This window comes from Bufo gargarizans, chromosome 6 (genome assembly GCF_014858855.1).
Source record: "Bufo gargarizans isolate SCDJY-AF-19 chromosome 6, ASM1485885v1, whole genome shotgun sequence".
Classification (NCBI taxonomy): Eukaryota; Metazoa; Chordata; class Amphibia; order Anura; family Bufonidae; genus Bufo; species Bufo gargarizans.
Genome location: NC_058085.1, coordinates 328,770,998 through 328,915,176, shown reverse-complemented (window position 1 = coordinate 328,915,176; position 144,179 = coordinate 328,770,998). Strand labels below are relative to the sequence as shown.

Here is a 144,179-nt window from a genome sequence, read left to right as displayed (position 1 = left end):
TCTGGTCTTTAATGATCTTCCTGTACGTCCCACATATTGTTTAGCGCATGGGCCCTCCATTATGTAAATCGCTACCTCACTTTTGCACGTTAGTGTCTCTTTGATTTCCCTCTTGAATGAATGATAGTGGTTTTCCTATCAAACTTAGTAATTCTGCATTACTGCAGAATCCACACCTATAGAAACCTTTCAGGTTCTCCCAATGTGTGGTTAAAGATCTTTCTTTTTTATTTCTAACAGTAGGAGCTATTTGTAGACTCAGTTTTGAAGCTCTAGTGAATATAATCGGTGGTCTACTTGGGAGAGTAGTCACCAACAGGGCTATCCTTTGTGTTCATGCGCCCTGTGCGAGCTAATCTTGTGCCCCCCCCCCCCCGATTCACCTAAACATACACAAAGAGGAAAACAATCTTTGTAACAAATAGTTTTTCACACAATCTCGGGCCGGCCTGCTGTAAGAGACCGACTGCGAGCTGTGTCCAGTGGCGGATCCAGAGCCTGGTCTCGGGAGGGGCACTTCCAGATTATTTTCTGTCCGCTGCCACAAAACAATGGTGCTTATAGAACAGATTACACAGTGTAGAGGTATACTGTATATTGTGTGGCACAGTGTATGCTATATGTGTATAACAAACATATTTCACATGAAAACTTACAATTACTTGGCTTGGCCCTTGGGGATCTCGGACGCCACTTCCACACTTTGGCCGGGGCTCGGTGGAGCTGATGTTGTGTTTTATCCTAATGAGAAAGATTTCATAATAGGGATTTGGAGAAGGGGCAGAGGGATAGCAGAGCAGAGAGAGGCTGGTGCTGCTACTAGGGGGTCATACTATGGGGGAGTAATAAAGCCCACCATAATGCCCTCCAGTAGAAATAATTCTCATTATAATGTGACAGTGCAAAAAATACCCCCTTGTAATGCCCCCAGGAGAGCTAATGACCCCATAGTGCCCCCATAATGTGCCAGTATAAAATACCCCTATACATTGCCCCCATAGTGCTCCTCTCCCCCCTTCCTTCTAGTGCCCCCCATAATGTACCAGTATAAAATGCCCCAGTAGATGCCCTCAGTGTCCCCCTTAATTTGCAAGTATAAAATACCCCTTCTTAGTGCCCCCCGTAGATGACCCCATAGTACTCCTCTCCCCCTTCCACATAGTGCCCACCATAATGTGTCCCAGTATAAAATTCTACTGTACAGAGCCCCCATATAAAAGACCCCTTCTTTGTGGCCTCAGTAGATGCCCCTATAGTGTCCCCAATATTGTGCCAGTAACAAGAGCAACCCCCCAATCACGTGCCAGTAATAATGGCCCCCCATCATGTGCCAGTAATAAGAGCCCCCCCCTCATGTGCCAGTAATAACAGCCCCCCCAATGTGCCAGTAATAACAGCCCCCCCAATGTGCCAGTAATAACAGCCCCCCCAATGTGCCAGTAATAACAGCCCCCCAATGTGACAGTAATAACAGCCCCCCAATGTGACAGTAATAACAGCCCCCCGTCATGTGACAGTAATAACAGCCCCCCATCATGTGCCAGTAAGCATTCATCTCCCTGTGCCCCCCCGCCGCCGCCCCCTACCGTGCCCCTGGATCCGCCAGTGGCTGTGTCAGCCGCCGGGCGCCACTGTTATCATGGCGCCCTGTGCTGCTGCACAGCTCACACACCCCAGAGGCCAACCCTGGTCACCAATACTTTATCCTCTTTTAACAGATGTCAATGTTTATTTATGATATTGGATATCTTATTATGTTCCACATTAAACGGTAATATTAGTTTAGAGGACTGTTCCTCTTCCTTTTTCTTTTTTCTTTTCATCTGGCGCTGCCTGGCCCTGTCAATCAGGACTTGAAGGGAGGCGACAAAGGTGGGAGAACGGCGCCTCTAGGAGCAGGAACAACGCCCCCCCCCCCCCCCGCCGCTCCTAGAGGCTAATTAGCATCATATAAAAGTTAGATTTCTGGAGTAACGGAGCATAGATAAAAGTAGGAATAGGCTAGTTAGATTTAGCTGACATTAGCACATCGCTAATGTCAGCTAGCTTAATAGGGTTAAATCTGGTGACAGAATCCCTTTAATGCCCCCACATAGTAATTATTCCCCCTTTGTGCCAATACATAGTAATTATGTCCAGATATGTGCCCCCTCACAGTAGTAATGGTCATATATGTGCCCCCTTCACAGGAAGTTAAAAAAATATACTCGCCTAGTTCCTCATGATCACAGTTCAGCCGCTGGCGCTCCACAGCAGTAGCAGGATGTAGTGTCACACATTGCTCTTCTGGTCGGTGTAGGAGGAGGAGCACAGCAAATTCCCAACTGCACCGCTCCTCCTCCTACACAGACACTACATCCTGCTACTGCTGTGGAGCCAGGTCCATATTTAGATTTGATGCTGCCCTAGGCACTTTAGTGCCAACTTTCTCCCCCCCAATGAAGTCCATAGCTGATGGTAAAATGCTCCCTAGCCCTTCAGCTATCCCTCAGAACTCCTTCATACACTTGGACAATTAAATGACTGTCCTGTTACATGTGCACTTGGCAGCTGAAGGCATGTGTGTTGGTACCATGTTCTTATGTGCCTGCATTGCTGAGAAAAATGATGTTTTATTATATATAAATGGGGGCGTTACCATTACACATATAGGCTCTGCTCTCTCTGTAACTGCCGTGCCCTCTGCACTTTAACATGGTCTGGTGGGATGAAATTTTTACTGCCAGGCCCTATCAAAGTAGACAGGGAGCGGCAGTTGCAGAGACAACAGAGTCTCTAGGTGTAATGGTAACGCCCCCGTTGCTCCTAGAGGATCATTAGCATATATTCAAATATTCATTTTTTCTCTCAATAATGCAGGCATATATGAACATGGGCACAACACAGACCGGCACTGATAGGTTGCTTTAGCGCTGCCCTAGCCATTTTACAGGCTAAGGCTGCGCTAAAGTATGTCCATTAGTGCAAGTGACATCACCGGGCTCACTGCCAGGCGGAAGCCTCCCCCAAATAGTATCCGCAAAGGTAATAAGTCTCCCTACAGTGCCCTCAGTACTAATAAGGGCTCCTTATAGGGCACCTCTTATAATCTATAAGGCACTTCTATAGAGCATTTCGTAGTAGTAATGCGCTCCACCACTGCCCACAGTATTTATAAAGTTCCCTGCAGCGCCCACTGTAATTATAATACCTGCTGCCGTACACCCCGGAGTTATAATCATCTCTGTAGTGCCCCCATAAATTATAATGTCCGTTCTCTCCCTCCAGTCTTCTATACCATGCAGTCCCATGTAAATAACACCAGTCGTCTCCCACCAGTCTTCTATATGATACAGTCCCATGTAAATAACCTATCTTCCTTACAGTCTTCTATACCATGCAGTCCCATGTAAATAACACTAGTCCTCCCTACAGTCCCATGTAAAAAACGTATCTTCCTTACAGTTCTCTTTAACATACAGTCCCATGTAAATAACTTAAATCCCCTCCTTCACCCCCTCCAACACATAGTCCCATATAAATAACATCACTCCTTACCCTCCAGTCTTCTAAAATATCCAGTCCCATGTAAATACCACCAGTCATCTCCCTCCAATCTTCTATAACATACAGTTCCATGTAAAAAACATATCTTTCTTATAGTCTTCTATAACATACAGTCCTATGTAACTGACACCCAGCCCCTCTAACATACAGTCCCAGTTAAATAACATATTTCCCTCCCACTAAGCAGGGAGGAGGTATAATGGGGAGAACCACATCTCCCAGCATTTCTCTGGCACTTACATTCATTCCATGGCATCACAGGTCTCCACTGCTGAGCGCTGCCTCTTTCTGCACTGGTCACATGATGGTGACCTCATCACAGGACCTACCTCCACTTCCACTGCTGAAAAGATCACATGACTATGATGTCATCGAAGGTCCTTCAGCTATGGAGTGTAGACACAAACTGGCAGCAGATTCGCAGTAAGTGCTAATCATCCCCCACCCGACCCCCCAAAACTCTGCCCCCTCCCGACCTCCACACCAAGGTGCCCAGGTTACCCTGTTGGCAGAGGTACTGAATGAAAAATATGATAAGAAAAAAAAATAAACGCCTCTGCTGGCACTGGGATGGGCCCCCTCCTTTGCTGGGCCCCTGTGCAGCTGAACCAACTCACAGGCGGTATGTCCGCCCCTGTTGTAATCTGAGTCTACAAATAGCTCCTACTGTTAGAAATAAAAAAGAAAGATCTATAACCACACCTTGGGAGAACCTGAAAGGTTTCTAGAGGTGTGGATTGTGCAGTAAATGCAGAATTACTAAGTTTGATAGGAAAACCATCATAACATCTAAGGTCAATACATTCAAGTGGGAAATCAAAGAGACACGAAAGTGCAATAGTGAGGCAGTGATTTACATTATAGAGTGGCCGTACACAAAAAAATATGTGGGACGTACAGGAAGATCATTAAAGACCAGAATTGCGGAACACATCAATAAAAAGGGTATGAGAAACATACTCTCTCGCAACATTTTAATTTACACTATATCATGCCAGGAATCCAGCGGGTTTAAAATATGCAGCTATTCAATCAGTAAAAAGGGAATGGAGCGGAGGATATTTCATCTCCAAAATGTCTAGATACGAATCAAGAATGATATACGAATTTGGATCGCTGGAACCGTGGGGACTTAATAAAGAAATAGAGATTTTTGGTTTTCTAGAATAGGGTCAGTGGCAGGTTTACATGACATTTTGTTGCCAGGCTGGATCACTTTATTTCATTGTTATTTATTTATTTTTTAGATCTCATTTTTATTTTATTTTTATTAGTATTTTTTTATTTATTATTTTTTGTAGTTTTTTTCATATACTTTGTATATTTTTCTTGTACTTGTGGTATAGGGGCTGAATTATAAACAATATGCCGACGGCAATATAATATAAAGTCTGAACAAATGTATAGGTACGATCTAAACAAGATGGAAATATACTATAGATATATTAAGGAATATTTAGTCTGTAGCTCTATATGATATACAGTACAGACCAAAAGTTTGGACACACCTTCTCATTCAAAGAGTTTTCTTTATTTTCATGACTATGAAAATTGTAGATTCACACTGAAGGCATTAAAACTATGAATTAACACATGTGGAATTATATACATAACAAAAAAGTGTGAAACAACTGAAAATATGTCATATTCTAGGTTCTTTAAAGTAGCCACCTTTTGCTTTGATTACTGCTTTGCACACTCTTGGCATTCTCTTGATGAGCTTCAAGAGGTAGTCACCTGAAATGGTTTCACGTCACAGGTGTGCCCTGTCAGGTTTAATAAGTGGGATTTCTTGCCTTATAAATGGGGTTGGGACCATCAGTTGCGTTGTGGAGAAGTCAGGTGGATACACAGCTGATAGTCCTACTGAATAGACTGTTAGAATTTGTATTATGGCAAGAAAAAAGCAGCTAAGTAAAGAAAAATGAGTGGCCATCATTACTTTAAGAAATGAAGGTCAGTCAGTCCGAAAAATTGGGAAAACTTTAAAAGTGTTCCCAAGTGCAGTCACAAAAACCATCAAGCGCTACAAAGAAACTGGCTCACATGCGGACCGCCCCAGGAAAGGAAGACCAAGAGTCACCTCTGCTGCAGAGGATAAATTAATCCGAGTCACCAGCCTCAGAAATCGCAGGTTAGCAGCAGCTCAGATTAGAGACCAGGTCAATGCCACACAGAGTTCTAGCAGCAGACACATCTCTAGAACAACTGTTAAGAGGAGACTGTGTGAATCAGGCCTTCATGGTAGAATATCTGCTAGGAAACCACTGCTAAGCACAGGCAACAAGCAGAAGAGCTTGTTTGGGCTAAAGAACACAAGGAATGGACATTAGACCAGTGGAAATCTGTGGTTTGGTCTGATGAGTCCAAATTTGAGATCTTTGGTTCCAACCACCGTGTCTTTGTGCGACGCAGAAAAGGTGAACGAATGGACTCAGCATGCCTGGTTCCCACCGTGAAGCATGGAGGAGGAGGTGTGATGGCGTGGGGGTGCTTTGTTGGTGACACTGTTGGGGATTTATTCAAAATTGAAGGCATACTGAACCAGCATGGCTACCACAGCATCTTGCAGCGGCATGCTATTCCATCCGGTTTGAGTTTAGTTGGACCAGCATTTATTTTTCAACAGGACAATGACCCCAAACACACCTCCAGGCTGTGTAAGGGCTATTTGACCATGAAGGAGAGTGATGGGGTGCTGCACCAGATGACCTGGCCTCCACAGTCACCGGACCTGAACCCAATCAAGATGGTTTGGGGTGAGCTGGACCGCAGAGTGAAGGCAAAAGGGCCAACAAGTGCTAAGCATCTCTGGGAACTCCTTCAAGACTGTTGGAAAACCATTTCAGGTGACTACCTCTTGAAGCTCATCAAGAGAATGCCAAGAGTGTGCAAAGCAGTAATCAAAGCAAAAGGTGACTACTTTGAAGAACCTAGAATATGACATATTTTCAGTTGTTTCACACTTTTTTGTTATGTATATAATTCCACATGTGTTAATTCATAGTTTTGATGCCTTCAGTGTGAATCTACAATTTTCATATGTCTGTGAAGGTTCTCGTTTATCCAGGTCATGGTATATATATATATATATATATATATATCTTGACACCTTTTTCTGGGAAGTCTTTATCACCTACTGACTCCAATTAGGATAATGGAATCAACACCTTTGACCCAATGCTGGGTCTAATTACCAGATGTGGATTCAGTTACATATTTATTCCCAGAATTTTTTGTACAATCACTCAGAATTGAGAAAGCTCGTTGGAAGAACGAGTGAAACGTTTTCAAGAAATCTACAGTACGTCCAGTTGCCTTGATTTATTCTTTACAGATATGAACAATTTTCATAGTAATGAAAATAAAAATAAAACTCTTTGAATGAGAAGGTGTGTCCAAACTTTTGGTCTGTACTGTATGTGTAGGTTGTAAATGCAGTTTATAAAAAAGGAAGGAGTTATATAAAAAGGTGTAACCACATTACCGCATTGTCTGAACACAATGCGAATACTAAGACGAAACATAGTCCAGTCCAGATTCATATCCTGTCCTAATTTTATAGGTCACTTGATTACTATATAGGTAATGTTTATTATGTCCCTCATCTTCATTATATTTTTAACCACTGAGGAAGAAACCCAAGCGGTTTCGAAACGCGTCTGATGATTGAAAACACAGCAGTTCACACAGAGTACGATTTTCTGCAGCGGGAAACACACAATTAAAGACCCGATCAACGGAGACAACATACGTTGGAAGTTAGTGCCGGCACTAGCACCTACCTAAGAAAATCAACAGGTGCTTCACAAGAGCTCAATACAGCCCGGTACACACTACTAAACATTGCGGGCAACAATGGACCTGGTAAGCAGCCAATAATATACTTTACCAAACTACCGTCTGTATCAACTATACAACCGGGTGTCACGGATGTTGTAGGGGAGAACACCAAAAGACAACAAGAAGGAAGGGAAAAGACACTAGGCCTCACCGCTAGGGAAGGAAAAGGGTCACCACCTATAAAACCCTGCTCCTGGCCCTAACTCCTATCCATATGGGCACCTCTTGATGGTAGAGATGAAACAATATTGATTATACCAACACACAGGGTTGAGTGTGCAGCGGTATATATTCACACCCAAATAAAGCTGTGGTATCCACAAGACGTGGTAAGACCCACCCATTTATCTACCCTAACGTGAGATAATTAATAGCGGAGGTACATGTAAATTGTTGTCTCTCACCCAGTGGTATCTACATATTTTAATTGACCTAGTAAACGCTATGTTTTAATAATCCTCATTCACAAAATAATTCTGATGGTAGAGATGCCCATACACAGGAACCTAGAAAACCCTGGTGGCCCTCAGATGCCCTAATAGTAATGACAGCGCAGAGACAACCCGCTCCTTCCCTGGTGAAGAAACCAGCGTCTCACTGAGGCCTAGTAAACAACAAAGGTGGGGGGGAATACAAAAACACAATTTTTTATTTCTCCAGCTTGATATCTGGAGGACTTCCAGATAGGATGTTTGCTATCAGGAAGATTAGATCCTTATGCCATTTTGGAGGCAACCATCAGGCTTAAACATTAAAATCAGTATCACAGTCTGGGAACTTCATGTTAAGGGCTCTTTACTTGGGCTGAGAATCCACAAGATAATTTAGATTGTTTGTGTTGGCACCGCAATTGTTGTTTGCCGGCAGCAGATTGTGCTGTGTAAACAGCCTCTGCTGCCAGCAAACAATGATTCAGTATGGGGACGAGCGATTCCATTAGCAATCGGTCCTCCCCATACTGCGGAAGAGATCACTTCATGTAAATATGGTGGCCTTCTTCACTTATGAGCTGGCGCTTGCTGGGAAGGAACCTTCCCCACAATTGTCTGCTCTATTGAGCAGTGTAAAGGGGCCTTTAGTCTATTGTGGGCCCAATATTTTCAAGTTCGTTTTGGATGAATCCACTAAAACGGTGTGTACGTGCAGTGCACATGTTAGTGGGAAAAAAGCACTAGGGTGATTAGCATATATGTGATCAGTACACCAATACGCAGGCTAGGTTTATAATTACAGATGAGCGAATCAAAGCTGACAAAGTGGAATTCGATCTGAATTACTGGAAAAATTCGATTCGTACTGAAACCGAATTTCTTTGCGATTTGTTGTAACGAATTGCCTTTTTTTCCTAAAATGGCTGCTGCATATGTGATGACATGGAGAAAGGAACTCTGGGAAGGTGGGATCACTCATAATGCCATGCATGCAGCCAATCTGCAGCCAGTCAGCCCTGTGATGTCAAAGGCCTATAAATAGCCTCAGGGATCTTGGATTCGGTCATTTTCCAGTGTACTTAGTGCAGGGAGAGAAGTCAGCAGGCGCTAGGGAAAGTGCTAGGAAAAACTTCATTGTGCTAAAAAAAAAACGATTTACAAGTGCAGGGAAAGATTATTCAAGGTGTAGGGAAAGGATAGGGAGGAACATTCCACAGCTTTTATGTTGAACAGGGTTCAGTAGGGGAGGTTACAGCCTGGGTAATAGGAACAATCCTATTACACCTTGCTGCACTGACTGGGGACCCAAATTGCCATTATACAGCTCTGTAATTGCTGCAAACTGTTCTTGCTATTGGGGTGCAAGTGCTGTTTGATACAGGCATTAACAGGGTTACAAGGAAATTTTTCTAGGTCTTATTTGCCCTTGTGCGGTGCAGTTATATGTTCTAAAGTATTTTTTGGCTTGTATTAGTGGGAAAAAAGGGCTTATTAGCTGTTGTGTGGTGAAGTGCAAAAATTATAGCCCTTTTTGTTGTGTTTAGTGGCAAAAGTAAAATATATTTGCCGTTCAGCGGTGCAGTTTTATTTTCTAAAGCCTTTTGTGGCGTTTATTAGTGGCGAAAGAAAAATATATATTTGCCTTTTAGCGGTGCAGTTATATGTTCTAAAGCCTTTTGTGGCGTGTATTAGTGGCAAAAGTAAAATATATTTGCCGTTCAGCAGGGCAGTTATATGTTATAAAGCCTTTTGTGGCGTGTATTAGTGGCAAAAGAAAAATATATTTGCCGTTCAGCGGTGCAGCTATATTTTTTAAAGCTTTTTTTGCCATATATTAGTGGCAAAAGTAAAATATATTTGTCGTTCAGCGGTGCAGTTATATGTTCTAAAGCCTTCTGTGGCGTGTATAAGTGGAAAAAATAAGGGCCTATTTTCCATTCAGCGGGGCAGTTATTGTTGCAGAGTAGGATTGCTCAATGTACAGGAAATACAATACATCATAGAAATGAATAGAGAGACTACAAGTAGAGATGGCCTTGCGGTTCGCCCGGCGGTCGTTTCGCGGTGAACTTTGCTCATTTGCGATTCGCTGAACATGCGAACATATGGTGATATTCACACGTGCCATACTTTTTTGCATAGCGCCGAACATTGACCCATGACAAATCCATCAGGTGGGACAGGACAGCCAATTGAAACATTTCAGCACATGGACACACCCCCTACCCTCTAAATAAACCCGATCTGGCAGCCATTTTACATTCAGTTTTTTGCCAGTGTAGGGAGAGGTTGCTGTGTGGAGCAGGGACAGACTGTTAGGCCCCTTTCACAAGGGCAAGTTTTCCGCGCAGGTGCAATGCGTGTGTTGAATGCATTGCACACGCACTGAATCCGGACCCATTCATTTCTTTGGGGCTGTGCACATGAGCAGTGATTTTCACGCATTACTTGTGCGTTGCGTGAAAATCACAGCATGCTCTATTTTGTGCGTTTTTCACGCAACGCAGGCCCTATAGAAGTGAATGAGGCTGCGTGAAAATCGCAAGCATCCGCAAGCAAGTGCGGATTCGGTGCGATTTTCACACACGGTTGCTAGGAGACGATCGGGATAGGGGCCCAATCTTTATTATTTTCCCTTATAACATGGTTATAAGGGAAAATAAAAGCATTCTGAATACAGAATGCATAGTACAATAGGGCTGGAGGGGTTAAAAAAATAAAAATAAATTTTTACTCACCTTAAAGGGATTCTGTCACCTCCCCTAACCCAAAAAACGATTTTAAAGCAGCCATGAAGCACAGCTTACCTTGATTAGGCTGTGCTCTTTTATCTTGTAATCCATCCAGCAGTTTCTGCAAAAAACGACTTTTATTGATATGTAAATGTGTCCTGAAGGTGCCCAGAGGGGCGTTTTGTTCCTCTTAGAGAGCCCAGTAACGCCCCTCTTACAGTGCCCAGCCCGCCTTCCTTGTACTGTCTAACCGCCCCCAGCCTGCCACAGCCTCTCCTCCCCCTCCCTCACGCCAAACGAACTCTCGCACAGGCGCAGTACCCACTGAGGGCTGCGCCTGTGCGATCAGCAGGAGACTGAGGGCAGGAGCTTCATCCTCGTCACTGGGCATGCGCCGAGCCCAGTGACATCCGATGCTCGCTCTTCCCTCAGTCAGCAGGGAAGAGCGAGCATCGGACGTCACTGGGCTCGGCGCATGCCCAGTGACGAGGATGAAGCTCCTGCCCTCAGTCTCCTGCTGATCGCACAGGCGCAGCCCTCAGTGGGTACTGCGCCTGTGCGAGAGTTCGTTTGGCGTGAGGGAGGGGGAGGAGAGGCTGTGGCAGGCTGGGGGCGGTTAGACAGTACAAGGAAGGCGGGCTGGGCACTGTAAGAGGGGCGTTACTGGGCTCTCTAAGAGGAACAAAACGCCCCTCTGGGCACCTTCAGGACACATTTGCATATCAATAAAAGTCGTTTTTTGCAGAAACTGCTGGATGGATTACAAGATAAAAGAGCACAGCCTAATCAAGGTAAGCTGTGCTTCATGGCTGCTTTAAAATCGTTTTTTGGGTTAGGGGAGGTGACAGAATCCCTTTAATCCACTTGTTCGTGCAGCCGGCATCTCTTCTGTCTTGTTCTGTGAGGAATAGGACCTTTGATGACGTCACTACATTCATCACATGGTCCGTCACTATGGTGAGTTAATTTTTTTTTTTTAACCCCTCCAGCCGTATTGTACTATGCATTCTGTATTCAGATTGCTATTATTTTCCCTTATAACCATGTTATAGGGGAAAATAATACAATCTGCACAACCTTGAACCCAAACCTGAACTTCTGTGAAGAAGTTCGGGTCTGGGTACCACATTCAGTTTTTTATCACGCGCGTGCAAACTGCATTGCACCCGTGCGATAAAAACTGAACAACGGAACGCAATCGCAGTCTGACTGCAATTGGGTACCTACTCGCGCGGGTTTGCCGCAACGCATCCAGACCTTATCCGGACACGCTCGTGTGAAAGAGACCTTAGGGACACCAAACGCTAGCTAATAGGGCCACAAAAGTCCTTTTAAGGACTGTTATAGGTGTGCTATCGATAGGTGTGACATACTGAGGGGTGTGATATACTTATAATATACTTTCTAGCATAGAAAGTATATTATAGTGCATTTGTATTGTGCAGCAGTTGTGTGCGGTACTGCTGCAATACTGCAGCTAGATAGAGGGCCAAAAGCTATTGGAATAACTAATTGCAACTGGTTGGAGTTCAGACGGAGAGACAGAGCAGCAGATAAGGGGTAGAAGGAGGAGAAGCAGGCAGAACTCGCAGTGCACAGGAGGCAAAAAGCAGACCGCAAATGTATCTGGAGAGAGCCATCCACCATGCACAGTCACATCTGGCGCTCCCAGGACTCCGGCACATGACTCCGCAGTGTGGGCTTTTTTTAACGGGTCAGCTGCTGACAATAGTGTTGATAAAGAAATATAGAGGGTGGTCCCTCAGGGGAGAAATGGTGCAGTGGCACCCACCCCTGATACTGCTCGGCAGTTAAGACTATATGAAACAAAGGGGGCAGTAACGTGTTAAAACAGTGAGTAACCACCCTGACATGCTATTAGAAAGAGCCGCAGCTAGTCGCTCACCCTGATTGGATTTCTTTTTTATTTCCATTTTACAGGTGCCTAGGTTGAATAGGACTAAAACGTCCCTCTAAGTCTGCCCCACTATAATTCCATCCTCCCCCCCCCCCTTCCCCTCTGTTTTACCATACAGTTGCTTTGGGAGTGGGGGCTTTTCCTCTACCCAAGACCCTTGTGCCCTGATGAGTTATGGGGTCTTTCATAGCTAGAGGTCATTCTCTTTAGATGTAGATATATTCCCATATGAAATGCGTAGGGACGTTGAGTATATCTTCACATAAGCTTTTCACCACCTCTACCTCTTGCCATACCCTGGGTTCATTTTCTCTGCCCCTGATAGGGCCACTTTCCCTGTCCCTGACATGGTCACCTAGGGTAATTTATCTAGGGTTAGGTTCCGGACGGGGCCACCCCTTGCGGGGATAAGACCGCGTGTTAGGAGGTTTACTTTAGGGCACAACAGGCCAAGTAGGGCATAAACAGGGATAGATTCTCCCTGTGGCCCTCCAGCACAGAGTAACCACCCACTGGAGGACTCATTCAAGCTTGAGCAACAACTCTGCTAAAAAGTTGATAATGCCGGATAACCCTCTTGCCCAATGGCTGACCGCTGGCTTGTCGGAACTGCTAGCCTGCCAATTACTGCCATATAAACTGGTGGACTCGGAGGCCTTTAGAAAATTTGTGGCAATTGGCACACCGCAATGGAAGGTCCCAAAAGGAAATATTTCTCCCATAAGGGTATCCCAGAGCTATATGGACACGTTTAGCGGCAACTCAACTGAATGTATATCTGACACACAGTGTCGGTGCCAAGATACATCTGACCACAGACACGTGGTGTGACAAATCCCCCTCTTTTGAGTTTGCCACGAGTACTTGGAGAGGACTACTTGCCAGCCTCTTACCATGTGATTAAGTTCCCATGTTGAATGTACCTGTTTTATGTAATAGCTGCATAGTTATATAAGTTCATGTATTTTTCTGTCTTTTGCTACCATGTGGCTAATGGAGTCTTGCCTCTGTCCTTGGAAGATAAGTGGATCAGTTCTCAATTGTCTCCAGGACAAAAGACTGTGTAGAACCGGTTTTGGGCAAAGGAGCCATGAGTACAGCCAGGCCAAAGAGACTTTTACTAACTTTTGAACCCCTGCTCTAATTCGTGCCATTTTGGGATATGTTAAATGTCTATGTGTACTGTAAAGAGTGGGACATTGTATATTTAAGTAGTAATGTCTGTCATATTGTCTCCCCGTTTGTATTGGCGATTTCCGTTTGTCCTGAGAGATAATTGAATTACACCTCGGTTGTCTCCAGGACAGAAGACATTGTGTATGTTCCTGCCTGTGATGATTATGTTAACCATTGTGGAACATAATTATATCACAGGCAGAGGGGAGGATTTTGTGTGGGTTGTAACCTTTGTATATTGGTTGTGGGTGTCTCCCTTGCATGGGAGCGGGGCATAAAAGAAAGTATAGTTTTGAATGCCTGGGTTGCTTCCAGTAAAGTCTTGTTCCAGCATTCAGCTTTGGCTCATGTATGGACTTATTTGGCGATACCAGCAATACCGGCGATACCAGCGATACTAGCGATAATACCGAATTTATTGCTCTGTGGATTATTTGGCGGTGCTATTTCAAGGGAAGAAGGGAATACTAGACGGTGACACGGATGATACCGTCACACGTGGTCTAGCAAACACGGCTGCCCTTCTGACGGCTGTCAAGCATGTAACCCGTTGCACCCGTGTGGATTTGGTGTTACCGCCACGGATTGCATGCAGGCCTGCCTCTTCTTCCCCTCCTCCTACTCCATCCTCTGTCTCCTCCTCGGCTGACTCCTCCTTTTCCACTGCTACCGCCTCTTCCGCTGCACCCCCCAAGCTCCCCAGAACCTTTTCAACGTGCCAGGTGAGACGTTGCCATGCTATTCTGCGGATGTTGTGCTTGGAAGCAAAGAGCCACACCGGTCCTGCACTGCTTTCAGCTCTGCGGTCACAGGCCGATCAGTGGCTAACCCCGCTCAATTTGACAGTTGTTAAAGTGGTGTGCGATCATGGTGCCAATCTGCTGAGCGCGCTGAAACAGAGCAAAATGACACTTGCATCCTTAACTTAGTCATGCAGCGATTCGTTGCCAAATACCCCGGGGTCCAGGACATCTTGCGGCAGGCCAGAAAAATCTCTGGCCATTTTAGAAGATCTTACACGGCCATGGCTCACCTTGCTGACCTTCAGCGGCGACACCACCTGCCCGTCAGATGTCTGATTTGTGACAGCCCAACACACTGGAACTCCACCTTGTATATGCTTGATAGGCTGCTCCAGCAGCAAAGTGACGTTAATGACTACCTGTACGAACTCTGCAGCAGGACAGGTTCTGGGGAGCTTGGTTTCCTTTCACCGCGCCAGTGGCTGCTCATGCGCGACGCATGCAGACTTCTGTGGCCATTTGTTGAGATCACCAAACTGGTCAGTCGTAGCCAGGGCGCCATCAGTGACATCGTGCCTTACGCCTTCTTTCTGGAGCGTGCATTGCACCATGTCATTGATCAAGCCGTCGAGGAGCAGGAGCTGGAAGATGAGGCAATCGCAATACTGAAAAAATTCACAGGGGGGGCTACTCCATTTGAGACAAGTCAGCAGGAGTCTGAAGAGGAGTCAAAGGAGGATTGTGCCTGGGGAGAGGAGGAGGAGGAGCAAGAAGAGGAGGCTTTAAACTTTTCGGGGATCCCTGGTGTTGTCCAGTGATAAAAAACATAAAGGGCAAGGACCAGTACTGGGTGGCAACGTACTTAGACCCCCGGTACAAACACAAAGTGGCGGACATGTTGCCAGCATCATAGAGACTGTCAGAATGCAGCATTTCCAGGCCTTGCTGGGAGAGTTGCTGTATTCTGCTGTTGCGGGCGCTGGCAGAGGAATTTTTACCCACAGAGAAACAGTTGCGGGTACCAATCCTATCACGCATGCAAGAAGAGGGCGGTTTGAAGATGTGTTGGTCACTTCGGATATGAGATCATTCTTGCAACCAACCCATCGACAGCCGCCCTCCATTCCAGCCTCAGGGAACGCCTAGACCGACCAAGTGAAAAACCCCTGGACTATTGGGTGTGCAGGCTTGACCTGTGGCCAGACCTGGCACAATTTGCCATGGAATTCTTGGCTTGCCCCTCGTCGAGTGTCCTGTCCGAAAGGACCTATAAGAGTACTCGCCTAGCTCACGACAGTGTGGACTACCTCACATTTCAAAAGATTTATGAGGCATGGATCTCTGAGGAATTCAACACCTGTGACAACCACGTTTAATTGAATTTCCTCATGCCAGCTCACACATATCATCCACCACCCAGAAAAAGAATGGTCCCTGTCTTATGTAAATACAGCGGCATAAAAGGCCTTTTCTGTCCGGTGAATGCCTAATGGTTGGGGCCTGTACTCCACTGGCCTGCAGTAAAATTGTTATCCAATGACTGTCTAATATACCTCCAGCCACGTAATCACTTGATCTTTTCTGTACGGTGAATGCCTAATTGTTGGGGCCTCGTAGGAATTCAACACCTGTGACGACCACGTGTTATCGAATTTCACCTATTATCATTTAGGGTTTATTTAAGAGGGGGGATTTCGTTAGCCATGTTTTTAATCCAAGATTATATTTTTAGTTCTTTTAAACATATGTACTTGACACGTATTCGTACTGGCCTACAGTAAAATTGTTATTTAATGACCGTCTAATATACCTCCAGCCACATAATCACTTGATCTTTTCTGTACTGTAACGGATCTCCTAGCACCCCGACCGGGTGCCTCCGTCGATAGATGCTCCTAGTGCTTCCCGAGGTCTCCAAGCACTCCACTTGACACCGTAAGCGCTGCAGACCCCATGAACCGCCGAAGCTTGGTTGAGGCCTCACCGTCTCCTACCCACCCTGGACCTACGACAAGGCTCCAGGCTCCAGTGGGTGAACCTCTCCTACAGCCAGAGAGCAGGAACAGCTCTTACAAGAGCTAGTAGTTATGCCAGGGGAATACAGCAAATCTTCAGGGTATAGCACTCCCCCAGTGTTGATCAGTTACCCAGACACCAGCCTCAACATGATGAAGGATAAAACAGGCACTCTTTATTGAGGGCTACCCGCCCGCATTTATGCAGGTCCCCATCTGGTGGACACTCCCCTAGGGGACCAGATGGAAGACTGTGACACAGGACAGATATGCAGCAATTCAGGATACACAGACACAATACATACCAACAATGCATCATGGTTTCCTCCTCTCTGCCCTGGAGACACCTGAGGAGTAATTCAATTATCTCTCAGGACATACAATGTCACAACCCTTAAAGTAAACACAGACATTTACCATATCCCCAAATAGCTCAAGTCTGAGTGTATATTATTAGGTGAATGGCACTCAGACTACACGAATACAATAAAATTAGCTATCTGGGTACCCTCACATAACATACAATACAATTCCAAAGACAGATTTAAGCTGTGCGGCCGGTCTGTCTTCTCCTTTAAAGTTAGTATGGGCCATAATCCTGAGGCAAGAGGCTGGTAGCCAGTCCCCTCCAAAACCCAGTGGCGAGGTTGGTTTCGCCACATGTACGATTAATACATAATTTTTGGGGCATATAATCTAACTGGCCAATAGTAAAATTGTTATACGGTGACCGCCTAATCTATCTCTAGCCACATAATCACTTGTTCTTTTCTGTACGGTGAATGCCTAATGTTTTGGGCCTGTACTCCACTGGCCTGCAGTAAAATTGTTATCCAATGACCGTCTAATATACCTCCAGCCACATAATCACTTGATCTTTTCAGTCTGGGGAATACCTAATGTTTGGGGCCTGTACTCCACTGGCCTGCAGTAAAACTGATATGCAATGACCGTCTAATATACCTCCAGCCACATAATCACTTGATCTTTTCTGTCCGGTGAATGCCTAATGTTTGCGGCCTGTACTCCACTGGCCTGCAGTAAAATTGATATCCAATGACCATCTAATATACCTCCAGCCACATAATCACTTGATCTTTTCTGTATGATGAATGCATAATTTTTGGGGCATATAATCTAACTGTCCAACAGTAAAATTGTTATACAGTGAACGACTAATGTGCCTCCAACCACATAATCACTTGTTCTTTTCTGTACTGTGAATGCCTAATGTTTGGGCCCTGTACTCCACTGGCCTGCAGTAAAATTGTTATCCAATGACCGTCTAATATTCCTCCAGCCACATAATCACTTGATCTTTTCTGTCCGGTGAATGCCTAATGTTTGGGGCCTGTACTCCACTGGCCTGAGGTAAAATTGTTATCCAATGACAGTCTAATATAGCTCCAGCCACAAAATCACTTGATCTTTTCTGTCCGATGAATGCATAATTTTTGGGGCATATAATCTAACTGGCTAACAGTAAAATTCTTATACGATTAACGACTAATGTGCCTCCAACCACATAATCACTTGATCTTTTCTGTCCGGTGAATGCCTAATGTTTGAGGCCTGTATTCCACTGGCCTGCAGTAAAATTGTTATCCAATGACCGTCTAATATGCCTCCAGCCACATAATCACTTGTTCTTTTCTGTACGGTGAATGCCTAATGTTTGGGCCCTGTACTCCACTGGCCTGCAGTAAAATTGTTATCCAATGACCGTCTAATATACCTTCAGCCACATAATCACTTGATCTTTTCTGTCCGGTGAATGCCTAATGTTTGGGGCCTGTACTCCTCTGGCCTGCAGTAAAATTGTTATCCAATAACCGTCTAATATACCTCCAGCCACATAATCACTTGATCTTTTCTGTCCGGTGAATGCCTAATGTTTGGGGCCTGTACTCCACTGGCCTGCAGTAAAATTGTTATCCAATGACCGTCTAATATACCTCCAGCCACATAATCACTTGATCTTTTCTGTCCGGTGAATGCCTAATGTTTGGGGCCTGTACTCCACTGGCCTGCAGTACAATTGTTATCCAATGACCGTCTAATATACCTCCAGCCACAAAATTACTTGATCTTTTCTGTCCGGTGAATGCCTAATGTTTGGGGCCTGTACTCCACTGGCATGCAGTAAAATTGATATCAAATGGGCGTCTAATATAGCTCCAGCCACATAATCACTTGATCTTTTCTGTCCGGTGAATGCCTAATGTTTGAAGCCTGTACTCCGCTGGCCTGCAGTAAAAATTTTATCCAATGACTGTCTAATATACCTCCAGCCACATAATCACTTGATCTTTTCTGTCCGGTGAATGCCTAATGTTTGGGGCCTGTACTCCACTGGCCTGCAGTAAAATTGTTATCCAATGACCGTCTAATATACCTCCAGCCACATAATCACTTGATCTTTTCTGTCCGGTGAATGCCTAATGTTTGGGGCCTGTACTCCACTGGCCTGCAGTAAAATTGTTATCCAATGACCGTCTAATATACCTCCAGCCACATAATCACTTGATCTTTTCTGTCCGGTGAATGCCTAATGTTTGGGGCCTGTACTCCACTGGCCTGCAGTAAAATTGTTATCCAATGACCGTCTAATATACCTCCAGCCACAAAATCACTTGATCTTTTCTGTCCGGTGAATGCCTAATGTTTGGGGCCTGTACTCCACTGGCCTGCAGTAAAATTTTTATCCAATGACTGTCTAATATACCTCCAGCCACATAATCACTTGATCTTTTCTGTCCGGTGAATGCCTAATGTTTGGGGCCTGTACTGCACTGGCATGCAGTAAAATTGATATCAAATGGCCGTCTAATATAGCTCCAGCCACATAATCACTTGATCTTTTCTGTCCGGTGAATGCCTAATGTTTGAAGCCTGTACTCCACTGGCCTGCAGTAAAATTTTTATCCAATGACTGTCTAATATACCTCCAGCCACATAATCACTTGATCTTTTCTGTCCGGTGAATGCCTAATGTTTGGGGCCTGTACTCCACTGGCCTGCAGTAAAATTGATATCAAATGACCGTCTAATATACCTCCAGCCACATAATCACTTGATCTTTTCTGTACGGTGAATGCCTAATTGTTGGGGCCTTGAAGGAATTCAACACCTGTGATGACCAGGTGTTATCGAATTTCACCTATTATCATTTGGGATTTATTGAAGAGGGGGGATTTTGTTAGCCTTGTTTTTAATCCAATTTTATATTTTTAGTTCTTTTAAACATATGTATTTGACATGTATTTGTACTAGCCGGCAGTAAAATTGATATCCAATTACCGTCTAATATACCTTGAGACACATAATCACTTGATCTTTTCTGTACGGTGAATGCCTTTGGGGCCTGTACTCCAGTGGGATACAGTGAAATTGTTATTTAGTGACCGCATAATGTACCACGAGCCACTTAATCACAATTATACTTTTATGTCAGGTGAATGCCTAATTTTTAGGGCCCATACTCCCGTGGCCTAAAATAAAAAATTTCTAGGCTTCAGCAGGGCACATTTTTGAGAATTTCCCTTTAAGACGCATAAAAATGGCCCATGATTAAAATACATATGTTTTGTGGGAATTTTTGTCATTGATCCCCCCTCTAGTATGTCACTGTCCATGTTGTGGGACTATTTGTGCACTTCTAGTAAGTATTTGGTGGCTGCAAATATGACCTGAAGGTTTTTCAGGTTCACCTGCCATTAAAATGAATGGGGCCCTCTGCGAACTTGCGGTTTGCGAAACATTTGATAGCGTTCGCAAATCGTCCCGGCCGATGTTCGTCCATCACTTACTACAAGTGATGCATTAGTAACAGCAACATCTAGTGTTATATCTATGAACTGCAGTCAATCCAGCAATAGACTAAGCTGTAAGATGTTGTATCTCCAACACCCCTTCTCAACAGCTAAGGCTTAGTCCGTTAAACCCATCTTCCTCTCTCTCAAGATGGATGCAGATGAAATTCTTTATGTCACCAAGATCTTTGGTCTCAAAGTGCTGATTTAGGGTTTGCAGTATTTCTGCTTCATCCCCTTCTTGCTCAAAACAAATCAGAATATCTTCCACATAAATGAGCATATAGATCCATCTGTTTGCCAATTTCTTTGTGTATAAGCAGGGGTCTGCTTTAGGCCTCATGCACACGTCCGTGATCCGTGACCGTTTTTTCGTCCGTGGGTCTTCCTTGAAAAAAAGTCGTTTTGGTGTCCGCCTGGCCGTGCGGAGCCAAACGGATCCGTCCTGAATTACAATGCAAGTCAATGGGGACGGATCCATTTGACGTTGACACAATATGGTGCAATTGCAAAAGGATCCGTCCCCATTGACTTTCAATGTAAAGTCTGGAGTCTCTTTTATACCATCGGATCGGAGTTTTCTCCAATCCGATGGTATATTTTAACTTGAAGCGTCCCCATCACCATGGGAACGCCTCTATGTTAGAATATACTGTCGGATATGAGTTACATCGTGAAAACTCATATCCGACAGTATATTCTAACACAGAGGCGTTCCCATGGTGATGGGGACGCTTCTAGTTAGAATATACTACAAACTGTGTACATGACTGCCCCCTGCTGCCTGGCAGCACCCGATCTCTTACAGGGGGCCGTGATCAGCACAATTAATTCCTCAGGTGCCGCACCTGAAGGGGTTAATTGTGCGTATCATAGCACCCTGTAAGAGATCAGGGGCTGCCAGGCAGCAGGGGGCAGACCCCCCCTCCCCAGTTTGAATATCATTGGTGGCCAGTGTGCGGCCTCCCCCGGCCCCCCTCCCTCCCTCTATTGCATTAATAACATTGGTGGCAGTGTGCGGCCTCCCCCATCCCCCCCTCCCTCCCTCTATTGCATTAATAACATTGGTGGCAGTGTGCGTCCTCCCCTCTCCCCCCCCTTCCCCCCCCCGATCATTGGTGGCAGCGGAGTTCCGATCGGAGTCCCAGTTTAATCGCTGGGGCTCCGATCAGTAACCATGGCAACCAGGACGCTACTGCAGTCCTGGCTGCCATGGTTACTTAGCAATAGTAGAAGCATCATACTTACCTGCTGGCTGCTGCGATGTCTGTGTCCGGCCGGGAGCTCCTCCTACTGGTAAGTGACAGGTCTGTGCGGCGCATTGCTGTCACTTACCAGTAGGAGGAGCTCCCAGCCGGACGAAGACATCGCAGCAGCCAGCAGGTAAGTATGATGTTTCTACTATTGCTAAGTAACCATGGCAACCAGGACTGCAGTAGCGTCCTGGTTGCCATGGTTACCGATCGGAGCCCCAGCGATTAAACTGGGACTCCGATCGGAACTCCGCTGCCACCAATGATCGAGAGGGGGATGGGGAGAGGGGAGGCCGCACACTGCCACCAATGTTATTAATGCAATATAGGGAGGGAGGGGGGGCCGAGGCGGCCACACACTGCCACCAATGTTATTAATGCAATAGAGGGAGGGAGGGGGGGCCGGGGGAGGCCACACACTGTGCCACCAACGTATTAATACAATAGAGAGAAGAAGGGGGGAACGGGGGGGCACACACTGTGCCACCAATGTTATTATTACAATAGAGGGAGGGAGGGGGGCCGCACTGGCCACCAATGAAATTTTAACTGGGGAGGGAGGGGGGTCTGCCCCCTGCTGCCTGGCAGCCCCAGATCTCTTACAGGGGGCTATGATACGCACAATTAACCCCTTCTGGTGCAGCACCTGAGGGGTTAATTGTACGGATCACAGCCCCCTGTAAGAGATCGGGTGCTGCCAGGCAGAAGGGGGCAGTCATGTACACAGTTCGTTGTATATTCTAACTAGAAGTGTTCACTAGCGTTCACCCATCACTATGGGAATGCCTCTGTGTTAGAATATACTGTCGGATCTGAGTTTTCACGAAGTGAAAACTCAGCTCTGAAAAAGCTTTTATGCAGACGGATCTTCAGATCCATTTGTATGAAAGTAATCTACGGCCACGGATCACGGACACGGATGCCAATCTTGTGTGCATCCGTGTTCTTTCACGGACCCATTGACTTGAATGGGTCCGTGAATCGTTGTCCGTCAAAAAAATAGGACAGGTCCTATTTTTTTGACGGACAGGATACACGGATCACGGTCTCGGCTGCAAAACGGAAAACGGCACAACGGCCACGGATGCACACAACGGTCGTGTGCATGAGTCCTTACTCCTTTGAAAGTCCTGATGTGTAAACCCTGGTGGTTGTTCCATGCAGATTTCTTCTGTTAACTCACCATTTAGAAACACAGTTTTCACATCAAAATGTTTCACTTGCATGTCTCATCATAGTCCTTTCCATATTTTTGAGAATATCCCTTGGCTTTGAGTCTTGCTTTGTATTGTTCAACTGGCCATCTGCATTGTACTTCACTTTAAAAGTCCATTTACAGCCTATGGCTTTCCTTCCAGGTGATAGTTCTGTAAGTGTCCATGTTTTAGTGTCATGCATGGATTTTCTCTCTGCCTCAGCAGCTTTTATTCATTTACTGGCTTCCCCTTCTGAAAGCTGAGATATGTCTTCCCAGGTTTCAGGTTCATTGGCACTGGCAGTGCTTGCCTTGTATGAGAGACGTACAGGTGGTTTACCTTTGTGTTCTCTCGTTGAGCATCTTGGTTCTGAGCTTGCTTGTGTCTGCTCTTCAGTACTGGTAGAGTCTGCACTCTCAATTTTCTCTTATGTTCTTGTTTCTTCTGTTGTCATTACATTGTCTCTCAGATCTTCAACAAAAGTTATGCTGTTGCTAATGGTAACCTTGTCTGTTTTGGGATTTAGGATTCTGTTACCCTTAGCATTGTCACTGTATCCAACAAAGATACCTTCAAATGCTCTGTTTTGGAGTTTGGTGCGTTTTTCTCCTGGAATGTAGATGAATGCTTTGCATCTAAAAACTCTTAGGTGTTTTACACTTGGCTTCTCATTGTGCCACAGTTCATATGGAGTTTTCTGCACTGTTCTGAAAAGAAGCCTGTTCTGCAAATATGTGGTTGTCATTGCCGCCTCACCCCAGTATTTTTGTGGTAGTCCAGAGTCTGTCAGCATACATCTGATTATTTCAGTCAGAGTTCTGTTCTTTCTTTCATCTACCCCATTTTGCTCTGGTGTTTCGGACTGTATTTTGATGTTCTATTCCATTCTGTTTTATCTACTCTTGTATCTTATGTCCTGTGAATTCACCTCCGTTATCACTCCGAAGTATGAGAGGCTTCCTCTTAAACTTTTACTACATAGTCTTGTAATTTGTCAAGAACTTCACTCTTGTGTTGCATTAGGTAGGTGACTGTGTATCTTGAATAGTCGTCTATGAAAGTCACTATGTACCTGTTGCCTCCAGGTGTAGGTGGGTTTATGGGACCACTTACAGGTCCTTCTAAAAAAATTAGCACATTGTGATAAAGTTCATTATTTTCTGTAATGTACTGATAAACATTAGACTTTCATATATTTTAGATTCATTACACACCAACTGAAGTAGTTCAAGCCTTTTATTGTTTTAATATTGATGATTTTGGCATACAGCTCATGAAAACCCAAAATTCCTATCTAAAAAAATTAGCATATCATGAAAAGGTTCTCTAAACGAGCTATTAACCTAATCATCTGAATCAACTAATTAACTCTAAACACCTGCAAAATATTCCTGAAGCTTTTAAAAACTCCTAGCCTGGTTCATTACTCAAAACCGCAATCATGGGTAAGACTGCCGACCTGACTGCTGTCCAGAAGGCCATCATTGACACCCTCAAGCAAGAGGGTAAGACACAGAAAGAAATTTCTGAACGAATAGGCTGTTCCCAGAGTGCTGTATCAAGGCACCTCAGTGGGAAGTCTGTGGGAAGGAAAAAGTGTGGCAGAAAACGCTGCACAACGAGAAGAGGTGACCGGACCCTGATAAAGATTGTGGAGAAGGACCGATTCCAGACCTTGGGGGACCTGCGGAAGCAGTGGACTGAGTCTGGAGTACAAACCAGATTCAAAAAAAGTTGGGACACTATATAAATCGTGAATAAAAACTGAATGCAATGATGTGGAGGTGCCAACTTCTAATATTTTATTCAGAATAGAACATAAATCACGGAACAAAAGTTTAAACTGAGAAAATGTACCATTTTAAGGAAAAAATATGTTGAATCAGAATTTCATGGTGTCAACAAATCCCCAAAAAGTTGGGACAAGGCCATTTTCACCACTGTGTGGCATCTCCCCTTCTTCTTACAACACTCAACAGACGTCTGGGGACCGAGGAGACTAGTTTCTCAAGTTTAGAAATAGGAATGCTCTCCCATTCTTGTCTAATACAGGCCTCTAACTGTTCAATCGTCTTGGGCCTTCTTTGTTGCACCTTCCTCTTTATGATGCGCCAAATGTTCTCTATAGGTGAAAGATCTGGACTGCAGACTGGCCATTTCAGTACCCGGATCCTTCTCCTACGCAGCCATGATGTTGTGATTGATGCAGAATGTGGTCTGGCATTATCTTGTTGAAAAATGCAGGGTCTTCCCTGAAAGAGATGACGTCTGGATGGGAGCATATGTTGTTCTAGAACCTGAATATATTTTTCTGCATTGATGGTGCCTTTCCAGACATGCAAGCTGCCCATGCCACACGCACTCATGCAACCCCATACCATCAGAGATGCAGGCTTCTGAACTGAGCGTTGATAACAACTTGGGTTGTCCTTGTCCTCTTTGGTCCAGGTGACATGGCGTCCCAGATTTCCAAAAAGAACTTCGAATCGTGACTCGTCTGACCACAGAACAGTCTTCCATTTTGCCACACTCCATTTTAAATGATCCCTGGCCCAGTGAAAACGCCTGAGCTTGTGGATCTTGCTTAGAAATGGCTTCTTCTTTGCACTGTAGAGTTTCAGCTGGCAACGGCGGGTGGCACGGTGGATTGTGTTCACTGACAATGGTTTCTGGAAGTATTCCTGAGCCCATTCTGTGATTTCCTTTACAGTAGCATTCCTGTTTGTGGTGCAGTGTCGTTTAAGGGCCCGGAGATCACGGGCATCCAGTATGGTTTTACGGCCTTGACCCTTACGCACAGAGATTGTTCCAGATTCTCTGAATCTTCGGATGATGTTATGCACAGTTGATGATGATAGATGCAAAGTCTTTGCAATTTTTCGCTGGGTAACACCTTTCTGATATTGCTCTACTATCTTTCTGCGCAACATTGTGGGAATTGGTGATCCTCTACCCATCTTGGCTTCTGAGAGACACTGCCACTCTGAGAAGCTCTTTTTATACCCAATCATGTTGCCAATTGACCTAATTAGTGTTGATTGGTCTTCCAGCTCTTCGTTGTGCTCAAATTTACTTTTTCCAGCCTCTTATTGCTACTTGTCCCAACTTTTTGGGGATTTGTTGACACCGTGAAAATTTGAATCAACGTATATTTCCTTTAAAATGATACATTTACTCGAATTAAACGTTTGATCTGTCATCTACGTTCTATTACAAATAAAATATTGACATTTGCCATCTCCAAATCATTGCATTCAGTTTTTATTCACAATTTGTTTAGTGTCCCAACTTTTTTGGAATCCGGTTTGTAGAAACATCCAGATCCACCGTGTACAGGCGTGTGCAGGAAATGGGCTACAGGTGCCGCATTCCCCAGGTCAAGCCACTTTTGAACCAGAAACAGCGGCAGAAGCGCCTGACCCGGGCTACAGAGAAGCAGCACTGGACTGTTGCTCAGTGGTCCAAAGTACTTTTTTCAGATGAAAGCAAATTTTGCATGTCATTCGGATCAAGGTGCCAGAGTCTGGAGGAAGACTGGGGAGAGGGAAATGCCAAAATGCCTGAAGTCCAGTGTCAAGTACCCACAGTCAGTGATGGTCTGGGGTGCCATGTCAGCTGCTGGTGTTGGTCCACTGTGTTTTATCAAGGGCAGGGTCAATGCAGCTAGCTATCAGGAGATTTTGGAGCACTTCATGCTTCCATCTGCTGAAAAGCTTTATGGAGATGAAGATTTCATTTTTCAGCACGACCTGGCACCTGCTCACAGTGCCAAAACCACTGGTAAATGGTTTACGGACCATGGTATTACTGTGCTCAATTGGCCTGCCAATTCTCCTGACCTGAACCCCATAGAGAATCTGTGGGATATTGGGAAGAGAAAGTAGAGAGACGCAAGACCCAACACTCTGGATGAGCTTAAGGCCGCTATCGAAGCATCCTGGGCCTCCATAACACCTCAGCAGTGCCACAGGCTGATTGCCTCCATGCCACGCCGCATTGAAGCAGTCATTTCTGCAAAAGGATTCCCGACCAAGTATTGAGTGCATAACTGAACATAATTATTTGAAGGTTGACTTTTTTTGTATTAAAAACACTTTTCTTTTATTGGTCGGATGAAATATGCAAATTTTTTGAGATAGGAATTTTGGGTTTTCATGAGCTGTATGCCAAAATCATCAATATTAAAACAATAAAAGGCTTGAACTACTTCAGTTGGTGTGTAATGAATCTAAAATATATGAAAGTCTAATGTTTATCAGTACATTACAGAAAATAATGAACTTTATCACAATATGCTAATTTTTTTAGAAGGACCTGTACATCACTTTGAACTAGGTCAAGTGGTGTTGAAGCTCTCTTCTGACTGACTTTGGGAAGTGTTGCTCTTGTAGCTTTGGATTTTATGCAACATTCACACTCAACAGTAACTGGACTAGGGGATACTGTTAGATCCTTTGTCAGATTCCTCTTTTGTAGTTCCTGGATGCATTCTGGGTGTTTGTGACCTAGACACCTGTGCCACATGTGTATACAGTCGTTGTGCTTATGTGTACATAGTCTCACCTTTTCCTTCACTGTGTTGAGGTGATACAGATGATCATCCAGCTTGGCACTTGCTATTGTCTGCTTGCCGTCCAGGATAGAACACTTGTCACCTTGGAATTTTACAGTGAGTCCTTTGGCTGTTAGACGCTTCACAGATAAGAGTCCTCCTTCTAGATCAGGAACATAAAGCACATCTTTCACTGGTATGGCTAAATTGTGTCCCGCATCCTCAGCGCATACAAGGGTCCCATGTCCTCATCCTTCTGCATGTATTTTACTTCCATCTGCAAGGTAAATAGTTTCTTTGTTATTTAGATCAAGCTCTCTGAAAAAACTTCTATTACTCGTCATGTGACTGGTTGCCCCCGAGTCGATGCACCAGCCTTGACATTTATGGTTGCCTGTCATTTTAAATATGGCATTCCAGTTTCCTTCACATGGATCAGAGATTGTGGCTTTGACCTTTTGTTTAGTATAAGAGGGACTCCTTCTCATTTGCTCTGCTTTCCATATAGTACAGTCTTCCTTTATGTGTCCCTGTTTGTGGCATCTAAAACACACCCTGGTCTCCTTCCTGTATAACCTTGCGTCTGTAGCTTTAAGAGCGGTTCTGGTGTCGGTTTCTGTGGAGTCCTGCACTAATTCCTTTCTTCTTTGATACTCATCTATGAGCCTGGTTTTTACAAATGCTAGTGTCAGATCTGTCTCAGGCCGCGTCTCCAGCGCATTGATCAGTGCAGTATATGTGTCGGGTAAACTGCACAACAACATGGCTGCGGCGTGACTGTCTGTTATATTCTCCCCAATTGATCTGAGTTGTGCAATCACTTCCAGCATGGTGTTTATATGCTCCTGCATGTCCTGTTCTCTGCTAAGCCTCATTTTGTAAAGTTTCCGCAGTAGAAACAACTTGCTGTTTAAACTGGATCTTTCATGCAGTCTTTTCAGTACATCCCCCATGCCTTTCGCTGTGCCCTCATGGCGTATGTGAATGAGCTGATCCTCCTCCACTAATAAGCTTATGGTTGCCCGTGCCTGTCTGTTTTTCTTGTCCCAGTCCTGATCATTGTCCTGTGCCCTCTCTGTGGTGGTAACCTCTCACAAGTCATCTCTGGATAATAGCATTTCCATTTTAAACTTCCATAGCTGATAATTGTCATGGTTCAGCTTGGCCACTGATGGTTTAACCTCTGAGTTTCCGGCCATTCTCCCTCCTTTATATATGAACAGTCTTAGGCTACTTTCACACTAGCGTTCGATCGGATCCGTTCTGAACGGATCCGATCATAATAATGCAGACGGAGGCTCCGTTCAGAACGGATCCGTCTGCATTATATTGGCATATAAAAGCTAAGTGTGAAAATAGCCTCGGACGGATCCGTCCAGACTTTCAATGTAAAGTCAATGGGGGACGGATCCGCTTGAAGATTGAGCCATATTGTGGCATCTTCAAACTGATCCGTCCCCATTGACTTACATTGTAAGTCTGGACAGATCCGCACCCCTCCGCACGGCCAGGCGGACACCCGAACGCTGCAAGCAGCGTTCAGCTGTCCGCCTGTCCGTGCGGAGGCGAGCGGAGCGGAGGCTGAACGCCGCCAGACTGATGCAGTCTGAGCGGATCCGCATCCATTCAGACTGCATCAGGGCTGGACGGAAGCGTTCGGGTCCGCTCGTGAGCTCCTTCAAACGGAGCTCACGAGCGGACCGACGAACGCTAGTGTGAAAGTAGCCTAACTTGTCTACAGGAGATTTCTCTGGAAAGCTTCCTTATGTCGATCTCCGCATCAGCCACACTGTCTTCTTTTCAGGGCTTTCTTCAGTCACTGGGCCCATAACCTGTTGCAGAGTGGGATTGCTGGGTACAGCAGATCTCAATTCAGATCAGACGTTGTGGAGTAACAGGAACTGGCTTTATTGGAACATGCGTGCAATAACAGAAGGTCACCTTACATGGTGACTGGCACAGACAGGAAAAATAAATTAGCGAGTTCACCTCAATGTACAGGAAATACTACACATCATAGAAATGCATAGAGAAACTACAAGTGATGCATTAGTAACAGCGACATCTAGTGTTATAACTATGAACGGCAGTCAATCCAGCAATAGACTAAGCTGTAAGATGTTGTATCTCCAACAGTTATGTGTTCTAAAGCTTTCTGTGGCGTGTATAAGTGGAAAAAATAAGGGCCTACTTGAGGTTCAGCGGTGCAGTTATATGTTCTAAAGCCTTCTGTGGCGTGTATAAGGGGAAAAAAATAAGGGCCTATTTGCCGTTCAGTGGTGCAGTTATATGTTCCAAAACCTTTTGTGGCGTGTATAAGTGGAAAAAAATAAGGGCCTATTTGCTGTTCAGCGGTGCAGTTAAATGTTCTAAAGGCTTTTATGGTGTGTATTAGTGGCAAAAGAAAAATGTATTTGCTGTTCAGCGGTGCAGTTATATGTTCTAAAGCCCTTTTTGGTGTGTATTAGTGGCAAAAAACAAATAGATTTGCCATTGAGCGGTGAAGTTCCATTGTACTACAGCCATTTACAGGGTGTATTAATAGGATAGATACGTACGTCCTATTAGCTGTTCTGTGGTGATGGGTAATTGTACACCTCCTTTTGCTGTACATACCGAATTACATCGATTAGCCATTCAGCAGTGACATTTTTTGTGAAACAGCCTTTTTTTGGTGAAAATTGATGGGTGATTGTAGACCTCCTTTTTCTGTACAGACTGAATTACGTAGATTAGATATTCAGTGGTGAAATTTTTGGATGAAACAGCCTTTTTGGGGAAAATTGCTGGGTTATTGTAGACCTCCTTTTGCTGTATAGACCGAATTATGTCGATTAGCCAATTATTTGTAAAAAATTTTAGTGAAACAGCCTTTTTTGGGAAAATTTATGGGTGATTGTAGACCTCATTTTGCTGTACAGACAAAATTACGTTGATTAGCCATTCAGCTGTGATTTTTTTTTGTGAAACAGCCTTTATGGGGAAAATGGTGGGTGATTGTAGACTTTCTTTAGTATGAACCGAATTATGTCGATTAGCCATTCAGTGGTGTGATTTGTTTGTCATATAGCCTTTTTTGGGAAAATTGGTCGCTAGCTGTAACTATGGTCAAGGACAATATATGTCCTTTACGGCCCACTGGGTAAATGTGGTTCCTGCCCAGCCACACCAGAAGATTACTGACCAAATGCTGACCGAGTGAAGGTGGATGCTCAACAGACAGTATCCATTTTTGGGGGTTATTGTTCTGACAGATCAGAGGAAGGGCAAAATAATCAGTGACATCAACACAAACTTACTGCTGACACCATCTCCACTCTGTTGGTGGGCTCTACTTATATAAGATTTTAATAGAACAGGTTCTGTAGACATCTATGTGGAATCAGCTGACAACGGTGTAAAAGGAGTGCACTTCTTTTTGGCGCTAACATCGACCTATAAGGCTGAGTTCATACTTGAGTTATTTGGTCAGTTTTGGCCCCGTGACTGTCCAAATAAGTGAAGTGTGCAGTGATTCTAAGAGTGACGCCTGTCATCTGCATTTCATACTGACTCACAGTATTATTTCACTACCATAGCAGACTCCCTATGCATGTTACTGCAAGGCACAGTGTTCTACACCATGATAAAGGCTCTCTGCAGCCAGGAATTAGCAATTTTTAACAAAATCTGCCGCAAACAAATTTGGATGAATCAATTTTTTTTTTTTTATTTGGCAAACTGGGCGAATCGAATTTTAAAAAAATGTGCTCATCTCTATTCTCTAGTAATAATTTACCAGTGAGTGTTAACATGATATTAAGGGTCAGGCCTCAATCATCTGTTTCTGTCTATTCAGTTTCCACATGGTTGGAATAATATTTTTTGGGGACTTGTTCAATTTAATTAACCCAGCATATAGATGAACAGTACAACAATACACACGCTCGGCCAGCAATTTACCTGTGAGTGTTAACATGAAATTGAGCGTGAGGATTGTCCCTTAATCATCCATTAATGTTCATTTATTTCTCCACACATTTAAAATGTAATTTTTTTGGGACTTAAATTTACAAACCGGATTCCCAAAAAGTTGGGACACTAAACAAATTGTGAATAAAAACTGAATGCAATGATGTGGAGATGGCAAATGTCAATATTTTATTTGTAATAGAACGTAGATGACAGATCAAACGTTTAATCCGAGTAAATGTATCATTTTAAAGGAAAAATACGTTGATTCAAATTTTCACAGTGTCAACAAATCCCCCAAATGTTGGGACAAGTAGCAATAAGAGGCTGGAAAAAGTAAATTTGAGCATAACGAAGAGCTGGAAGACCAATTAAAACTAATTAGGTCAATTGGCAACATGATTGGGTATAAAAAGAGCTTCTCAGAGTGGCAGTGTCTCTCAGAAGCCAAGATGGGTAGAGGATCACCAATTCCCACAATGTTGCGCAGAAAGATAGTGGAGCAATATCAGAAAGGTGTTACCCAGCGAAAAATTGCAAAGACTTTGCATCTATCATCATCAACTGTGCATAACATCATCCGAAGATTCAGAGAATCTGGAACAATCTCTGTGCGTAAGGGTCAAGGCCGTAAAACCATACTGGATGCCCGTGATCTCCGGGCCCTTAAACGACACTGCACCACAAACAGGAATGCTACTGTAAAGGAAATCACAGAATGGGCTCAGGAATACTTCCAGAAACCATTGTCAGTGAACACAATCCACCGTGCCATCCGCCGTTGCCAGCTGAAACTCTACAGTGCAAAGAAGAAGCCATTTCTAAGCAAGATCCACAAGCTCAGGCGTTTTCACTGGGCCAGGGATCATTTAAAATGGAGTGTGGCAAAATGGAAGACTGTTCTGTGGTCAGACGAGTCACGATTCGAAGTTCTTTTTGGAAATCTGGGACGCCATGTCATCCGGACCAAAGAGGACAAGGACAACCCAAGTTGTTATCAACGCTCAGTTCAGAAGCCTGCATCTCTGATGGTATGGGGTTGCATGAGTGCGTGTGGCATGGGCAGCTTGCATGTCTGGAAAGGCACCATCAATGCAGAAAAATATATTCAGGTTCTAGAACAACATATGCTCCCATCCAGACGTCATCTCTTTCAGGGAAGACCCTGCATTTTTCAACAAGATAATGCCAGACCACATTCTGCATCAATCACAACATCATGGCTGCGTAGGAGAAGGATCCGGGTACTGAAATGGCCAGTCTGCAGTCCAGATCTTTCACCTATAGAGAACATTTGGCGCATCATAAAGAGGAAGGTGCAACAAAGAAGGCCCAAGACGATTGAACAGTTAGAGGCCTGTATTAGACAAGAATGGGAGAGCATTCCTATTTCTAAACTTGAGAAACTGGTCTCCTCGGTCCCCAGACTGTCTGTTGAGTGTTGTAAGAAGAAGGGGAGATGCCACACAGTGGTGAAAATGGCCTTGTCCCAACTTTTTGGGGATTTGTTGACACCATGAAATTCTGATTCAACATATTTTCCCCTTAAAATGGTACATTTTCTCAGTTTAAACTTTTGTTCCGTGATTTATGTTCTATTCTGAATAAAATATTTGAAGTTGGCACCTTCACATCATTGCATTCAGTTTTTATTCACGATTTGTATAGTGTCCCAACTTTTTGTGAATCCGGTTTGTAATTAAACCAGCATATAGGTGGTCAGTAGCGCACCACACTACTTTCTTGTTAGTGATAATGAGAAATTGAGCATTTACGTGCATTCTATTTCCACACAATTGTAATTTAATTTTGTTTTTGGGGGGTTCAGTTTCAATTTATTAAACCAGCATATGGGGGATAAGAACACAGGCTAGTGTAACAATTTAGCTGTGAGTGCTAACACGATATTAAGGTAATCCGTTTCCGTATATTAAATTTCCACATGGTTGTAACAAAATATTTTTGGGGGACTTCTTCAATTTAATTAAATCAGAATATAGGTCACCAGTACAACAATACACAGGCTAGGGAAGCAATTTACCAGTGAGTTTTAACGTGAAAATGAGTGCGAGGACTGTTGCTTAATTATCCGTTGACGTTAATTTATTTCTCCACATAGTTGAAATTACATTTTTGGGGGACTTGTTCAATTTAATTAAACCAGCATATAGGTGATCAACACCAATACACAGGCCAGCACACAAAAATATCTGTAAGGGATAATGAATTTAGGCCTAAATCTGTTTCCCTTTATTTATGTGTTCACAAACACGTTTCCAATAAAAAAAAAATGTATTGGGGTTGTTGATTATATTCAAACACCAGCGTATATACGTGATTACTACACCAATAGACAGGTTAGCAAACAAAAGTATCTGGGAGTGATAATGAATTTAGGCCTAAATCAGTTTCCCTTTATTTCAGTCTTCACACGTTTACAATCAAATTATTATTATTTTTATTTATTTTTTTTGGGGGGGGGGGGGTTGTTTCTATTCAAACTAGCAGCATATATACATGATAACTACACCAGTACACAGGGTAGTGCACAACAATATCTAAGAGGCCCAAAAATGTCAGGGCTATGGAAGGGTTCCAAATGAAAGACCCAGAGCCAGAATGTGGGTAGAAGCAGCACCAACTATCCGGCCAGAAGTAGTAGTAGTAGTAGCAGTAGCTGCAGTTGTCCCTGCAGGCTTTATGAATGAAGTAGGCACGTGACATCAGTAAGTAGTACAGATGGGGCTGGGGATCGGAACTTCAATGAAAGCTATTATTATAAAATGTCGACCACCAATGATATACAAAAACTTCACATCAGACTCTTTTTGAGATTAAACAGATGGACTATGCTGCTTCTTGAAGTTCCACTATTTAGCCCTTTTCATCAAGCAGGCATAGTGAACACCCAGTCAACAGTGCTGTATGAGAAAAGATTTAAAAAAAAGTGCTGTCAGACAAAAAACTAAAAAAACTAAAACAGTGGTGCCAGCCAAGAAAAATCCGTGGAGTATCTGAAAGTAAAGTAAGAATCTTGGAATCTTTGATCACTACATGAACGGCACATTTCCCATATATCAGTTGTGCCTGGCCAGCTGCTTTAGGCCAGGAGGTGGACACAACTGATATAAGGGTACTGTGCTTCAGTGCACTGATCCAGCTTTCATACAGAGACATAAAAATGTAGCATTCAGCATTTTTCTGTCTGGTGCTATTTTACATCTGGCATCATCAATGATGTGCCGAATAAATATAACTGATCTCATAGAAAACTATGGGCTAAATTTTGGCATTTATCTTAAAGGCTAAGTACACCTTCGCATGCAATTTTTGTTTATGATTGCATTTTACAAATTTTGGGCTAAAAATCATATTTTCAATTGGCCTTTATTAAAAATAATGAGCCGTTCTGTCACAAAGGGTTAACTGTTTTTCTAAATGTGGGACTGGTACTTTCACTTTCACTTTGTGCCAGTCATCTAATAAACCTTATCTCTAAACTACTAAGAGGCAATAAACACTTATTTAAATCACATTCTTATCAGTAGGATAAGAACTGAGCTATAATGAGTGTTTATAAGGTCATAGAGCAGAGATAAGGAGCCCGTCAGATCACCAACTGATGGAAAAGAGAGAAAATCCACAGGCTGCTACTAGAGCATCTCAGCTATGTACAGAAAAAATGGCTCCATATTTTTAATAAAGACCAATTGAAAAAATAATTTTTATCTAATAATGAGTCAATTCAAAAACTAAAAAGAAATTGCCCAAAGGTGTATATAGCCTTTAACTTCATCTATGTGTTCTTTTTTCATTTTCTGGTAGTGTACATAATAATGACTGAAGGAGCACAGAAATGGAAAAATTTTATTAAAGCGGTTTTCTGAGAAATACTGATGACTTACCCTCTGTATAGGTCATCAGTATCTGATTGGTGGGGGTTCGAAAGCCATCACCCACGCCGATCAGCTGTTTTAGAAGGCAGCAGCGCTTGCAGTAGTGTCGCAACCTTCTCTTAGCTTTCCCTAGACCAGTGATGACACGTTCATCGGTCACGTGGCCTAGGAGCAGCTCGGCCCCATTAAAGTGAATGGGGCTGAGCTGCGATACCAAGTACAGCCACTATATAATGTATGGCGCTGTGCTTGGTGAGCTGAAAGAAGGCTGCAGCACTCTTAAGAGCACCGATGCCTTCTCAAACTGCTGATTAGCAGGGGTCATCAGATCCTGATGAACCCTTTAAATCCAAATAAATATACCGTACAGGAAAATTCAATTGTTTAGTTATTGCTCTATCTATGGCTGCATAAAAATCACAGAGCAAATGCACTGCTACACAAATGCATACACATAAACCAACGCAAACAATGCTTAAAATAAATTTCTTCGCGCAGCACATTTTTCTCATTGAAAAAACCTGCACTGACATAATTTATTGCAAGCACTTCTTGTTTATGCCTTTTTAATGAATTTTATTCAGAATAGCATCACATTTATTGAAATCTTTCACCAATGTTCCGGTGTTTAATAATATATTGTGTGTCATGTTATTGAGGTTTTATTAAAACTTATCTGAGTGGCTGTATAAAAAGGCAAGAAAATACTTATATTTACAGCATTACTGCATACATTATTTATACACATTACCACTTTTAAGAGGAAAAATGTATTATTCGTAAAGAAGTTTATCTATCTATCTATTATCTATCTGCAATTTATCAATAATACGCCGAAGCTTCCCCTAGTGGTCCATGCAGGCAGTCAGAATTTTATGGCTATCTAAGCGTAGATCCGCAAGGGGCACATTTTGCAGAGAATATGTGGTAAAATCTACAACAGAATTGACAAATTAAATTTGACCTTGGATTTCACTGCATTGCAAAGGTGAGGAAAATCTGTGGCATACGTTGACATGCTACAAATTTAATATCTGCACTACTAGTCAATTTCCACATGGTTTCTATGCTCACTTTTTGCACAGTGCGTGGATGAGATTTGCTTACATCTCATTCACTTTGCTGTAATTCTAAAACAGTACAGATTTTCTACCTGCAATACCACGGTGGAAAATCCACACTTTATATTTTGTGTCTGGGCAGTAATGGAAAGCAGGAAATTAGAAATTCTGTAAATTATGGGGGTTATCTGGGGGGAATATTTTATATATAAAATTAAAAAACAATGATTACTCACCTCACCAATCTTCCACCGCTGTCTGTTTCACCACTGCTCCAATGCTTGCTGCTCTCCTGATCCTGACTGGACACAAAGGAAATGGCTGGAAATGAATTTTAAGCCAATTGGTGGATCAAAGAGATCAAAATGATTATTTTGATTAATCAATATTTGCTTTTTTTTCTAAAACATAAATTAATATCTATAATAATTATACACCCTTAAGTTGATATATAATGCTGTACCTGAAAATAATATCTATCTATCTAAGTTGCCAACTGGCCAGAAATATCTGCACAGTCCGTAAAAATTGGTGACTTTTTTCCTGTGTCCGAAAAATAATTGATGTGTCTTTTTTAAGGCTGGTTGTACTTGGATAAATTATTTTGGAGGTAATTATCATCATTTTGAAGTTCACAGTAAATGCTGGCGATGAATCCTTATCAGTATATTGAGCTATAGACATGTATTACTTATAATCTTTATAATTCATTATGGTTTTCCAAGGTGTCCTTAAAAATTGTTGGCTGTCCATGATTTTAGTATAAGTTGTCCAGAAAAACAAAACAATCTGTTTCTGCCGGGATTTGAACTCACAACTAGATGTTCGGGTTCGACAGGTTCGGCCGAACTTCACAAAAAAGTTCTAATTCGGGACCCGAACTTAACCCCGAACCCGAATCCCATTGAAGTCAATGGAAAGGGCTAGAGGGCTGCAAAAGGCAGCAAAATCTGGTTAAGAGCATGACAAGTGCTCTGCAAACAAATGTGGATAGGGAAGTAACTTCAAATAACATAAAATATGTAAAAAAAAATAATAATAATCTTGATCTAGGAGGAGGAGGTCCATATGGAGTAGGAGGTTGAGGAGGTGGTGGATGTGGCGGTGTAGGTGAAAGCGGCGGTGGAGGAGGTAGCCAACACTGGTTTTTGTTTTTGTTTTTTTATTTTATTTTATAAATTTTTTATTTTTGTTCAAATTTGGGTAGACCCCAAAACATTGAGAGAGATAAAAAATAAAACAAAGAGAAAATGCGCTGGACTACAACAATGGCTAGGTGAGGCTGGTATATATGTCTATTCTGCACAAGGTACGGACAAGTACTGTGGGATCCCTGCCTGGTTCATTTTAATAAATGTGAGCTTATCCACATTGGCTGTGGACAGGCAGCTGTGCTTGTCTGTGATAACGCCCCCTGCCATGCTAAACACACGTTCAGACAATACACTGGCTGCAGGGCAGGCCAGCACCTTCAAACCTCCAAGGCGTAAAAAGGCAAGCTCAGGCCATGTGCTCAATTTGGAGACCCAGAAGAAGGGGACAGACCCATCATTCAGTACGTGGAGGCGTGTGCACACATACTGCTCCACCATGTTGCTGAAATGCTGCCTCCTGCTAAGACGTTCCACATCAGCTGGTGGTGCTGGTTGATGTGGCATGCTGACAAAGCTTTTCCACATTTCAGCCATGCTAACCCTGCCTTCTGAGGTGCCGGCGGTGCCCCAGCTGCGTTGGCGACCTCTTCCTCCTCCTCTGCCTTCGCCTTGCGCATTTTACGATCACGCTCCAGTGACGGAATTAAGGACGGTACGTTGTCCTTGTAACGGGGATCCAGCAACATGGCCACCCAGTAATCAGCACAAGCTGTCCTCTGTGGGAGGTGTATCGTCTGTGTCCTCTGTATCCCCCCAGCCACGCACCAGTGATGGCGATGAGCTGGTTTGGGTGAACACGGTTTCTCCTCCTCCATCTCCTCCTCCTCATCCTCCACCTCCTTATCCTCCAGAACTGTGCCCTGGCTGGACAATTGTATACCTGGCGTATGTTGGTGCAGGAACCCACCCTCAGAGCCACTTGTGAATGACTGGCCTGAAACCCTTGTAAATGATCCCTCTTCCTTCTCCTCTTGTCCCACATACTCTTCCATCATCGCCCAAGGTGTTTTTTCAAGGCGGTATAGAAGTGGGATAGTAGCGCTGAGAACAAGACACACAGATCTCGCATGGAGGCCCAGTCATTGGTGGTGAAGTGGTGCTGTTCCGCAGAGCGACTCACCCGTGCGTGCTGCAGCAGAAACTCCACTATCACCTGCTGCTGCTCGCGCACTCTGGCCAGCATGTGCAAGGTGGAGTTCCACCTTGTGGGCACGTCGCATATGAGGCGGTGAGCGGGAAGGCCGAAGTTATGCTGCAGCGATGACCGGTGAGCAGCAGCAGGATGAGAACCTCGAAAGCGAGCACAGACGGCCCGCACTTTCTGCAGCAGCTCTGACATATTGGGGTAATTTTTAAGGAATTTCTGCACCATCAAATTCAGCACATGCGCCAGGCAAGGGATGTGCGTCAAACCGGCTTGGCCCAGAGCTACTACGAGATTTTGCCCCTTATCCTACACCACCAGGCCGGGCTTGAGGCTCACTGGCACCAACCACTCATCGGTCTGTTGTTCCATGCCCGTCCACAGCTCCTGTGCGGTGTGGGGTTTGTCCCCCAAACAGATATGTTTTAAAACTGCCTGCTGTCGTTTACCCCTTGTTGTGCTGAAGTTGGTGGTGAAGGAGTTACGCTGACCGGATGAGGAGGCGGTAGAGGATGAGGAAGCGGAGTAGGAGGTGGAAGCAACAGGAGGCAAAGAGAAACGCCCTAAAATCCTCGGTGGTGGAAGGACATGCGCCAAACTGCTATCCGCCTCAGGCCCACCAGCCACTGCATTTACCCAGTGTGCTGTTAGGGAGATATAACGTCCCTACCGTGTTTACTAGTCAACGTAGCCGTAGTTAGGTGGACCTTGCCACAGATGGCATTGCGCAGTGCACACCTGATTTTGGCAGTAGTGGCAGCTGGGAACGACGTACTGTGGGACAGCCACCGCCATAAAGCTTTTAAAATTCTCCATCTCCACCAGACGGAATGACAGCATTTCAAAGGCCAGGAATTTTGAAATGCTGGCATTCAGGGCCAGGGATCGCGAGTGGGTAGGGGGGTACTTCCTCTTTCGCTCCAGTGTTTGGGAGATAGACAGCTGAACGCTTCCATGGGACATTGTGGAGATGCTTGGTGACCGAGGTGGTCGCATTGCTGGCACATCCTCTGTTTGTGGGGTGGCAGGTGCCACTGTCACTCCAGAGGGGGATGAAGAGACCGAGACTGCAGCAGAAGAGGAAGCAGGAGGAGCCGGAGACCTTTATTGGTTTTTGAGGTGTCTACTCCACTGCAGCTCGTGCTTTGCACTTGGATGCCTGGTCATGCAGGTTGTTCCTCAGGAAAATCCCATTGAGAGGATTGAAACGTCGCATGCTTGGTGAATAAAGTTTTTTCATTTTCTTTACTACGTGCATGTGCTGCGGAATTCTTTTATTTTATATCGTTGGAGGTGGATCGCCTACTCAGCCGCTGGCACTCCGAGTATACTACACAGACAGTGGTGCTGCCCACATTCCTTTTTATACCTACATATCTATCTATCTATTGATATATCTACCTATCTATAAGTCTAACTCTCTATTTTCTAATATTTATCTATCTATCTATCTATCTAGAAAAAACGCGAAATAGGAGCCGCACTGCGGAAAATAGTACAGGCGGAGTGCCAGCGGCTGTGAAGGCGGTCCCCCTTCAAGACGTCTAGTAGAAAGAAATCCATGGCACATCCAAGGGGTAAAATAAGAACAACTTTTATTCACCAGACAGCGACGTTTCGATCCACCTGCTTGAGAAAGATCCCAAAGAGGTGGATCGAAACGTCGCTGTCTGGTGAATAAAAGTTGTTCTTATTTTACGCCTTGGATGTGCCATGGATTTCTTTCTACTATCTATCTATTTTTTTACAGCTGAAACGTTGCATCATGTGATGACTGTACTGTTTGAATAAAGTGACGGGGGAAGAGTCTGTTTGCGGACCCTCGTTTTTGTTTATACCTATCAATATATATATTTTACCTCTGTCAATCTAAATCTGTCTAATTGTAATTTGTCATGGTGACTAAAATGCATTTTCTGTTTGACAATTAGGATAATTGCGCGCATTGCGGATTATATGCGGTTTCTCGTGCGGAAAACCCCCCAGTGTAATACTGGACCAGCAAAGTGAATGAGAGCTGACACCTTTTATGTACACTTTGCCTTTTTCTTCAGAAATTGACCTGCTGTGTGGATTTGGGAATCTGCAGCATATCAATTGTTTGTGCGATTCTGCAACCTGTGTAGAATGGTTTCCCCATAGGCCTCGATGGTGTTGTTATCTGCACCAAAATCCACAAAAAAAGCCGCACAAAAAACACATAAAAATTGAATAATGCTGATTCGTACATTTCTTCATACAACCTTACAATTATTTGACATGTACTTCATAGAAAATAAAAAGCATGAGGAATTTAAACAATCACATTTTTACTTTCCACCAGTAGGTGGCGCTATTTAGTGGCTAAAATTCTTAAAGTTCTCAAATCTATTTATATTTTATCTGCCTGTAAAAATAGCATTTCCATCCACCCAGATTCTGTGCAGCGTGTTATACTGTATATATACTGTAGTCACATGTATTACATGTTATCTGCTTTCAGTCTGACATCTCAGTCTAGGAATAACAATCTCTAAGCTTGCAGTCTGTAACAACACTCGGCCCCGGGGGTCCTGCAAGACTCCTGTAGCTGCTCTGTGCTTTACGCTGGAAGTGGGTTCTGTATAATGCATATTTGCTGCTTAGCAAACTATTATGAGTAGGGATGAGCGAACTCGAACTGTATAGTTCGGGTTCGTACCGAATTTTGGGGTGTCCGTGACACGGACCCGAACCCGGACATTTTCGTAAAAGTCCGGGTTCGGGTTCGGTGTTCGTCGCTTTCTTCGCGCTTTTGTGACGCTTTCTTGGCGCTTTTTGAAAGGCTGCAAAGCAGCCAATCAACAAGCGTCATACTACTTGCCCCAAGAGGCCATCACAGCCATGCCTACTATTGGCATGGCTGTGATTGGCCAGAGCACCATGTGACCCAGCCTCTATTTAAGCTGGAGTCACATAGCGCCGCCCGTCACTCTGCTCTGATTAGCGTAGGGAGAGGTTGCGGCTGCGACAGTAGGGCGAGATTAGGCAGATTAACTCCTCCAAAGGACTTGATTAACTGATCGATCTGCAGCTGTGGATCATTGAGCTGCTGATCCTCAATTGCTCACTGTTTTTAGGCTGCCCAGACCGTTTGTCAGTCACATTTTTCTGGGGTGATCGGCGGCCATTTTGTGTCTTGTGGTGCGCCAGCACAAGCTGCGACCAAGTGCATTTAACCCTCAATGGTGTGGTTGTTTTTTGGCTAAAGCCTACATCAGGGTGAAGCTGTCACACCAAGTGCATTTAACCAGCAATAGTCTGTTCATTTTTTGGCCATATACAAAATCAGGGGCAAGCTGCGCCTGTCACCAAGTGCATTTAACCCTCAATGGTGTGGTTGTTTTTTGGCTAAAGCCTACATCAGGGTGAAGCTGTCACACCAAGTGCATTTAACCAGCAATAGTCTGTTCATTTTTTGGCCATATACAAAATCAGGGGCAAGCTGCGCCTGTCACCAAGTGCATTTAACCCTCAATGGTGTGGTTGTTTTTTGGCTAAAGCCTACATCAGGGTGAAGCTGTCACACCAAGTGCATTTAACCAGCAATAGTCTGTTCATTTTTTGGCCATATACAAAATCAGGGGCAAGCTGCGCCTGTCACCAAGTGCATTTAACCCTCAATGGTGTGGTTGTTTTTTGGCTAAAGCCTACATCAGGGTGAAGCTGTCACACCAAGTGCATTTAACCAGCAATAGTCTGTTCATTTTTTGGCCATATACAAAATCAGGGGCAAGCTGCGCCTGTCACCAAGTGCATTTAACCCTCAATGGTGTGGTTGTTTTCTGGCTAAAGCCTACATCAGGGTGAAGCTGTCACACCAAGTGCATTTAACCAGCAATAGTCTGTTTATTTTTTGGCCATATACTACATCAGGGGCAAGCTGCGCCCGTCACCAAGTGCATTTAACCCTCAGTAGTGTGGTTGGTCAAGCTGTGACACCAAGTGCATTTAACCAGCAATAGTCTGTTCATTTTTTGGCCATATACTACATCAGGGGCAAGCTGCGCCCGTCACCAAGTGCATTTAACCAGCAATAGTGTGGTTATTTTTTGGCCATATCCCAGTCTAATTCTGTCACTAAATCCATACCGGTCACCCAGCGCCTAAATACTAGGCCTCAAATTTATATCCCGCTAAATCTCTCGTTACCGCTGTCCTGTTGTAGCTGGGAAAGTTATTTAGTGTCCGTCAAAGCACATTTTTTGTTCTGGGTTGAAGTACAATTCCCAATTTAGCAATTTCATAATTTAGTGGTTTCTGCTATATCAGAGCTATTTGAAATCTATCCCTAAAAGGGTATATAATATTCAAGGTGCACATTGGGTCATTCAGAATAACTTCACACACACCCGCTACTGTGTATTTTCAAGTCTAATTCTGTCACTAAACCCATACCTGTCACCCAGCGCCTAAATACTAGGCCTCAAATTTATATCCTGCTAAATCTCTCGTTACCGCTGTCCTGTTGTAGCTGGGAAAGTTATTTAGTGTCCGTCAAAGCACATTTTTTGTTCTGGGTTGAAATACAATTCCCAATTTAGCAATTTCATAATTTAGTGGTTTCTGCTATATCAGAGCTATTTGAAATCTATCCCTAAAAGGGTATATAATATTCAAGGTGCACATTGGGTCATTCAGAATAACTTCACACACACCCGCTACTGTGTATTTCCAAGTCTAATTCTGTCACTAAACCCATACCTGTCACCCAGCGCCTAAATACTAGGCCTCAAATTTATATCCTGCTAAATCTCTCGTTACCGCTGTACTGTTGTTGCTTGGAAAGATATTTAGTGTCCGTCAAAGCACATTTTTTGTTCTGGGTTGAAGTACAATTCCCAATTTAGCAATTTCATAATTTAGTGGTTTCTGCTATATCAGAGCTATTTGAAATCTATCCCTAAAAGGGTATATAATATTCAAGGTGCACATTGGGTCATTCAGAATAACTTCACACACACCCGCTACTGTGTATTTTCAAGTCTAATTCTGTCACTAAACCCATACCTGTCACCCAGCGCCTAAATACTAGGCCTCAAATTTATATCCTGCTAAATCTCTCGTTACCGCTGTACTGTTGTTGCTGGGCAAGATATTTAGTGTCCGTCAAAGCACATTTTTTGTTCTGGGTTGAAATACAATTCCCAATTTAGCAATTTCATAATTTAGTGGTTTCTGCTATATCAGAGCTATTTGAAATCTATCCCTAAAAGGGTATATAATATTCAAGGTGCACATTGGGTCATTCAGAATAACTTCACACACACCCGCTACTGTGTATTTCCAAGTCTAATTCTGGCACTAAACCCATACCTGTCACCCAGCGCCTAAATACTAGGCCTCAAATTTATATCCCGCTAAATCTGTCCTTAGTGCTGTAGCTGGGCGAGTTATTTAGTGTCCGTTCAAGCACATTTCTTGTTCTGGGTTGAAATACAATTCCCAATTTAGCAATTTCATAATTTAGTGGTTTCTGCTATATCAGAGCTATTTGAAATCTATCCCTAAAAGGGTATATAATATTCAAGGTGCACATTGGGTCATTCAGAATAACTTCACACACACCCGCTACTGTGTATTTCCAAGTCTAATTCTGGCACTAAACCCATACCTGTCACCCAGCGCCTAAATACTAGGTCTCAAATTTATATCCCGCTAAATCTGTCCTTAGTGCTGTAGCTGGGCGAGTTATTTAGTGTCCGTTCAAGCACATTTCTTGTTCTGGGTTGAAATACAATTCCCAATTTAGCAATTTCATAATTTAGTGGTTTCTGCTATATCAGAGCTATTTGAAATCTATCCCTAAAAGGGTATATAATATTCAAGGTGCACATTGGGTCATTCAGAATAACTTCACACACACCCGCTACTGTGTATTTCCAAGTCTAATTCTGGCACTAAACCCATACCTGTCACCCAGCGCCTAAATACTAGGCCTCAAATTTATATCCCGCTAAATCTGTCCTTAGTGCTGTAGCTGGGCGAGTTATTTAGTGTCCGTTCAAGCACATTTCTTGTTCTGGGTTGAAATACAATTCCCAATTTAGCAATTTCATAATTTAGTGGTTTCTGCTATATCAGAGCTATTTGAAATCTATCCCTAAAAGGGTATATAATATTCAAGGTGCACATAGGGTCATTCAGAATAACTTCACACACACGCTTCTGTGCATTTCCAAGTCTAATTCTGTCACTAAATCCATACCGGTCACCCAGCGCCTAAATACTAGGCCTCAAATTTATATCCAGCTAAATCTGTCCCTAGTGCTGTAGCTGGGCGAGTTATTTAGTGTCCGTTCAAGCACATTTCTTGTTCTGGGTTGAAATACAATTCCCAATTTAGCAATTTCATAATTTAGTGGTTTCTGCTATATCAGAGCTATTTGAAATCTATCCCTAAAAGGGTATATAATATTCAAGGTGCACATTGGGTCATTCAGAATAACTTCACACACACCCGCTACTGTGTATTTCCAAGTCTAATTCTGGCACTAAACCCATACCTGTCACCCAGCGCCTAAATACTAGGCCTCAAATTTATATCCCGCTAAATCTGTCCTTAGTGCTGTAGCTGGGCGAGTTATTTAGTGTCCGTTCAAGCACATTTCTTGTTCTGGGTTGAAATACAATTCCCAATTTAGCAATTTCATAATTTAGTGGTTTCTGCTATATCAGAGCTATTTGAAATCTATCCCTAAAAGGGTATATAATATTCAAGGTGCACATAGGGTCATTCAGAATAACTTCACACACACGCTTCTGTGCATTTCCAAGTCTAATTCTGTCACTAAATCCATACCGGTCACCCAGCGCCTAAATACTAGGCCTCAAATTTATATCCAGCTAAATCTGTCCCTAGTGCTGTAGCTGGGCGAGTTATTTAGTGTCCGTTCAAGCACATTTCTTGTTCTGGGTTGAAATACAATTCCCAATTTAGCAATTTCATAATTTAGTGGTTTCTGCTATATCAGAGCTATTTGAAATCTATCCCTAAAAGGGTATATAATATTCAAGGTGCACATTGGGTCATTCAGAATAACTTCACACACACCCGCTACTGTGTATTTCCAAGTCTAATTCTGTCACTAAATCCATACCGGTCACCCAGCGCCTAAATACTAGGCCTCAAATTTATATCCAGCTAAATCTGTCCTTAGTGCTGTAGCTGGGCGAGTTATTTAGTGTCCGTTCAAGCACATTTCTTGTTCTGGGTTGAAATACAATTCCCAATTTAGCAATTTCATAATTTAGTGGTTTCTGCTATATCAGAGCTATTTGAAATCTATCCCTAAAAGGGTATATAATATTCAAGGTGCACATTGGGTCATTCAGAATAACTTCACACACACACGCTTCTGTGCATTTCCAAGTCTAATTCTGTCACTAAATCCATACCGGTCACCCAGCGCCTAAATACTAGGCCTCAAATTTATATCCCGCTGAATTTGAATACAATACATTGGGCCAAATAATATATTTGTTGTTGTGGTGAACCATAACAATGAGAAAAACATCTAGTAAGGGACGCGGACGTGGACATGGTCGTGGTGGTGTTAGTGGACCCTCTGGTGCTGGGAGAGGACGTGGCCGTTCTGCCACATCCACACGTCCTAGTGTACCAACTACCTCAGGTCCCAGTAGCCGCCAGAATTTACAGCGATATATGGTGGGGCCCAATGCCGTTCTAAGGATGGTAAGGCCTGAGCAGGTACAGGCATTAGTCAATTGGGTGGCCGACAGTGGATCCAGCACGTTCACATTATCTCCCACCCAGTCTTCTGCAGAAAGCGCACAGATGGCGCCTGAAAACCAACCCCATCAGTCTGTCACATCACCCCCATGCATACCAGGGAAACTGTCTCAGCCTCAAGTTATGCAGCAGTCTCTTATGCTGTTTGAAGACTCCGCTGGCAGGGTTTCCCAAGGGCATCCACCTAGCCCTTCCCCAGCGGTGAAAGACATAGAATGCACTGACGCACAACCACTTATGTTTCCTGATGATGAGGACATGGGAATACCACCTCAGCATGTCTCTGATGATGACGAAACACAGGTGCCAACTGCTGCGTCTTTCTGCAGTGTGCAGACTGAACAGGAGGTCAGGGATCAAGACTGGGTGGAAGACGATGCAGGGGACGATGAGGTCCTAGACCCCACATGGAATGAAGGTCGTGCCACTGACTTTCACAGTTCGGAGGAAGAGGCAGTGGTGAGACCGAGCCAACAGCGTAGCAAAAGAGGGAGCAGTGGGCAAAAGCAGAACACCCGCCGCCAAGAGACTCCGCCTGCTACTGACCGCCGCCATCTGGGACCGAGCACCCCAAAGGCAGCTTCAAGGAGTTCCCTGGCATGGCACTTCTTCAAACAATGTGCTGACGACAAGACCCGAGTGGTTTGCACGCTGTGCCATCAGAGCCTGAAGTGAGGCATTAACGTTCTGAACCTGAGCACAACCTGCATGACCAGGCACCTGCATGCAAAGCATGAACTGCAGTGGAGTAAACACCTTAAAACCAAGGAAGTCACTCAGGCTCCCCCTGCTACCTCTTCTGCTGCTGCCGCCTCGGCCTATTCTGCTGCTGCCGCCTCGGCCTCTTCCTCCGCCTCTGGAGGAACGTTGGCACCTGCCGCCCAGCAAACAGGGGATGTACCACCAACACCACCACCACCACCTCCGTCACCAAGCGTCTCAACCATGTCACACGCCAGCGTTCAGCTCTCCATCTCACAAACATTTGATAGAAAGCGTAAATTCCCACCTAGCCACCCTCGATCCCTGGCCCTGAATGCCAGCATTTCTAAACTACTGGCCTATGAAATGCTGTCATTTAGGCTGGTGGACACAGACAGCTTCAAACAGCTCATGTCGCTTGCTGTCCCACAGTATGTTGTTCCCAGCCGGCACTACTTCTCCAAGAGAGCCGTGCCTTCCCTGCACAACCAAGTATCCGATAAAATCAAGTGTGCACTGCGCAACGCCATCTGTGGCAAGGTCCACCTAACCACAGATACGTGGACCAGTAAGCACGGCCAGGGACGCTATATCTCCCTAACTGCACACTGGGTAAATGTAGTGGCAGCTGGGCCCCAGGCGGAGAGCTGTTTGGCGCACGTCCTTCCGCCGCCAAGGATCGCAGGGCAACATTCTTTGCCTCCTGTTGCCACCTCCTCCTTCTCGGCTTCCTCCTCCTCTTCTTCCACCTGCTCATCCAGTCAGCCACACACCTTCACCACCAACTTCAGCACAGCCCGGGGTAAACGTCAGCAGGCCATTCTGAAACTCATATGTTTGGGGGACAGGCCCCACACCGCACAGGAGTTGTGGCGGGGTATAGAACAACAGACCGACGAGTGGTTGCTGCCGGTGAGCCTCAAGCCCGGCCTGGTGGTGTGTGATAATGGGCGAAATCTCGTTGCAGCTCTGGGACTAGCCAATTTGACGCACATCCCTTGCTTGGCGCATGTGCTGAATTTGGTGGTGCAGAAGTTCATTCACAACTACCCCGACATGTCAGAGCTGCTGCATAAAGTGCGGGCCGTCTGTTCGCGCTTCCGGCGTTCACATCCTGCTGCTGCTCGCCTGTCTGCGCTACAGCGTAACTTCGGCCTTCCCGCTCACCGCCTCATATGCGACGTGCCCACCAGGTGGAACTCCACCTTGCACATGCTGGACAGACTGTGCGAGCAGCAGCAGGCCATAGTGGAGTTTCAGCTGCAGCACGCACGGGTCAGTCGCACTACAGAACAGCACCACTTCACCACCAATGACTGGGCCTCCATGCGAGACCTGTGTGCCCTGTTGCGCTGTTTCGAGTACTCCACCAACATGGCCAGTGGCGATGACACCGTTATCAGCGTTACAATACCACTTCTATGTCTCCTTGAGAAAACACTTAGGGCGATGATGGAAGAGGAGGTGGCCCAGGAGGAGGAGGAGGAGGAGGAGGAAGAGGGGTCATTTTTAGCACTTTCAGGCCAGTCTCTTCGAAGTGACTCAGAGGGAGGTTTTTGGCAACAGCAGAGGCCAGGTACAAATGTGGCCAGCCAGGGCCCACTACTGGAGGACGAGGAGGACGAGGATGAGGAGGAGGTGGAGGAGGATGAGGATGAAGCATGGTCACAGCGGGGTGGCACCCAACGCAGCTCGGGTCCATCACTGGTGCGTGGCTGGGGGGAAAGGCAGGACGATGACGATACGCCTCCCACAGAGGACAGCTTGTCCTTATCCCTGGGCAGCCTGGCACACATGAGCGACTACATGCTGCAGTGCCTGCGCAACGACAGCAGAGTTGCCCACATTTTAACCTGTGCGGACTACTGGGTTGCCACCCTGCTGGATCCACGCTACAAAGACAATGTGCCCACCTTACTTCCTGCACTGGAGCGTGATAGGAAGATGCGCGAGTACAAGCGCACGTTGGTAGACGCGCTACTGAGAGCATTCCCAAATGTCACAGGGGAACAAGTGGAAGCCCAAGGCCAAGGCAGAGGAGGAGCAAGAGGTCGCCAAGGCAGCTGTGTCACGGCCAGCTCCTCTGAGGGCAGGGTTAGCATGGCAGAGATGTGGAAAACTTTTGTCAACACGCCACAGCTAACTGCACCACCACCTGATACGCAACGTGTTAGCAGGAGGCAACATTTCACTAACATGGTGGAACAGTACGTGTGCACACCCCTCCACGTACTGACTGATGGTTCGGCCCCATTCAACTTCTGGGTCTCTAAATTGTCCACGTGGCCAGAGCTAGCCTTTTATGCCTTGGAGGTGCTGGCCTGCCCGGCAGCCAGCGTTTTGTCTGAACGTGTATTCAGCACGGCAGGGGGCGTCATTACAGACAAACGCAGCCGCCTGTCTACAGCCAATGTGGACAAGCTGACGTTCATAAAAATGAACCAGGCATGGATCCCACAGGACCTGTCCGTCCCTTGTCCAGATTAGACATTAACTACCTCCCCATAACCATATATTATTGGACTCCAGGGCACTTCCTCATTCAATCCTATTTTTATTTTCATTTTACCATTATATTGCGATGCTACCCAAAGTTGAATGAACCTCTCCTCTGCCTGTGTGCTAGGCCTAAATATATGCCAATGGACTGTTGCAGTGGTGGCTGACATGAAGCCTGATTCTCTGCTATGACATGCAGACTAATTCTCTGCTGACATGAAGCCAGATTGTCTGTTACGGGACCTCTCTCCTCTGCCTGGGTGCTGGGCCTAAATTTATGACAATGGACTGTTGCAGTGGTGGCTGACGTGAAGCCTCATTCTCTGCTATGACATGCAGACTGATTCTCTGCTGACATGAAGCCAGATTGTCTGTTACGGGACCTCTCTGCTCTGCCTGTGTGCTAGGCCTAAATATATGCCAATGGACTGTTGCAGTGGTGGCTGACGTGAAGCCTGATTCTCTGCTATGACATGCAGACTGATTCTCTGCTGTCATGAAGCCAGATTGTCTGTTACGGGACCTCTCTGCTCTGCCTGTGTGCTAGGCCTAAATATATGCCAATGGACTGTTGCAGTGGTGGGTGACGTGAAGCCTCATTCTCTGCTATGACATGCAGACTGATTCTCTGCTGACATGAAGCCAGATCCTCTTTTACGGGACCTCTCTCCTCTGCCTGGGTGCTGGGCCTAAATTTATGACAATGGACTGTTGCAGTGGTGGCTGACGTGAAGCCTCATTCTCTGCTATGACATGCAGACTGATTCTCTGCTGACATGAAGCCAGATCCTCTGTTACGGGACCTCTCTCCTCTGCCTGGGTGCTGGGCCTAAATTTATGACAATGGACTGTTGCAGTGGTGGCTGACGTGAAGCCTGATTCTCTGCTATGACATGCAGACTGATTCTCTGCTGTCATGAAGCCAGATTGTCTGTTACGGGACCTCTCTGCTCTGCCTGTGTGCTAGGCCTAAATATATGCCAATGGACTGTTGCAGTGGTGGGTGACGTGAAGCCTGATTCTCTGCTATGATATGAAGACTGATTCTCTGCTGACATGAAGCCAGATTGTCTGTTACGGGACCTTTCTCCTCTGCCTGGGTTCTGGGCCTAAATTTATGAAAATTGACTCTTACAGTGGTGGGTGACGTGAAGCCTGATTCTCTGCTATGATATGAAGACTGATTCTCTGCTGACATGAAGCCAGATTGTCTGTTACGGGACCTTTCTCCTCTGCCTGGGTTCTGGGCCTAAATTTATGAAAATTGACTCTTACAGTGGTGGGTGACGTGAAGCCTGATTCTCTGCTATGATATGAAGACTGATTCTCTGCTGACATGAAGCCAGATTGTCTGTTACGGGACCTTTCTCCTCTGCCTGGGTTCTGGGCCTAAATTTATGAAAATTGACTCTTACAGTGGTGGGTGACGTGAAGCCTGATTCTCTGCTATGATATGAAGACTGATTCTCTGCTGACATGAAGCCAGATTCTCTGTTACGGGACCTCTCTCCTCTGCCTGGGTGCTGGGCCTAAATTTATGACAATGGACTGTTGCAGTGGTGGCTGACGTGAAGCCTGATTCTCTGCTATGACATGCAGACTGATTCTCTGCTGACATGAAGCCAGATCCTCTGTTACGGGACCTCTCTCCTCTGCCTGTGTGTGTGCTGGGCCTAAATATATGCCAATGGACTGTTGCAGTGGTGGCTGACGTGAAGCCTCATTCTCTGCTATGACATGCAGACTGATTCTCTGCTGACATGAAGCCAGATTCTCTGTTACGGGACCTCTCTCCTCTGCCTGTGTGTGTGCTGGGCCTAAATATATGCCAATGGACTGTTGCAGTGGTGGCTGACGTGAAGCCTCATTCTCTGCTATGACATGCAGACTAATTCTCTGCTGACATGAAGACAGATTCTCTGTTACGGGACCTCCCTCCTCTGCCTGGGTGCTGGGCCTAAATATATGCCAATGGACTGTTGCAGTGGTGGCTGACGTGAAGCCTCATTCTCTGCTATGACATGCAGACTAATTCTCTGCTGACATGAAGACAGATTCTCTGTTACGGGACCTCCCTCCTCTGCCTGTGTGTGTGCTGGGCCTAAATATATGCCAATGGACTGTTGCAGTGGTGGCTGACGTGAAGCCTCATTCTCTGCTATGACATGCAGACTAATTCTCTGCTGACATGAAGCCAGATTCTCTGTTACGGGACCTCTCTCCTCTGCCTGTGTGTGTGCTGGGCCTAAATATATGCCAATGGACTGTTGCAGTGGTGGCTGACGTGAAGCCTCATTCTCTGCTATGACATGCAGACTAATTCTCTGCTGACATGAAGACAGATTCTCTGTTACGGGACCTCCCTCCTCTGCCTGGGTGCTGGGCCTAAATATATGCCAATGGACTGTTGCAGTGGTGGCTGACGTGAAGCCTCATTCTCTGCTATGACATGCAGACTGATTCTCTGCTGACATGAAGCCAGATTGTCTGTTACGGGACCTCTCTCCTCTGCCTGGGTGCTGGGTAGTGTTGAGCGCGAATATTCGAAAAGCAAATTTTTTTCGCGAATATCGCAACTTCGCGATTTCGCGAATATTTCGAATATAGTGCTATATATTCGTAAAAACGAATATTCGTTTTTTGTTTCCCCCCCCCCCCCCCCCCACAAAATTACAGTACACATATAATTGATTGTTTCCCAAAGGTCCAACAGCTCAGATCTTACTCACATTGCCTAGAAAGTGATTGAGGCGCGAATCTTCGTAAGGCGATTTTATTAGCGCACATGCGAATATCGGCACGTCCCAGAACAGAGGCAAAGGGCTTTGCATTCATACATTAGTGAATTGAGTTGCGAATCTTCGTAAGGCGATTTTATTAGCGCACATGCGAATATCTACACTTGTCCCAGAACAGAGGCAAAGGGCTTTGCATTCATACATTAGTGATTGAATTGAGCTGCGAATCTTCGTAAGGCGATTTTATTAACGCAAATGCAAATATCTACACTTGTCCCCAGAACAGAGAGGCAAAGGCCTGTGCATTCATATAGTATAGCACCATATTCGCGAATACGTAGAACTTCGTAAAATTCGATTAACGAAAATTCGTATTTTTTATTTTACTTTCCACCTTACAGATTACATTGATCTGTACTCTGTCAACTACTGTCATCACCCCCCACTGTATCTCGATTGATTCCCAAAAGTCTCACATTCCCTAGAAAGTGATTGAGGTGCGAATCTTCGTAAGGCGATTTTATTAGCGCACATGCGAATATCTACACTTGTCCCAGAACAGAGGCAAAGGGCATTGCATTCATACATTAGTGATTGAATTGAGTTGCGAATCTTCGTAAGGCGATTTCATTAGCGCACATGTGAATTTTGCATAAAATATATGTATTATGCGATGCGAAAATTCGAATTATCGCATATGCGAAATAATAACGAATTTGAATAATCGCGAATATTTTACGAATATTCTTTCGAATATTCACAAAATTTCGCGAATTCGAATATGGGACATGCCGCTCAACACTAGTGCTGGGCCTAAATTTATGACAATGGACTGTTGCAGTGGTGGGTGACGTGAAGCCTGATTCTCTGCTATGACATGCAGACTGATTCTCTGCTGACATGAAGCCAGATTGTCTGTTACGGGACCTCTCTCCTCTGCCTGGGTGCTGGGCCTAAATATATGCCAATGGACTGTTGCAGTGGTGGCTGACGTGAAGCCTCATTCTCTGCTATGACATGCAGACTAATTCTCTGCTGACATGAAGCCAGATTGTCTGTTACGGGACCTCTCTCCTCTGCCTGGGTGCCGGGGCCTAAATATCTGAGAATGGACTGTTCCAGTGGTGGGTGACGGGAAGCCAGATTCTCTGCTATGGAACCTCTCTCCAATTGATTTTGGTTAATTTTTATTTATTTAATTTTTATTTTTATTCATTTCCCTATCCACATTTGTTTGCAGGGGATTTACCTACATGTTGCTGCCTTTTGCAGCCCTCTAGCTCTTTCCTGGGCTGTTTTACAGCCTTTTTAGTGCCGAAAAGTTCGGGTCCCCATTGACTTCAATGGGGTTCGGGTTCGGGACGAAGTTCGGATCGGGTTCGGATCCCGAACCCGAACATTTCCGGGATGTTCGGCCGAACTTCTCGAACCCGAACATCCAGGTGTTCGCTCAACTCTAATTATGAGCTCTGTTATTATGTATTAAACATCTTTACTTTTATTGAATAATACAGGAATAGTCCATCAATGGGACCCAAAAAGCTGCAGATTTTACAATATTCTGGTCTTTTGGGTGATCGTGTAAAAGTAAGGAAACTTCAAGAAAAATATAATATGCCATATTTTAATATAAAATGCCATGCTATAGATAGGGCATGTTTCTAGAGGAATTTCTTTTGCTTACACTTTCACTACCTGATCTGATATGGGCTCCATGGCTGGCGCCTTCTATGGGCACTGCATTGGCAAGCACATTTCTATGGGCACTATTCTGACTGGCAGGTATTATTGATGATAACACACTTTAAGGAATGCAAATGTCAATACAGGCTGATGCGACAGTCGCCCTGACTGTGTATTTCAGTGCACCTCTGAGACAGCAGGGGAACTGGGGGCAGTAAAAAATAAAATAAAATTGCAATCTGCAGTACTATGCATGAATTACTGTAGATAATAGCCCAAAATCGGGGTGACAGATTCCCTTTAAGAGCCACCAGTTTGTACCCAGCTTTTTATTTTTCTACCATTATATAAGAATATGATGGGTTGCAATAATGGAATTCGGAATTAATAGAGGAAAGTATTCTGTTAAGGACCCTCATCTAATGTACTGAGATCGTTGGGGGTCCAACACCACATCCAAACAGCTGTCCTCTGCAGCCTCCAGCACCAGAACTAGCACAGCTCCATGCAAATACAGTGCCCAAGCTGGCTAATTGCAGTTCGGCTTCCATTCACTTGAATGGTAACCTTGCACAGACACTACACTTCGAATGAAGCTGAGCTTCCACTCTGTTCAAAGTGCTACTTCTGTTGCTGGGGAAAGGGGGATCGGACCTCCATTGATCTGATATTGATGACCTGTCCTGAGAATACGTCATCAATATCTGGAGCCTGAAAAAGATTAGCCACGAGGAGAGTGCCTCACTCTGTAATACATATCTTTTTAGTATTAACACAGCCATTTGAAAGAATGATGACCTAAAATGCTTACAATGCTTAAAAGGAATCTGTAACTAGAAAATTGACTGGTAAACCAGGCACAATGCCCTGTAGGGCTAGCTCAGCTGAATGTAATGCTACCTTTCACTTAGCGACCTGTTTCTTTATTCTGGAGAAAAAGTACTTCTAATCCAAATACAAATGAGCAGTTAAGTGCACTGGGGGCGGGCCCAAGTCACTCTGTGCACCCTTGCTCCTCCTGCTTCCTCTTCCAGTCCCTCCCTTTCCTTGCTGATAGACAAGGCCAGGGGAGATGACTATGCAGGAACCTGGTCAATCAAGAAGGGGAGGGAGAGGCTAGAAGAGGAAGCAGGAGGAACAAGGGTGCATGGAATGGCTAATATACTTAATTTCTCATTTGCATATGGATTAGAAGTACTTCTTTAGAATGATGCGACGGATCGCACAGTGAAACATTTCATTACATTCGCCTGAGCTAGTCCTACAAGGCACTGTGCTTGGCTTTACAGAGAATTTCCTGGTGGCAGACTCCCTTTAACATTCCCTACGGAGGCAGTGCAGGAAAATAGAATTCACATGGCTTTTGTATGGGCTGTAAAAATAGAATCTTGAGAGAGAGAATGCAGTATGTGGGGGTAGTAAAGTCCACAGTAAGTGGACAAGAGTTCAAAGTGAAAGGAGGTCTGTCCTGTAAGAATGAAGGGGTGATTTACGTACTGGAGTGCCCTTGTGGCCTCCAGTACGTAGGAAGAACCCTCAGGAAACTTGAGGTTAGAATACAGGAACACATCCGTAACATTAAAAAAGGTTTAACTACCCATAGTGTCTCTATGCATTTTAAGGAGCACAATGAGAAGAACCCAAGAGGTTTGAAGTTCATGGAAGTGGAATTGGTCAAACCCCATTGGCGGGGTGGTGACCCAGTCATGCAAATAAACAGAAGAGAGATCGAATGGATATATAAATTAGGCACCCTCCAACCTAAAGAGATGAATACAGAATTCGATCTCAAGCCGTGCCTAGTTTGAATATATTTGGGATATTGGCATTGGATTGCGCCGGAGTATTGGAGCAATGAATTGTCCAGAAGGGGAGGGAACTCACCTGGACTAGTGAATTCATGAATGAAGCATCTTGTAGTCAGTCATTGGTTGATCTAGCCGTGTCTGGACTATAACTCCCAAAGGGGAGAGTTAGCATGAAAAAGCTATTGCGATTCTTGTATGTGACATTTTAAGGATTAATGGAATGTATTTCTATCTGTATTTTATTTGGAATATGAGCACTTTGGAGAAATCCCTTGGGAAACTAGATGAGCAATATAATCATCAGCTGTGCCATGTGGGGGGGAGGGGGTTAAATAGCCGTCTACCCTAGGCCTGGTATATTCTCGCCCCCTGACGAAGCTTTATGTGAAACCTGGGTCGAGCTGTGCGGAAAGAATATTATTATATTGATACGCTGAATAACCATTTTACTTCTGTGAGTATAATAAAACATAATTTTTTAACTGTGCCGGAGGTACTCTCACTATTGTGTGATTTATGACATCTTGCAGAAGAGCCTACAACGATCCAGCATAGATTTGCTGAGTTTCAATCTGTGTTGAAGCACACTGCGATCCAACTGAAGGGTGTCTGTCTTGAGCCAGATAAAGTGATTACCTGCATTCCTGGAAAAACGCCTTGTGTGTGAATGAGGAGTAGCGCGGTCCCACTACATTAACAGGAAAATAGAATGCTTGCATCCAAGTTTCCTGATGACCAGGAATCCAGAAGGATTTCCTGTGATCTTATCGCCTTCTAGCAAAAAAAATGGTTGTCCATTACTGTCATGCTTTTTTTTGGTAATATGTAGGGGCAGTGATACTGACCATTTTTCTAATATACTTTAATAACTGAAATCGTACATTTCTATTAGAAAAATAGCTCTAAAGTGGCCCATTTGTTGCATCAGCAATGCTTCCTGTCATATGTTTACTTAAAGGGGTTTTCCTAGACATTATTACTACTCCGGACAGGTCATCAGTTTCTGATCAGTGGGGGCCGACACCCGGGACCCCCGCCGATCAGCTGGTCGAGAAGGCATCGGTGCTTGCAGTGGCGCCATGGCCTTCTCAGGGCTTTTCATGGCCTAGGCGCAGCTCAGCCCCATTGAAGTGAATAGGGCTGAGCGCAATACCAAGCAGTCACTATACAATGTACGGTGCTGTGCTTGATAAGCTGAGAGAAGGCTGCAGCGCTCACAGGAGCACTGGTGCCTTCTCAGACAGCTGATTGGTGGGGGTCCCAGGTGTTGGACCTCACCCATCAGATACTGAGGACCTATCCAGAGAACAGATAAAAAAATCCCAGAAAACCCTTTTAACTGTGGCAGCAGGCTCCACACTGACTGCTGCATCCATAACTGCCTCTTTCCAAATGGGCCACTTTAGAGCTATATTTCTATCAGAAATGTACAATTTCAGTAATTAAAGTATAATACTAAAATAGTCAGTATCACTGCCCCTACAAATTACAAAAAAAGAAGAAGGACAGTTACACTTTAAAGGGAACCTGTCATGTGGATATTTGATTATAATCTAACTAATTATATACAATCATTAACTACTAAAAAGTGCCTTAGATGTATTCACTTACTGGTGTGACAGATGGTTACCTTATAATATACACACAAAGATGCCACATGCCGCATGCTAATGAGCTGATTTGAGTCCAGCGTGATGTCATTGAGTCCAGCGTATATTTAATTCAGAGCTATAGCCACTCCCCTGCCCACCTGCTGCTGATTCATATGGAAACAAACTGTCATTCAGCCTCAGGTAGGCGGGGAGAGTCAGGAGCTCATAAATATTCATGACTCATCATTATCAGCTGGAGCTTTTTAATACAAGATATTGGCAGATTGACTGGGTCAATTAAAGAAAGTAACCCAGCATTTTGCTAAAAGAATCAGTCACTTATTTATGTTGCCCTTAGTTAGGACACCATAAAACTGGTGACGGGTTCCCTTTAACTTCTTAAGGACTGCCAAGATATGTAACATTATATTATGTACTGCTAAAATTCCCTTCAAAGGTCTTGTATTGCTCATAGGGGTACAATGTGCAAAATTAAAAGAAAATAAAGACAAAATAAAACAAATAAATAAGAACTCCTCCCCCCCCCCCTTGTCCCCTGCGTGCCTACACACATCCACACACGACAACCCAAAGAACACGACCACTAGCTGATACTACAGCATTGAGAAAATGTTAAAAAACAAGCACTTTTCCCATTTTTTTTTTTCCTGCATATAAAAAAAGAAATAATGCATAAAAATGACATAAATTAAAACCTAACACAAAAGTAATTTGAATATTCGTATGAAGACAATAGTTATCGCTAAGTGGTCAATCCTAGCTTCCCTATGGAATACCCATAATAAAATTACTGATGATTGATCTGTATAAAACAATTATTAACAATTACTCAAAACAGTATATTATATTGGCAGTATGCTAATCCATATTGTTCTCAATCTAGATTTCAATATAAAAAAAAACACCAGAAGAATTTAATTTTATTTTACTGGTACTTGGACTGATGGAACATCTCGGTCAGACTTTGGCTCTCAGCGATCTCTGTGGAGCTACAAGTGCCAAGAGGACATGAAGGGTTTCAGAACTTGGCAGGAGTGCAGTGCTTCGGTAGACTGTCTTGGAGTTATGTGCTGACATTGGCCTAAACACAGGGTTTGTTTTGTGGTTCACTTGGTAAAATTCAACTTAAAGGAATCTTTTTCATGGCCGTAAGGAATTAGAAGACCTTCATTACATATACCTAATTTAGGTTTTAATTATATATTAGCTGCTTATTTAAAGGGAAGGGCGTTTATCGTCCAACTAAAGATCCCTACCCAAGGATGTGGTTAGTTTCTTGTGCGTGTAACATTTAAAGTGCACTTTAGCAGGTAAAAAAACATAACGCAGAATATTTTAGAATCTCCATGAATTCTAAATTCTGAAAAAATAAACCAAAATAAAATGTCTTGTAAAAAAAAAAAAAACACAAGTACAAGAACGGTAGTGTTACCTGTTCAGTTTGCGTTGGGTTGCTCTTACTCTAGAACAAAGTCTGGCTGAGATTAGCTCATTTGCATACTTTTTGCCATGTAGCATTGCCTGAAAATAAGTCTTCATACACCTGCTGGGTCTCATTGATGAGAACAGTACTCATCCTGATTTAATAAAGTAATAAAAGCAAGTAGATGGCTAGAAGATGCCAGCATTATAACAATGTGGGTTGGTCACATAGGCACAGTGCAACGCAGGGGAGAAGACAGATATCATAGGGCCACATAGTAAAACTTAATTAGGGCCACCTACTGATATTTCTGATGACTTCAGTAATTTTTTTATATTCATAAAGGAATCTTAATAAAAAAAAAAAAGAGGTGCTTTCACCTACTTTATCCAAATACTATGTCAGAAAAAGCAGAACAGGTGCGTTAGAGATACGGCGTTAGTTCTGAACACCATATTTCTCAATTTATACCAGAAAACTGATTAAATTGATAAATCTTCCCCAACCAGATCTAAATGATTTGCTTCCCCTTACATTGTATATAAAGTATTATAAAACTAACTGACTACATCCACCACTAAGGGAGAGCTCAGTGCATAGAATTTCTACATTTACAATTGAACTCAATGGAAGCTGTACAATTCTATGTGCATCTCTTAGTGTGGCTGCTGGAAAATGACATTGTTTTATGTTGGTAAGCAGAAGAAGGAGTTCAGCGTTGGACCCACTCTCACCACATATCCTATAGCAGTGATAGGGTCTTCCTCTATGGTGACCACATCGCTGGTGCAGGGAAAACCGCCATAGCACCTTTTTTTTATAGGGATTAGTGGTTGGATATCCATTGATCACATGACCAAGATATGATCTCTGGAACAGCCTCTGGCACATAGAAATGAGTCACACAAATACATACATGCCGGAGGTGTGAGCCGCACCTATCATACATCCATATATGTCATAAATATTGGTAATGGGAATAACAATATGAATGTCCATTTTAGATATTATAAGAATGTGTTGATTAAGTTCACAACATGTGAAAATGGTTGTGGCTCCGTTTGTATCACATTGAGATGAAAACCTTTTTCCATAGACATAAGTTAAAGGAAATCTGTCACCAGGATAATCGCTGTTGAAGTAAAGCTATAGCTTTATAGCACTTAGTACCTTATTTTCAGATGTGCCTTTGTTCCAGCAATTGATGTTTTTTATCCTCTGAAAATCCAGTTTATTTGGTATGCAAATGAGCCAGTAAGGTGCCCAGAGGGGCGTCATACTTGCAGGAAGGAGCCCAGCCACGCCCCCTACCACAATGTATCCGCCCTCTCCTCCTACGTCACATTCAAGCCATAACTCTGCCCCCCTTTTCCCTGCTCCCAGCATGAGGGTGGGCTTGGGCACTAGCAGGAGGCGTGCCTGGGCTCCCATGAGGGTCCAACAGTGGTGACAATTTGGCTGTCACTATGCAAGCAAATGAGCATGCATCGGGCCATTTGTGCAAGTCACTCGTAGGGACTCCCTGCCTCCATATCCACTGCATACTGCCATGGTGTGTCTGGGTCCTCTGCCTCATCTTCCTCGTAGCTCCTCTGGCTGCTCCTACTCCTCCTCTCCTGTCACCTGTGTTGAAAAACCAACCATTTCGCTATACATTGCTTGTGCTCCAATGTGCTCTTCCTCCTCCAGTTCAGCCCCCACAGTCCCATGACCAGCCAGATTTACCAGCATCTGTTCCAGGAAATTAAGCAGTGGAATGACGTTGTTCATCCCGTAGTCCTGGCGACTGAAAAATAACGTGGCCTCCTCAAAGGTCCTGAGAAAATGGCAGTTGTAACACATGAGCTGCCACTGGCTGACATCAAAATTACACAGGGGAGTACTCCGTCTGCTTGGATCATTAAGAAACGTTTATGGTCTTTATTTGTTCGTATAGTCAGTCCAACATATGGAGGGTGGAATTCCAACGGGTGGTAACGTCGCATATCAGCCTATGTTGGGGGATTCCGTTCTGCCGCTGCAGTTCAAGGATGGTGTGCTTTGCGGTGTACGAGTGGCTGAAGTGCATTCAAAGTTTCCTGGCCATTTTTAAGATGTCTTGCAGATGGGTGGAAGACTTCAGGAACTGCTTGACAACCAGATTGAACACGTGTGCCATGCCAACCCTCCTTGATGCAGCCCCGACACCATGTTCTTCCCATTGTCAGTCACCATGGTTTCTTGATGAAGGACACAGAGCAGTTCCTCTCCTGTGTGATTCCATTCGCCCAGGCAAACAAGGTGCAGAACAGCGTGACACCGCCGTGTCCTGCACATGTGGTATGCTGGAGGGGCACTGTGAATTGTCCATGCAGTGGAGGCTGTGGACACGTTAGAAGATGAGGAGGCAGAGGCGAACTTTGTCGCAGGACCAACGGCGTGATAACGTGGAGGCAAAAGCGGCGTCACCTGGCAAAGTTGCTGGTGTGCAGGAACCACATTCACCCAGTGGGCCGTAAAGGACATGTATTGTCCCTGACCGTAGTTATAGCTTCACACATCGGTGCTGCCATGCACTTTGGCAGACACCAACAGGCTCAAGGACTTGCCCACCTTCTGTTCTACAAACGTGTGCAGGGTTGGTACTGCTTTTTGGCAAAGAAATTATGGCTTGGGACTCTCCACCTTGGCTCGGTACAAGCCATCAGTTCTTTGAAAGGGAGGGACTGCAGTACCAGCAACTTGGCTAGGAGCACATTCAGCTTCTGCGCCGTTGGATGAGTGCACGCATACTGTTGTCTCTTGACAATCGCTTTGGTGATTGATTGCTGACAGAATGACTGATGAGGAGTAGGAGGAGGAGCAGGAACATCAGGACCAGCAGATGATGGGAAGGTCAGATAGATCCCTTTGGCTAAGGTGGTGAAGCCTTGACTGCCTCAAATCGGGTGATGCAGCGGTTGCTGCATAAGGCTGGACCACCACATTGGAGCCACGTATCTCCCAGGCCATTTTATGGTGGCGCTGCATATGTTGACGCAGGGCAGTGGTGCCAACATTGGCACCCTGGCCACACTTCACCTTCTGCCCACAGATTCTACAAATGGCCATGTCCACTTCCTCTGGAGGCTTAACAAAAAACTGCCACACCGCCGAGTAGGTGATTTTAGCCCCAACACTCTGCACTGACTGACTGCTACTGCCGCTGCTTCAGTGAACCCCTGCACCACTACTTTCCGGCAGATAGGCTCCTGCGAAGCAGGTGGTCTACGCCAGGCATGTTTGGCTCCTGACCTCCCACTGCTGCCACCTTGCTGACTCCCAGCCAAGCTATCGACTTGCTGGCTTCGCCGCTGCCTCACAGGTAATCTGCCACCCTCTTCTCCCAATGATGATGAAGCCCCTAATTCCCCTAAATAAGCTTTGGAACATATAACTGCACCGCACAAGGGCAAATAAGACATAAAAATATTTCCTTGTAATAAACCCTGTTAATGGCTGTATCAAACAGCACTTGCACTCTAACAAGAATGGTTTGCTGGAATTACAGAGCTGTATAATAGCAATTTGGATCCGCAGTCAGTGCAGCAAGGTGTAATAGGATTGTTCCTATGAACCCTGTTCTGTTTCAATACTGTTGAATTATTCCTTCCTATCCTTTACCTGAACTTCTATACAGCAAAATAAAAGTTTTAAAGTATTTTCTACCACTGTCCCTAGCGCCTGCTGACATCTCTCCCTGCACTAAGTACACTGGAAAATGACTGAATCCAAGATGGCTGAGGATATTTATAGGGCTGTTACATCACAGGGCTGGCTAGCTGCAGATTGGCTGCATGCATAGCATTGTGGATGATCCCTCATTCCCAGAGTTCCTTGCTCTATGTCCTAACACGTGCAGCAGCCATTTTAGGAAAAAATTTGATTCGTTACCACAAAGCGCAAGAAAATTAGAATTTGGTGGAAATTGAATTTTTCCTGAAATTTGGATCGCTTTCCACTTCGTCAACTTCGATTCGCTCATCTCTAGTTATATGCTTTAGTTTTTTGGTGTAAAAGAAGTTGCACCTTTTTGTACAAACTGATTATTAATAAATTCTCCCCCTATGTTTGTGTGAAAGGAAGTATACTATTTGGACTGCATCTTTCATGGTAATGTTAATTTTGAGTGCAATTTTAAAGTAAGAGGTTATCTGTGAGTCCTCATGATAGGTCATTAGGATAGGTCATCAATATCTGATCGGTGAGGTCCAACACTCAGCACACCCGCCAATCAGTTGTTTGTCAGAAGGCTGTGGCTTCTTCAAACAGCTGATTGGCGAGGGTGCAGGGGTCAGACCTACCGATCAGATATTGATGAACTATCCTGAAGAAAGGACATCAAAATTGAATTCCAAAAAACCCCTTCTAAATGTTACCTCTCCGTATATTGTATTCCTTCAGACAATATTCTTCACGCATCCTTACTGCAAAGTAAATGAAGTTACAGTAATTGCTGGAGACAACTGCTCTAGTTTTCTTTTGGCAATGATGGAGGTTAATGGAATAGGGATAAGTGAAGGAATATGGAACAAATTTGTACTATTTGAATTTTTTAAGTTTAAAAAATGTAGTACTTTTTTTTGTTATTGCTGGTTTTGGTTACACTTTTTTTTCCCCCTGGAAACTGATGTTAGAAGAATATAAGTGATTGAAATAAATAAATGAAATCTGGAGGGAATTAAAATTAGTTTAGAGGCTCTCGTAGATACTTCTTTATGAGCACAGAGATGTTTTGTTTTAAGAAATATATTGTGTAACTCCAGAACAAAGAGACGTGCGGGTCTGGCATGATTTTTGGAAAAGTCTTAGATGGAGAACAAAGTCTAACTTTAAAGTATGTTAAACAAGTTGAACATTTCACTCACCGCTAAGGACACCATAAATCTATGCTCAGCGAAATGTAGAAAATATTATGTTACACTATAGAATATATAGAATATAATAAACAGCTTTAGAGATTCCTTTAAGGTGTAACAAACCTTTATTTATTCTTCATAAAAAAAAACCTGTTGTAAATGCCACAAAATTGATTTTTCTAATATGCTTTATTTTTATTGAGTTTTTACCCAACTCAATGGACACCTAAAGTTCAGGTGATCATTGCACTTTAGGAACCGTACTCCCATACAACTATTAACAGAGAGGAGCGATCAGGTACAGGGCAGGAGCTCACATAAGTCATCACTAGTTTTGGGCGCGAATATTTAAATTGCAAATATTAACCGCAAATAAAGGCACTTCAAGAATTTGCAAATATTTAAAATTTATATACCGTATTTTCCGGCGTATAAGACGACTTTCTAACACCAGAAATTATTTTCAAAAGTCGGGGGTCGTCTTATACGCCGGGTATACTCAGATCCGATGGTATATTCTAACCCCCAGGCGTTCCCATGGTGACGGGGACGCTTGCCTGGGAGTTAGAATATACAGGGCCACGCCGCTCATAGGAGTACATTTATAAACTGTAATCCGTAACTTTAACTTTAATCATCTCTCATCTCTTTACTAGGATACCTTACTCTCAGCTCTGTTAACAGCAGGCAGTGCTGGGGGCGACGCTCACTCACTGATGTCACGTGCCTGCTCCTCCCACTAGGCGGCGCAGGCGCGTGACGTCAGTGAGTGAGCGCCGCCTGCCCGCACTGCCTGCTGTTACCGGAGCTGAGAGTAAGGTATCCTAGTAAAGAGATGAGCGATGATTAAAGTTAAAGTTACGGATTACAGTTTATAAATGTACTCCTATGAGCGTCGGGGAGGGGGATCAGTGGAAGGCACGGTTTAGGGGAGAGGGGATCTGTGGATGGCACTGTTTAGGGGGGATCTGTGGATGGCACTGTTTAGGGGGGATCTGTGGATGGCACTGTCATGGGGTGGATCTGTGGATGACACATACAGCATAAGATGCTATATAGTGTCATCCATAGATACCCCCCCATAGCAGTGTCATCCACAGATCCCCCTCCCCATAACAGTGCCATCCACAGATTCCAGTCAGTTCCCTGGACTGGAGAAGATTGTCTTGAAGACAGGGAGGGCTGGGAATTCAGGAATAGTCTTATACGGCGAGTATAGCCCAAAACCTTTATTTTAAAAGGAAAAGTTGGAGGTCATCTTATACGCCGGAAAATACGGTATAAGTATTTTCGAATATTCTAGATTTTTTTTCATCTGAACCCATGATCTCTCCCTGCTTCTTGCTTGTGGGCTAATGAGAAAGCTGCAACATCCCTAGCAACCAGAGTTGCCTACCCCTTACTATATAAGAACCTCCCCAGCAGCCATTTTCTACCGTTTTTTAAAGTTCTGAGAGAGAGAGCAGTGTCATTGCTGTGCTCTGTGCTTTTCACTCATTACATTAGATAGTTAGATAGCTTATATATATATTACAGATAGTTAGTGGGAGATAGTTAGTATAGGTTAGATCCCGATATAGTGTAGCTAGTTCCAGTGCAGGTTGTTAGGCAGTGTGATAGGTTCCGCTGTCCATACATACATGCTACAGACATACTGCTGTGATGTCCCAACAATACTTAGTGCACCTATCAGTAATATGTAGTCAGACCTGCTAAAATCTGAAGTTTCATGTATTGCGCCAAAATATTCGCATCATTAGTGCTGATTAGCGCAATCACAAATATATTGGACCTCTCTATCTGCATATAAAGCTATTGTAATGTTCTTCCGTGCCAACCATTTTCTCCAGTCTAAGGAAACTTCTAGCAGCTTGGAAAATGTAACAAAAGTGACCCACGCCTGTATTGCGCACGCATTACGTGAATATTACATTGGCAATTTTTAAAATCAAGAAAATAATCACGTATTCTTGAATTTGCGAATATATGACGAATATTTTACAAAATATTCGCAAAATATCACAAATTCGAATTTTGCCCCTGCCGCTCATCACTAGTCATCACTCTCCTGCCTGTGCCCGCTCTGCTAAAGCCTGACTTAGCCAATATATGCCAGGCTTTACAAGAGCAACGCTGGTACAGGGAGGAGCAGCGATACTCCGGCCTGTACACAGCTATGTGTGGTCGCAGGGAAGTCTGTACTCCCATACATAGCGCTGTATGGGAGCACAAATTCACAAGCTCAACCGGACCCCAGAACCTCTGGTGTGTATTGTAAAAACATGTAAAAAAGTAAAATAAAAAAAATAAAGTATGTTAGAAATTTGTTCTTCATGGCATTTTCCACAGTTTTTAACAAAGAATATATAAAGGTTTAGGTAAACTTTAAAGATTGTGTCCACCATTGTATTTATCACCTCAATACAAAGATAAAAGAAACAAAGTAACTTAGTAAATAGTCTTAAATAAAAACATTGTTTTAGTTTGTGTATATATCTCCCATGCAGACCTATGTGTCCTATGTGACTACATGCAAACCATTGGTGTGGTTTCTTTCTGCTGTCATATGTCATTCACTTTTCATTGATATCTCCTATTTTCTGCAAACACAAAAGTCTTCATTAGAGCTGTAGTTGTAAAACCAAAGCATATTATTTCATTTACTCAGTTCCTTTATTTTGAAATGCACTAAAGGGATACAATTTAGATTTTAACCACCTCAGCCCCCCTAGCTTAAACTCCCTTAATGACCAGACCACTTTTTACAATTCCGCACTACACTACTTTCACGGTTTATTGCTCGGTCATACAACTTACCACCCAAATGAATTTTACCTCCTTTTCTTCTCACTAATAGAGCTTTCATTTGGTGGTATTTCATTGCTGCTGATATTGAAACTTTTTTTGATATTAATCAAAAATGACCGAAATTTCTATATAGATTTTTTCTAAATTTATTGTTCTACATGTCTTAGATAAAAAAAAATGCAATAAGTGTATATTTATTGGTTTGGATAAAAGTTATAGCGTTTACAACTATGGTGCAAAAAAATAAATTTACGCACTTTGACTTTCTGAGCACCTGTCATGTTTCCTGAGGTTCTACAATGCCCAGACAGTAGAAACACCCCACAAAGTCTCATATTTCACTAACTTGTGACAAAAAAATAAAATTTTACATGAACTCACCATACCTCTCACGGAATACCTTGGGGTGTCTTCTTTCCAAAATGGGGTCACTTGTGGGGTAGTTATATTGCCCTTTCATTTTAGGGGCCCTAAAGCGTGAGAAGTGGTTTGGAATCCAAATGCGTAAAAATGGCCTGTGAAATCCTAAAAGTACTCATTGGAATTTGGGCCCCTTTGCGCACCTAGATGTGGTATCGCCGTACTCAGGAGAAGTAGGGCAATGTGTTTTGGGGTGTATTTTTACATATACCCATACTGTGTGTGAGAAATATCTCTGTAAATGACAACTTTTCCCATTTTTTTATACAAAGTTGTCAATTTACAGAGATATTTCTCTCACTCAGCATGGGTATATGTAAAAAGACACCCCAAACCACATTGCGATACTTCTCATTTTTAGGCATTTGGATTCCAAACTACTTCTCACGCTTTAGGGCCCCTAAAATGCCAGGGCAGTATAAATACCCCACAAGTGACCCCATTTTGGAAAGAAGACACCCCAAGGTATTCTGTGAGGGGCATGGCGAGTTCATAGAATTATTTTTTTTGGGCAGATGACGCGTAGATGCGTAAAGGAGGAATAACCCGGCCGCCCGCAGGACGCATCCCTGCGTTAGGCGGTCGGGAGGTGGTTAAAGATGCACATATTAAAGGGATTTTCCAACATTTTACTACTGATGACCCTATCCTCAGGACAGGTCATGAGTATCTGATTGGTGGGGGTCCGACACCCGGGACCCCCGTCGATCAGCTATTTGAGAAGGCAGCAGCGCTCGCACTACCGCCATGGTCTTCTTTCCTAGGCCACTGATGACACATTCATAGGTCACGTGGCCTAGGTGGAGCTCAGCCCCTTGTAATTGAATGGGGCTAAGCGCGATACCAAGCACAGCCACTATACAATGTACAGCGCTGTGCTTGGTAAGAGAAGGATTATAGGAGCGCCGATGCCTCCTTGGTAAGAGAAGGATCATAGGAGCGCCGATGCCTCCTCAAACACTCATCGGCGGGTGTTCAAACCCACTGATTAGATACGGATGATCTATCAAGAGGACACTGTAGGTCATCAGTAGTAAAATGTTGGAAAACCCTTTTAACTAATGTAACTAAATCTAATATTATGTTTCCTATAACATAAGGGGAAGAGCGATGGCGTTAGCGATCACTCCACCCCATACTGTGGAGGAGATCGCTGCATGTAAATGCTTCCTACCCGACAATCATCTGCTCATTTGGGAAGAGTAAAGAGGCCTTTATGCACTGATGCAAAACCAGAGGGACTTTGGCACACAGCAGACTGAAATGTCCATGCCCGGTTCATTTGACAAAATCTTGAGCTCAGTGATTCCCCCTCCACCAATCTTTTGTTCTGAAATATATGATGTCTACAGATAACATCAGCTAGGTTTACCTTTACCTTATTTCGCTTATTTAAATAGTTAAAAAACTTAGTACAGCGCCATGCATAACAAAATTGCTACGCCAACTTGATCATTAACTGCATGAAGTGAATGTCCAAGATAATAGAGAACCAGCGATGTGAAGTCAGCGCTTTTCCCACATGATAGTTTACACACATATCTGATATCTGTTCAGGTTTTGGCATGACCAGCTTTATGGATGACGCCAGATGCTGGAATACAGATAAGTGCATAAGAAGTACAAAATGTGCAAGATTATGCTTGGCCCTGTGCAATACAGGCTTCTTCCTTATCAGCAAAAGTGAGGATCTTGATATAATGATGTGCTCAGTGGAAAGCCAGAAAATATACGTAGTCGCCAACAGTATCTATGTTTCAGAGACAGTCCCAGAAAATTTGGGCTATCCCAGGCCGAACGTGGATGGGTGTATGTAAGCCATGCCTATAAGAGGGTGGCCCTTGTGGGTTTGGGGGCATTCCCATGGTGGGGCTTACATGGGAACTTATCCACTACAATGATGGTAAGTATGATTATAGTTTGCATATTTTTTTGCAATATTCATACAGTTTAAACAGATTAAATACCACACCCAGGCCACCTTAAAGCAGATATCCCTGGTAAATGCTGTGTGCAATGGTCCTGCAGCACTTACACAATAAAGTAGGTTTACAAGGTCACAAGGGGTTTTCCTTGATTTTAAATTTATGATTTCTTCCCAGGACCCCCAGGATTCACTAGGACAAAGGTCATTGGCACTTTCTGAAGTCCCATCTCTGCAGTACCCAACATCTATGCTTGTGGATCTGCGAACTTACTGCAGGCTAGCCAACAAAGCCTATTTTACTTGAGCGGCTCCATCAAGCGACTTTTCACTTTGCTGATTGTTGGGGAGGCTCCATTGGTAACAGCCTTGCTGATCTTAAAAATGTACCGTCCTATAAAAAAAAACTTTATAGAACCTTCTTTTGGAGTGTTATGGCTTGTCGATCAAAAGTTGCAATGAAATTTTTGCAGACGTTGCACCAAGGTCACACAATTTAGGTGGATTAAGTTCCAAAGAACTACTGGAACAGTCTGCCCGTGAGCCTTTTCACTTGTGCTTTACCAACTGGAAATAAGATGTTCTTTACGTCAGCTTGTCCGCCAGTGATAACATACAGATGATTTATGGCAGCTATTTTTGTTTTCATGGAAAAGATGATGCATTTGAATGCATTTATCTCACAGCCTGTGGATTTATAGGATACTAATGGAGTCTTGGCTTAGGAGCTATATCAGCTCATACTTTTGCATATTAAAATGATGTTACCAATCAGTGTAGGCCCTGTGGACATCAAGAAGTGGCTTTGGCCAAAACAACCAAATTAAAATCGGGGCTTTGGGGCTGCCAAGTTAACCCGCTGAAACTGTTGTGGAACAATAGGGGTACAGCCATATGGTCAGCTTTCCTGATACAGTTTTGGAAGCCAAAATCAGGAGTGGCTGATAAAAGGATAGAGAGTATAAAGGACAGATACTACTTCAACTCTTTTTTTTTAAATCACTCCTGGCTTTGGCTTCAGGAAACCTGACCATGTGGCCATATCCTTAGGACGTCGGTGCCCAGCAGCTGATGTGTTCCTTCTTTTAGCTGTTCTTTCATTGGTGTGGTAGGGCCCAGCCATGTGGGAAGTTGAGACTACATACAAATCCACAGCAGGCAAACAGGACATCCTCCCATTCCTTACATGGACTCAAGGTCATCCCACCCTTAGACACCAGGTCAACAGGAACAGGCACTACGTATGGGTGGTGGTGGCTCATGACCCGTATCTCCAGGGGATCAAGACCATTCTCAGCCAACCTTTAGAGTAATTCAGAATGACAGAATGGCCAAAATAGACTCAAGACTCATAAACATCCATATCAGAGCTGTAAATTGATGTTTTGCACTTCTGATCCAAGCAAAAGACTTAGATCCATGTAAAATACATAGATCTACAGTCATTGAAATACAAATGTTCTGATCTGAACGAAAGAATAAACAATCCAGTCATAGTGTTAAAGTACTACCCATCACTGTCACAAAACTTTTATCTTCTACAAGATATGGAGAGAAACAAGCAAGTTGTGGGACATTCTGTTCCAACATGGTGGCATGTGCTGACATAAAGTAAAACCAAAAGATGGGTCTTCATTGCTTTGATCTGAGACTTATGTTCAGGGTTGGATCCTCTGGTGTTTTCAGGCTCTGGTACAATAAAGGGCCCAAAGCAGGGCCACTTTAACTTCCCAGTTCATCCCTGTGAGGCATTTAAAAGGGGAAGACAGAGGCCTCTCAGAATTATTTCATTTGGCTGGCCAAACCAGCCTTGGTCTGACATAGCTCATAGAGCTTATAAAGTGCTTCATACTCTTTCATATTGCACTGAGCTATAATTTTTTCTACAATTGCACTTCAAACTACTGAATGAAGTCTGTTTCAGAAATGATGGGTTGCATATACAGTCACACTATGGATCAGATCAGTTTCCACATCTATTGCCAAAAATACAAATTGCACAAACACTGTGGTTTAGGCTGAGCAGTTGGCTGTAAATAATATATAATGGTCATTACAAACAATATATCGACATAGACAATAAAAAAGTTTCATTTCTTCTCGTAATCTGTATGTACAAATTGCAGATAAAAAGTGTCCATTCCATTTTCATTATATAAAAAAAAATCATTTTAATACTGAAAAAAATTAAACTGTCTTCAAAAATCTTATGAGGAATAACAGTATTCTACAAAATCTTTCAAGGGTGGGTTGAGAAACGTAAAGTGCTTTCAGTTTGTCCCTTGTCACATCAAACATGGATTCCTTCTCTCGTAAGGATGGGATTTCTCGTTCATAGTAGATTACTGTGTCTATGGTACTTAGTAATAATCCGAATCCTCACCGTCAGCATCTTCTTCTTGTAACTGGTTTCGTAATTTTGGCAGAGTCAGTCCAGTCATGTTCAGTTGATCTAAAGAATTGAAAAAGCAGATGCTGCACTTTAATAAATGTGGAATATTTTTTTTTTGTTCCTAAACCAAAGGGTACTCAGTCTTAAAAAAAAACAACTCATAAATACACAATGGGGTGTGAGGTATGTTTTGCTTCAAAACCAAAATGTACTAAGGTTATGGCCACACGGTCAGGTTTCCTGATGCAGTTTTGGAAGCCAAAATCAGGAGTGGATCATTAAAGGAGAGAAAGTATACTTCTCTCATTTTTGCATTCATCCCTGGTTTTGGCTTCCAAAACTGTGTCAGGAAACCTGACCGTGTGGCTGTACCTTAAGGGCTCATGCCCATGACCGTTGTGCCGCCGTGGCTGTATTGCGGCCTATATACGGCAGGTCTGCAATACACGGGGTACCGGCCGTGTGCATTCCGCATCACGGATGGGAACCCATTCACTTGAATGGGTCCGCAAATCCGGAGATGCGGTGCTGAACGGAACCAAGAAACGGAAGCACCACGTGGAGTGCTTCCGTGGGGTTCCGTGCTTCCGTTCCGCAAAAAAGTAGTGCATGCACTACCTTATTGCAGTACGGACTGTCGGATGCGGATCCTTGTTTCATCCGCTCTTCTCTGTTGGTGTCCTTCAAGGTTCTGTTGTTCTGTTCTAGAACCCCTGCTTTTCGTATTCTACACCTTTCGCCTGGGACAACTCATAGAGTCCCATGGATTTCAGTATCCCTTTTATGCTGACAATAGGCAAACTTACCTCTCTGGTCCAGATATCACCACCATATTATCCAGAATCCCACAATGCCTATCTTCTATATCCTCCATCTTTTTCTCTATCTTTTTAAAACGTAACATGGATAAAACTGAATTTATCATCTTTCCCTATCTCACTCAGCCCCCCCCCAACTGACCTATCAGGATAAATGGCTGCACACTCTCCTCGGTCAACCAAGTCCACTGCCTTGAAGTAATCTTTTATTCTGCCCTGTCCTTCAAATAGCATATCCAAGCCCTTTCCAGCTCCTGCTGCCTCCAACTCAAAAATATATCTTGCATCTGCGCATTCCTCAGTCAGGAATCTGCAAAAGTGCATGTAACTGCCCCGGTTATCTCCCACCTAGAATACTGTAACATCCTCCTATGTGGCCTTCCATCAAGCACCGCTCCTCCCCTCCATTTTATCCTCAACTCTGCTGCCTGACTTATCCACCTCTCCCCTTGTTACTCCTCTGCCATCTGCCAATCCCTTCACTGGCTCCCCATTGCCCAGCGAATTCAGTTTAAAAAACTCTGGAACTCTCTACCCCAACATATCAGACTCTCACCTACTATGGAAACCTTCAAAAGAAACCTCAAAACCCACCACTTCAGACAAGCCTACAACCTACAGTGACTCTGCTGCTGCTATACCCCTATGACCAGTTTTACCCTCACCTAGTCCTTCCCCCATACCTTACAGATTGTAAGCCCTGGTGGGCAGGGTTCTCTCTTCTTCTATACCAGTTTGTAATTTATCATTCTCCCAAGACAGTTTCCTGGCATAGAAATTCCAAACCTTGTGTTTGTGAATTTTTAAATGCCATTGCACCTAAAGCTAGGAGCCAGAGGGGGTTCGGTGTTGCCCTTGCCACCTTTCCAAAAAGAGGGTGTGGAGGGGGGTGTTGTGGCAGGACCAGAAATCTGATTTCTTTTATGACAGAAATCTGCAGCAGCTCCGAAATGCAGTAGATTTCCGTCTAGCCTAATGGACTGCCAGAAGAGGTGTCTAATTTATGATGACGGGTACAGCGCAGGGGATATCAGAGACTGGTCTAAAACACCGGTCTATGATAAATTCCCACCCTAGAGTTTAATGGAGGAAATTTTATCCATTTTCTGTCTATTTACACAATGTGTTGTTTTGTCTTATGAAGGAAAGCACATTTCAAATCACATACATTTTACCCCAATTTGATTACTACAGTTGCAGATTTTTCAATGTTAAAGCCATCTGTCATGAGACGCAGGAACATTTAACACGTGTTAGAGGTTCCCACCAGCAAAAACAACCTGGCATACAACTGAATTGGACATTTTAGAACAAAGGCATACACAGATATCAGGGCCAAGAGCAAAACTTAGGAAGGTCCCCTGTTCGTTTCTTGTGGGCATACTATTTTTGGTAATGTGTACAATAATAATAATAAATAATACATTTAAAAACGAAAGTCACACATCCACCTACTTTACCCAACTTATATGTCAGAAAAAGTGTAACAAGTGCTTTCTAAATATGGCTCAGTGTAAACATTTATACAACTGGAAAAAATACATTCATAAATCTCTTTATAACTATAAATTCAGTGATTCTCCTCACATAGTTTACATGCAGCCACCACTAGAGGGAGTTTAGTGCATAGGAAATTATACAGTGATCATTGAACTCAAAGGAACTGTAAACATCTCTGTACACTGAGCTCCCCTGAGTTGTTGGGTTCAGGGAAATTCTGATGTTTTATTGTATGTTGGGAAGCAGAAAAAAGAGTTCAGCACGCAGTGAAGCGGACTACCTCCAAGGTAAGCATGCCATTGTTTGAGAAGCCTATTAAAGGGGTTGTCGGCTTTTTTTATATTGATGACCTATCCTCAGGATAGGTCATCAATATTAGATCAGTGGGGGTTTGACTTCCAGCAACATGCCGATCAGCTGTTTGAAGAGAAAGCAGTGCTCATATAAGCCCTGTGTTCTCTTCTTTTTTCACCTGTTCGTCGTAGCAACTATAGAGGGGAGCAGGTGTAATTACAACCAGCGTTGGACTGAAGTGCCTTGGACCCACCAGATGAAACGATTCTAAGGGCCCAACCTCTGTGTATATAGGACCCTACAGGCCCTGTTTTATTATAGGACCATTATTGTCAGAGTTTGAGCCCAGCAGAGGACCCTCTGAAAGCCAGTACTCTAGCAAGCCATTCTGACCTTGATTACAACTAAGCAATCCAATTCACTTCAATAGGACGGCTCCTTCCTTTACACTTGAATATAAAGGAGCCATCGCATTGAAGTGAAAGGGATGGCCTAGTTGTATTTACACATGCTCACCACTGCAGGTACACTGCTTATACAAGCACTGCGGTCTCTTCAAATGGCTGATTCCTCGGGGGTGCCGGTAGTTGGACCCCCACGATCTGATGCAGATGACCTATTCTGAGGATAGATCATCAATATAAAAAAGCAGACAACCCCTTTAACAGATGCTTTATGACAGCTTTTCTCAGCCAATCAGCTTACTCAGTAGTGTTCTCTAGTAGTGTTGAGCGAATACGAACTGTAAAGTTCGGGTCCATACCGAACTTTGCGAGTTCAGGTACCCGGCCCCGAACCCGAACTTTGCCAGTAAAGTTCGGGTTTTTGAGTTCGGTACAGGGCAGCCAATCAACAAGCTTTTAAGCTGTGGGAACTTAGAAGCCATCACAGCCATGTCTAGTAATGGCATGGCTGTGATTGGCCGGTGCATCATGTGACCCAGCCTCTATACAAGCTGGATCATGTGTAGCCCCGCCCATCAGCTCTGAGTAGTGCAGGGACAGGAAGCAGGCAGCTGAAGCGAGGGAGAGTGTTAGGAATCTGGCTATTTGTTTTGTGGGTGACCTATAATGATTTTTTGTGGGTGCAATACACCATTTTTGTACCCCTGACACAAAAATATAATAGTTAATCTGACTGTTAGTTCGGCCTGTGACATATACCCATTTTTGGTGTGAGATACGCGTACACTGCATATGTGACAGGGAAATGTATTTATTTAATCTGTCTGTTAGTTCGGTGGGTGACATATTCCCATTTTTGGTGTGAGATACACCTGCACTACATACGTGACAGGGAAATTAATATAGTTAATCTGTCTGTTAGTTCGGTGGGTGACCTCAAAGAATGAGGAGAGCATCAAATAAGGGACGTGGCCCTGGTCATAGTGCTGCTGGTGGAGCTCCTGTTGCAGGGAGAGGACGTGGTCGATCTGGTCGATCGTGTCAGCTACACGCCCAAATGAAACACCTTCCTCAGGTGCACTTAGGCGACAGGACGTTCAGCGTCATTTTGTAGGCCCGAATACCGGAGTACGAATGGTGAGGCCAGAACAAGTAGAGGCGGTAGTAGATTGGATGGCTGACAGTGCCTCCAGTTCCTTCACATTGTCTCCCACCTGGTCCCCTGCTGGAAGCGCGGAGTTGACACCTGCAGCCCATGTTCATGTCTTTCACTTCACCCCCTTGCAAATCAGCCAAGCAGTGTGAGCTATGTCATGCAGCAGTCTCTTATGCTTTTTGATGACTCTGCTGGCGGGGTTTCCGTGGGTCATCAACCTAGTCCTGCCCCAGAAGTGGAAGTGGCACTGATGCCCAACCACTTATGTTTCAGGATGTGGACATGGTAAGACCACCGCAGCACGTCTCTGATGATGATGACGAAACACAGGTGCCAACTGCTGTGGCTTTCTGCCATGTGCAGACTAGCAAGGAGGGCAGCGGTGAAGAGTGGGTGTAAGATGATGTTGAGAATGATGAGGCCCTAGACCCCACATGGAATCAAGGTCATGCGAGTGATGTGTGCAGTTCAGAGGAAGAGGTGGTCGTCACACAGCACCAGCAGCACAGCAAAAGAGGGAGCAGGGTGCAAAAACGGAGCGGCCGTCCCCTAGCCAGTATTCCTGCTACTGCCCACCGCACCCAGGGACTGAGCACACCAAAGCCAGCTCCAAAAAGTTCCCTGGCGTGGTCGTTCTTCAATGTGCTGATAACAAGACGCGAGTGGTTTGCAAGCTGTGCAATCAGAGCCTGAAGCGAGGCATAAATGTTCTAAACCTGAGCACCACCCCGCAAACAGAGGATGTGGCAGCAACACCACCGTCACCCAGCATGTCCACACTGTCCCATGGAAGCGTTCAGCTGTCCATCCCCCAATCACTGGAGAGAAAGAGGAAGTACCCCCCTACCCACCCGCGATCCCTGGCCCTGAATGCCAGCATTTTGAACATTTCAAAATTCCTGGCCTTTTTAAATGCTGTCATTCCGTCTGGTGGAGACAGAAACTTTTAAAAACCTTATGGTGGTGGCTGTCCCACCGTACATAGTTCCCCGTTTTCCAGGCGACCCATCCTTGCCCTGCACAGCCAAATGGCGGACAAAATCAGGTGTGCACTGCGCAACGCCATCTGTGGTAAGGTTCACATAACTACCGATACGTAGTCCAGTAATTACGGGCAGGGACGTTATATCTCCCCAACAGCACACTGGGTAAATGCAGTGGTGGCTGGGCTTGAGGCGGATAGCAGTTTGGCGCATGTCCTACCGCCACCGAGGATTGCAGGACATTTCTCGTTGCCTCCTGTTACCTCCTGCTCCGCTTCCTCCTCTACCGCCTTGTCATCCGGTCAGCATAACACCTTCACCACCAACTTCAGCACAGACCTGGGGAACGACAGTGCAGTAGCTGTGGACGGGCATGGAACAATAGACCGATGAGTGGTTGGTGCCAGTGAGCGTCAAGCCTGGCCTGGTGGTGTGTGATAACGGGCGAAATATCGTAGGAGCTCTGAGGCTAGCCGGTTTGAAGCACATCCCTTGCCTGGTGCATGTGCTGAATTTAGTGGTGCAGAGGTTCCTGAAAAATTACCCCAATATGTCAGAGCTGCTGCAGAAAGTGCGGGCCGTCTGTGCCAGCTTTCGGCGTTCTTACCCTGCAGCTGCTTGCCTGTCTGAGCTGCAGTGTAACTTCGGCTTTCCCGCTCACCGCCTAGGGGGGTACAGAGGACACAGACAATACACCTCCTCTCACAGCGGACAGCTTGTCATTGCCTCTGGGCAGCCTGGCACATGGGGGCGTCTACATGCTGTGGTGCCTGCGCAATGACCGCCGAGTTGCCCACATTCTAACCAGTGGTGATTACTGGGTGGCCACCCTGCTAGATCCCCGCTACAAGGACAACTTGCTGTCTTTAATTTCGTCACTGGAGCGTGATTGTAAGATGCACGAGTACAAGCGCACGCTGGTAGACGCACTGCAGATGGCATTCACATCTGATAGCGGGGGCTCAGTGGAAGCACAAGGCGAAGGCAGAGGAGGAGGAGGAAGAAGTTGTCAACGCAGCTGGGGCACTGCCAGCACCTCAGAAGGCAGGGTTAGCATGGCCGAAATGTGGAAAAGCTTTGTCAGCACGCCACAACAACCAGCACCACCAGCTGATACAGAACGTCTTAGCAGAAGGCAGCATTTAAGCAACATGGTAGAGCAGTATGTGTGCACACGCCTACACATACTGAATGATGGTTCTGCCCCCTTCAACTTCTGGGTCTCCAAATTGGGCACATGGCCCGAGCTTGCCCTTTACGCCTTGGAGGTGCTGGCCTGCCCTGCATCCAGTGTATTGTCCAAACGTGTGATTAGCACGGCAGGGGGCGTCATCACAGACAAGCGCAGCCGCCTGTCCACAGCCAATGTGGACAAGCTCACGATCATTAAAATGAACCAGGCATGGATCCAACAGGACTTGTCCGTACCTTGAGCTGAGCAGACATGTATACCGGCCGCACCCAGGCATTGTCATACTCCAGCGTACTTTCTTTTTGCATTCTCTTTTCTATGTCCCAATGTTTTGGGGGCTACCTCCTCCTCCTCCACCCGCTTCCACCTACACCGCCTCCTCAACCTCCTACTCCACTTTGATCTCCGCCTTCTAGTTCAAGATTATTATATTTTTTTTTTCTATTCTCTGTTATTTTAAGTCATTTCCCTATCCACATTTGTTTGCAGGGCAATTGTCCTGCTCTTACTCCATTTTGCTTCCTTTTGCAGCCCTCTGGCCCTTACTACGACTATTTTGCAGCCATTTTAGTGCACCAAAGTTCAGGTCCCAAATGACTTCAATGGGATTCGAGTTCGGGTCCCTGAACATTCACGGGTCCGCTCATCCCTATTCTCTAGTAATTGTTGGGTCACAGCTAGCAAACGCCATGTTATGCCTCATTCACACGTCAGTGTTTGGTCAGTGATTTCCATCAGTGATTTTGAGCCAAAACCAGATGCAGCTCTGAACACAGAACAGGTGCAGATCTTTCCCTTACCCTGGGTTCACACCTGAGCGTTTTACAGCGCGTTCAAACGCGCTGTAAAACGCTCAAGACATGAAATCCAATGCTTCCCTATGGGAATGGTTCACACCTGGGCGTTTTACAGCGCGTACGAACGCGCTGTAAAACGCCCGACGCTCAAACAAGTACTTGAGCTTCTTTGGGGCGTTTTGACGCGCGTTTGTGGCCATAGGACACTGCAGTCAATGACACAAACGCGCGTTCACTATTACAAAAACGCGCGTCAAAAACGCGCGTTTGACGCGCGTTTGGGAAACGCTCAGGTGTGAACCCAGGGTTATGCCTCATGTCTGTGGAGGCTCTAATCCTGGTTTGGCTCACAATCACTGCCGGAAATCACTGACCAAAACACTGACGTGTGAATGAGGCTTTACTGTTTATGAGTATCTTCTATGTCCTAGTAAAAGAGCTATATCTATTGATTACTGTTTGCCTTGTTGCTGTTTAATGTGACTGTATCTAGAACATGCCAGCTTTGCAGCGTTTATGGTTATGCGTGCTATTACATCTCCCAGCAATACAATGTGCCATGTAACTTGAACCCATGATGATATCAGTAGATTTGGCTTTCGATACCATCTCTATGCTGACGAAACCCAACTATACACTTCATCCCCTGACATCACCTCTGCTTTACTCCAAAACACCAGTAATTGTCTGGCAGCTGTATCTAACATCATGTCCTCTCTGTATCTAAAACTGAACCTCTCAAAAACTGAGCTTCTTGTCTTTCCCCCATCTACTAACTCACCTAAACTTGATATTTAAATTTCGGTCTGCAGCACTATCATAACTCCGGTGCAACATGCCCGCTGTCTTGGGGCCACATTTGACTCTGATCTTTCCTTTGTTCCCCATATTCAATCACTTACACTCTCTTTTCATCTGCACCTCAAGAATATCGCCAGAATCCGCCCTTTTCCTACGGTGGAAACGGCAAAAACTCTTGTTGTTGCCTTGATTCATTCTCGTCTTGACTACTGCAACGCATTACTAATCGGTCTCCCTCTACCTAAACTCTTCCCCTTTCAGTCTGTTCTAAATGCTGCAGCCAGGATCATCTATCCTTTCAACCGCTACACTGAGGCTACTACTCTGTGCCAGTCACTTCACTGGTTGCCCATCCACCACAGAATACAGTTCAAACTCACCCTCACCCACAAAGCTCTCCACAGTGCTGCACCTCCATACATCTCCTCCCTCATCTCCATCTACCACCCAACTCGTGCTCTCCGTTCTGTTAGCGACCTAAGATTAATAACCTCCATAATTCGTACCTCTCACTCCCGTCTTCAAGCCTTTTCTCGAGCTGCACCCACTCTATTCTGCCCCGAAATACTAGGTCAATTCACAACTTCTCCACTTTCAAACATGCCTTAAAAACACATCTTTTCAGGCAGGCTTATCAAGCTACCTAAAATGACTTTTCCAAGACTAAACATTTCCCCCACCAACTCCTCTGGCCTAAACTCGATCCTCTAGTAGTCCCAAACCCGAAGCAGATCGGCCGGCACCACACCTGTCAGTTCAATAATGGCTTAAATCCTACTTATCACAATCAACTACCTTACAGTGGGATGCGAAAGTTTGGGCAACCTTGTTAATCGTCATTATTTTCCTGTATAAATCGTTGGTTGTTACGATAAAAAATGTCAGTTAAATATATCATATAAGAGACACACACAGTGATATTTGAGAAGTGAAATGAAGTTTATTGGGTTTACAGAAAGTGTGCTATAATTGTTTAAACAAAATTAGGCAGGTGCATAAATTTGGGCACCACAAAAAAGAAATAAAATCAATATTTAGTAGATCCTCCTTTTGCAGAAATTACAGCCTCTAAACGCTCCCTGTAGGTTCCAATGAGAGTCTGGATTCTGGTTGAAGGTATTTTGGACCATTCCTCTTTACAAAACATCTTTAGTTCATTCAGGTTTGATGGCTTCCGAGCATGGACAGCTCTCTTTAAAGGGATTCTGTCACCTCCCCTCAGCCAAAAAACGATTTAAAAGCAGCCATGCAGCACAGCTTACCTGGATTAAGCTGTGCTCTTTTATCTTGAAATCCGTCCAGCAGTTACTGCAAAAAACGACTTTGATCGATAAGGAAATGTGTCCTGAAGGTGCCCAGAGGGGCGTTTTTTTCTTCTTAGTGAGCCCAGTACCGCCCCTCTTTCAGTGCCCAGCCCGCCTTCCTTGTACTTTCTAACCGCCGCCTCCAGCCTGCCACAGCCTCCCCTCCCTCTCCTCCCCCTCCCTCACGCCGAACGAAGTCTCGCACAGGCGCAGTACCCACTGAGGGCTGCGCCTGTGCGATCATCAGGAGACTGAGGGCGGCAGCTTCATCTTCGTCACTGGGCATGCGCCGAGCCCAGTGACGTCCGATGTTAGCTCTTTCCCTCAGTCAGCCTGGTAGGAAGCGCAGAGGATTGCCGATCGGCTGCTGCACCCTGCGCTTTCTCCAGTCTGCCTGCCACAGTGAAGACGGCCAGCGATTTCTTTCCCCACCCTCCCTTCAGGAAAGAAATAAGTATTTGTTGGGGCGAATTAGGTATTATTATATTAAGTAAAGCTTTACTGAATTTATACATTTTCACTGAGCAAAAACAAATACTTATTTCTTTCCTGAAGGGAGGGTGGGGAAAGAAATCGCTGGCCGTCTTCACTGTGGCAGGCAGACTGGAGAAAGCGCAGGGTGCAGCAGCCGATCGGCAATCCTCTGCGCTTCCTACAAGACTGACTGAGGGAAAGAGCTAACATCGGACGTCACTGGGCTCGGCGCATGCCCAGTGACGAAGATGAAGCTGCCGCCCTCAGTCTCCTGATGATCGCACAGGCGCAGCCCTCAGTGGGTACTGCGCCTGTGCGAGACTTCGTTCGGCGTGAGGGAGGGGGAGGAGAGGGAGGGGAGGCTGTGGCAGGCTGGGGGCGGCGGTTAGAAAGTACAAGGAAGGCGGGCTGGGCACTGAAAGAGGGGCGGTACTGGGCTCACTAAGAAGAAAAAAACGCCCCTCTGGGCACCTTCAGGACACATTTCCTTATCGATCAAAGTCGTTTTTTGCAGTAACTGCTGGACGGATTTCAAGATAAAAGAGCACAGCTTAATCCAGGTAAGCTGTGCTGCATGGCTGCTTTTAAATCGTTTTTTGGCTGAGGGGAGGTGACAGAATCCCTTTAAGTCACACCACAGATTTTCAATTATATTCAGGTCTGGGGACTGAGATGGCCATTCCAGAACCTTGTACTTGTACCTTGTACTTGTTCCTCTGCATAAATGCCGTAGTGGATTTTGAGCAGTGTTTAGGGTCGTTGTCTTGTTGAAAGATCCAGCCCCGGCGCAGCTTCAGCTTTGTCACTGATTCCTGGACATTGGTCTCCAGAATCTGCGGATACTGAGTGGAATCCATGTGTCCCTCAACTTTGACAAGATTTCCCATCCCTGCACTGGCCACACAGCCCCACAGCATGATGGAACCACCACCATATTTTACTGTAGGTAGCATTTTCTTGGAATGGTGTGTTCTTTTTCCTCCATGCATAACGCCCCTTGTTATGGCCAAATAACTCAATTTTGGTTTCATCAGTCCACAGCACCTTATTCCAAAATAAAGCTGGCTTGTCCAAATGTGCTTTAGCCCACCTCAAGCGGAGAAAAGGCTTCCTCTGCATCACTCTCGCATACAGCATCTCCTTGTGTAAAGTGCGCCGAATGGTTGAACGATGCACAGTGACTCCATCTGCAGCAAGATGATGTTGTAGGTCTTTGGTGCTGGTCTGTGACTCTGACTGATCTCACTATTCGTCGCTTCTGTCTATCCGAGATTTTTCTCGGTCTGCCACTTCGAGCCTTAACTTGAACTGAGCCTGTGGTCTTCCATTTCCTCAATATGTTCCTAACCGTGGAAACAGACAGCTGAAATCTCTGAGACAGCTTTCTGTATGCTTCCCCTAAACCATGATGGTGAACAATCTTTGTCTTCAGGTCATTTGAGAGTTGTTTTGAGACCCCCATGTTGCTACTCTTCAGAACAAATTAAAAGAGGAGGGAAACTTACAATTGACCCCCTTAAATACTCTTTCTCATAATTGGATTCACCTGTGTGTGTAGGTCAGGGGTCACGGATCTTACCAAGCCAATTTGAGTTCCAATAATTAGTTCTAAAGATTTTGGAATCAATAAAATGAGAACAGTGCCCAAATGTATGCACCTGCCTAATTTTGTTTAAACAATTATAGCACACTTTCTGTAAATCCAATAAACTTAATTTCACTTCTCAAATATCACTGTGTGTGTCTCCTATATGATATATTTAACTGACATTTTTTATCGTAACAACCAACGATTTATACAGAAAAATCATGACGATTAACAAGGTTGCCCAAACTTTCGCATCCCACTGTATGTATCACCCCCAATTCCTCATAGTTTGTAAGCTCTTGCAAGCAGGGCCCTGACTCCTAGTGTTTCAGTTGTATATTATCCAGTTATTTTTGTTTTGTATATGAACCCTATGAACTTGTAAAGCGCTGCGGAATATGGTGGCGCTATATAAATAAAATGTACTAGGGCTGCAACGATTAATCGATGTAATCGATTATATTCGATAACTGGATTCGTTGTCGACGAATCCAGTTATCGAATAATCGCCGATTCGTTGCTATGCGGGCGGGCGGGCGGTCGCTGCATCTTTACTTTACCTTTTTACTATGACGCTCCTGTAACAGCCAGGCAGAGCGGACGGCGGCGTAACGTCACTCACTCACGTGACGCGCCTGCTCCGCCTCCTTCATTCATGAGGTGGGCGGAGCAGGTGCGTCACGTGAGTGAGTGACGTTGCGCCGCCGTCCGCTCTGCCTGGCTGTTACAGGAGCGTCATTGTAAAAAGGTAAAATAAAGATGCAGTGATTAGTCCGACTTATAAGCATCGGGGCCGGGGCTGTTATGGGGAGGGGGGTCTGTGTATATCACTGCTATGGGGAGGGGGGAGGATCTGTCTATGGCACTGCTATGGGGAGGGGGGGTCTGTGTATAGCACTGCTATGGGGAGGGGGATCTGTGCACTGTTATGGGGAAAGGGATCTGTGCACTGTTATGCCCATAACAGTGCACATATCCCCCTCTCCATAACAGCGCCACCCACAGATCCCCCTCTCCATAACAGCGCCACCCACAGATCCCCCTCTCCATAACTGCGCCGCCCACAGATCCCCCTCTCCATAACTGCGCCGCCCACAGATCCCCCTCTCCATAACTGCGCCGTCCACAGATCCCCCATAAGTGTCGCCCACAGATCCCCCATAAGTGTCGCCCACAGATCCCCCATAAGTGTCGCCCACAGATCCCCCATAATAGTGTCGCCCACAGATCCCCCATAAGTGTCGCCCACAGATCCCCCATAAGTGTCGCCCACAGATCCCCCATAAGTGTCGCCCACAGATCCCCCATAAGTGTCGCCCACAGATCCCCCATAAGTGTCGCCCACAGATCCCCCATAAGTGTCGCCCACAGATCCCCCATAAGTGTCGCCCACAGATCCCCCATAATAGTGTCGCCCACAGATCCCCCATAATAGTGTCGCCCACAGATCCCCCATAATAGTGTCGCCCACAGATTGTTTTAATATGGCCTTTGAACATAATTTTTCAAGTAAGATCATATAAACCTCTGTTTTGTAATTTTGTCGTTTTTCCCGATTAATCGATTAATCGAAGAAATTAATCGGCAACTAATCGATTATTCAAATAATCGTTAGCTGCAGCCCTAAAATGTACTATTATTATTATTATATGCCATGTTTTAATGATAAATGATTTTAACATGTACCCCTGCCTTTGAACTACTGTGAGATGTCAGCGAGGGTATAGTAAATGTAATTGCACTACTGTGGGTGAGGCGCCTTGTAAGTATTGAGACCATGACAGTATAGTTAAAGGGGATGTCTCCCTATTGTCTAAGTGTACGTGGCCACTGCAAAAACTTGTTTTGTCATATGTTGTATCATGCTGTATTTTATTCTTATGTGAAATCCCTGTTACCAGGCTGTCAGATGCATTGCACACATTCCACCACTAGATGGGGGTAGCACTGCAGTATATATAGCACAGTTCAGGCCTAGTTAGTGAGTTGTTGTAGAGTGTGGGAGTAGAAGGAGATGGAGTGAGATGCAAGGGGGAAGGAGAGGACCCCTCTCCTCTCAGCTCTCTCTTGGGCTCCACGGCCCAGAGGAGCCAATTTATATCTCAGTGTCAAGCCAGGAAAATAGGCAGAGGTGAAGTCTGTATTCTACCATCTACTCTTCCGGAGTGTCAAGTGAATTTTGCTAAGTTGATTGTGGAAAAGACAAAGGAAGGACAAAGCCATGATTTATTAGCTTCTGGCAGCCACACAATTATTTTAAGGACGGATAAGATTTCTGTTGCCTCACTTGTGTATAGAAGACAAAGACTTGAACTACCTCTACTGAGACTGAAGCAAGGCAAAGAGCTGAATATCAGTGAGTACACAACTACCTATCATAGCCTGAGACATAACTACATGTACAGCCTGTTACTGGGATTCACCACATCCAACCTGCATGATATAAGACTGACTGCTGTCAAGATCTTGGTTATAGTAAAGTTCTCAGTTGGATTCAACCTGGCCTCATTCTTATACCTCCATACTACCATCACTCTCATCATTTTGCACCATCAAGGTGCTGGCATCACAACATTACTTAATTCAGGGTCCCAGCTGCACAAGCACTCAGAAACCCAATCACCATCAACGGCATCTCGATTACCACCTGGCCGGTGTCCCTCACTGTTCTCTCCTTCACTGCACTGCTGGCCCAGGGAGGCATCTGCTAACCGCGAGTACCCGATAAACTGTTGCACCCGTCTGCCCACCGTGAACCTCACATGTTCTCCCCTGCGGACCGGCACATTGCACGGGTTCCACCGCTGGGACCTGCACCTATATCGAGAACGGAGCCCCGCAAGATGGTGGCTGGAGGACTTTGGTCTGGCCACCACCAAGCGCTCTCCCATTAGAAGTAAATAGGAGTGCACCGCGCATGACTGGCCACTGCTCCCATTCACTTCAATGGGCCTAATGGAAATACCCGAGCCCCCATAGAAAAGGAATAGAGGGCTGTTGGGCATATGCAGTGAGCCCTCCACCACTTTCAGGGCTCCGTTCTCGATATAGGTCCAGGCTCCAGTGGTGGGACCTGCACCTATGAGAGAAAGTGGGCATAACCTAGTGATATGCCCCTATTGTCTGAGATGAGACAACCCCTTTAAGGGCTCATGCACACAAACTTGTGCGTCCCTTGCCCGTGCTGCAAATAGCGGTCTGAAATGCACAGGCACCGGCCATGTGCCTGCCATTTGTGGATGCAAACCCATTCACGTGAATGTGTCTGCGATCCGCAAGATTCAGTGCGCATCGCGAAAAAAAAGAACATGTTCTATTTTTTGGCTGTGCGAAAGCACGGACCGAAATCCAACAGAAGTGCTCCGTAGTGCTTCCATGGGCTTCCACTCCGTGCCTCTGCTCCGAACCGCTCTGTATCTTGTGGATTGTAGGCTGCACACTGTACTTATATGCTGTATATGTATGCATTGTATAGTGAAATTGTGTACATTGTAAATTTGTGTTGGGAACGGTGTATGGGAAGTATGTAGCAAGAGAACTGAGAGCACACGACAGAGAGAGAATAAAGGTCAGTGCTCTGTGGACCTCATGGTCAGTGGCAGACCAGAGATGGAAGTATTGTAAGTGCTACTGCTGTAGACCAGGCCAGCATATAATCCTGCAAGAACCAAATCATTAAGTGGAGGTGATTGATACTGGTAAGGCTACTTTCACATTGGTGTTAGGTTTTTCCGGCACGGGAACAGCCTGCCGGATTCCGTACTACCATTTGCACAGTACCCACCACAGGCTTCAACTCTTAGGTCCGGATGCACGCCCCTGCCGGAGCTGTATCCAACAGCTCCCTTTAAAGATCCATATGAAAAGAATGGAGGCAGCAGTGATAGTCCAAAAACAAGCAGCCCAAGTACATGCAACATTTCGACTACTCCTTAGCCTTCCTCAGCTTATATAGCCATATGCAGTGACATCACTGGGGTGACCCCAGTGATGTCACTGCATATGGGTATATAAGCTGAGTTTACACTGTTGTATGCATGCTTGAGGAAGGCTAAGGAGTAGCCAAAAAGTTGCATGTACTTGGGCTGCTTGTTTTTAGACCATCACTTATGGATTAAAAGCACTATTTTCCTGGGATGCTGCCTCCATTCTTTTCATATGCACACATGTGCTGCCAGAAGTCCCACGGCCCCATTCACTATAATAGGGACCCATCGGACATCCAGCGGCAGCACGGCAAATATGCAGAGAGGCGGCTGGACAAAATCTGCAGCGTGCAGTGGTTAGTTTCAGGTTCTCTACACCGAGCTATTAGAAGTTCTACATGTACTAAAAACATAGCTTTTTCTACACAGGTACCTGGCGTAATCACGGTGAGGGTGGCTCCTGCCACAACTTGACCAATCTTGTTCTTGGCAAAGCAACGATAAATTCCCTCATCTGTGACACGGACTGATTGTATCTGAAGCCATCCAGTCACTTCATACTTCTGGGGGCCTCCTCTGAACTAGAAATATAATGAAAAGAATTAAGAGCCCATGATGAGCAACATCTAATACCACCTCATAGGATAGATAGTAAATATATGACCACCGGGGAGGGATTACCGTTGGACACCGCACTGATCTTGAAAACAGTGATGGGAGACATTAGAAGGTTTGGTTGTTGAAGTTGTGGAACTGTTATTAAAATAATAATTTCCAATCTATAGTCTACAGATAAGGATAGACATGGTCAAGGCATTCAGATAATGACTACTGCTTCTTAAAGGGGTCGTCTCACGAATACTATCTGTGTCTGCTCAGGATTCTCCTCTATGAGGCAGAACAAAGCAGAAACATACTGTAGGTATGGGCAAAGAATCAGCTCTGACGACTCTTGTAGGGCTGTCTGTCTCCCAGCTCTGCTGGCTTCTCACCGGCGCCCGCTACACCACCCATGACCCAGGGCACAGGTGATGCCAGCCCTCTCCAGCTACACCCCTACCACCTCTACATTGTAAATCTAAGAAACATATAAACAATATGAAGTTGACAATTTTAAATTTTTATTAGAAAGCTCCTCTGAAGGGGTTGTTGATTGTTTAAAATTGGTGGCCTATCCTTAAGTTGGGGGGGAGGTGCAGATCTCAGTCCCCCTGCTAATCAGTTACTTAAAGTGGCTGCAGCAATTCAATTCATTGTTCACTTTTAGTAGCGGCTGTACCACTTGAATGGGACAAAGCTGTAGTAAATTGTACTACCCGTCACAGCAGTTACCAGCGCACTGCCTGGCAAACAATGATGAGTCTCTTAATACAGAAGATTGGTAGTGGCGCAAAGACTAATATTGATATCCTATCTTAAACGCTATGTACACCTTTGGGGGCACTTTTTTTTTTTAATGATTGCATTTTACTCATTTTGGCCTAATTAACATAGATATCATATAAATATCAAATATGAAAATGCTTTCATTGTTCAAAATTCAGAAAAATAACATTCGCTCTTCGGCACCAATGAATGGTTGGCGCTCTGTTTGCTTCCCACTTTGCCTCTCGTTGACGTCTGGTTTAGCTGAATGAATCAAAGTTTGTGATTTTTAACTTACAAATAACTTTTTATTAAAAAGTAAATTAGCGTTCACGAAACTCTTAGTAATATTCAATTCAACATTAAACGGTCTTGATGATTAAACTTCAGACATTAAAATATACAGAATGAAAACATATGTCGGGTCTACATAACATCGATTATAGTGCAGCCCTTAAAATGGTTCGCCAGGAATACAGATTTTTTTAGCAAGTGCCTGCAGCCTGCCTCTGTAAACATATAATTAATACTTACCTGCTCATTGGCCGCAGAGGAGCATGTGACCATGCCCATGCAGCACCGGAAGAGAACAATCCGGGGACTGGATCATGGACCCAACAGAGGCATTGCGGAGAACCAGCGGGGAGCAGATAACTAAAAGTCTTCCGTTTTCAGAGGCAGGCTGCCGCACTTGCTAAAAATCAGTATTCCTGGGGGACCCCTTTAAAGGATATTCTACCTTGGTTTTAAGGGAGAAGCTCATCAAAGGTGGAACTATGCAGGGATGAAAGTCAGAAACAAACCAACATATCTCGTATATCCCCAGGAGACTTTGGGTGCGATGGATAAACAATATTTGCACCCCCGGAATAAATTCACTCTTAAAGGGATTCTGGACTATTATCTGCAGTAGTACATGAATAGTACTGCACTTAACCACCTCCGGACCGCCTAACGCAGATTCGCGTTCCGGAGGTGGCAGGCTGGCGCACAGTCACGCATATATGCGTCATCTCGCGAGACGCGAGATTTCCTGTGAACGCGCGCACACAGGCGCGCGCGCTCACAGGAACGGAAGGTAAGCGAGTGGATCTCCAGCATGCCAGCGTCTAATATACCTCCTACCTGGTCCTCTGGTGGTCCCTTTTGTTAGGATCGACCACCAGAGGACTCAGGTAGGTCAGTACAGTCGCACCAAACACCACACTACACTACACTACACCCCCCCCGTCACTTATTAACCCCTTATAAACCCCTGATCACCCATGATCACCCCATATAAACTCCCTGATCACCCCCCTGTCATTGATCACCGCCCTGTCATTGATCACCCCCCTGTCAGGCTCCGTTCAGACGTCCGTATGATTTTTACGGATCCACGGATACATGGATCGGATCCGCAAAACGCATACGGACGTCTAAATGGAGCCTTACAGGGGGGTGATCACCCATATACACTCCCTGATCACCCCCTGTCATTGATCACCCCCCTGTCATTGATCACCCCCCTGTAAGGCTCCATTCAGACGTCCGCATGATTTTTACGGATCCATGGATACATGGATCGGATCCGCAAAACACATGCGGACGTCTGAATGGAGCCTTACAGGGGGGTGATCACCCATATACACTCCCTGATCACCCCCTGTCATTGATCACCCCCCTGTCATTGATCACCCCCCTGTAAGGCTCCATTCAGACGTCCGCATGATTTTTACGGATCCATGGATACATGGATCGGATCCGCAAAACACATGCGGACGTCTGAATGGAGCCTTACAGGGGGTGATCAATGACAGGCGGGTGATCACCCATATACACTCCCTGATCACCCCCCTGTCATTGATCACCCCCCTGTAAGGCTCCATTCAGACGTCCGCATGTGTTTTGTGGATCCGATCCATGTATCCATGGATCCGTAAAAAATCATGCGGATGTCTGAATGGAGCCTTACAGGGGGGTGATCAGTGACAGGGGGGTGATCACCCTGATCACCCCCTGTCATTGATAACCCCCCTGTAAGGCTCCATTCAGACGTCCGCATGTGTTTTATGGATCCGATCCATGTATCCATGGATCCGTAAAAAATCATGCGGATGTCTGAATGGAGCCTTACAGGGGGGGTGATCAGTGACAGGGGGGTGATCACCCTGATCACCCTGATCACCCCCTGTCATTGATAACCCCCCTGTAAGGCTCCATTCAGACGTCCGCATGTGTTTTGTGGATCCGATCCATGTATCCATGGATCCGTAAAAAATCATGCGGATGTCTGAATGGAGCCTTACAGGGGGGGTGATCAGTGACAGGGGGGTGATCACCCTGATCACCCTGATCACCCCCTGTCATTAATAACCCCCCTGTAAGGCTCCATTCAGACGTCCGCATGTGTTTTGTGGATCCGATCCATGTATCCATGGATCCGTAAAAAATCATGCGGATGTCTGAATGGAGCCTTACAGGGGGGGTGATCAGTGACAGGGGGGTGATCACCCTGCTCACCCCCTGTCATTGATAACCCCCCTGTAAGGCTCCATTCAGACGTCCGCATGTGTTTTGCGGATCCGATCCATGGATCCGTAAAAATTATACGGACGTCTGAATGGAGCCTTACCAGGGGGGTGATCAATGACAGGGGGGTGATCCGGGAGTCTATATGGGTGATTACCCCCCTGTCATTGATCACCCCCCTGTCATTGATCACCCCCCCTGTCATTGATCACCCCCCCCCTGTAAGGCTCCATTCAGACATTTTTTTTGCCACAAGTTAGCGGAATTTTTTTTTTTTTTTTTCTTACTAAGTCTCATATTCTACTAACTTGTGTCAAAAAATAAAATCTCCCATGAACTCACCATACCCCTCACGGAATCCAAATGCGTAAACATTTTTAGACATTTATATTCCAGACTTCTTCTCACGCTTTAGGGCCCCTAAAAAGCCAGGGCAGTATAAATACCCCACATGTGACCCCATTTCGGAAAGAAGACACCCCAAGGTATTCGCTGAGGGGCATATTGAGTCCATGAAAGATTGAAATTTTTGTCCTAAGTTAGCGGAAAGTGAGACTTTGTGAGAAAAAAACAAAAAAAATCAATTTCCGCTAACTTATGCAAAAAATAAAAAATTTCTAGGAACTCGCCAGGCCCCTCATTGAATACCTTGGGGTGTCTTCTTTCCAAAGTGGGGTCACATGTGGGGTATTTATACTGCCCTGGCTTTTTAGGGGCCCGAAAGTGTGAGAAGAAGTCTGGGATCCAAATGTCTAAAAATGCCCTCCTAAAAGGAATTTGGGCCCCTTTGCTGGGTGAGAGAAATATCTTGGTCAAATGCCAACTTTGTATAAAAAAATAGGAAAAGTTGTCTTTTGCCAAGATATTTCTCTCACCCAGCATGGGTATATGTAAAATGACACCCCAAAACACATTCCCCAACTTCTCCTGAGTACGACGATACCAGATGTGTTACACTTTTTTGCTGCCAAGGTGGGCAAAGGGGCACATATTCCAAAGTGCACCTTTCAGATTTTGCAGGCCATTTTTTACAGATTTTGATTGCAAAGTACTTCTCACACATTTGGGCCCCTAAATTGCCAGGGCAGTATAACTACGACACAAGTGACCCCATTTTGGAAAGAAGACACCCCAAGGTATTCCGTGAGGGGCATGGCGAGTTCCTAGAATTTTTTATTTTTTGTCGCAAGTTAGTGGAATATGAGACTTTGTAAGGAAAAAAGAGAAAAGAAAAATAATCATCATTTTCCGCTAACTTGTGACAAAAAATAAAAAATTCTAGGAACTCGCCATGCCCCTCACGGAATACCTTGGGGTGTCTTCTTTCCAAAATGGGGTCACTTGTGGCGTAGTTATACTGCCCTGGCAATTTAGGGGCCCAAATGTGTGAGAAGTACCTTGCAATCAAAATGTGTAAAAAATGGCCTGCAAAATCTGAAAGGTGCACTTTGGAATATGTGCCCCTTTGCCCACCTTGGCAGCAAAAAAGTGTGACACATCTGGTATCGCCATACTCAGGAGAAGTTGGGGAATGTGTTTTGGGGTGTCATTTTACATATACCCATGCTGGATGAGAGAAATATCTTGGCAAAAGACAACTTTTCCCATTTTTTTATACAAAGTTGGCATTTGACCAAGATATTTTTCTCACCCAGCATGGGTATATGTAAAATGACACCCCAAAACACATTCCCCAACTTCTCCTGAGTACGGCGATACCAGATGTGTGACACTTTTTTGCTGCCAAGGTGGGCAAAGGGGCACATATTCCAAAGTGCACCTTTTGGATTTCACCGGTCATTTTTTACACATTTTGATTGCAAAGTACTTCTCACACATTTGGGCCCCTAAATTGCCAGGGCAGTATAACTACCCCACAAGTGACCCCATTTTGGAAAGAAGACACCCCAAGGTATTCCGTGAGGGGCATGGCGAGTTCCTAGAATTTTTTATTTTTTGTCGCAAGTTAGTGGAATATGAGACTTTGTAAGAAAAAAATAAATAAAATAAATCATCATCATTTTCCGCTAACTTGTGACAAAAAATAAAAAGTTCTATGAACTCACTATGCCCATCAGCGAATACCTTAGGGTGTCTACTTTCCGAAATGGGGTCATTTGTGGGGGTTTTCTACTGTCTGGGCATTGTAGAACCTCAGGAAACATGACAGGTGCTCAGAAAGTCAGAGCTGTTTCAAAAAGCGGAAATTCACATTTTTGTACCATAGTTTGTAAATGCTATAACTTTTACCCAAACCATTTTTTTTTTGCCCAAACATTTTTTTTTTATCAAAGACATGTAGAACAATAAATTTGGCGAAAAATTTATATATGGATGTCGTTTTTTTTGCAAAATTTTACAGCTGAAAGTGAAAAATGTCATTTTTTTGCAAAAAAATAGTTACATTTTGATTAATAACAAAAAAAGTAAAAATGTCAGCAGCAATAAAATACCACCAAATGAAAGCTCCATTAGTGAGAAGAAAAGGAGGTAAAATTCATTTGGGTGGTAAGTTGCATGACCGAGCGATAAACGGTGAAAGGAGTGTAGTGCAGAAGTGTAAAAAGTGCTCTGGTCATGAAGGGGGTTTCACCTAGCGGGGCTGAAGTGGTTAAAGAGTCCGGATCAAAATGATTTTTTTTCCCCACAGCCCCAGGTTACCCTACTGTCAGCACCTGCACTGCACTGATTTGCTATGCTAACATAATGGAGAGGACTCCTGTGTGCATGCACAGCAGTCCTGACAATGTATTTCAGTGCAGATTTGAACCCTGACAGTGGGGGAATGGGGTACAGTAGGAAAAAAAATATATAGTGATCTCGACTCCATATCTGCAGTACTACTCATGCTGCAGTTAAAAGTCCAAAATCACATCTTATGTTCATGATAGAGGATTCACAAGTGCATGTTGATGGGGTATTGGCACTATTTACTTCTGGATGAACTATCAATACTAATCGTTGTGTGTGTAAAGACAGGTTTGGGCTACTATGTAAGAGATGGTCAGGCCCTTATTAAAAAGGATCTTTTTGGCCAGTGAGCGGTATGCGTGTCAAGGTCTGCAGAAGAAAACAGGCCAACACAAATTTAATAGGAAAAATTACTTTTTTACTGATCACTCTTGCGGCGACAAGCTTGGTGCAAATAACTTAGTGGTTAGCGTCTCTTGTGGAGCAACAAGTCTCAGTGAGACTTGAGGTAACAGGTTAGGGTACTTTCACACTAGCGTTTTTCTTTTCCGGTATTGAGTTCCGTCCTAGGGGCTCAATACCGGAAAAAAAACTAATCAGTTTTATCCTAATGCATTCTGAATAGAGAGCAATCCGTTCAGTATGCATCAGGATGTCTTCAGTACAGTCACTGTATGGTTTTTGGTCGGAGAAAACACCGCAGCATGCGGAACATTTGCCGGAATGCCATTATTTTCCATTGAAATGCATTAATGCCAGATCCGGCCCTAAGTGTTCCGGAAAAATGGATCCGGTTTTGCGGTCTGCGCATGCGCAGGCCTTTAAAAATGTGAAAAAGATAAATACTGTTTTTCCGGTTGACAACCGGAGAGATGGATCCGGTATTGAAATACATGGTATCCATTTGCATGCAGATTGCCGGAATCCAGCGACACTAGTGTGAAAGTACCCTTAAACAGTTAACTACTGCCTGACTTTCTCTCTGTTGCTGCACATAACGTCTCTGAGTCTTTCTCTGCTTGGAAGCAATGAAGATTGTTTTTCAACCCCAGTAATTCTCTTTGTGGCAAACTGCATACTCTGCATTGGCATCTCTTCATATTGCATCATCTCTCTCCATACAACATAACCAGAAACAAGAAAACCGCAAAAAGACTGCACCTTCAATAATATAAAATACATAATGCAATTTTATTATTGAGGAAAAACACTTTAAAAATTGTATACAATAAATAGTGTGCCGGTAAAACCAGGCACAGACAAGAAGCTCACCAAAGTCCACAAATAAGGAACAAACATATAAAGTCAGGGACAATACCAAAACAAATCAAATAGCAGAATTAGGGTGGGTTCACATCTGCGTTCTGGATTCCGTTATGGCTTTCCATTATAACATGGTTATAACGGAAAATAACGGAATCCATTAGACGGAAGTTAAAATGGACGCCTTTAAGAGGCATTCCGTTTTGATCCATCTTCATAGAAGTCTATCCATCTAGTTCCCATTATGCAAGACAGAAAACAAAGTCCTGTCGACGGAAACGGGACAGATCCGTTATGATTCCTATAGACTTCTATTAAGACAGAATGTCTCTTAAAGGCTTCTGTTTTGCATTCCGTCATAATACAAGTCTATGGGTAGTATAACAGATCCGTCCTTCTGTCTTATGGATTCCGTTATAACCAAGTTAGAAAGTGAGCATTGTCAAAGAGACTGCCCCACACGTATCGCTGGGAACACCCAGCTTCCTCAGGGGTACCCCTGAGGAAGCTGAGTATTCCCAGCGATACGCGTATTCTCGGCCTATTTTATTTGCAGGTATTTTCTTATATTTATTGATGTTGCATTATCATTATAATTCTGCTATTTGATTTGTTTTTGTATAGTCCCTGACTTTATATGTTTGGTCCTTATTTGTGGACTTTGGTGAGCTTTTTGTCTGTGCCCAGGGGCATAACTACCATAATGGCAGACCATGCGACTGCTATTGGGCCCAGGGCAAGAGGGGGCCCAGTCCTAGTTGGGATCATCTCCTCTTCTACTGGAGGTGAAAACTTGGTCAGGACTCATTGAAAGGGTTTAGGCAGAAACCCTTCTGTCCTGTGTGGGGGGCCTGGTTTGATCCTTGCTATGGGGCCCTTACGTCTCTATATACGCCACTGTCTGTGCCTGGTTTTACTTATACCGGCACACTATTTATTGTAAACATGGTTTAAAGTGTTTGTGTTTTTCCTCAATAATAAAATAGCATTATGTATTTTATATAATTGGAGGTGCAATCTTATTGTGGTTTTCTTGGTTCTGGTTATGTCTATGATGGTTTTGAAACTGTTTTTGCACTCCATGTCATGGTGAGTGTGCCCCCTCTGCTCAGTATTACTCTCTCCATACCACACATTTACACTCACTTCTCACAGGTGCTTCCAGGTCTCGGTATCTCCTTCCTCACAAATCACTACACACACTTTGCACAATTTTGCCATACGCTGCAGCAGGCTGGATGGTCATTGTGGTCCTGAGTTTGCATCTCCAGAGATCTCTTGCTGTTTCAGGTTGCAGGAATCGACTACCCTGCTCCAGGCTCTCCCTCTCCATTTCAAAGCTTAGCTGCTCTATGGACCTATTTATGTTTTGAGGTAGTTTAGCCTCATGACAAGTACCTCAGACCTGAACTTGAAGGGCTGACCAAAATGCAGGAGTGTGACTGGATCTGTTGCCAGCAGTAGCTTCTCCCCCGCAAACATTTTTTCTCTGCCTGATTAGTACTAACTTAAGGTCTGTAGAGCATTGCTCGTTATCATCCCACAAACATGCCTTCTCACTGTCACTATCACCTGCATAATTAGATTTTACAGTGGGATGCGAAAGTTTGGGCAACCTTGTTAATCGTCATGATTTTCCTGTATAAATCGTTAGTTGTTGCGATAAAAAATGTCAGTTAAATATATCATATAGGAGACACACACAGTGATATTTGAGAATTTAAATGAAGTTTATTGGATTTACAGAAAGTGTGCTATAATTGTTTAAACAAAATTAGGCAGGTGCATACATTTGGGCACTGTTGTCATTTTATTGATTCCAAAACCTTTAGAACTAATTATTGGAACTCAAATTGGCTTGGTAAGCTCAGGGACCCCTGACCTACATACACAGGTGAATCCCATTATGAGAGAGTATTTAAGGGGGTCAATTGTAAGTTTCCCTCCTCTTTTAATTTTCTCTGAAGAGTAGCAACATGGGGGTCTCAAAACAACTCTCAAATGACCTGAAGACAAAGATTGTCCACTATCATGGTTTAGGGGAAGGATACAGAAAGCTGTCTCAGAGATTTCAGCTGTCTGTTTCCACGGTTAGGAACATATTGAGGAAATGGAAGACCACAGGCTCAGTTCAAGTTAAGGCTCGAAGTGGCAGACCAAGAAAAATCTCGGATAGACAGAAGTGACGAGTGGTGAGAACAGTCAGAGTCAACCCACAGACCAGCACCAAAGACCTACAACATCATCCTGCTGCAGATGGAGTCACTGTGCATCGTTCAACCATTCGGCGCAGTTTACACAAGGAGATGCTGTATGCGAAAGTGATGCAGAGGAAGCCTTTTCTCCACCCCCAGCACAAAAAATGTCGCTTGAGGTGGACTAAAGCACATTTGGACAATCCAGATTAATTTTGGAATAAGGTGCTGTGGACTGATGAAACTAAAATTGAGTTATTTGGCCATAACAAGGGGCGTTATGCATGGAGGAAAAAGAACACAGCATTCCAAGAAAAACCCCTGCTACCTACAGTAAAATATGGTGGTGGTTCCATCATGCTGTGGGGCTGTGTGGCCAGTGCAGGGACTGGGAATCTTGTCAAAGTTGAGGGACGCATGGATTCCACTCAGTATCAGCAGATTCTGGAGACCAATGTCCAGGAATCAGTGACAAAGCTGAAGCTGCGCCGGGGCTGGATCTTTCAACAAGACAACGACCCTAAACACTGCTCAAAATCCACTAAGGCATTTATGCAGAGGAACAAGTACAACGTTCTGGAATGGCCATCTCAGTCCCCAGACCTGAATATAATTGAAAATCTGTGGTGTGACTTAAAGAGAGCTGTCCATGCTCGGCAGCCACTAAACCTGAATGAACTAAAGATGTTTTGTAAAGAGGAATGGTCCAAAATTCCTTCAACCAGAATCCAGACTCTCATTGGAACCTACAGGAAGCGTTTAGAGGCTGTAATTTCTGCAAAAGGAGGATCTACTAAATATTGATTTCATTTCTTTTTTGTGGTGCCCAAATTTTTGCACCTGCCTAATTTTGTTTAAACAATTATAGCACACTTTCTGTAAATCCAATAAACTTCATTTCACTTCTCAAGTATCACTGTGTGTGTCTCCTATACGATATATTTGACTGACATTTTTTATTGTAACAACCAACGATTTATACAGGAAAATCATGACGATTAACAAGGTTGCCCAAACTTTCGCATCCCACTGTAATTGCAGTCTATTGGTGGCAGCATAACCACAGTGCTGTTTACAACATGCACACCTGCAATGTCCATTGCTCCTGCACAAAGTGTCACTACCTGTGACATCAGCACACAGCAATATACATCTCTTCATTGTGGCCATAGAATACAGGGCATTTTTCCAGACAAAATAGCTTATAACTTACCCTTTCCTTGATGGCATCTCACAGTTTACAAGGGAGATAACATGGCATATCACATAGTATACAATACATTCTGCTGTAACATGGCACACTTAGGCTCCATTTACACGTCTGTGGTGTGTTGCGGACCTGCAAATTGCGGATCCGCAACACACCCGCCCGGCACCCCTATAGAAATGCCTATTCTTGTCTGCAAGCTGCTGACAAGAATAGGACATGTTCTATCTTTTGCGGAGCTGCGGACCCGAAGATCGGGGCCGCGCTCCGCAAATGCGGATGCGGACAGTGTGCTGTCCGCATCCATTCCGTCCCCATAGAAAATGAATGGGTCCGCACCTGTTCCGAAAAATTGCGGAATGGATGCGGACCCATTTGCGGACGTGTGAATGGAGCCTTAAAGTGATTGTCCCACAAAATAAATTGAAAATGTTTCAAACCAGCACCTGAATATGAATACTTTTGTAACTGTATGTAATAAAAAAAATGTAGTATAGGCAATGAGTTATTCGCTGAAATCTATCTGTATAGCACCACCTGTTTTTTTCCCTTTTTCTAATTTCTCTGTCCACCTCTCTGAGGTTGACATACCTTCTCAGTTCCATCCTTCAACTGCCACCAGTTGCAGTAGAAAGAACATGCCCCCTGACAAAGTGCACGTCCCCTAAACTGCCAGCTTAATATAAATATAAACTGAGAAATTGTAGCGATAATTGTGGAGATCTCTGGATCCATGTAAGGTACAGGGCTGGTTCTAATTTTGATAGAAAAAGACTGTCATGTATGGTATGATATTGGATTTCAATTTTTTATATTAATCATGAAATAACCCCTTTAAGTGCAGAGTAGTGTTTAGCGAGCATGCTCGGCTGAACTGCTGTTCGTCTCGAGCATCGCTATGCTCGGCAGATCCAAGTGCTCGGCCGAATACTTTGGGTGCTCGAGTACAATTTTATACAATGGAAGTCAATGGGAGAACCCCAGGCACCCCTTGCTCGGAAGAGAAGAGGGTGTCTGGTTCATAAAAATAATGGTTTTGTCAGAAGACTATGAAACCAATAGATGGCACTGTTCATAACTCAATAGCACCATCTATTGGTTTCATAGTCTTCTGACAAGAATATTAGACTATGAGTCTTATGACAAGCATATTAGTGTAGCCTTTTGCATGGAAAATTCGCAATAAAAATTTGCGATTAGAATATTCGCGATCTACACTAGGATGATATCTGACACTGGGAAAGCTGGGTAATAACCCAGTGATAAAATATGACATTTGGAAAGCTGGGTAATAACTCAGTGATAAAATCTGACACTTGGAAAGTTGAGTAATAACTCAGTGAAGATATCTGACACTAGGAAAGCTAGGTAATAACTCAGTGATGATATCTGACACTGGGAAAGCTGGGTAATAACTCAGTGTAGATCGGGAATATTCTAATCGCAAAATTTTATTGCAAATTTTCCATGCAAAAGGCTACACTAATAAGCTTGTCATAAGACTCATAGTCTAATATTCTTGTCAGAAGACTATGAAACCAATAGATGGTGCTATTGAGTTATGAACAGCGCCATCATGAATGATTATGACCTGGTCTCCTGATGATCCCTTACCACAGCTGCAGACAATATGCTGACTTAAGGCCTTGTAAAGATTCATTTAGAGTGAACTGTCAGGAATGGATAATAGGCTCCAACGTGCTGCAAGATTAAGTGGTTGCCAATGAGATTTATTGAAAAATATTAAATGGAATATCTTATTTTTCTATCAGCATATGTATGGTCCCAATACCATATCCTGTGTGGGACAGACTGGTCCTCATAAATAAAGAAATATGTTAAAAATTCCAGTACTCTCTGCAACAACAATTCATAAGTAATGCAAAACGTTAACTAACCTTGCAGACATCTTAGATAGCAGAGATGATTCACACATTTCAAGCTAAGCATGACTGTAATTGCCTGTATTTCATTCAAACAGGATTTTCACTATGATTATCACTATTGTTTGGTGAAACGAAGCATTCGAAGCGGAATTCGGTCCGAAGTTCAAAAAATGTATTTGCAAAGAATCTGAATTTCCTTGCGCTTCGTGGTAACGAATCAGTTTTATTCTAAAATGGCGGCTGCACGTGTTACAAAATGAAAGTAAGAAGCCTGGGAACGTGAGCTTGCCCATAATTCCATGCCCCCAGCCAATCCACAGATAGTCATCCCCTGTGATGTCACAGCCCTATAAAACCCTCATCCTGCGCGGTCTCCTTCATTGTCCTGTGAGCTGAGCATAGGGAGAGATGTGGCAAGCGCTCAAGCGTTAGGAAAAGTGTTGCTGAAAATGATTAATAGAAGAATATTGGAGAAGAAGAGTGCAGGGATAGTGGAGGGAGACCTATTCTGTGTCAATTTTATTTATTCCTACATTTATTTATTTCTATATCAGCCCTAAATGTAATTCAATATGAATGAGATGAAAGCCTTTATTATTCTGGTGCCAACGTGCCAACCAATACCATCCAGTCTGCACCCCTTAGGGGGGCCAGGTCTTACTGATGACCATACTCATCTTTTGCTGGCTTTACTTCTTCCAAATCATCCTTTAAAGTCTCCATGTCCTAGAAATGTCAGTAAGATGCAGATAGAGGAAGAGCTGGATGTTCCTGATGACATATTGTCATTGATATTAGATGATGTGGAAAAAGAGTAAAAGCAGATGGCAGAAGAAGGGCTCCCACCTGTAGGGTAGGAGAGCGCTGGGGTTGGTGAAGTGGGTATGCCAGAGCTGATTAATAGCAGATTGCAGGCAAGAACAGCAATAACATGCATACATTTTATATCAGCAATAGCCCATTTAAAGGTGCATTAAAGGTGCCGCGCAGCCATTAACAATGAAGAAGGACTATACAGTGCAGTCTTCATTATTAAATGAAAGGCAGCCGCGGACTAATTGGCGGTTCTTCACTGCAGCATGGCCACAATCAGCCTGCAGCACGGCCGCTCCGTGTGGCTGTACCCTAAGACAGAGTGGCCTGGGTATACCTGATTTATAGCAATTTGTGACAAATTAATTCGTAACTAATCAAATTTCTTGGCTAACTTCAATAAAGTTGGCAAATGAATTTTTCAAAACTTCTCTAATCATTACATATGGTTCCATATGTATCATTTCACCAGGTTTCCAGTCATCCTCACGCTCCCAATATTGGAACTCTAAATCATGGGACATTTTATGCCAAATGACATAGAAACACCTATTCTATTTCAAATCTGTATAATGCTCTTCATGCCTTGGATAGCCTCTCAAAAAGCTGATATGGTAGATGATATGGTCTATACACTACTTGTATTTTGAATATTTTCTGCTTTAAGAAATTTCTAATGGTAAGTCCAGATATAAGGAACTTGTAGTATGGACCTCCTGGTTGGAGAAACTCCAAAATTACCAACTTTTGCCATAACTTAATCAGGGAAGAAACGTGACAACTTTCTACAGCATTCCAAACTCACAGCAGGACTTGTCCCTTTTAGTGTATTTCCAGTGGATAGAGAATTATGTAAAAGGATGAAGACCCACCAAGGCAAGTAGAAATTTTATTCTGACATCCACTATAGTCTTTAATTTCAGGACCATCAAAAAAAGTTTAAAGCCCCAAACAAAAGATGACATGTTACGTTTAATTAGGTTACGGTTAAGCAGCAGTCAAAAGGTTATACAACAGAAGTGTATGTTATATACGTTACACTGATCTAGACTCAACAGTTGGATGCTATTACAACAGTAGATTTCCCAGTGGGACTTTACATCTCAGTCATACCTGGGTCAAACAATCATAATTCTTTCTGTACAGAACGCAACTCATCAATTCTGATTTTCTATAATTTAAAAGTCTGTTTCTAGACAGACAGGAAATCCCTAAGTAGGAGCAGAAGAGACCATTATATAAAAACTTCATTCCATAAGAAAATGATATAGTCTTGCTTTCCAGATGACTAGTAACTAAAAACACCCAGAAGTACATTTTCAATCTTAAAAATATAATTGGAAAAAAGCCAGTAAGTTACTGTATCTTAGTAAGCTAGACTTTTACCTGGAAACTACTGTCGTGAAGCTAACTGTATATTTCACATTATTGTGGTCACCGATGTGAAGCCAAAACCTTTTGGAAATACATAAGTGATGCCAAGAAAATAACAGTGTCAAATCTAAGGTCAAGTGAAGTATTTTGTGTCACTTATGATTGTACATATGGTGCCAATTCAAAGCTGGAGAAGCTTGATGTCCATAATTTCATTCATCTCTGGTAGATAATTCTATATGTGGAGGTGATTAAGCAAATTAAATGTCCTGTTGCTATTTATTTTGAAAAAGCAATGGGGGCTGCAAGACTAGACACAGAAACTGTTTCTATGGCCTTATTCTTTGATCATGCAGGTGCACAGCACGCTTGATGGTTGTAGTGACTTTGCAAGATACAATATGCTTGGTGGTGCCTGTCAATTTGAGAGACACAATGTGGTTGATGGTTTCACTCACATTTGGTGGGTTAATACTATTGAACAGTTCATAATACCAAGTTTAGGTTTGGATATAGTGGTCTAGTTACATGGGCCAGAGTACTGTGTGCCATACCACAAGTAGTCAGACAGACACGTTGCATCTAAGTCGGCTGCCTGCTCTTGCCTGTACCTTCTGTGCCACTGTGGGTTTAACCTTGTTTACTACAACCTATGCCACCTACATGTCCGTCATAGTGTTTCACTAGCCACTTGTCTACAACTGCCCTGGTGCCCCCATGGATCCTTGCAACTACTAGGTTGCTATTAGAGGTGTAGCTAGGGATCCAGCCTAGGGAGAGGACGGAAAATACATCTGTTGCTTGAGTGGGCCCCCAACTCAGATTACGGCACCGTGTCCACTGCCTATGCCAGGACGGTGGGCTACCCAACAACCTCACAAACTGGAATTTTGAATGGATGAAATGCCTTAGGCCTCATGAACACAATTGTATTTTTAGTCCACATCCGATCCACATTTTTTGCAGGTCAGATGCGGAACCATTAATTTCAATCAGGCCTAAAAAAAAAAGCACACCATGTGCTGTTCGCATCAGTATGTCCATTCCACTGTCCCGCAAAAACATAGAACATGTCCTTTAATAAAACAAGAATAGGCATTTTTAAGAGTCGGCTTTTTTATCATAGGACGGGACATGTGGGATAATGTGGGACGCACACAGCCGGTATCCATGTTGTGCAGATCCACGTTTTGCGGACCGCAAAACAGATACAATCCTGTGAACGAGGCATTAAACTATTTTTCTGGAACTTCGTTAACAGTGATTGGTGTTCATTCCTTTGTTTCCCAGTTTGTCAATGTGTAGCTTTACTCTGAAGCTTCATCAGATGACGTATGGCATTACAACATAAAAACAAACATTTCTACTATAAATTACCATCACAGTCCCTTTAATCAGTGACAACATTTTGCCAAACACAAATGTTTTCAATTTGAGCTTGTCAATGTGAATTTAGACCGTACAGCCGCACATTACATCAAAAACGGCTAATCAGCTTTACGCCAAATTGCTTATTGTTTCAGTTGAGGAAAATTTGCAGTAATTTGCTAGAATTCCTCACCCCTCTGTGGCTGCATTGCTCAATGTCAGTATAAAGAAAGAAAATAATCAGCAAAAAGAAAGATGGAGCTCTGTGTATTAATATCAACAATTCCAGGGATATACTGGTGGGATGCTGGGTTGGTATTCATAGCTATCTAAGTATCTCTCTATCAGAGGTATAACTAGAACTGACTGGGCCCCACAGCAAATTTTTTAATGGGTCCCCCTCCTCCCAACAACTTCTTTGCAACTCTCTCGTGCTGTGCAACCCCCACTCTTTTATGTGTATATTTTCTACCTTTAAAACCTTAGGAGGAAGGACACCAACACTGAAAAAAGAGGGGCCCCTTTCAAATTTAGTATGGTGCCCATTTTCTAATAATCTGCTCATTTCCGAGATCCCTGCTTCTCAAGAAGTCCGGGATCCCATGATGGTTTTTCCACTATTGTTTCCAGCCAAGAAGAAGAAGAGAAGTCAGGAGAAGTCACACTGGACAGCTATCTAGACTTCAGTGGCGAGGAACACATGCATGCGCCCCTACCTCTCATACAGATGGCTGTAATCCTGAAATCTCATTCCAGAAGCTGTTTGTGCATTTAAGTCATTTCCATGGTTTTCAATGTAATATACTGTATTTCAGTTTCTTGGGACTTTAATTTAATTAAATACCTGTACAGAGATATGTGGATCATCCCCTGGGAGAAGCAGCTCTGACCCTTCCTTCTTCCATTCTATAGATGCCATGGGATAGGCAAAGACTTCACAGCCAAAAATAGCGTCCTTCCCGGTAATATTCCAGATGTCATACGGTGGAGTGAGGATCTGAGGCGCTGTAGAAGAGTCACAGAATACACTTAGGATTTGAACATTCATAAGGACAAGAATAGTCATTTTTAATGGGCCCTTTACATGGAAAGAAGGAGCCTCAGATCTGCTGCTCACTGCTGGTGGAGATATCTGCATTTCCATGAGTTTGGTGAGGAGCGATGAGTAATGCCATCGCTCTTCTCCATAATGACTCGTTTGCCGGCAGCAGGTGGTATTTACACAGCATGATCTGCTGACAGCAAACAACAATTTTTGTGTGTGCACAAACAATCGGATTAGCCAATAAACGAGAGTTTCGGTTGCACTTTACACCACCAAATAGTCGCTAATGAGCATTCCTATGAACGCTCGTTAGCGATTATCTTTAGGATTCTCGTCTGTGTAAAGGACCATTAAGAGTAAGCATTTTTATCATAAGGCAGGACGTGTGGAATGGGAAAATATAGTCATGTGCATGAGGCCTTCCAATGATAGAAAGGTGTGTAAGGTTACATGAGAGTGATTTTTGCGAGGCATTATAAGGCTGGGTTCACAAGTGACAGATTTTCTACAGCAGAAAAACACTTCAAAGGGTGGTACGTTCACACTCTGCGAATTGTGTTGCAGAAAAGCTGCAGATTAGACTCAGTTTTGTTCTCTGCATTGGAAAGGGTGAAATTTGCAATGTAATCCGAGTATAAACTGACATGCTGCAGATTTAGGACGCCTGCACACAACGTGAATTATGTGCGTTTTTTCCGCACAGATTTTTTGGGTGTAAAAACTGCTGCGTAATACAGTACCAGCAAAGTGATTAGACAAATCTCATGATCACTTTTCTTACGTGCAGAAATTGACCTGCCGTGCAGATTTTGAAATCTGCAGCATGTCAACTGTTGCATTTTTCTTGTGCAGATTTCTCCCTTTTCAATGGAAGGTTGAGATCTGCAGAAAATCTGCCGAAAACCCACAATAAACAAAAAAACGCATAAAAAACGCAAAAAGAAAAAACACGCAACAAAAATGCAATAAATAGTGCAGATTTGTGTGTGTGTTTTATGCGGTCTTGGTGCGGATTTCAGCTCAGATTTCCTGCACATAAATCTGCACTGTGTGCAGCCAACCTTAGTCTTGGGGTTCTGTACCATTTTATTACATCAGCGTCTGATCGGCAGGGGTCCGACACCTGGGCCAGTGCAGCCACAACTATTTCATTTAACGGTTCGTAGCTCAGCCCCCATTTACTTTAATGGGGCTGAGCTGCACCCAGACAACGTACATACAGTGGATATAAAAAGTCTACACACCCCTGTTAAAATGTCAGGTTTCTGTGCTGTAAAAAAATGAGGCAAAGATAAATCATTTCAGAACTTTTTCCACCTTTACCCTGGGTTCACACCTGAGCATTCTGAAAGGAGCGCTCTGTATGCGCGATTGTACCGGCGTTTACAATCGCGCATACAGAGACAGGCGAACACACATTGTCGCACCTTCCCGAATATCTATGTACGGGAACGCGCGACAAAACGCCTCAAAAAAGCTCAAGAACTTGTTTGAGCGTCGGGCGTTTTACAGCGCGATCGTACGCGCTGTAAAACGCCCAGGTGAGCACCATTCCCATAGGGAATCATTGGTTTCTCCTTGTTGAGCGTTTTACAGCGCGTAGGAACGCGCTGTAAAACGCTCAGGTGTGAACTTAGGGTCAATGTGACCTATAAACTGTACAACTCAATTGAAAAACAAACTGAAATATTTTAGGTGGGGGGAAGAAAACAAAAATAACTAAAATAATGTAGCTGTGGATGTAGCTGTGTTTAGAATTAAGCAATCACATTCAAAATCCTGTTAAATAGGAGTCAGCATACACCTGCCATCATTTAAAGTGCCTCTGATTAACCCCAAATAAAGTTCAGCTGCTCTAGTTGGTCTTTCCTGAAATTTTCTTAGTCGCATCCCACAGCAAAAGCCATGGTCCACAGAGGGCTTCCAAAGCATCAGAGTGATCTCGTTGTTAAAAGGTAATAGTCAGGAGAAGGGTACGAAAGAATTTCCAAGGCATTAGATATACCATGGAACACATTGAAGACATTATCAAGTGGAGAAAATATGGCACAACAGTGACATTACCAAGAACTGGACCTCCCTCCAAAACTGATGAAAAGACGAGAAGAAAACTGGTCTGGGATGCTACCAAGAGGCCTACAGCAACATTAAAGGAGCTGCAGGAATATCTGGCAAGTACTGGCTGTGTGGTACATGTGACAACAATCTCCCGTATTCTTCATATGTCTGGGCTATGGGGTAGAGTGGCAAGACGAAAGACTCTTCCTATGAAGAAAAACATCCAAGCCAGGCTACATTTTGCAAAAACACATCGGAAGTCTCCCAAAAGCATGTGGGAAAAGGTGCTATGGTCTGATGAAACCAAGGTTGAACTTTTTGGCCATAATTCCAAAAGATATGTTTGGCGCAAAAACAACACTGCACATTGCCAAAAGAACACCATACCCACAGTGAAGCATGGTGGTGGCAGCATCATGCCAAGGGGCTGTTTTTCTTCAGCTGGAACTGGGGCCTTAGTTAAGCTAGAGGGAATTATGAACAGTTCCAAATACCAGTCAATATTGGCACAAAACCTTCAGGCTTCTGCTAGAAAGCTGAACATGAAGAGGAATTTCATCTTTCATCATGACAACGACCCAAAGCATACATCCAAATCAACAAAGGAATGGCTTCATCAGAAGAAGATTAAAGTTTTGGAATGGCCTAGCCAGAGCCCAGACCCGAATCCGATTGAAAATCTGTGGGGTGATCTGAAGAGGGCTGTGCACAGGAGATGCCCTCGCAATCTGACAGATTTGGAGTGTTTTTGCAAAAAAGAGTGGGCAAATCTTGCCAAGTCAAAATGTGCCATGCTGATAGACTCATATCCAAAAAGACTGAGTGCTGTAATAAAATCCAAAGGTGCTTCAACAAAGTATTAGTTTAAGGGTGTGCACACTTATGCAACCATATTATTTTATTTTTATATATTTTTTTCTTCCATCTACCTAAAAGATTTCAGTTTGTTTTTCAATTGAGTTGTACAGTTTATAGGTCACATTAAAAGGTGGAATAGAACCCCAGAGTTCTTACACAAATGTGGTCTGTCTCCCGATCGGCTTTGCTGGAGATGTGGTGATGGGGAGGGGTCTCTGTCCCATATTTGGTAGACATGCCCTCTGATCGTCCCATTCTGTGAAAACGTCAACAAAACAATTAACAAAGTCCTGGCCAACGACCAAAGGATCACCATGGAAATGGTACTCTTTTCACTCCCCTCTGACCTTTACAGACCGTTAAAGCATAACTTGGTGACCCATCTGATAGCAGCGGCCAAGTCTATCATTCCTCTCCACTGGAGAGACACCCAGACCCCCTCACTGAACGAGTGGATAGCCAAAGTGAACCAAATATGTAATTTTGAGGAAATGTCAAGCTGGATCAAAAGGAATCATGACAAGTACTTGAAAACTTGGTGCCCCTGGAGGATATGGATCGGGATGTAGGGATAAGTGACATATATGCTTCCACGTGAAGTTATTAGGTGTAGTTGGCCTTATGCAACCTGGAGGTTATCTTCTCTTGGACTTACCTCTCAGACATACCTCGTCATCTCACATTTCAACCGCAATGAGAGTCGGGGCGACTCAACCTGTCCCCCCCTTTCCCTCCCTTCTTTCCCCTCTCCTTACCTTCTTCCTCTCTTCTCCCCCCTCTTTCTCCTTTTTCTTTCTTTTCTTTTTCTCCTTTCCCATATGTTATATATAAATGGTATATGTTCTAATCTGCCATTGTCTCCCTGAAGTGTCATGCTTTACTTTGTAAAACATCTCATTGCTTTTGATGCCATCTAGGAGACGGTGGCTCTCCCGCGACATGAGTCATTAGACAGGGACTAGACTTAGCGCGTCCTCCTCCTGTTAAATGGTGTGTCCATGATCTGTGACATTCCCAATGTATACCTATGATCTATGGTCATTTGACCAATGTTTGTTCATTTTTTGATGAAAAAATCTTGAAAATAAAGAATTTATAAATAAAAAATAAAAAAAAGGTGGAAAAAGTTCTGAAATGATTTATCTTTGTCTCATTTTTTTACATCACAGGGGTGTGTAGACTTTTTATATCCACTGTAGTTGTGACGTCAATGGCCTGCAGGAAACAGCAAGACGTCCATCACCACGCACGGCCTGCGTGATCACGTGTTATCGTCTTCACACTCGCCACAGGTCCTTTGGAGGGTTTTCTTCCATCAAGGCGGGAGCGGACGGCCTCTCCACGATCAAGTGGATGAGGTGAGTATAATTTTTTTATTTTTTAACCCCGGATTAACCCCTGAGCCCCTGAATGTGAGTTTTAGATGCCGAGATCAACAGGGGGTGGTCCGATCGCTGTTCCCTGTCATTGCGCCCGCTCCATATAATGAAAAGCAGTTAGTGACTAAGTAATTCGCAACCATTAAAAACTTCACTCATCTCTAGTCTACAGGCACTTTAGGTGGACATCAGTTTAATCTATATAAAGATTAATATATTTTTTGCAACATAATATTTTATACAGTTTATTGACAAAAAATTAACGCACCCAGATAATAATGTCGGATTGCTGCAAATCTCAGCATGCAGCTATGTCTCAGGCAGATATGGAAACGAGTACAGCTGTGGTCTGATTAGATATTGGATCTTGCCACAAGAAGATGCAAAAGTGCTCCCCTATAAAAAGTCTGTCAGAGGCTACTTTTGGGTTGTATACCTCTTGGTCAGAGATCATTGACTGCTGAACATGCCTGTATGGTGCATTCAAAGACATTTTGCCCAGTTGACAGAATTTGAGAGGGGACACATCATTGGACTGAGAGAAGAAGGATAGTTTTTTCAATGAATCATCCACTATATAGGTGGTTCTGACCTAGCTGTTAGGAGGTGTTGGGAACAGTAGTTGTGTGAGAGCATGCACGCGTGGTGAACAGGGTCCAGATGACCTAGACAGGCCATCAGTAGAGAGGATTGTTTGATCTGCCAAGAAGCACAAGCAAGTCCACAGTTTCATTGCCCACCATTCAGACACTGGTGGTACCTTCATTACACACCCCTGTCTTTGCCTGGACCATTTCAAGGCACCAAGGAAACTTAGTGTCACGGTGTGCATTATGTTTTCTGCCATGGACAGCCAGCCATCGTTGACTTCATTTGCCGTGGAGTCATTAACAAGAAACTGGGACAGCTATGGACTGGAACCATATTTTCTTTAGAGACAAATAGAGGCCCTGTTTTGCATCTGACAATGGTCAGGTTCAAGTATAGAGTGCTGCTGGCAAGCACTTCAATAGCGCCTTTCCTGTAGTGCGACACACTGACCCAACTGCTGGCGTGATTACCTGGGGAGCCATCACATATGAAAGTCGGTCACCCCTAATAATGATTAGAGGGACACTAACACCTCAGTGATGTGTGCAGGACATCCTGGGACACATGTGTTCCTCTCTTGGCAGGGCTTCTAACTGGCATTTTTCAGGAGGATAATGCTCATCCACACACAGTGAGGGTTTCCCAAAAATGTCTCCGCCATATTACAGTTCATTAGCCTGCCTGGTTGCCAGATTTATCTCCAATCGAGCATTTCTGGGACCAGCTTCAGCAACCTATATCTACAGGTCCAATTGCAACAGCTGTGGGCAAATATGCCAGAGGATACCATACAGAACCTGCAAGCCTCCATGCCAAACATTTCTCATCTTGTATCCAGGCTAGAGCTGGCCCAACAGGGTCCTAGAGCTTCCTTTCAGTTGTACAGTTCTCCCCAATAAAGTTACCTTTTTGCTCTAATATTCCAAAAACTCCTTCTTGGTGCATTTTTTTTTGTCAATGAGTGTATATTTCTCTAACATAAATCAAAAATTTAATGACACTTCAAATGAGTTGCAACATTTCAAAAACAAAGGGGGTCATTTACTAAGCTGAAATATGCCTAAATTAGGCATAATTTAGGCGCAGATGGTGGCACAATGGCTAGTTGCGCCACTATCTGCGACTTCACCCAGCTCACACCAATTCTAAAAACGTGGGTGTGGCGTGGGCAGGGAGGGGGCCGGCAGACCTGTCTCATTTACCATTTTCTACGCCTATTTTAGGCGTAGAAAATGGTCTAAATGTAAGACAGTAAGGAAGCTGACTTACATTTAGAACTGGCGCTGGATGCGTTGAATTTATGGAGAGACCGGCGCCTCTTCCTAACTTTGGCGGATCCACAGTCAGCTATAGCGGTTATTAAAACAGGTGTCTAAAATGCCAGTCTTAATAAATGTGCCCTAAAATATACAGCTGTATATAATGAGGTTTTAGAAAATACCCCAGTCTTAGGCTAGATGCACACGACCGTATGTGTTTTGCGGTCCACAAAAAAAAAAAATATGACATCCGTATGCCATCCGTTTTTTTTGTGTGGATCTATTATAACTAAACCTAAAACGGACAAGAATAGAACATGTTCTATTTTTTTTGCGGGGCTACGGAACGGATATACTGATGCGGAGAGCACACAGTGTGCTGTCCGCATTTTTTGCAGACCCATTGAAATTAATGGGTCCGCATCCTATCTGCAAAAAAAAACTGAACGGACACGGAAACAAACAACGTTCGTGTGCATGTAGCCTTAGGCCTCATGCACACGACTGTTCCGTTTTTTGCAAAGGCAAGGAACAGGCGGCCAATTGTAGAAATGCCCGTTTTGCGGACAAGAATAGGACATAGTAACATAGTACATAAGGCCGAAAAAAGACATTTGTCCATCCAGTTCGGCCTGTCAACCTGCAAGTTGATCCAGAGGAAGGCAAAAAAAAAACTGTGAGGTAGAAGCCAATTTTCCCCACTTTAGGGAAATAAAAAATGTGTTCCCGACTCCATTCAGGCAATCAGAATAACTCCCTGGATCAACGACCCCTCTCTAGTAGCTATAGCCTGTAATGTTATTACACTCCAGAAATACATCCAGGCCCCTTTTGAATTCCTTTATTGTACTTACCATCACCACCTCCTCGGGCAGAGAGTTCCATAGTCTCACTGCTCTTACCGAAAATAATCATCTTCTATGTTTGTGTACAAACCTTCTTTCCTCCAGACGCAGAGGATGTCTGTGACGAGGGTGTCAAGAGCCACGTCTGACTCCGTTATACCCGGGGTCAGGAAGTCGCAGCGGGTGGCTGCGCGCTCTATGTCTAAAGATCACGTTGTTTCTTAGTGATTGTTTTCTGTGTTTGCCTTGCAATCCTTTTTGTCTCACTCAGGGATCCGTAGCTTCTCCTCCTCAGCTGTTTCTTGTCTGCCACTCCCAACCTCCTTATATTCTCCTCTCACACTTCTCTAGTTGCCAGTTATAGAGCTTCCTGCCTGGAACTATACTGACCCACTGGAGCTGTGAATCCTGGTTGTTGTTCCAGAGTGCTTCCCTCCGGATCCCTGTTGGGCTTTTTGTTGTCTCCTGTTGTCGCCCACCTGGGATTATATGTTTAGTCTGTATTGTCTGTCCTCCCCTTGGTGTTTTCCTTTAGAGCTAGTGGTGCGGACTAGTGTTCCCACCGCCCTGTTCACTATCTAGGGCTCATCTTAGGGAAAGCCAGGGTTTTAGGCACGTGATCGGCGTACGGGTGAGGAACCCGTCTAGGGACGTCAGGGCAGCCAGGTGCCAGCCGCAAGGTGAGTCAGGGGTCACCACCTTCCCTCTCACTTGGGCAGGGCCTTCCTCTTTCCCTCCCTCTGTGTCACGTATGTGATAGTCACGCCGATCGTGATAATGTCCCCTCGTCACAGTCACAGTCCTGGGGATAAATAGATGATGGGAGAGATCTCTGTACTGACCCCTGATATATTTATACATAGTAATTAGATCTCCCCTAATTTTAATAATCTTTCAGAGTACTGTAGTTGCCCCATTCCAGTTATTACTTTAGTTGCCCTTCTCTGGACCCTCTCTAGCTCTGCTATGTCTGCCTTGTTCACAGGAGCCCAGAACTGTACACAGTACTCCATGTGTGGTCTGACTAGCGATTTGTAAAGTGGTAGGACTATGTTCTTATCACAGGCATCTATGCCCCTTCTAATGCAACTCATTATCTTATTGGCCTTGGCAGCAGCTGCCTGACACTGGTTTTTGCAGCTTAGTTTGCTGTTTATTAAAATTCCTAGATCCTTTTCCATGTCAGTGTTACCGAGTGTTTTACCATTTAGTATGTACGGGTGACTTGCATTATTCCTTCCCATGTGCATAACCTTACATTTGTGAGTGTCAAACCTCACCTGCCACTTATCTGCCCAAGCCTCCAATGTATCCAGATCCCTCTGTAGTAGTATACTGTCCTCTTCAGTGTTAATTACTTTACACAGTCTAGTGTCAGCTGCGAAAATGGATATTTTACTATGCAAGCCTTCTACAAGATCATTAATAAATATATTGAAGAGAATAGGGCCTAATACTGACCCCTGAGGTACCCCACTAGTGACAGTGACCCAATCTGAGTGTGTACCATTAATAACCACCCTCTATATTCTATTACCGAGCCAGTTACTTACCCACATACAGACATTTTCTCCTAGTCTGATCATTCTCATTTTATATACTAACCTTTTATGCGGTACAGTGTCAAATGCTTTGGAGAAGTTCAGATATACGACATCCATTGATTCGCCGCTGTCAAGTCTAGAACTTACCTCCTCATTGAAACTGATTAAATTAGTTTGGCATGACCGATCCCTCACGAAGCCATGCTGATATGATGTAATTTGCTTATTTCCGTTGAGATGCTCTAATATAGCATCTCTTAGAAAACCTTCAAGCAGTTTACCCACAACAGATGTTAAACTTACCGGCCTATAGTTTCCAGGCTCTGTTTTTGGCCCCTTTTTGAATATTGGCACTACATTTGCTATGCGACAATCCTGTGGAACATTCCCTGTCAGTATAGAGTCTGCAAATATCAGAAATAAGGGTCTGGCTATGACATTACTTAATTCCCTTAGAATACGGGGGTGTATGCTATCCGGTCCTGGTGACTTGTCTATTTTAATCTTTTTAAGTCGCTGTTGTACTTCTTCCTGGGTCAGACAGGACACTTTTAATGGGGAATTTATTTTTACATTCAGCATTTCATCTTACAGTTTATTTTCCTCAGTGAATACATTGGAGAAAAAAAATATTTAACAGCTTTGCTTTCTCCTCGTCACTCTCTGCGACTCCCCCCTCATTACTCTTTAAAGGGCCGACACCTTTAGATTTATACTTTTCAACATTTATATAATTGAAGAACATTTTAGGGTTAGTTTTACTCTCTTTGGCAATTAATCTCTCGGTCTCTAGTTTGGCTGCTTTTATTTGTTTTTTACATGTTCTATTTTTTCCCTTATAGTTTTTCAGTGCTTCTTCACTTTCCTCCTGTTTTAGTGATTTATATGCTTTCTTTTTGTCATTTATTGCTTTCTTTACAGTTATATTTATCCACATTGGTTTCCTTTTGTTCCTTAACCTTTTATTCCCATAAGGTATGTACCTCTCACAATGAGATTTTAGGATGGTTTTAAAGATATCCCATTTTGTGGCTGTATTTATATTTTTGAGGACTTTGTCCCAGTTAGTTAGGCCTATGGCCTGTCTTAGTTGGCTAAATTTAGCTTTTTGAAGTTTGGTATTTTTGTTCCTCCCTGTAAATAACCTGATAATTGGAAGGTTATTACTTAATGATCACTATTTCCCAGCACATCTGTTGTTCTGACATGTCTATTGGTTAATACTAAGTCCAGTATGACCGTCCCTCTAGTCGGGTCCTGATCCAGTTGGGAGAGGTAATTGTCTTTGGTTTTTGCCAAGAACCTGTTTCCTTTATGGGATGTACAGCTTTCAGTTTTGCAGTCTATATCTGGGTAGTGGAAGTCATGTTATATTTTTTTTGTGGGGGTACGTAACGGAGCAACGGATGCGGATAGCACACAGAGTGCTGTTCGCATCTTTTACAGCCACATTGAATTGAACCAGAACAACAGTCGTGTGCATGAGGCCTTAGTATAAAAAAATTAAGTCCTCCCAGTCTGTTATTAAGGATATTTCTGAGCAGCTAGAAAAAAAGTAGTGGGCATACAGTACACCACTAAACAGAGGAAGGAGTGTATGCCCACAAATTTTCCTATGACCTCACAAAAATACTTTTGATAAAGGTTCAGAAGGACTGGAACATTTGGGGGGTAGAAATATTTTGTTAGTTAATTGAGATTTTGATGAAGCATTGGTGATCCTTAAAAGTGCTGCAAAATGTTATGATGGAATTATGAGAGGCTGGTTAGCCCCCTCATAGGTTTGGTTGATATTTTATAACAGGCCCTTCTTTTTTGTCAAGTGACTCAAACAGAACAGAATAAAAAACAATTCTCCTTTACATCCCAATCAGATAGGGCTCAAAGAGGGGTTATTTGTACTGTACGTCAGACAAATTCTGCTTTAGCTGACTTTAGTGAAAGGGAAAACTCTACCTAGTCGAAGAGGCGAGAATACAGAATTCTACATCTGTGAATGATTACAAGGATTTTTTAGACTTTTTATGCCTTGCAGACACCAGGCATTCTATGATTAAAGTAAATAACTCCATTTCCCCTATTAAATGAAATATGTGCCCAATCGTTTGTGTGTGTTTTACACTTGCTAAAAAGAAAAAAGTGTTTCGGGGGGTTGATTGACAGTCTCTGGCTACTGCCTTTCTTATTCCACATTCTTAGTTATTTCTATATTGGTGCGGGAGGGAATGGACAAAGTGTTGTTTTGTGAGGCCCAATCTGTTACTAATTATGTGGTAGCCTGATGACTGATAGCTAGAAATGCCCAGCAATAAATTAATAGAGCGGTTTTCTTGTACCCAACAGTGAATTAAATGTCTCGTGAAAATAGTTGACTCGAAAGACACATCCATAAATGAACCATGGTTCTTACAAACCACTAGAAGCTATATGCTCTCAGATGAAAGACCAGCTATTCCAGGGGTACCGAGGGCACCAGCCTCGGGTATTTTGCCTGATGCTCCAGGTGTCCCAGAGGTCACCCCTTTCAATTTTTTGCCTTCCTAATAATGCAGATACAACTGAATATTAGTAATAGGCAAGCAGTCATGACTGGTATTGACAATTAGCCAACAGTGAATGAAATCCTTCAGCAAAACGATTGACTCGTAAGACAAATCTTCACTAAGCAAATGGGCTCTTATTAGCTACAGAGCTATTAAACCACTGGGAACAAAGTGCTTCTACATGAGATAACATCATCAGGCCCATGCCCCTGGCATTTTGGTTATTGTCCCGATGGCCTAGTTTCTATTTACTGAGCAAGTAGACACAATTAAAAACTAGCTATCAGTAAGTCATGGCAGCTTCCTTATCCCTTAAAAGCAGGGATACCCAATCTACGGCCCTCCAGCTGTTGCAAAACTACAATTCCCAGCATGCCAGGACAGCCTACAGCTATTAGGACATGCTGGAAGTTGTAGTTTTGCAACAGCTAGAGGGCTGCCGGTTGAGCATCCCTGCTTTAAAGTAACAGATGTAATTGCACCATTAGGAGTATTGCAGCCATGTGCTTGAAGGAGTTTTTCACTATTCATTTTATGGTGACTGTGCATGGTATTTCCGCCCACGCCCATTGACTTGAGAGGGCCTGACTTGTATCTAGGCCATGTGACCTGTGGTCCCCGGACAGTTGAGGTATGTCCCGCTTTCATTTGTGTGTATCCTTAGGACGCAGAGAAAATTGATTGGAATGGTGATACAGGGAGCTGTCCACTCCTCAGCGCTGCTGGGCTTTGTAGGAGGTAAGTGCAAGCCCGGGAAACGTGATATGCGCTCCTCCTCCTACACAGCCCACCAGCATCATGTGTGTGACCTCACTGGGCCTGCTGGGGAGCATAGGATGTGCTTCAATCATCAGGAGAACAGACATTTTCTTTTAACAGATGATGCTGAGTGTCTTTAGCGCCAGAATTTTTGTGTGGATTCTGTACCAAAGAACCAGTGCCACCCACCTTCTTTTGGTCTCCATTGGTATAACGGAGCCTATGAGTATGTGAACGCATGCATCGAAAGCTTTCTCAGCACATACAGTAAACATGAGAAGTTGCAGACACAATGTGAAAGGAGTCTTACATAGTGAAAATACTATAAAATAAAAAGTAAAATAAAAAAAAAATATATATACATATAATGTTAATTATTATCATGTTATTATAACAGTGTGGTCAAACTGAAGGCAGTTAAGGCTCGTTTGCACAGCCCGATTGTTGGGCAGATCATTGGGGATGAATGTTCTTGCGAACACATGTTCCCGATAATCGGATAAAGCTGCCCAGGAACAATCACTCCATTTGAGGACGAACAATGACATTAGCGATTACTCGTCCCCATATAGTGGAGGAGATTGCTGCATGTAAATGCAGCTTTCTTCTCTACTGACGAGCAAGCAGTTGCCAGGAAGGAAAGCTTCCCTTCCAACCATCGCCTGCTCCACTGCGCCATGTAAACCAGCCTTTACTTTCAGGCTAATTGCCTTTTACAGTCTACTAATCACCAGGCTCAGTATTTCTGAACAAACTGAGAACATGGTACTTGTAATTGAGAAGGGAACGCAACTTCCCTTTGCTGTTTGTTGGTTAAGTGGGACACTATATGGAACTGTTTTTCTCATGACAATGTTTACTGTACCTGATTCACATGGCCCCTCATGGACAATTGTAAGATTTCTCTCTGGCTGTGCAATGGCCTTTTCCTTAAATTTGCACAGCTGGGGATAGGTCTTGCCATCAGATCCACACACAGCTGTGTTAGACAAGCAGATACATTGAGGTTCTGGCACCTCCCCGTGGCTCAGGTCCCCCATATCCAATTGGCATTCCAGGTTATCTCCACATTTGCCATAGAAGTGGTTAGTGTTGTCCAAATCACATATCTGTCCTTCTAAATTGGCACATTCCAAGCAGCAATCGCAAGGGTCCCGTACGACTCCAGCAAGACATCCTCTCGGAGTAGGACATTCTTCTGGCCTACAGTCAATGCAGCTCTCTCCTTCTTCTAGTAACCTCTGCCATCCGCGTTGTAGATAGTCAGGGGCGCTAGGGAAGGCCAAGCTTTGAAATAGCTGCAGATATGTGAGGTATATCAACAAGAAGAACAGTTCAGGACAGCTCCACGTGGCACATCTATACATTTTCAAGAGTTGTCCTGGACTGTACAGCTAACTTCCATCACTTGCTGGTTCATCACTTGAAGTTCTGCATTTTTCGATCAATACTTCAGACTTCTGGCTGAGGAGATCTGAAAAGAAGAGAAATGTTTCTTTGATTTCCTGTTACAAGAGATTCCTTTGTACAGCTTTTCATCTAAATTCAGTTATGCAGATTCTCTGTTAGGCCTCTTGCACACGAACGTTATTTTTTTCAGTTTCCGTTCCGTTTTTTTTTGTTCCGTTTGCGGAACCATTCACTTCAATTGTTCCACAAAAACAATGGAATGTACTCCGTATGCATTCCATTTCCGTATTTCAGTATTTCTGTTCCGTTCAAAGATAGAACATGTCCTATTATTGCCCGTAAATCACATTTCGTGGCTCCATTCAAGTCAATGGTTCCATAAAAAACACGGAATGCATCCGTACGTCTTGCGTATCCGTTCCGTCTCTGCGGAACCATCTATTGAAAATGTTATGCCCAGCCCAATTTTTTAAAGGGAGTCTGTCACCAGCATTTAACTTTTTTAACCCTTCCCACAGCTCCCTAGCATGCTTACAGTTAATAAAAACGTTACCTCTGGCATCAATCCTGGACTTATAGAACCATCAAAAACGATCTTTATAAGATATGCAAATGAGGGCTCACAAGTGCCCAGGGGCGGCGTTACTCTCTTAGGTGCCCTGCTTGCCCAGCCTTTTCATTGCGTCCCCCCACCCCTTCCTACCCTCCGCCCGCCCATCCTTTCCCTCTGACCGCCTTTATACTAACTTTTTATTCTGCCGATATCCCGCGCCTGCGCTCTCATTCCTTTGGCCGGCGCATGCGCACCTCGATGCCCATTCCTTGTAAGGCATCACAGTAATTAATTTGCATGCGCCGATGGACCGCCTCCTTTGTTGTGTTTTTGCATCGTTAGCCGGCGCATGCGCAATAGTTACTGTGATGCCGTACAAGGAATGGGCATCGCAGTGCGCATGCGCCGGCCAAAGGAATGAGTGCGCAGGCGCGGGATATCGGCAGAATAACAAGTTAGTAGAAAGGCGGTCAGAGGGAAAGGATGGGCGGGCGGAGGGTAGGAAGGGGCGGGGGGACGCAATGAAAAGGCCGACAAGCAGGGCACCTAAGAGAGTAACGCCGCCCCCGGGCACTTGCGAGCCCTCATTTGCATATCTTATAAAGATAGTTTTTGATGGTTCTATATGTCCAGGATTGATGCCAGAGGTAACGTTTTTATTATCTGTAAGCATGCTAGGGAGCTGTGGGAAGGGTTAAAAAAGTGAAATGCTGGTGATAGACTCCCTTTAATGTACTTACCATTTAAACATTATTGTATGCTTCCGTTTCCGATCCGCAAAAAAATGGATCCCAATTGGAAAAACGGAACGGCAGAACGGAAACACTACCGAAACAAAAAACAAAAAAACGGATCAGTTTAAAACGGACCGCCAAACCATACGGTCGTGTGCAAGAGGCCTTAACCAGATAATAGGAGACAGTTGTCTAGGAAATACAGTAAATTTGGTCAAATAGAAGTCAGAGAGCGACTGAGGAAGAGCAAATCTGCCCCATAGTGTACAGACAATAGCACGTTATAGGATGGAATAGTGTTTTATGAGACATTCCTTTTGATATATTATCAGTAGCAGCAAGCCAAACCAATAGAAAGCTATTAGATTTAATATGGCTTTGTTATTAGAGTGGTTTCCGGAGGAAATATTTGATGTAGAACTGGGGGCAGGAGGTTTAAAAAGAAACTAAACCATTATTATTCACCATACTGATCCCGAGACTGCTCTTTCACGCTACTCAGGTCCATTCTCCTTTGCGGTCTCTCTGACCCTGTTCTTAAGGCTACATGCACACGAACGTTGTTTGTTTCCGTGTCAATTCTGTTTTTTTTTGCGGATAGGATGTGGACTCATTCATTTCAATGGGTCTGCAAAAAAATCCACATCAGTATGTCCTTTCCGTAGCCCCGCAAAAAAATAGAACATGTCCTATTCTTATCCGTTTTAGGCATTGTTACAATGGTTCCGCAAAAAAAAAAAAACAATGGCATACGGATGTCATCAGTTTTTTTTTTTGAGGATCCGCAATTTGCAGACCACAAAACACATACGGTCGTGTGCATGTAGCCTAAATAAAATGTTTCCCCTGGAACACCCGTTTAATAATGAGCCACTAAAATGAAACCAGTGGCCATTAATCTGTCCCATGTGAAAGTGACATCAAATTTACTCTTTACTATACACACGTTTCCAAAATGGTTCGTCCACAAGGAGCGGATTTTCTGCAGAAGAGCTTTCAGATTTGCTCCAGATTTGCAGATACCTCTTTATGCACAGGGTGAAATGCATGATTAAAATCCACAGCCTTAGGCCTCATGCACACGTCCCGCAAACAGCGGGTCTGCAATCCATGGCTGCCGGCTGGGTGCACCCCGCATCACGGATGCGGACCCATTTACTTAAATGGGTCCGCAATTCCAGAGATGTGGAACGGAGTCACGGAATGGAACACCGGAAGCACTACTAGAGGGTTCCGTGGTGTTCCTTTCCGTTGTTCCGCACCGCAAATAAATATGACATGTCATATTTTTTTGCGGTGCGGACAGACCACAGACCCATTCAAGTTGAATGGGTCCGGCCCGCTGCACGGATGTTGCCTTAAACGGCCTTAATTGGCATGCTGTGGATTTTGTCTGCAGCATGTGGATAAGGGCTCATTCACAAGGCCGTTTGTCAGCCGTTTTTTTCATGCATTGGGGACTGTAACATGTTCTATTTTTTGTGGTGCGGAGGCACGGAGAGAGAGCACTACGGAGCGCTTCTGTGGGGTTCTGAGCCTCTGTTCCACACCGGACCTTCCAGATTGCGGACCTATTCAAGTCAATGTGTCCACATCCCTGATGCGGTGCAAAAACGGCCAGGGCCTGTATATTGCGGACCCACTGTTTGCGGGCTGCAATATGGGCATGGCCGGTACATGTTCGTGTGCATGAGCCCTGAGACTCTATCAAATCTCATCCACTTTCCTGGTATTGAGAATAATCTGCATCATATCTGCCACACTGGTACATAACCTAAAGCTGAATGTGACTCCCTGAATACTCTTTTCTCCCTAGTATTTGCCAGTGTGTATGACCGGACTTTCCTAAATATTTTCTTCCCAGCCTGTCTCTGTTACACAAACTGGTTACCAATTTGACTTTGGAGCTTTTCCTTTCTGGTTCTGACCCCGGCGGGTAGTACAATCACTCCTACCTGGGGCCAGGCGGCATTCCAGCAGTGACGCAGCCTGCCGGATCTGTAAATGCCAGCGTGAAATTAGCCTTAAAGGGGTTGGCCACTTTCTGGCTGCTAGTGACCAATATGTAGATGAGATGACTATATGACACTTACTAACAAAGCCTTTGTTGATTTTCCATGCCGTCTGCTATATTTTATGTCCCCTTGTTGGGCAAATCCTCTGCTCTGTCCAGACAGAGGACCTGTCCATAAGATGGCCGCTAATGGAGGGTCATGTGACCAGGCAAAAATACCTCCAGACGCTTCACTCAAATACACCACATCTGCCACCTGCACTTGCAACGTTGAATGTTTAGTGCAGGTGCAGAGTGTGAAAATGGAGGAGACTGAGTGATTTGCCTGGTCACATGACCATCCATCAGCAGCCATTTTATGGACAGGACTGCTGTGTAGACGGCACAAAAGACTTGACCAACAAGGGAGCGTACCTTATGAAATATAGAAAATGGTGCAGAATATCAACAAAGACTATACTAGTAAGTGCCATATAGTCATCTTACAAACACATTGGTCAACAGTAGCCAGAAAGTGGACAACCCCTTTAAGGTTCTGGATCGCCCTTATCCAGGCACCTGTTGTGCTGTAGGCAGGTCCTATTTTGTGATAGGGATGTTTCAGGTTGAGTGCTCCATAACCTAGTTCTTGCCAACTGGGTGACAAGCACCAAGTCTGGCAGTGGATTGCCATTTTGATGGACAGTTTAGCAGTACTTTGACGGCTTCATTGCAGGAACGATGGTGCTCAACTAATCTCACAATAGACAGATGCCTTTGGCGATTCCATATTTAGTCTACGGCCAGTCCTATTAGCTATATATCCATAGTCGTATGCCTAAAATAGCCTGGTACTTATTCAATTCATATTCTGCACATGCCAAGTCTCAGGTCTAAATTTCACTGTGCCACTTGAGCAGATATTTGTTCTGCAATAACTATTGTAGGAATCCACGTACAGGAATACACTTACTATGTGACATTTGTCTTTTTTAATTATTTATTGCCTGTGACATTGGATCTGCCACTGGAGATAATTCTCTCCTTGGTCTCTGCTGTATATATGAGAATGTCCTTGAAGTAGCATTAATCTAGATTTTTTTTGATTTTTATCCTAGTGTATAAATTCCAAAGAATTATTTATGACATATAAACTAATCCAGATCATTTAGGCTTCCCTAAGTCCTATTGCCTTCAATAAATAGTAAGAATGAACCAGAGACACAAACTGAAGATATAAGATATTTTTCCGCGCGAGTGCAGAACATTTTAATGCGTTTTGCACGCGCGTGCGAAAAATCGGCATGTTTGGTATCCAAACGCAAACACAGAGTTCTTCACAGAAGTTCGGGTTTGGGTTAGGTGTTGTGTAGATTTTACTATTTTCCCTTATAACATGGTTATAAGGGAAAATAATAGCATTCTTAATACAGAATGCTTAGTAAATTAGGGAAGGAGGGGTTAAAAAAATTAAATTAAATTAAACTCACCTCATCCACTTGTTTGCGCTGCCTGGCTTGTCTTCTTACTTCTTCTTTGATGACCTGGGAGGAAAAGGACCTTTGGTGATGTCACTGCGCTCATCACATGGTCCATCACCATGGCGATGGATCATGTGACAGACATGTGATGAGCGCAGTGACGTCACCACAGGTCCTTTTCCTCAAAGAAGAAGACAGAAGAAAAGCCGGACTGTGCAAACAAGTGGATTAAGGTGAGTTAAATAATTTTTTAATTTTTTTTTAACCCCTCCATCACTATTTTACTTAGCATTCTGTACTAAGAATGCTATTATTTTCCCTTATAACCATATTATAAGGGAAAATAATAATGATCGGATCCCCATCCCAATCATTTCCTAGCAACCATGCGTGAAAATCGCAGCACATCCGCACTTGCTTGCGATTTTCACGCTGCCCCATTCACTGAAAAACGCACAAAATAGAACGTGCTGCGATTTTCACGCAACGCACAAGTGATGCGTGAAAATCACCGCTCATGTGCACAGCCCCATAGAAATTAATGGGTCCGGATTCAGTGCGGAAATCTCGCCGCGTGAAAGAGGTCTAAGGGTATGTTCACGTGTGGCAGAATGGGATTTGCAGAAATCCATGCAGATCCTGTAGAGACAACCTCATGCCAACGTGTGGAGATGATTTTCAAATATGCTACACATAAACATGCCTTAAAGGGGTTCAGCATTCAGACTTACTGCATTATATAAGTCAGATGATGAAGTTCTGAGTGCATTTTGACCCCTGTGGCTACTTTCACATCTGCGCTTTTCCTTTCTGCTATTGAGATCCATCATAGGATCTCAAAAGCGGAGGAAAACGTTTCCGTTTTGTCCCTATTCATTGTTAATGGGGAATAAAAACTGAACCTGCACCAGAATGTATTCCGTTTCGTTTCATTGCATTCCCCTGACTCACACAAAAGCAGCATTTTTTAGTGCGTCCTGGGATACTGATTAAGACGGATCCGTCATGAAACATAATGTAAGTCAATGGTGATTTTGGACATGAAAAAAACCAGATCCGGCACCCATTGACTTACAATGGATTTAATGACGGGTCCGTCTTGTTTATTTGGGATATAATACAACTGGATCCGCTCTGAATGGATGCAGATAGTTGTATTATATACTGGATGCATTTTTGCTGAACCCATGACTGGCTGCAGCAGAGTCAAGGCGGATGTTGGTGGTGGGGGACTAAAAGGAGGCAGCCGAGGAAGAACTGGGACCCAACAGTGGTGAGCAAGTTAGGCTACTTTCACACTAGCGTTTTTTGCGGATCCGTCATGGATCTGCAAAAGCGCTTCCATTACAATAATACAACCGCATGCATCCGTCATGAACGGATTCGGTTGTATTATGTCTTCTATAGCCATGATGGATCCGTGTTGAACACCATTGAAAGTCAATGGGGGACGAATACGTTTTCTATTGTGCCAGATTGTGTCAGAGAAAACTGATCCGTCCCTATTGACTTACATTGTGTGCCAGGATGGATCTGTTTGGCTCCGCTTTCTTCAGGCGGACAGCAAAACGCTGCTGGCAGCCTCCAGAGCGGAATGGAGACGGAACGGAGGCAAACTGATGCATTCTGAGCGGATTCTTTTTTATTCAGAATGCATTAGGGCAAAACTGATCCGTTTTGGGCCGCGTGTGAGAGCCCTGTACGGATCTCAGAAACGGAAAGCCAAAATGTTAGGTGGGAGGGGGATTTGCAAAAAAGAACAACACTATATTGAAAAGTGGAGCTGACTTTTCAACAGAACGGTATGTAAAAAGACAATCTAAAGCCTATGCAGCAGATTCTAAGCTCAGCTTTAAACCACAATGAAATACAGTAGAACTTCTGGGTTTGCCTTCCTAAACCACAATTAAAATGTAACCCATGAAACCTATTCACTAAGTCAAGTATACTGCCAACATTGTGAATGGAAAAGTTAAAAAAAGGAATGTGTGGTTGGTTCCTATGAAAGAGTGTATCCTGGAAAGAACAATGTGCACAGAACATATCTGACAGGGCGGGAGCACAGGAAGAAAGCCCTCATATAACCTCCTACAACTGGAGACAGTCGAGGCCAGGACCTCAGTTACCATCATTGGAATTCAGCCACTCTATTCTTGCTTGAGTGTATTTGGTTTTATTCAAAGGGGTTTTCCAGGCTTTTCATATTGATGACCTATTCTAATAGCCAAAAAGCTGGAAAAATTATAAAGATAGTCTGTGAATATGGTTGACAGAGATATTCTGGTGCCCCCACTACCCAACAAGTCTAAGTTATTACCAAAAACTTTCAAAAACTATCAATTATGTATATCTAATAGCACCCATCGATTCTCATAGCTGCTAACCAGACTGACCTCACAGTATGAGTGCCCTCCACCCATGTGTTAGAAGATAACATGCCTCATTGTAGGCTGAATCTCTCTGTCCCTCTATACTTCTGATATGTCCAAGTTTTGTAACTGATCAAAAGACCAGAATTATAAAACTACCGTAACTAGCCATCCAATGTCCATGGTGAGTGTAAAGGAGACATCTGATGCACAGATAATTTGACCACCAATACAACATACATAGAGCTGAGATCCAATAATCTCTTTACCTTTGACCAGAGGCCTTCAACCTTAGGGCTCGTTAACACGAATGTGTGCTGCCCGTTACCGTATTGCGGACCGCATTTGCACCGTGGCCATTCTGCATCACAGATGCGGACCCATTCATTTCAATGGGTCCTCAAATCCGGAGATGAGGAACGGAAGAATGGAACTGAACACTACGGAAGCACTACGGAGTGCTTTCTGGGGTTTGGTTCCATGCTTCCGCACCGCAAAAAGATAGAACTTGCTCTATCTTTTTGCGGAACAGAAGGATTGCGGACCCATTCAAGTGAATAGGTCTGCGATCCCCATGTCCCTGCCCCACGGACGGTGCCCGTGCATTGCGGACCGCAATTTGCGGTCCACAGCATGGGCACGGGCTTCATACAATGGTGGCTTGTTCTGCAGATGCTACTCTCCCAGCGGTCTGAATCCACATCATGCTGCCCTCTTCTGATGGTCCCCTGCAGGTCTGCTATGGCCTGCTTGCGAACAAGCACTCTTCGCTGTCGCCTGTAAGGCATTCCTCTCAAAGGTCCAGTGCATGCACCCTAATGTTTACCAGAATATAGTTGGCAACCTTGGAGCACTTCAGTCACCTTACCCTATGAGAGGGTGTCTGAGCAATTAGATTCCTTAGCTTTCTAAGAGCCTGCTAGTGGTACTGTATTGTGTTGTCTGCCCTTGTACTGATCACTGCCTGTTTACTGATCTCTGTATTGACACTGGCTTAGCGCTATGAGGATGCACAGAAGCGTAATTAGGATGAGTAGCATGTTGGTGCCCCCATCCCTTCGCCAGTTACAGAAACATGCTCTATCCACCTTCCCAGCTGGACCTTCCTGCCTTTCTACATTTCTAGACCATAGGACACCTCAAAAAGAAACTTATTTTTATACCAGACTGCATTTTCCAGACAAAACCAAAGCATCGTCCACCAATTAAAGAATGAAAATGATCTGGCTGGCTTCTCCGCTCTTTCCAGCTGATTTATCCTGCAGAGCACAGGATTATTCACGATGGCCTCTCGTGTCAGTCTGCCTTCAGCCTATACAACCTGGAAGCAGGAAATACTTGGAATTGTGCCTGTTATTCATTAAGTACAATATCGAGTAAAGCAATGAAAAGTAAATTGATGGAAAGTGCAACACTTATTGATTAAAACAGAATAATCTTTTCTTGGCTTTCGAGCTGGAAAACTATTTTTTCCAAGACTAAAAATGAAATGACCACGTGGTGCATCCAAAGTACTAAACCTCCAAAATGCGACATGATTGGCAGTGTAGTCAGGAAACTGTGCAAATCTGGTTTTAATTGAACATAGTGTATCGACACAGAGGAACATGTTAGGGCTTGGAAGGGAGAACGTACTCGTGAGTAAATCATCTTATCTACAACAGTATAAAAAATAGTATTATATAATACATAGACAACTCATCCATAGCAAAGAGATAGGACTGCATCTTGCCTTATTCATAGTGTTTTTTTCCCAACCTCATTTTTATGTTTCGCAATGATGCATTTTCCATAGAACTCAAGATAAATTCTCTAGAAAAGGTTCTTTATTAAGCCACATGATAACTGCGACAAATTTAGCAATTGCACGTCTCTCATCTACACCATTACCACTGCTCTACCATTATATGTAGTGCATATCTGATCCCACATGTGTTACCTGCTCCATGCCGATCCTCCACATTGCCTCCATTCTGTACACCTTCCAGTCCTGCCACTGTCTCTGTTTACACCCAGCTGGCTATGGGCATGGTCACATGCACTGCTGCAGCCAATGACTGGCTTCAGCGGTGTAGCTGCTTGTGGCCATGTGACCTCTGAAGCCAGTCATTGGTTGGAGCCAGCTGTACAACACGGAGACCTGAAGATGGAGGCAGCGTAGAGGACTGGAGCGGTGTGAAGCAGGTAAGTATGAATCTTTGTTATAGGGGCCATGCTTTGGGAACTTCTTAAAAAAGCATTTTTTTAATGGGAAAACTGCTTTAAAGAGAAACTCCACTTTGTAGCTAATTGGATGATTACAGTAGGGAATTGTAACAAGTACCTACGATGGAAATACCCCTCTAATGGCTCATCATGGCTAGATATGCTGAAACAACCAAGTGAGCATGGTTGGCCCCTTCCATAACCATAAGAAACTGTAGTGGAGAGTGACCCACATGTTTTGCGGATTCGCAATTTGCTGACTGCAAAACATCCAACAGTCGTGTTCATGAGCACTTACAGTGATAACAGAAATATTAAAGATGAAGTATGATGGCAGACATTCACAGCAAGATGCACAAACACACATGTGGCAGAATTTACACATATATGGATATCCTGCACTTAAGTCAGTCAGAAACAAGACACATGTAGCGCACACCAATCACTCATTGGACAGATGTGGCACACAATACACCTTTACATGGGTCACATGCCACTGATGCATATGTCACATGCTGCACATACACCACTGATACAGAGATCATATATAGCACACACCAATCACACTTAGGAAACACGCAATGCACACACCAAGACATTTATGCCTAACCCTATTAAGTGTAGGGGTTAAAGGGGTTGTCTCACTTCAGCAATTGGCATTTATCATGTAGAGAAAGTTAATACAAGGCACTTACTAATGTATTGTGATTGTCCATATTGCCTCCTTTTCATCACATTATACACAGCTCGTATCCGTGGTTATTACCACCGTGTAATCCAGCAGCGGTGCCCGTGCTTGCACACTATAGGTATAGGTGTTGGCCTATGCGCACTTTCAGCCTTTCCCTATAGTGTGTAAGCACGGCCACCACTGCTGGATTACACAGTGGTAATAACTATGGATACGTGCTGTGTATAATGTGATGGAAAGGAGACAATATGGACAATCACAATACATTAGTAGGTGGGGTCGCTGGAGATGGCAGAGTACAGCACTGGTTATTTCCAGTGGTCCCAAAGAGAATAAATGGAGCAGCAGGGCATATGTGTGGCCTGCCACACCATCAAAAAGAGGGAACAGGACCAGTTCCTGGGATCAGTGGGGGGGTCGCAGAATCGGACCCCATTAATCATATAGTTATGCCCTATAGTGTGGAGAGGAAAACCTGGACAAACCCTTTAAATCCTCCACCACTCCACCAATGTGAGCAAAGTGCACAAACGGAGGGCCATATCTGAAGCAGAGGGATTAGGGTCACCTGAGGCAGGATAATACAATGCAATATTAGGGGTGCACTTAGAGTGAGGGCATTGGGGGGAATATGAAGCTGGGGCACTTATGGAGGGTGCACCTAAAGCAGAGCCATTGGGGGGACCTAGGGCAAAGTCCCCCCAATGCCACTCTGAACTCTGCAGAAAGCAGCACACATTCATAGATCTGTGTCTGCTATAAACAAATCCTCTATTTCCCCGTTACAGTCTCCTACAGCTCACTACTGTCACACACCTGAGAAATCAGCCCAGCACCGCAGAGGAGTCCTTCTCTCCAGCAGCCAGTTTTCTGACAGCAGGGAGGGCAGGAGGATGGCCAGACATGTTCTCTCCTCCTTCACTGCCAGCAGCTGGGAAAGTTTAGAAGATACTGCAGGGCCTCCTGTACAATTTACACCAGTAGGAGGCTGCATCATTGTGCGATACTGCCACCTAGTGGCTTCAATAATTTTCTCTATTGAGAAACAAGAAAAATAATTACTCCTCTGTCTTATCTCCGTACGCAGGAGACTGGGGGCCCACCGGGGAATCCCCCACCTCCCGGGTGGGCCAGTCTGAGCCTGTCTGGATTACAACAAGATCACAGAGCCAGGGAGAACTTTACATCGACATGGTCCTTATTCTTCTACAAAAATAAACCTTTCATCCATAAAATACAAAAATGTCCAGGACCACATGTTTGCTGGACACTAATGTTTCTGCACGGCACTGCAATATACACGGATGTACTACTGCTACTGCCTATATAACCAGAACCAAGAGTCTCATAATAAAAAGCAACATCAAACACAAATGGTCCACAGAACAGGGTTGAGATGGTGTAGAGAACATAGTACTTGTTGGGATTCCAAAACGACACCTACTTTTTTCTATACTTATGCAGTAATCAATTTGGCCATTTTTCATCCAAAAGAATACTGCGATATACCAAAAACGGAGTTCATCAATGACTTTCATCAAGATATCTAAATACATGTAGGGGGGGCATTTTGCAATCATGCACCCCTTTAGTGGTGTAACGTTGTTGCATCTTCTGTTATGAGTGCATTATTGAGCCAAAAGTGGAGTTGGTCCTTGGTGAATTTTGCTTCCTAAGTCATTTTCCTGCCTCATTTATCAATTGCTGTTTTACAAATGTTACAAAATCTTTTCATAACTTTGGAGCAGCAACACAAACCAAAGACAGACTTGAAACTGGCACCAAAAACAGCACAAAATATAAATTCCCCCAAAATCTTTATAATACACAGCTTGTTATATTTGGTCCCTGAAAGTTGATCTTAGGGAGTATAGGCAGGTCTTAGATAGAGAGCACTGGTTTACACGCACATTGCACATGCAGTTTTTGACCGAAGCCAAAAATGGATCCAACTCCGAATAAAACTACACGAGAGAAGGCAGAGGCAGAATACTGTAGGGCTGTAAGGTACCTTTACCAATAACCATGGCTTTCTAAAATAGGACTGCATTTTAATATACAATATTTATTGCAAAGCTTGATACTGTATATAGATGTAGCAGAGTGGAATGTATCTATTTTTCATTCATGCTGCTTCGCACTTCTTCTGCATTCTCTGATGAGTTCTGGCAAATGACAAACTCAGTTCCTCCAAAATCTCAGCCCTATAACATCTGTATCTACTCCATATTACAAAAATGCATGACATAAAATGATAAAGAAGCCACAACATAAGATAAATATTTTCATAAAATTGATGCATAAAATGGATACAGTTTGTAACAATCATTCTGATTATGTTTCTGATGTAAAATATTTTTTGACTTTAACAGAGTATTAAACTAATTTATCAAAGCAGGTAGAAGACAAATCAATGACTAAATGCAGTTTAATGTAGAATTGACACAAAAGATGCAGAGAGGCAGCTCAGCAATAACTATGAGAGAGAGAAGGCGCCCTTACCTGCTGCTCAGCCTCTCCAGGAAGGCACAGCTGGCAACTGGAGGTGGGTGCTTCTCTGGCAGCAGAAGGGCACTGTGTGGGAGAGGGTGCTGGGAATCAGTCAGTAGTAGTTTGTTTTACCACTGATGTGTTAAAGGGTTACAACCTCTGCAGTGTGCGACTCTTTGCTTTTCCAATACCCTTTATACTGTCTCCTGTTTGAATGAGAAGCAGTGATGTCAAACTGAAATGTGATTCCTCCCAGACCCATCCCCCCCTATCCACAGACCACTGTTCAGATCTCTCAGCACTGCTCATTGTACAAAGAATACAGGAGGGATCTTAAATCCATAAGTCCACATACTTTACCACCGCCAGCTTTGCCAGGGCACCATTTACATCTGGTGCTGCACTGGGCACAGAGATTGAATAAGACCCATTACATTGGCTGCCACTTTTCTCAACACTGCTTGTTTCATTAATTCATTTTTATTTTGAGATAAATATCACAATAGCTAGAGATTGTATATACAATAATTAGCCCAATCATAAGGTGTTAAAAAAAATACAGAATGATAAAAATAAGGCATGCACACAACAGCCAGGCACACGCTTGCTTTATACACACTGCATTCATTCATGTACATTCACCTACAGGCAGGCGTCTTAGCTCTGTCCTGGTGCATGCTTGCAGTATGGGCAGCACAGGGCACCAGGAGAATTTGAAGCCTCCCCTGTGTAGAGGTAGAGTTCCCTTTAATGTGTGGACCTGAGGACCAATAGATAACAGCGTTAGGCGTCATGCACACGAACGTTTGCCAGCTGTTCCGTGCATTAGGGACTGCAAGTTGCAGTCCCCAATGCACGGGCAACATCTGTACAGCTGCAGCAGAAGGACCCAGACCCATTTAACTTGAATGGGTCCGTGATCCATCTGTGCCGCAAAAAAATAGAACATGTTCTATTTTTTTGCCGTGCGGAGGCGCATAGAGAAACCGGAGTGCTTCCGTGGGGTTCCGTGCCTCCGTTCTGCACCGCGCCTTCCGGATTGCAAACCCATTCCAGTGAAGGGGTAGGCATTCGTGATGCAGTGCACAAACGGCCGGGGACTGTATATTGCAGGCTGCAATACCGTCACAGCCGGGCAATGGCCGTGTGCATGAGGCCTTATACAGTATGTCACAACTGCACAGTCACTCATTGTGACATGTAACGCTTACATCCATCAGTCACACATATACACAAGCTGACTTTGCCTAAACAAACCTTTTGTCACCTCTGATGAACTCTTTAGGAGGACTTGTCGCCTCTCCTGAAAAGTCTGTTTTAGGAACGACTTGCATTCCCTAAGTAATAACAATTCTGGAGCATCTGTTCTTATGACTGTATGTTGTGCCATTCTTCTATTAGTCCTACTAGAAGCTTATGGATGAGTTGCCAGCCCCCTGCCATAAAGGTCCAGCTGCCTGTTACCAGTTGGGGGTGTTCCTGCACAGTCTGACATTAGTCTGAGCTTTATATAGTGTATTATGAAATCTGCAATATTTAAGATGTCATAAAACCTCTATACAAGTGGGTGCAAGTGTGAGATGGGCAAGAAAGACAATTTGCCTTTAGACAGTTTCATAAATCTATTTGTGTGCCCCTTTGGTCTGAATTTCCTAAAATTAAATTCGGTTCAATTTGTCCAAATCAGGCAAGAAATTCAGGTACGATTTGGCTTTCTCTCTCTCTCTTTCGCTCTCCTTCTCTCTTGAAAAATTCTCCCAAATCGAATTTCAACTAACCAGATTTTCAGAAAAAATTCAGGCCGAATTGTGATTCTTCCAATGGATTGACACGTCTCTAATCTGCAGATGTTTGTTGACTGTCACCAGTAATTCTGCCAGCTCAATTAGGTCAATAAAAGGTTAAAAGGATTTTCCGGGATTTTAATATTGATAACTTATCCTCAGGATAGGTCATCAATATCAGATCGTCAGGAATCCAACACCTGGCACCCCCGGCGATCAGCTGGTTGAAGAGAAGGATGTGCTCCGTGCGAGCGCAGCCTTCTCTTCATTGTTTACCTGCTTGCTGTCCACATTGTAGGAGCGCTGGCTTCTCTTCATACAGCTGATCGGAGGGGGTGCCGGGTGTCGGACCCCCACCGTTCTGATATTGATGACCAATCCTTAGGATAGGTCCTCAATATTAAAATCCTGGAAAACCCCTATAATATGCAATTATATAATAGTCTGCTTGGGTAAATTGATTGCATCCCTATGGCTCTTTATTTGTCTAATTAGCATGGTTGCCAACATAATTTTGAACATTTTAACCCCTCACCTGGGATGACCCTGAAAATGCACAAGAAATGCCAACAAGCAGCCCACTTTAGGGTAAATTTGTATAAACCCATCCGCTTACCAACCATTTTTCCAGGGCTGTTTCCAAATATGAATTAGGGCATACTGACATCATAGAGGGACTTAAACACTATAGACCACCTCCTTGAGCTTCTCACATTCATCTGAATGGCCAACATGCAACACTACATTTCCCCTGTTTTTATCTTGGTTCCAGCAGGCTTTATGAAAGTGGCAGGCAAACTCCACTCTGCTATATCTGTGGTGACATCACAGGTCATGTGACTAGCAAAACAGGCAGTGGTTGGGAGGGACCTGTGATGTCACCATCATGTGACCAGTGCAGGAGAGGACGGCAGTGAAGAGGAGAAGAAGCTGTAGTGATGTCTGCTACATGAGGAGAGGTAAGTGAAGGGAAGAGGCAGAGCAATGCTGGTAGTTGTGGTTATTTAACTGGGACTGTATATTAGGGCTGAAAGGAGGGATGTTATACCCGCTCTGACAAAATGGTGGCGGCAGGGCAGACCACAGGAATGAGAGATGAGAAGATCTCTTTGTAGCGGGGGTGGAGAAGGGTGAACAACCAGTAATCGGTGTTGTCCAAAATACGTAAAACATGTGGGTCACGGGAAAGGCAGCCTAACATAAAGTCAGCCATGTGTGCCAGAGTCTCAACAGGCAAGACTTCACTGTCGTCATCAGGAGGATGACTCTCAATCTCCTCCTCCTCCTCTTCTGCCCATCCATGGTGAACAGATGGAATTAAACCTCCATGGGTACTACCCTCTGTAGCGGAGGCAACCGTCTCCTGCTCCTCCTCCTCATCATCATCCAATTTGCACTGAGAAGACGAACTGACGGTGGTCTGGCTATCACCCTGTGTAATGTCTTCCTTATTTCCACCTCTTTCACATGCAAAGCATCTGCCTTAATTGTGAGCAGTGAGTGTTTGAGTAGACACAGAAGTGAGATGGTTACGCTGATAATAGCATTATCGCCGCTCACCATCTGTGTTGATTCCTCAAAGTTTCTTAAAACCTCACAGAGGTCAGACATCCATGCCCACTCCTCGCTTGTGAAGAGCGGAAGCTGACTGGAAAGGTGACGACCATGTTGCAGCTGGAATTCCACTACTGCCATCTGCTGCTCACAAAGCCTAGCCAACATATGGAACGTGGAGTTCCAGCACGTACTAACGTCGCACAACAGTCGGTGAGCTGGCAATTGTAAGCGCTTCTGCAGCGTTGACAGACCTGCAGAAGCTGACGATGACTTGTGGAAATGGGCACACACGCGACACACCTTCACCAGTAGCTCAGGCAAATTAGGGTAGGTTTTGAGAAACCGCTGAACCACTAAGTTGAAGACGTGGGCTAGGCATGGGATGTGTGTGAGCTTGCCGAGCTCCAAAGCCGCCACCAAGTTATTATTGGACACAACCATGCCTGGTTCTAGGTTGAGTAGCGAGAGCCACAGCTCAGTCTGGTCTCTTATCCCCTGCCACAGCTCTGCGGCGGTGTGCTGTTTGTCACCGCTTCCCGGCTGACTGGTGCTGCAAGAGGATACTTCTCAGGTGGAAGTGGAGGAGGAGGAGGAGAAGTGGGGGTTGGAGCCACTAACGTAGGAGGTGGTGGAAACCCTGATGGAATTATGGCCCGCAATCCTTGGCATTGGTAGCACCTGTGCCATCCCAGGGTACGACTCGCTCCCGGCCTCCACATCGTTCACCCAGTGTTCCGTCAGGGAAATGTAGCGTCCCTGGCCGAAAGCACTTGCCCATGTGTCAGTGGTTAAGTGGACCTTCCCAGTAACTGCGTTGGTCAGGGCACGGGTGATGTTACAGGACACATGCTGGTGTAAGGTGGGCATGGCACACCGTGAAAAATAGTGGCGGCTGGAGACTGCGTAATGAGGGACGGTCACCGACATCAGGCTGCAGAAGGCCTTATTGTCCACAAGCCTAAATGGCAACATTTCCAGGGCCAGTAATTTGGAAAGTTGCGTATTTAATGCTATAGCCTGTGCGTGGTTGGCTGGGTATTTGCACTTGCGTTCAAATGCCTGGGGTAAGGACATTTGTACGCTGCGCTTAGACACGGAAGTGAATGTGGTCGCTGATGGTGTTTGCAAAGGTCCAGGTGCAGGGCGGGAGGCAATCGGGCCTGTGTCTTCGACAGGGGATTGGCCAGCACATAACACAGGGGAAGAGGAGGCAGTGGTGTGACCCGCAGACACAGATTGTGGACCCAGGCATTCAGCCCACCTACTAGGGTGCTTTGATTCCATGTGGCGGATCATGCTGGTGCTAGTGAGGTTGCTAGTGTTCACACCCCTGCTAATTTTTGTAAGGCACAGATTGCAAATTACAATTCTTTTGTTGTCCGCACTTTCTTCAAAAAAGCGCCAGACTGCGGAACACCTACCCCTTGGCAAGGGAGATTTCCGCAAGGTGTGCTTTGGGGAACAGTTGCGGGCCTGTTTGGTGTGGCCCGCCTTCTCTCTTTTGCCACCTCACTGCCTCTTCCAGCTTGTTGCGGTGCTGCGGATCCCTCCCCCTCTGTACTGCAGTCCTCGCTCGGCTTGCCACCTTCCCAGGTTGGGACAGTGACTTCATTGTTCACCACCTCTTTTTCCACTTTCTCACTCTGCTCATCCTCGTTGAGGACTTGTTGACCTAACAATAACCTGTTATTGACAACTGTGTCTCATCCTCATCATCAACCTCTTGAGACACTAATTGCCGTTGACTTATTGGCAACTGTGTCTCATCATCATCATCATCCACCTTGTGAAACACTAATTGCCGTTCCCCACCGTCATCTTCTTGTGACTGTGGATGCTCAAGAGTTTGGGAATCGGGGCACAAGATCTCATGTCCCTCTTCAAGCGGGCTTGTCGAGAGGCCCAAATGAAGAAATGGCGCTGAAAAGAGCTCCTCGGAATATCCGAGTGTGGGATCACTTGTTTGGCAAGACTCCATGGTGGGAGGAAGGAGGATCAGGGTGGGGATTGTGTTGACCAGACTCTTGGCTACTGAGACTGAACTTGGTGGAAGACAGGGTGGTGTTTAACCGACTGGAAGCATTATCTGCTGCAATCCAACCGACCACCAGGTCGCACTGGTCTGACTTCGAGAGCATTGTCCTGTGCCGTCCTGCAAACTGGTATGAAGTTAGGTATAATGGCTGATTGTTTTTCTTGTGTTCTGGCAGCAGGCACAGTTTCACCGCACCCAGGGCCACGGCCTCTGCGTGCACCATCATTATCATGGCCACTTCCCTGTCCCTTACTGCTCGCCTTCTTCATATTAAATGTTATGCTTGAAAGTCTGTCACACATACAGTAGCGTAGGTATGCACAAAAAAAATTAAAAAAGGTATTTGGGGTGTGGAAACATCACACAGGAGATATACCGCAGATAATATCGCTGATGTCAGCAGCAGCTAATAAAAAATTACAGGGAATGTCACAGGTATTTGGGATGTAGAAACATTACACAGGAGAAATACCGCAGATAATGTCCTGATGTCACCAGTGGCTAATATAAAATTACAGGGAATGTCACTGTCCGCAGCGCACACCATCTACGGAAAAAGTACACTGAATGTCACAGATATTTTTGGGATGCGCACACGTTACACAGGAGATGTAGCTCAGATAATGTCGGTGTCTGCAGCGGCATAACTATTGCACGCTATTTAGCGCAGGATGCGCTAAAAATAGATATTGCTGCTGCCGCACACAACAATAGTCCTTAAAAGGACTTTTGGGTCTGTAAAGTTTTAGCAATTTAGTGCAGGTTGCGCTGAAATTATATATTGCTGCTGCCACACACAACAATACTTAAAAAAACGAAATTTCATTCCCTACACTATCTTTCCCTTCAGCATAGCTCTCGCTGACTAAAAAATGAGCCGAACACGTGTCATCGGGTGCTATATAGCACCCATTGATGCGTTCTGGCCAGCCAATCACTGTAATGCCAGTAACCAACATGGCTACGGCATTACAGTGAAGGGCAGTACCTGCACGTGTATTGGCTGTAGAGCAAACGTAACAAACGTGCGGGGAGGAGACTCGAGCATTGCGCCTGAGGACATGTGGTATTCGCTAGTAAATGGCAATGAAAATCATAAACTGCTACGATCAATGGTATAGTTATATATTTTTACAAAAAAATACCTCCAGTAAAAATCTATCTTCTATTTCTTCCTTAATTCTAGCTTTAATCCCCTTTAATCCACTTTGATAAATCCGTGATCTCGGGTTCCAAACTTACGACCAGTCTTCATTTTATAACTGTGAGAGCAATTGCTGTTTGCAATGCAGAGGGAAACCACACGGTCACTGCAAGCATAAGTAGATCCAAAGGGGATTAAAGCTTAAGCCAGTGATTGTCTGCATCAGAGCAGATGATGATGCCCAGGGGCATAGCTAAAGGCTCATGGGCCCTGGTGCAAGAGTTCAGCTTGGGCCCCCATTCCCTCAGGGCTTTGTGACCAGGCGCAGGGAAGCACATAGCCTTCATGCTGCATGTGAGTAAAATTGAATTGGCACCCCCCCCCCCACCATGCCAAAATCTTGACCTAACCCTTTCCCTCCAGCGAGAGGTGTAACTTCTTATATGGCACAAGGGTCTTTGGGCCCCCTCAGGCTCCTATGTTTTGTTTGCAGCGGTGACGTCTTGTATACTGCTGCAGCCAATCACTGACCTTACTGATGTACCGCACAAGACCACTGAGGCCAATGATTGGCTGCAGTATTAGAATGTTACCGCTCTGACATAACATTACATCACGGCTGTAGCCTGATGGAGAAGAGTGGTGACGTTGGATCGGAAGGTAAGTTTACGTTTTTCTTCTTATTTTAAAGGACTCCTGTCAGCATAATAAACCCCTTTACTGCCTGGGAGGGTTAATCCTGCTGTTGAAATGACACTGGTCTTCTGAAAATTATTTATAGCATTCATGAGAATAAAGACTTTTATTCTTTATGCAAATTAGGGCTTTAGTGCACTGAGGGGTGGGGCCTAGCTCAGCTTTCCAGTACTGGCCACGCCCCCTGACGCACTGAAGTCTTCACTTGCGTAAAGAATAGAAGTCTTTTTTTCTTCGGAATGCTGCAACCGATTTTCCCAAAACAGGTATCATTTTAATCAGCAGAATCAACCCAACCAAGCTGTATACCTGGTTTAATAAGGTTGATTCTGATGGAATGGAAAGGTAGAATTTGCAAATGCAACAAGAATGGCTTAGAAATACACTTGACCATTTGTTTACAGGACAATCAAGTGTGAGGCCTCTTTCACACGTCAGTGATTCACGTATATGTGCTGCCACTGGTCTCCACGGACTGTTCATGTAGACTTGACTTTAATGTGTGCAGTCACAAATCAGTGCATTTCCGTGGACTGTGAATCCGTGGTAACATTATGGAGGCATGCAATATTTTATCTGTGATTATGGATCCCTCATGCACATTATAAACTATGGGTCTGTGAAAATCACGGACACAACATGGGTGCCATCATTCACGGATCATTGCTGGAAGATGGGCAGTAAGCCGGATTGGACTAATCCACACTGGTGCAATAATATGCACTGACTGGGTCAGGTGTAAATGATAGTTAAGAGTTTTTGTTTGTGACGCCAATTGCAGCGTGCGCAGGGTACAGTCTCAGGGCCCTTTAAGGAGTTGCAACTCACGTACCAGGTGAGGAATGCCAGAGGGGGATAATGTCTCTGTGTAGTGTCAATGGTGTCTCCTACCTTGGTACGGCTGGACTCCTGGATCCTGGCTCACTTGCAATAAATGAGTGTTGCTAGTAGGAGTAACTGAGGAACTTGGTAGCAAGGAATGAGATCCAGACTTGGGATATAATTCAACTTGTCTTTACTGGAGGCAGCATTTATCCACATGAGTTACAGCAATTGTCTTGGGTACCAGCAGGTATTGGCAATCTCTCTTCTTCTATCATGTGCCTGGAGCTCTCTTGCAGGATTAGTCGTTTGCTTATGGCTCTGTAATATGTGGCAGGAATCTATATCTTCTGCTCTGTCTATCTTCTGCTGTGTATGGGACTGACTAGCTGAGGAGAAATTTGGCTTCTCCTGGTCTCTGGATGGTACTCACAGTTAGCTCACAGGGAATAGTTCTTCCTGGAGTTCTGGAGACGGCTGCTAGCTTGTCAACCAGCTGAGGGTGAAGGCTCAGACTGGGAATGTTCTCCGGTCTCAGCCGAGACGAGATCCTGGGTTGGGATCCCTAGAACTGGGAGCTCCTACCAGCACAGCCTTCCCCTAGCAGGGGTGGCTGGCACACTAACTCTAACTTCCTTCCCTCCCCATGAGGCAGGACATGGGCCAGCCCACTTCTGCTCAAAGAGGGGGAGCTAAACTGGAATGTACTATTCCAGTCTAGAAATGCTAAACTGTCTAAAGCCCTGCTAAACACATTGCTGCCACCTGCTGGTGTACATGGAAATTACAGCAAATACATGTAACAGGCTTAGAATATGCACATTTGTGAGGAATAGCAAATAAAATCACATTAGATGACAAGGCACATGTTACCAACAAATAGTAGCGGAGAAAAAAAGTTTTGTAACATAATTCTGGGATGTTACAAATGGTCTGGAAATTAACTTACAGCCTAGCGGCGTCCATGAACCATGGATGGCACATGGACTGAAAATCACAGAACAATGGTTCAAACACGGTCGGATCATGGACAGTGTCACGGATGAAACACAGACCATGCCACCACGGACCTGTGAATGAGGCCTAGGAGGTATTGTCAGCAGGGGTTCCTCTCTTCTAGTTCACTAAATGAATGCATAAATTAAGTATATATTCTATGGGCTAACGGGGCTCCATTCATTATCCTTGTTGAGGTTTCCTTAAAGTATGATCTTCTACAAATAACGCACATACAAATACACAAACAAATAACGTCCCTTAGTGACCAGGCACATTTAAAAAAAAAATCGCATTCCATAAGCTTTAACTTTTTTTTTTTTTTTCATCAATGTACTTGTATGAGGTCTTATTTTTTGCAGTATAAGTTATAGTTTTTAATGCACCATTTTGAGAACATGTAATGATTGATTAAAGCCAGCTGTTTAGCTAAAACTCCCATTGTTTACATCAGTAAAAAGGTGTATTAGTGGTCACTAAGGGGTTAAAAGGTATATGTAGATGATCCTGTAGAAGAATCCTGGGGACTAGTGACCACACATCTCCTCACTCCGCTCTGGGAGGTATTTATGTTGTCATTTGTAACTCTAAGAGGAAGATAAAAAGTAAACCAAACATCTCTGAAATAAATTATCAATTTCCTCTCCATTTTTATTAGTCTGTGGACATAAAGGGTAAAATCCTACAAAAAGAGCATGTAATCTGATCTTGCTTGAGGAAGCCAAGTGTCATGGTCTGTTTTGGTAAGGCAGCCAGAGGAGATAGATAAAGTCTGGCACCAAAATACATTTTTCTCTACATTTGATTGAATCATTAACCTCATTGTGAACTTCTCTTGTATCTAGAGATGATCCATGCTTAATCTGGTTCATGTTCAGCTCTGGAGGACAATTTGCATGTTTCCCCAGACACTTGGTGGTCTGAAATATCCACTGGGTCTAGGAGGGTCCAAACTGTGTACAGCTGGATCACTCCGATTTCCTAACATTGAGCATGTTCACACTGTTTGGCCATCTGAAATTTCAGCGCTGGACAAATATTAAAATATTATGGATTTGTATTGTGGGCAGTTTTTCTGCTATTCATCTGTCACCCACATTAGTTCCTTAAAAGGTGCCTTATGGGCAGACAAATCAGCGGTGCAGGACCTGCGGAGGGAATCCTACTTATTTCATCCTGGATGCTGAGCTCCGGCTGCTGCAGCCAATAAGTGGATGCTGTGGTGACGTGATCTCATGTGTCCTGTGAACCAGTGACATGACACATGAGGGACACATCCCTGCTGAGGCTAGTCATTGGCGGCAGTGGCCAGGTGACCCGCATCCAATTAGATGTTGATGCGGGGAGACCCAAAATCTGCAGCAGTGATGAGAGAGAGCGAAGGATCCAGAACCCAGCGGCGGGGATCAGGTAAGTAGGATTTCCTCCACAGGTCCAGTCATGCTGGGGTTTTGCCCCAAAGCCCCCTGGGTTGAACAACCCCTTTAAAGAGGATCTTCACTTTGCACAATCTCTACTTGTTAGAAGCAAATCCAAACTGGCAATCTTCCCTTCTGTGTGTGTCTAGTTTATATGAATAGCCCACAGTGCCATGAAAAAGTATTCATACCCCTTGAACTTTTCCATACATTTTCAGGTTACACCCACAGACTCAGGCCTCATGCACACGACCGTTTTTTTTTAAGGTCCGCAAAAACGGGGTCCGTAGGTCCGTGATCCTTGACAGTTTTTTCGTCCATGGGTCTTCCTTGATTTTTGGAGGATCCACGGACATGAAAAATGAAAAAAAAATCTAAGTCAAGTTTGCCATTGAAATGATAGGAAAAAACGGACACGGATCACGGACATGGATCACGGACGCGGATGACAATCTTGTGTGCATCCGTGATTTTTCACGGACCCATTGACTTGAATGGGTCCGTGAACCGTTGGCCATGAAAAAAATAGGACAGGTCATATTTTTTTCACGGCCAGGAAACACGAGCCACGGATGCGGCTGCCAAATGGTGCATTTTCCGATTTTTCCACGGACCCATTGAAAGTCAATAGGTCCGCGAAAAAAAACTGAAAACGGCACAACGGCCACGGATGCACACAACGGTCGTGTGCATGAGGCCTTAAATGTATTTTATTTGGACTTTATGTGATTCAACACAAAGTAGCAAGTATGTGTGAAATGCAAAGAAAATGATACATGGTTTTCAAAAATTTTTATAAATAAAAATCTGGAAAGTGTGGCGTGCTTTTGTATTCAACTCCCCGAGTCAATTATTTGTAGGACCACCTTTCGTTGCAATTACAGCTGCAAGTCTTTTGGGGTATGTATCTACAAGCTTTGCACATCTAGAGGCTGACATTTTTACCCTTTCTTCTGGTTGGTAAGTAGCTCAAGTCAGATTGGATGGAGAGCCTCTGTGAACCGCAATTTTCAAGTCTTGCCACAGATTCTCAGTGGGATTTTAGTCTGGACTTTGACTGGGCCGTTCTGACACATGACTATGCTTTCATTTAAACCATTCCATTGCAGCTTTGGCTGGATGTTTAAAGTCGTTGTCCTGCTGGAAGGTGAACATCTGCCCGAGTCTCAAGTCTTTTGCTGCCTCTACCAGGTTTTCCTACAGGATTGTCCTGTGTTTAGCTCCATCCATCTTCCCATCAACTCTGACCAGCTTCCTTGTGTCTGCTGAGAAAAGCACAATGCTGCCACCACCATGTTTCACAGTGGGAATGGTGTCTTCAGGGTGATGTGCAGTGTTAGTTTTCTGACACATATTGTGTTTCGCCTTTAAGCAAAAAAGTTCTACTTTGGTCTCATCTGACCAGCGCACCTTCTTCCACATGTTTTCTGTGTCCCTCACATGGCTTCCTATGACTTGCTTTCAAGAATGGCTTTCTTCTTGCCACTCCTCCATAAAGTCAGATTTGTTGTTTACACGACTAATAGTTGTCCTGTGGGCAGATTCTCCCACATGAGCTGTGGATCTCTGCAGCATCTCTAGAGTGATCACAGGCCTCTTGGCTGCTTCTCTAATTAATGCTCTCCTTGCCTGGGCTGTCAGTTTAGGTGGACTGCCATGTCTTGGTAGGTTTGCAATTGTGCCATACACCTTCCATTTTCAGATGATGTATTGAACAGTGCCCTGTGAGATGTTCAGAGCTTGGGATATATTTTTTATAGCCTAACCCTGCTTTACACTTCTCCACAACTTTATCCCTGACCTGTATGGTGTGTTCCTTGGTTTTCATGATGCTGCTTAATCACTTATGTTCTCTAACAAACCCCTGAGGCCTTCACAGAACAGCTGAAGTTACTAATTAGGTGACTTCTGAAGGCAGTTGGTCACACTGGATTTTATTTAGGGGTATCAGAGTACCCTGAATACAAATGCACCAAACACTTTTCAGATTTTTATTTATTACAATTTTTGAAAACCATGTATCATTTTCTTTTCACTTGACACACATCCCAATAAAATACATTTAAGTTTGTGGGTGTAATTATTATTATTTATTTATGTCTGTACATCCTTTCCGTAAGTACAGCACCCTGGAATAAATGGCATTTTAACATTAAATAATAATATATAACAGATTGGTATAGGCACAGTTTTTCCATACAGTCATGCCTGCCTTTGTCTCCTTATCTCCACTCAACCCATCAATATGTTGATCTGGACCGTTCTCTGCAGGGGTGACAGTAGTTAACTGCTGCACTCCACATGACGTATTTAGGTTCCTGAAATATGGAGCAGAGGTGTTCATTTGGTATTTGTCCAAGGCTTGATGTAATTAAATCTTCCTGGAAAATGTGGTGACGATGTACATTAATAAATCCTGCCTGTGACATTGGACCTGCATATGTTCCACCTCCTGTGAGACACAAGAGTAGCCATGGGTTATGGACTAGCATTATTGCAATGCTTTTCCTCTAGTGCGCCAAACATACATAGTTATGACACTTCACAATCTGTTCCTGATTTAAAGGTACCTCACACACAGGAGAAATCCTACGATAACACGGGACCTTCCACATCAAATTCCTATTGTGGTTACACAACGCTGCCTAGGTATGCATAATGCTGCTCTGGTTAATACGTCATATGTTATTCCACCAGGGAGATCAGACCACAGTGGACGGTGTTGTCATATGATTGACCATAAGTCATCCATCACGTCTGACGTGAACGTAGCTACTGTAACTGCACAGGAAAGAGTGGCCATGAAATGTAGATATAAAGAGAACCATCAGCATTTCTATACAGTTTATTCTATAGCAAACACACAACCTGATTTGTTACTGCAATTCGTGAGCAACCTCCGACCAACCAACTGTTGTGATACTACAACGCCCAGGATGCTCCATTGATTTCTATGGGAGTTTAGAGAGCACTGCATGCTGGGGGATGTAGTTTTTTTACCCCCGGGCCACATTTCTACTGCAAAAAGTTGCAAACCCCATGTTTGCGACTTTTTAAACACCACTTGCGACAGAAAAAGGGGACATGGTGAGGGTGGGGAGGGAACACAGGAACACATTAGGAACATTAGGATGGTTTAGAGACACATGAAGTTTCCGCACATTTTAAAATCGCTCATCAAAAAAATCCAAGAGGACTTACCTTTGTTGGAGTAGAGGTGGTGAAGGGTAACTGGCGGGGGGAGATGTGTTAGCAAAGATCGATTGCCGAGAAGTAAAAAGGATGTATGAATTGGATACGATCCAGCCGCAGAGACTTAACGTGGAGCTTGATGTGAAACCATGTCTGATAGAGTAAGTTTGTCTTCTGATTGATTGCTGTCACTCTGTTGGGTAAGTGAGCGTCCCTGTGGTGAAGCTCAGTTGGATGAGGGATTGGCTGGTTTCAACCACGCGGGGATTCCCTGGGGCTGATGACTTATTGGAGGGAATTTATGAATGGGGATATGTGGAGATTAATAGAAAGAGAAGACTAATAGTGAATCTAAGGATTATGGTCAAGAATACGTTTGGGGTGGTCTCCTGGAAATTATCATGGGTGGGCTATGTGTTTTTTTTGCAATTTTTATGTATTAACATTTTTTCATGAAGAGGGCATTGGCTATTTGTTCAGTCCCTCAACATAACCTTCACCTAACCCCCACCCCCACCTAACCCATAAAAATAAATACACAACACCACTGCTTGGATTTAATCGGCCACAGCAGCCGTTTATTGAATAAATACATAACATAATAACTTAAATTAATCAATGACGAGGGAGGTCCTAGAAGCCCCAATAACCTCATAAACACTGGAACACCTGCGTCTCCATCTTGCCCCCAGCCGTTGAACCCAGCTCGGAGGCAGCAACTGATGCACGCGTAGTTA

At 44.1% G+C, this 144,179-nt stretch overlaps 1 protein-coding gene across 1 annotated transcript; it reads right to left on the bottom strand.

The window, feature by feature from the left end:
• Positions 1–70,714: 70,714 nt before the first annotated feature.
• KAZALD1 (Kazal type serine peptidase inhibitor domain 1) lies at positions 70,715–129,971 on the bottom strand. The gene is made up of 5 exons (XM_044299370.1): positions 129,811–129,971; positions 116,738–117,346; positions 103,836–103,996; positions 86,752–86,899; positions 70,715–71,141 (listed from the first exon to the last, which is right to left on the bottom strand). The coding sequence occupies exons 2-5, from the start codon at positions 117,237–117,239 to the stop codon at positions 71,050–71,052; spliced, it is 903 nt and encodes a 300-aa protein (XP_044155305.1). The 5' UTR covers positions 117,240–117,346; positions 129,811–129,971; the 3' UTR covers positions 70,715–71,049.
• Between the last annotated feature and the right edge of the window lie 14,208 nt (positions 129,972–144,179).

Coding starts and splice junctions, on each gene's coding strand:
- KAZALD1 (XM_044299370.1), bottom strand. CDS start 117,239: ATGTATAGATGTGCCACGTGGAGCTGTCCTGAACTGTTCTTCTTGTTG. Junction 103,997..116,737: donor TGAGGGGCCATGTGAATCAG/GTACAGTAAACA, acceptor ACTCTTCTACAG/CGCCTCAGATCCTCACTCCA. Junction 71,142..86,751: donor CCTCACCGTGATTACGCCAG/GTACCTGTGTAG, acceptor TCAATTCTTTAG/ATCAACTGAACATGACTGGA.